Source organism: Colletes gigas, unplaced genomic scaffold (assembly GCF_013123115.1).
Source record: "Colletes gigas isolate AHSC1104 unplaced genomic scaffold, ASM1312311v1 Colletes_gigas_Sc00002, whole genome shotgun sequence".
Classification (NCBI taxonomy): domain Eukaryota; kingdom Metazoa; phylum Arthropoda; class Insecta; order Hymenoptera; family Colletidae; genus Colletes; species Colletes gigas.
The window spans coordinates 6,380,776-6,524,954 of NW_025106631.1; the positions used below are offsets into that span (position 1 = coordinate 6,380,776).

Sequence of the window (144,179 nt, forward strand, 5' to 3'; positions counted from 1 at the left end):
TATTTGAAATTAAAAATAACATTAAAAAAACCTAATCAAAAGTTAATTTTCGAAGAATATACATACATGTGTACAATTCCCTTTTACACAGAAAATAATTTTATTCAACAATTTTATAAAACCATAAATATTACTGAATATTTTTACATTTGTCAGGAACTAATTATAATTTAATATTTGAAGAAACTTTCTCCTCAAAAACAAAATGAGTTCCATTTAAAAATTTTCATGTTATTAAAAATGATAATTATTTAAATTAATTCGCGTTTCTGCGTATAATTTAAAAAAAAACATGCAATTGGCAAAGTGTTGAATCTAAAATATAAATAAGTACAAAATTTGCCCCCAAAATCGATGGTATAACGCGTTAGTGAGATTAAAAATTTTCCAAGCTAAAGAAATAATTTCTTTTCACCCATTAGCTAAGAGAAATACACTCATTAAGCAGTTAAGATTGAATTTTATTCGAAAAACAACCAGTATAGCAATTCAAAGTCGAGATATTGTCCTGCTGGGACTAATGTTTTTCTACGGGTGTAGTTTCTACGGAAACTTAAATAAAAGAAGAGTCGAAACAACAAACGACCGTTACACCTCGGTATATCCCAAGCAAGCAGGAAGATATACGGCGCAACGAAAGCACTAAATTCGGAAAATCCACGTGACTCGCGATCCCGTTTGACATTTTAAACTTCGAGTACTCTCGTTTTTCGGAAGATGTATGAATATTGGTCCGGGAACGGAAAGAATCGTCGGTTGTTCTTTATTTTTATTCCGTCTGGAAAGCCCTAAGAACCACGTCCGCCAACGAATCCCGGATCCGTTTTTCGCCGCTGGAGTTCGTAATAGAAGTTACGTCGAAAAATTCCTGGTTAGACAGAATAGTCCGACAAGGGGGGGCAGGAGGGGGAACGAGCACGGTTCGTTTGTTCAGGAAATGAAAAGACTGAAAATAGAATCCAGCAAGGTCAATAAACTTTCGACAGAGAAAGAAAACGTAACGACGAACCGCAAAGAGTATTATGTTATTGGCTTTAATTCGTCGAGAAAATATAGCGGAGGCGGAATACGAACGCGATATCGATCATGTGCCAAAATGATATTCGAACAAAATTTACTTGGCTTGTGGCGTTATCTAGTAATACGATATTTAATTTCATTTTATCGGTTAGTCTCGTCGGAGGTATTTTATTTTGATCGAAAATTTTAATTGGAATCAGCCGTCGACAAAAATAACGTTCTAAAAATTGTTAACAAAAAGCTGTTTGCTGCTTTGGTTGACTGGGAAATAACAATTTTTAAATTCTTTCTTTACATACTATATTTAAATATACTATAACGTATGAAGTATGTAAAAATATGGAAATATAGTTATCTTAATATAGTTATTTTTAAAAGGGCAGAATTTTTCTTAAATATCGATGATTATGTCATTAGTTGAGAAGAACTGTAAATGTGAAATTAAGTGGATTTGTCTTCGCCATCTTGTAAAAATCTTGAATACGAAAATAGGAAATATTCCTTCGAAAATGGAAGTTATAGGTATCCATAATATTAGGAGTCTCTGTTTGGTTCCTGAAACGCGTTGAGTTTGAATTTCATTTTGCGAAATTGATTGAGACCGTTTTCATCGCAGCACGCTATGCACTTGAACAAATCGTGAGTAATCCGAGTGCATCACTGGGTAGAGTGATTGGTCTTGTCCTCACGTATCAGCTACAGTAGAATTTTATTTCGTTACTCGGCCAAATAGAAGTCCTTTTGATTCGACAACCTCGCGAACGTACAAACGGTTACGTCGAGTATGAAAAATTAACAGCTACGAATACGTAGCAATCATTTACAGCACGTATGTACCTTTAACGCTCTTTCAATTAACAGTAATAACATTTATACAAATAATTAAATAATTACGTGGACCATGTACGAAGTATGAAAAACACAATAGATAACGAGAATAGAATTAAAATATTTGTAAGATCTATAAAATTAAAAATGGAAGACTTAAAATAAATCTAGATGGGACAAAATGAGTAAAGACTCGAACTAAAAATTAAATGATATATTTTATAAATGTACAAATTCCTTTATTTATGTATACAAAATGTTTATCGAGTTGCAAGACCAATTTCTAGACCGACAAAGATTTTCAAGACCAATCATAACTTCAATGCCAACCAAGACTTTGAAGACTAATCAAAAGTTTGAGACTTATCTAGACTTTCAACACCTTCTGGTATCGAATAATGTTCGAAGCGAGTCGAAACTTCATAGTCCTAAAACTTTTGAATCTTCTTCGAGACACAGATTCGTACGCCTATCGTTATTGTTAGGTAGAAAAATATCATTTCGGCTCGATTTTACATTTTTACTGTACTTATATTTTGATAATTTTGACTAAAAATTAAGAATCAAAAATATTTTATAGATTCGTTATTGTTTTAAATTCCAAAATAAAACTTTAGGAATATATTTCAAACTTAGAATTTTTTGTATTTCGTTAATTCTTTATAGTGATCATCCCTCTTAACAGTTTAGAAATCCTTGGAGCATCGGTGACAATTCCGAGCGTTTCTTACGTTTCGTGCATGCGTGTTTAACGTTCCTGTTCCTGTTCTCGGTTTCGTGACTTCGCGAACATGCTCCCCACGGGTCTGAGATTAGGTTACATCCAATCAACGTGTCCGCACAGAGAACAAACTACCGGTACGACACCGGGTGTAAGCTTCGCGTATCCAAACTGGTTGGCGAGAAGCCTTTCTAAACCTCCACCATCTCGATAGAACGGCGTGTGAGTTGATTCGCTACAGCTTATGCGGCAAGTCATAGCTGTATCCTCCGACATCGAGCCATCAACCACCGCCACAATAGTGTAACTTCGCCTAAAAGCCTCTGGGGGCTATGCATCTTGTCGATCTTAAAGCTTGGAAAAGCCTGGAAAATATTAAACCTTTGTACACACCCACGTGGTACCCATTCACTGCCCTCTGGACGAAATACTTCGATAACCAGTCGTTTAGAACAGTGGTTCTCAACTTGGGAAATTGTTGGAGGAGGCAATTAAAAAATTCCATTCGTTAGCTTCATCAACGACGTATGAACTAAAAGATTTATCGATCTAAAAAAAGCCTCGAGAAATTAGTGTTTGTTCCCAAAAAGTTTATATTTTATAACATGTAAAGATAGTACAAAATTTATATTCAATTGACACAGTGACTGCCACGTCATTCACATATGGGTGACATGATTTTCAAGCAGCTAAACAAATTGATTCTCAAGGCTGTAAAAGTAAGTTCTATGACAAATTGTTGATATGTTAGTTTCCAATTGTTGAAAAATAATGTCTCGATTTCCTGGACAATTTGAGTTTTGGTCTGGCAGTCAATGTGTTGAAAGACGATCTTGCTTAGATTGTTTGAAACGTTTATTTATACCATACTTGTTCAGAAATATATATTCGTTATTCATGAATAACGATCTGATCAAGAAGGTTCTTCTTAAGTAGCATTCGATGATTTTCTTCTTGAAACTAATCTTCTTCAAACTACTGTTCGAGTGAAGGTAGTAACTAGTTTAGGAAAGTGAATTAAGTGTTGAGTTTACTTCGGTTCTGATGGAATACGACTCTAAATTGAACTTCGGGCATCTCTGTTTTAACTTTGATTATTTTAAAATAAAAAACCATCGAACGTTACCCAAGAAGGATCTAATCAATTATATTATGTTAGTCTTTAAATGAATTTGGATTGCAAAATTAGACAAGTTTCAATGTTTTGTAACATATACGAAGATGCTATTGTGTTATTACGTGCATTATAATATAAAACTATTACCAGAAACAGATTGAGAAGACATATTTTAAGCTATTCATAGAATGAAATATAAAATGAATAATAATGTTTCGTCTTCGAAATAATTAAACTTGAAAATTTGTCTGACTGACCATTATTCGGTAGTTCTACTTCAACCAAGATCTAAGTTGTCTTCGACGCCCCATTCTAAGTCAACTTTCTTAGAAACAAAGTCTCGTATGATAAAATGTTACTCTATGTGTTCGACTCATTGTTTCACGTTGATTGTTTAATAATAAATAGTTTAATAATAAATTTCGAAGTGGTTGTCAGCCGATGAAAAGGAATTACAGGTCAAATATTTGTTTCGAAGACAACCTTTGCCATAAATTTCATCGAAATCGGTGTGCACGGGTTCGATGTTTGATGACGACGGTCGCGTTGTATGTTATGCGTGCGTGAACTCGCATCTGCCTGTTTGACGACAGTCGAAGCCAGCAAACTTCGATTGTGTACAATGTACGCTCAAGTGGTTAACCTCATTACGCAATCTCTTTATCTAAACAACATTTCTCTCTGTCAACTCCTTGCATCTCGTGATCTATTTCTCCCTCAAAGCAGAAGTTAATAAATGTATTTACGTTGTACTTGTACGACGAATGGTATACATATATTCAGTATAATTATCACGGTTTTATTTGTAACTGTAGTGAAACTTTCGGTATTCAAAATAATAGGAAGATAAAATTATTCAAATAACGTAGGAAACACTCTTTATTTATAATATAAAATTTTACAAGAATTGTAATAGAAAAATTTAATTTTTAAAACGGTAGATCGAAATTCGAACAATTCTCATTGTCTACTGTAAAAAGATCTTATTGTTAATATAAAAATGGAGCGTTTATCCTTTAAATGGCACTCAGAGCCACCTCTTCGCGCAAAGACGTTTAGAAATGCATCAAGAATTGCATCCATTTATGGAACGTAGTCGATTAAACGCGATTCCAGTAAGATATAGCGTTCGACATTTTGCATCTGGCAAAAGCAAATTGCATCGTGTTACACGTGAGCCGTTACTAATCGTCGCAAATCTGGCGGTATGTGTTTATTGCATTTCCCAACACGTATGAGAATTCCTGAAAGCACGTAGCCGTAATTGTCGAAAAGACTTCGTTTTCAGATAAGCCGAGCGCAAACGGAATGCAGCACAATCTAATTCGGTCCACGTTGGTTAGACCGGGATTAGAAGACTCGATATCGCAATATACATTATGGATAGACCGCGGATATTTGTGAGCTTAAAATATATTGAAATATGCAGATTACGAGTGTCTGACTATAACTTGTTATTTCCACTTATGTTGATACCTTTGAATATTGATCACAGAACTTATTAGAAACAAATAATACATAGAATTAGTTATAATTTAAGTTAAAATAAATTGAAATTTACAATAAAGGCATGCACTTTCATTTAGAATTTTCACTTTACTTGGTGTTTTTAAAGTAACGTAAAGAAACATAATAAATACTGTATTGGAGAGAAGAAGCATGAATTCTTCCAAAGTTAACAAAGACATGGACTACTCGAGGAACATCTTAACGTTCGAATATTCTCGTGATTTACTATAGTCAAGGTTTTGGACAATATTAATGTTAGACGAGATTCAAGCGAGCCATTTCCCGCAAATTCTGTCTTGTCTGTCTTTTGTTTAACGCTCGAGGGCCATTAAGGACGGCCAGCTTGTCATGGCTACCTCTTAGCGTCGCGTCAACTTACGTATGCTGTGTGGGAAAGGAACGATTGGAAGAGGAAGCGGGCACATGATGGACTCTTGCCGGAGAGCACTGCTTTAGAGGCAGACATCTTAACACAAAACGAAGTCTGAATAAAATATTACTTGCACGGAACGGAGATACGATACGAGACGTGTCCTGCACAGTGACTTGTTAAGGACACGCGAGCTTTTCTCGTTCGAAGTTCGAATCTGTGCCTCGATAAATGTTTCAGGATTAACTGGTTATTTCATTCGGCCCTCGTAAACTTACGCTGCAAATGATCTCTGACGGAAACGTTGAAACCAGCAGGAAATCTACTAACGGAAATTAGAACTTTTATATTATTATTAAAGTTACTAATATGGCTTCTTATTGAATTAATTCTCAACACTAGATTTACCGGAATCCAATTCAACGATTCCTTATTTTTTCATAGTACACTTTGGGACTTTGAAATGCTCCATACTAATTTTTCAAAGTCACAGGTTTAACTAATTATTTTTAGTAAATTTATGCGGTTAAAATTGGTTTTACTGAATCCATCAAAGATAGGAATTATGGAGAAATATAAATATTTGATATTTTGTTTTCGATGTTATTCGGTTGCTGAAATGGAGGATTTTAATTATCCAAAGTGAAAGTTGAAAGATTTGAAAGTATTTTTTCGAGAAACTAATACCAAGTAACATTAATAATACTGAAATTTATTATTATTATTTTCGTGTTGTGAAGATACTTTAAGTAACTTTACTTTGCAGTACAGGTTGTTCGAACAAAGAATTCGTAATCTACTGCATCAATTTATTATGTGAAATTGTCAGTATCGTCAAAATAATCCCTGTATCGATAAAAAATCGAACATCAAAACGTCGTGATGTGCAATAAGGCAGCAAAGATGTTAAGACTTTATTTACCCATCTGTCAGTTATATTGAAATTGAAAGGAGGGAACGAGGCTTCGTGGAAATGAAAAATATATCGCGCGACATCGAATTATTTCTTCGCGTAGCATCTTCGTGCGAGGTGTAACGTGAATTACAGGTCATCCCTGTATTTGCTCTTTCAAAGAGCGTTGTACGGCGTGTAATTTGAGTGCGAGTTTATTGTTCCACGATTTCCGCTTTAGTTTCCACGCGAATATATTACACGGGTGAATAAACGGAAAGCACTCGTCCGTGAGGTTCGCAATTTTGAATCACCGAGTGATATCGCACGATGAATATAACATTAAATCGTGTCGATTGGCTGCGTATTTTAAAAATCACTGAATATTATTCGTTAAAGCAGCGACAGAAAGTCCAAGTTTCCGTGTCGCGTTCGTCGACGCGTAAAACGCTCGCGAAAATTAATTAATTTCCACCGTTTCTCTGTCGTTCGATGCCTAAACAATCCGGCATTGTGCACGGATCCTTCAACTCGTCTTCATCTACGTAGAATTAATTTTATTTCCAATTTGCACGAACCCTCGACCCTGTTCACTCGAAATTTCCGGGTTATTTTTATCACCCCTTCAATTTTTTGTTCCCCTGTCAATGCTTCTGGGTCCTTTTTTATTCGCACATTGACTGTCACGGTGAAGATAAATGAACTTTACAGCATTATGACATTGGAAATTCTACTAAATGACAAGCATGACATTGTACTATCGAGCCCTTCTATTTGTCATGTTATAATTTTACAAAATGTTGAGTGTATTCCCAAACTATCACACTATTAATCATTTTCTTTGCTCGATGGACTGGAACAGTATCCTGAGCGTCATACTCGAACGTAAACTGGGAACAATAAAGTTAAAATATCTTCCAAAGTGATTAATATTCGACCCAAGCACCTTAGTATTTTCTTGTATAGTTTTATAAAACAAAAATATCAAAATCTTAAAAAAAAACGACCACCCTACCCTGTATTAAAACATTAAGATTAATTGTTTTTAACTCCTTGATGAAAAGTCGTGTCACCCATATGTGGGTGGCGTGGCAGTCAATGTGTTAAGAAGGAACCATTTTTATCGTAAATTTCGAGGCACCTCGAAAAATAACTAAATTTTTTCGTGCTGCGAAGGACTAATACCAATATTGCCACGTTCAATTGCCTTCGAATCGAAACTTTTTCTAGAACCTAATATCGACAGAGTCGAAGCAATTCTGGGTGGCAATTATTAGTTATTTCGACAGTCACGTTTCCACGAATATTCGCCGTTCCTGAGAACTAAATTCTGGAACGCGAGGTTCGACAAATAAGCGAGCGTGCGTAGATATGCGCTTGTCATTCGGTAACAGTTTGTCAAATAGTTTGCAAAGAGTTAAATATTCGTTGTTAGGGGAGCACGGAATACATGGAACCAATTTTAGGCGAATGCAATTAACGACGAAGCTAGATATCAGAAATTGGGCGTTGTTTGGCTCCTGTTTGATCGTTATTAAGTATCGAGTCGAACGAAAAGTTCGTTTTTAATCCAAATAAATTCGACTGTATCGTTTTAAACAAAAATTCCTTCATCAAAGATATCATTTCTGTAAATTAAATCTCTGTTAATTATTCACATCCGTTCCACGAATTTTTCGATCCCATCTTCATAATATTTTTTGCAGTTTTAACGAGAAATATTCTTCAGGGGCGGTTTTAACTTCTTCGTAAGCTTTTGAACTTTTTTTCGTTCGAATGATTTAAACGAAATAATTTTATCGTTGAACTTTGATCTTAATGAAGCGACGGTTTCAGAAAAGAAATATCATTTTGTGAATCGAACAAGAATTTTAATATATGCACGTTAGTTGTCGATGTGAATATTGCAAAATTAGTATTAACTTCTCGCAAATTGATGTCTTCACAGCAGCTTGTTCGCTACAAAGAAATGAAAATTACAAACATCTTCGACACACATACACGCGCAACGTATGAAATGTTTTGGCACGTACTCGAAAACTTGGAAACTTATCGCATACTTGGAAAGTATGGGATGTCTGGAATTACACAACCACTAGCGATCCAACGACTCTGACCTAATAAAGCAAAATCGATTTTGAACTTTTAATTAAGGAACCAAAAAGATAAAATTAAAAGCATAATTTTTACTCGAAAATTGCAGCTTCAAAGGATGAAGTTTTAATAATGCTTTATCAGTACTGGCACAGTTCCTTTGCTTGGCGTTCATTTTGTTTTCCTCGTGCTCTAGCGTCTTTTCACGCATATCAGATACTTTCCGGAAAAAGAACATAAGCTTTCGAGGATACACAATTATTTAATTCTTTAAAAAAACATCTCCATCGTTGCTTAGTAAATATCTTCTTTGTAATTCTTCTCAGTAATAATATTTAATAGTGCTTTCGGTATGCGAAAACATTTCAAAAGTCGAGCACTGTTTTTTGGTCACAAAACGTGAAATATTGAAATGTTTCCTTATTAATAGTTTACGAAATATTCCATTTAAATAAGTCTGCAGGGTCTTGATAGAGTTTAAGTCCCTTCTACAGGATCAATATACCACTATGAATCGATAGATCCTTTACCATTTTGGAAACCGTAGCTTCGTTACCAGTATTGAAGCAGTTTCAGTTTACTGGTGTAATTACTGGCACGTTCCATTTACATATATTCTAGCTAGGAATAGTACCAGATTCAATATACAGGGTGTGCTGAAATGGGTGGCAGAGAATGATGAAAATACAGGATAAAAGGATTTAAGAACGACTAAATTCCCTCCCCCATAAATTTGGTTTATATTTTGCACGCTCGTGGATTTACGTTGACGTTATCAATTTCCACCGTCGAATTTCTCTTGATTACAATTCAGAACGATTTTATTTATTATTTATGGAGTTTACATTTAGGATTCTGCTTGCTCTCATTATCGAGAATTCTTTCTAGAAACAAAGTCCAAAAACCATAGTAATGGTCTAAATACAAGCAGTGATATTACTAAGAAATAGTAACGACATAACAAATAAATTATTCAACTTTAAATACATTATTTAATTTACTCTGTAAAGTAATGTAATGTATTTTGAAAATTTCTCACGAGATAAACGAGTATTTATTTACCGAAATAAATGGAGTCGAATTAATTGAGTCCAGTGAACGTTCAAACTTGAAATTTTAAATACTCGTCATTGTCGGTGAAACATAGACCAATTTTGATTAAAGAGAAATGTGCAAATTCCATTCCAGATGTTAGAACGTAAAATAAAATTAAGCCAGCGCTATAGAAGAGAAATTGTGTGGTCTCTGCATCAAATTGCAGAGAAGGATATGTGATCCAGAGTGATGTGGCACCTTGTGTGTCGTCGAGTACCTACTATTCGCAGTAACCATCGTCAATATGGCGAAATTGCCGAAGCTAAACCGACGTCGTAAAGAAGCGTGGTTTAAATTTGCCAAAAAGCATCCCAACTTAAAGGGATATTCTTGTTTAAAACCTCTAAAAGTAATTGATATTTACGGAATCTTTTATAATTATTTTAAGGAAACGAGCAAATATCTTTTAACTACGAAAACAATTGTTCGTTTCGAACACATCATAGTTCCTATTGGTATACAAGATAGTTTATTTGTTGGCTGGTTTCTCGTTTGCCAATATATCTCAGCGCAGACAAAGGGTAGTTGAATAAATAAATGTTACGAAAGTCCAAAAAATAAAAATCAAACGGATTTAAATCCAGGGAACGTGAAAGCCGGGCAATAAGTCTTGCACGAGCTAACTATCCGTTAGAAAACTAAATTATTCGATCATTCGTTCAAGAACTGTCTAACTAGCCTACTTAAATGATACGGTCTGGGTATAGCCACGCACAAATCACGTCAGACGTTCTACATCTAATAGAACTTCTAACAATAATTCGTGGGACTGGTTATTCGTGAAATGCATAGAAGATTAAGCTGTTAATCGCAAATTTAAGACCACTGGGAATTATCGAACATTGTATAGAAATAATTTGATAATTACGAGATGTCGGTTACTTCTGGTGACAAATAAATAATTCACTTTTCATCGATTATTCGAAATTTCTAGATAAGAAATTACTTTTGATTAGGAACGAGTTATAAAAATCCTACGAAAAGGAAACGCAATCTTCCATTCGATTCTTGATCGCAGTTAAGTTTTGCCTAAGTACTATCCGACTGTAGCGACAGTGATTATTATACATTATGAAAACTTTCACTTGACGAACACGACACCAATTCAAAGGTTATGTCATTACGAGTTTAATTAAGGTTATTACCGCGTTCTAATTAGTTCATTAGTCACATCTAATTTGTAATTCATAAATCTATTTTTAGGTCTAATTAAGCAGACTGCTTACATGCGCGTCAATAAATTAAAGCTGAATAATGAGTATCAACCACATAAAATACTATTAAAGTCCTAGTCAGTTTAATATCTGTTACAAGTATGTAATTATAACACTTCTAACCAAGTAGTTTAGAATGGAGCATTTTTTTATATCAGTTTCATGCTCGATCTGACGTAAACTAATATGAAATTTATGCTATAATGGAAGTAATAGAGTGAAAACACTTTAAATATCTTTAAGCTTCAGGACAAACATACTTTAGTACATTTATATTCCGAAAATCGAGCATAAAGAATTGGACATTCCATTTAAAAAAACAAATTTGATCTCTGTGTCTCCTTTTCACCTCCCATTGCACGAATACCATTTGTACCGTATTATGTACTTTCGTAAACTTTACAACTTCTGTAAGTAACATTCTCTGGCATTGTTTCGAGTAATCAGGATATTTAAGTGGACAAAGTTCGCGAGACACTCCCTCGTTAATGTTCGCCGGCACCAGTCTGCAACGCGAACGTTATCGAGGGAAGTGTACTATTCCAGAAATTGCTGTTATTTACGTTAGGCTTGGTCGCATTGCAGGCAAAAGCGAAGGGTAGCTCCAGCGTTAATGCATTCGAAATCTGGTCCTTATACGTTTCTTCTTAGTCTCACGTATGGACATTTAATGGCCAGGCTTACAAAGTTCACCTTGACGAGGTTCTAGAAATTAGCGGGGAAGACTCTGAACAATATCGAGGGAAAAAATAGCAAACATCAGCGAGGGATTAGTGCTGTATGTTGATTCAAAGAGGTCAAACACGACCTTTTGTCGCTCGAGCAGAGCAGGTAGCCTCGTGGTAGCAGGTACGAAGCGGATTAGCGCTTGGGAAGGGGAAAGAGGGGACTCATTCTGCTAACCAGTAATACACCGAACGCTGAAGAGGACGGATCAGCTGTATCAAACTGCAAAGAGAGCACTCTGGATTCTACAGAAGATAGACTAATGTTAGTTCGTGTTGCTCTGTGTTGTGTTACTGGTGTTGTGTGTTAAATAATAAATATATCAACTGGTTCAACCGAACCTTGCTGGTGGAACATACTATGGAACCTGGTGCTCTAAGGAGACAGCTCTTCAAGGTAAAAATACTGTAATTCTTTGGTGGTTTACGCTGAACACATGAAATTTCAGTCTGTAGCATTGAGAAAAATAGTTTTTCGATAACTGCTCCAATCGATATACTTTTATATTCTTTATAAAAAAAATATAAACGGGCTTATGCTTCGAAACTACAAATTTAAAAATTATTGGAGCTTAGAAATTCTCTAGATCACTTATTTAACAAATTTTTATATCGTTGAATATATAATTAAGACAATTTTAAATTAGTTAGTTAATTTAAAAATTATTACAATTTAGAAATTTTCTGGGTTACATACTTACCGTAAATTAATTTTTATATCATTAAATGTGTCATTAAAAAATTTTTAAATTGCAGTAACTATGAAAAGAAGCTTTCATGCTGTTAAATTGAGGGGTTCGTGCTTCGAAGCTACTAATTTAAAAACTATTCGAAATTAAAGATTCTCTGGACCGCTTGCTCACAGAAAATTAATTTTTATATCGTTGAATGATTGATTAAGGGAACTTTAAATCGCGGTAGCTATGAAAACAAGCTTTCGTGTTGTTAAATCGAGGGTCTCCGTGAATCTGTCGTTAAACCAGCGATGGATATTAACCTGAGCGTGGCCGGGGAGCACTCGAAATCTCTAAACGCAGTTACTTGGTCGAAATTGAATCGCAAGTGACGGCAAACAATTTCGAACGGCGCGGCGGCGGGAAAGAGCCGGATCGCTTTCACGTGCATGACAAATATATGGACAGCCGTATTGTCCCGATGATCCGCGGTAGTAACGGGTGCAGCGTTACTTCGATCGATAGGACAAGTAGGGGGTGTAATAGAATACCGAGCACACGGCAAGTACTGACCAGTATCAATCAGCGCAGAAACGCTCTATCTGTGCGTCATCTATCAGGCTGGGATATATCGGCGTAACTCGAGTAAATTGACGCGGGACATTGGTTTAGGTCTGCAATTGCCACCTACATTCCAGCAATATGTCGTCCACGCGCAGCAAAGATCATCCACGTTGCCATTCACATATTTCAATGGCCCTGTCGCGCAATAGTCAACGAATATTTCAGTTACAGACCGCGACAACAAAGGATAGTCATTTCGATCGGCGGAGGGACGAATTTTTAAACGAAATTCGCTTTTGTTAGGAACATTTCAGTGCTATGATAGAAGTCTCGTTTCACTTAAAATAGAGAATCAATCTTGCGAGTGAAATCATTACGATTGAAAAGGCAGAATTTATTTGTCATTAATTTTCTATGGGATTGACAGCCAAAAGGGGAAATAAGATTCTAAAAAAAAGTCTATATTTGATTCAGAAATATAGTAAATTATGATCTTTTTAGATTATATAGAACATTCCACTTTAAAAGTTAAAAGAATTGTTTTAGAGTTAGTTGCATTGCATTTAAAAAATTTTTAAATTCCATTTAATCAAAATATTTAATTATATTTCGTTGAAATTTTCAATGTAATATAAAACGTTTCCATCGTATCTGAAATCGTATTTCCAGCAGACTGAAAACGCTTTACTCGAGAAACTAGTTACGCTATAATTTATCTTTATTTTTGTCATAACAATTAGGGTACACTGTTGAAAACTGACTGTTGAACATCGTGAACTTAAACGTCGCCATGGTCATAACTGTTGCGCCCTAATAAATTCCGCGGGGCTACAAAAAATGGTGATTTAATGTTTCCACTAGAGGGGAGCCTAAAGTAACAGAAGTTCTTGGTAATTGATTGTTACCCTCTTACCTTTTCCGTTAGCTGCCTCTACTCATCCGTAAGTCCGACATGAAGGGTTAAGGGGAGGATGTAAGACGTCTATACAGGTGAGTCATAAGGACGAACCACCTGTTGCCATAGCTACAATCTCGAGTGCTTTTGTTCGAGTTCCATATTGTCAAACCCTAAGAAAAACCGCCCGATGAATTCTTATACGGCCAACCAGTTGAATTACCTGACTCTGTCCGAGGTTGAAAATACGTATGCATCATCCAAACGCGAAAACCATTTTTATAACGTAGAGTAAATTCCAAATTATTACCTTTTTAAAATTCACTTTTCTTTGGGTAGTAGATAGTAGATAGTAAAAGGGTTAAAATACGAAAGTAAAGCTTAGGAGCAAAAGCAGACAAGAAGAAAATGTTGTCGACGTAAGAATTACTAAATTGTAAATTTGTGAAATGTAGATAAGGATAAAAATTAGAAAACACGTTTCGATTAGCTTATACATTAATCGTTACTAAAGGTATTAAATTATCGGTTGAACAAGAAGCAAAGATAACTAGCTATAATCTAATAATACTTGTAAAATTTCGATCGATACGTTATCCGTTTTTGGTCGAATTCGGTAGTTTCTGTTAGAATGCGATTTTCCATCGAGTAGGCTGACAATCAGAGCGGGTTATTAAAATTACCGAAATTCAATAACGTTGGTTTGGTCTGTTAATCAAAATGAAAGTACGTTTCTTCGGATTTCGTGGAGCTTTCAAAGTAACGCTCGATCAACGTGTGAATGAGAGCAATCCGCGAGCTTGTTCCAATGCAGTTTCGCAATCAGTACTCGATTGACAAACTGAGGAATGTACCTTCGTTTAAAACCGGGTCGATGGTCTCGTCAACGAGATCCAAATACTCGTGACCTTAGTGCTATTGTATTTATAACAGGAACGTGGAATTTGCGTAACTGTAGATCGTTCGTAGACAGGATAAACTATTTGAAAATGAATTACGTCGAAATGGAGTGCATTACAGTTAACTGTAATAAATACCAAGGACTTCGAATTAATATATTTTAGCAATAAAGTTCGTTATGTTTATTAGAAAAAAGCTACCAATATATGAAAATTAGTATAGGAACATAAACTTAAAAATAAATCATATCAATTTAAATTATTTATAATTTGTTATCGATTATATTGTAATTCAGTACTTCATTTTATGCAAAATATTCAATATATTATCGTTCATAGTGAAGGAATTCTTAAAATAAATTTACTACTTAATTTGACATAATTATCTTCATAACTAGTCGACGAATTGAAATTCTTTTCATCGTCGATTATACGATTTCGAAAGATTTTCAAAATTCTAGAGGCCACTTTCAACTTTTTCTAGAACTCTGTAATTTTGTTTCGTTCGTGGTGAAGAAAATTTTGATTTGTTTCGAAAATAATTTAGTTAGACGGTCCCACGTACCAATAGGAACGTTTCTAGGGTGTCCTATCATATTGTCGCGGAATGTACGAGTCGTAGATGGCAATCTACTCCGATGCAAGACGCTCTTAGATCCCAGGGTTGCAATCCCATCTCATTACGCAAAGGTTGGCTGCAAAATTACGAATTTCTAGTAAGCGTGTAAATTTTCCCATCAGTGGAGCTAACTACAACTCAGCAAGTACAGTCCTGAGCAAAATGATAGCACTCGTGAGTACGGGTGAAGTACGTTCAATGTTGAAAATTTAAGTGTTTCCAATTTTGGCTACTGAAAATTCATATTGGCGTCATCTACGATATAATGCGAAAAACAATATTATTCTGTTTAAAAAAAAAACCAAGATGGTCACGATTTTGATATATCAAATTTTTGTTCAAAACTTTCTTTTGGCTCTTAACCGTTAAGTCATTGTAAAAATGATTTTAATACATAAGATTTGATTGTGAAACTTGTCATCAAGAAGTTATAACGAGTCTTTGATTTCGACTTATCTCAGAATGTTACGATAAGATGTTTATATTAAGATACTGGTTGCAAACCGTGAAAAGAGAAAAATCGATGTTTCTTAATTTATCACCGCGGTATTAATCCCAGAAACTAGGTGTGCTGGGTCAACCAATACCGTTGTGAGGGGCGATACGACGATAGCTTTGGCGATCCTGTAAGCGGAATCCCTGCATGTACCTAAGCAACTCTGCATGTACACACCCTCGGTACGAATTGACTTTTGCCCCTACACACATAGTCTCGAGCTCTTACGCTGGTCGAATGCGGAGTGCACGGTTAGGCACAGCCTATGACTATCCTGAATGCACTGTGGCTGGTCGTGCGAACCCTTGCTCGACGTCGAACGAATTTAGGATCGACCGTCAGGGCCTTTTAAGGGTTCCTTCTAGTTTCGACGGTCGAAAAATGAACGTTCTTTGGAAATTTTTTTTCTAAAAAGTAACAGAGTGCGGATTGAATTTACCAACGTTTTCGGTATCAATATTTTTGCTTTGCAAGTAGTTTTATAATGGGTACATGCAGTTATATTATGTGAGATTATCGATTGAAGACGTTGCAAAGTGTGTGTGTGTATTCATTTAGTTAGTCGCTTGTTAATAATAATACAAACATCCCCTGTACAAATTTAAATTCATTTTCAATTAAGTAAACAATTTATATAATCAATTAGAATTGCTGAAACTTCTTTACGTGTATAGAGTCAAAGTAAATGTTAAAATAAACATAGAAGGCGGCATAAATAGTAATAGTTATTATGTTCATTGGTTAGAGGATGAAATGCCCTTTAAAATGAGCGTTCGAACAAGTCGATAGCTTTATTAGTTCCGGAGATATAGCGATTTTAATTTCAAGTCGATGCGGTGGCTAGTTTCGGAGATACAAGGGTCCGAAGCGTTTGTTTACGTTTCATTGTCATCAATGAACACGCGCGCGTGAAAATAGTAAACAGTGCGTAGTAAATTCTTGGAAATACTACGTCTTCCGGGTCACGTGACTGTCTCGACTCACGCGCGAGAGAGAGCAACAACGCGACGAGTCAGACGGAGACAGAGATAGTCAAATTAAGAAAAATACCCATTTACATAAATTACGATATCTCGAAAACGGAAAGTCGGATCGCCAAAAACCAAAAACCATTTCAAAGAGGAAGCTTTGCCGCCGCTAACAATGCCTTAATAATTAGTAAAACACTAGTGGTTTCGGAACTACACGCGTCTAAAGTTTGAGTAATTTTAATACGCGTTAATAGGCTTTCGTAAGACGGTGAGTGAAATTTTAAAAATTGCCCCTTCATTTAAATTACGATATCTCGAAAACGGAAAGTCAGATCGCCAAAAACCAAAAATCAGTTTAAAGGGGAAGCTTCACCGCTTCCAACGGTGGCTCAATTATAAGGAAAACACTAGTACCTTTGGATCTCTATGTGTGTAAAGTTTTAATAATTTTAGTACGCGTTCTTTCCGAATCACTAGAATATTATTGCAGAAGCGAATTGTTTTCAGCAATTTCTTTAAGTAAGAGTCAAGTATTTCAGAAATACACTGACACAGAGAACAAGTGTTTAGATTTCGATGACGAAGAGTTTTCAGGCGTATATTTATGTAACCTTTCTTCATCTTTAAGAAGAGCAAAATGCACCAAAGTTTGGCGACCTATTTCTAAAGCACCTATTCAGTCTCTTTCACTTTGTCATCTGATCTTTCCATTTTTCCCTGTGCGGTCTTTCACTCGTTTCCTCGCCTATCCTCTTTATTTTCCTTCTTCTGCTTTCCAAAGAAGGAAATAAAGATCAACTCTTTAACTCGGGTAAATTTCGCACAATACATGGATTCAGCAAAACCCACCACCAAAATAGAAACCATTCTTACAATGTTTCCAAAAAACATCAGAACCGTTCTAAAATAACAGGGAAATGCTAATGAAATCAAGTTGTTTTACGTGCCATATTGCTTTAGAAGATATCAAAAGAACAGTTTTTTACTTTGAAATTAAAAATAGAATTTTTCAGATTTTACAATTACTCTCGTGAAATGAAAATATTAGGTTTCACTATTTATAAATCAATTCATTAGTAACATTTTATACTTTCCTATAATTCCACTGAAATTTCTAAAATAAATAATATCTTTTGAACAATAATAATTACTTATTTCAAAGAACTATAGCAACAAACAACTAATTATTCCTTTCGAAGTTTTCAATGCACATTAGAAAAGCAATGCAACCCAATTTTCTTCTACTTTATCGTAAACGGATACTATGCTCGAAGCCACTGTCACGATAAAACATGTACTCGTATCAGTTTATAGCGCAAGATACAGAAAAATGTAGAATATCCTTTTGTCAGTCCCGGGGCGTACCGCTTGATAAGATTTCCATTTTGAAGCGGATTCGCTATGAAGACTGGCAGCCTGGTAGCATTCATCGTCAATCGTGCCGAATCTCCGAGGAAAACTTACAAAAGCGAAGAGAAACATTCGTTTGGAGAGTACGTTGACAAGTTCTTTTGCGATGGTCGATTCGGTCGACGCGTATGTACAATCGGAGCTAAATGCGTTTGCATGTAAATGCTGGACTACGAAATGGACGCGAATGGGAGTAAGTCCCAGTTTAAATTTACGTAAAATGCCCGTAGTCGATCCGTGCATGTAACAAACATTTTATCTCGCGAACTGCCTCCGCTCGAGCTGTGTATACCGACGAAATTGTTCACTTGGAGTCTGTGAGACCCTCGTCGGAACGATGCTCGCGAAACGGGTCACGGCGTTCCCACATGAGATTTCTTCCCTTTCGAGGAGAGATAGGAAGGAAGAGACTGGCATGCAGGAGGTCCCTCTTTACACGAGATCTTTTGTACTTACGCGAACGTTATCGGGGAGATCGAATTGATCCTTAGGAATCGCGAAAGCGGCGCATTCCACTAGCACCGACCTCCGAATAAAACGGAAGTGGCGGTGGCTCCCGCAAAGTTCGCGAAGCCGATTATTTAGCAAACAGAAAAGGAACAACACTTATTTGCCAACGCAATAATCTATTAACGATTCAAATATACAGGGTGTTCGGTTACCCCTGGGAAAAATCTTAATAGGGGATTCTAGGGAATTTCTTGGCTGAGGCTTCGTTAAAAAATTATTTTTGGTTGTGGGAGGCAATTATAATCATTTTTGGTGAATAGACTTACCCCCGAAATCCTACACACTTTCGAGGAAAAAATTCCTTACTGAAAATGTAATGTATGACCATATATTGACATGTTTCCCTGAAATTTTTCGGCGAGAAAAAATTTTTTCAAATCGTTCTGGAAAAATTATTTTTAGCTAAGGGGGTTAATCACAATTATTTTTGATGAAAAGACATACCCCCGAAATCCTACCCACTTTCGAGAAAAAAATTCGAGTAGGTGTGAAATTTTTTGACAAAATTAAAACATCTCAAATCGTTCTGGAAAAATTATTTTTAGCTAAGGGGGTTAATTACAATTATTTTTTGTGAATAGACATACCCTCGAAATCCTACTCACTTTCGAGAAGAAAATTCGAGAAGGTGAGAAATTTTTCGGCTTTTAAGGATTTTAACATTTCATATTATTATTTGAGATTTGATAAAAGTTTGGAGATAAAATAAATATTCTTCTTAATATAATATTTGAAAATTCGTATGCTCGGAGGAAATTTAATTCAAGGCACTCTGAAGTCCAAAGTTTAATCAGAGTTTTCAAAAATGTTCGGCTTTCCTTGTTGAATAACTGATTTCATCGCTTAGTATTCTTTGGTGCGACCATGCTCTGTATATTTGACCACTCGAAGGAACGAATCCTCGCGGAATGTATGCACTTCGATGGAGGCCCTCTAGAAATCACTGATTTCACCATCGATGGTAATTTTCTAAGGTCGCATCGAAGAAAACAATGTTAATTCGACCTAAAACTTAGAAACAATTTTAGCAATTAACCTTCGGAACCGAGAAATAGACTCTGGGTCCATCTTGGCTCGAATCTGAATTTTATTAATATATCAAACATCGTGCTTGTAAATTCTTTATCAGTTAATGTCACTTATCGTTAGTATTAATACAATTATTGCTATTTATTGAAAATCAACACTTCATGACTTTTAAACTAGGAGTAATTTAAAGATAGAATTCGTATTGCTAATGTAATTTATTTTAAATAAATAACAATAGTATGTTTACGTATAAAGGAATTTTGATCTTTGTCCATTTTCTTCCAGAAAAATTAAATTACTCGTCGCAGTTTGTGGCAATGAAAATTTACAAATATTAAAAACCAGTTTCAAGTGATTTAACGTCGTATAAAAAAATATTAACCCAAGAAATAGTTTTGCATAAATTTATAACAATTCAGATTCGACTCTTTATACGCGAACGTTTTATTTAATGTTTTTGTCTCGCTAGATTGCACCACGTTTCTGGGTTTAAGAAAACCTGTTAATGGATTATAATTAACGAACGAAACGATAATGGAAGTCGGCACACGAACGAATATGAAATTTTGATTCGTTGTTCGCGAATGAAAGTTGTCCAACTCTGCTCGAAAGAACAATTAAACAGCGGCTGCATAATGGATACAACTGCAGAACTTAAAATGCGTCAGGATTTACGACGCAGACGCTTAGACTGCTGTTTGTGACATCTATTTCTAAAGTACTTCGTAATTAGTCACAAGGTTCCTCGTTGGAACGTTCATTACTGTACTTTCTAAGTTCGAAAAACAAGCGTTTACTTTCGGGGTCCGAGTATTTGATTCTCGTGCGAATCCAGGAGCTGGAATTTTCGGAATTTCCTCCTCTGTATGCACATCCTCGATTCATTTACCCGACCTGCATACGTGCTAGAGTAAACGGAACTTGTAAATTCACGAAGGTCGTTCCAAAAATTCATGCATCGACCTCTTGATTTCCCGTTCAAATCATCACAATCAAATTCGAATCGCCTCGGTGATTCGTCGAAGTTCTTCGAGTGCTTCCAAGACTATTTAGGGTTTCTAAACTTTACGTAAAACTCTAGAGAAAATATATGCAATGTTGGGCAATTCAAAAAAATATTGTGCAATTTAATACTTTCCACGATAAAGAAATATTTAATTAAAATTCAGCTGTACATCTAATTATAATTATTATTGTAATGTTACTCCATTTTTGTTGGGGCTAAAGTAATTTAATAAATTGTCAAGTTGCTTTCGACTAAAAATCAGTAAACTTTTATCTGAAAAATTTACGTATTCTGTTCGTGGAATGGAAATATATTTCTTGGTGTTCAATAAATATTAAAGAAACAATTTGAATAATTTTCGAATACATTGGTTCCAAAGTAGATTTTTGGGAAGGATCGTGTAAAGATAAAGAGGCAAAGTATAAAAATAAAAATTTACGCGTTTTGAATCTCATAAATAGCAAAAAGTTTCCCCCAAAATTAACGACGCTTGGAACGAAGTTCTCCGACCGAATTCCTAACGCCTAAGCGATTTGTGCAACTTTTGAAAAAGGTTTTTCACGCAGAATCTCGACCAGACGTTCCAATATCGAACGAGTGCATGAATTTTCATCGAAATCAGTCGTTTGAAAGTTGATTCCGCGGAGCGTATAAATATTCATGCGACGTACTCGAAATATTTCTCGAAAATCGCGATATCATCGTCGAGCGAGGGGGACCCTCGAGGAAAGTATAAGGCATTAATCTATCATAATAATGACAATTCGGGGAACGGTAACTGCGCCGTCCGTTTTACTCTTTGACATTGCATTGTAGCGGCTGGTGACAAATGAATTCACGTCCGTGTACGTGACGGTTCCATCGACAAAAACGCTTGTCTCGCTTCTCCGTGGAACTTAAATTGCCTATCTGTCACAGACATTTACCGTAACTCGGTCCTTTTCTTCGTCCTCCGTGTGGATTTTCATGCCTTGTCACGGCACTCGCATTGATATTCGATCGAGGCTGGCCCATTTCTCTCCTACAAGTCGGGACACACAGGCTTTTTTGCCAGAAATCAAATTGGGATCCCCTTTCTTCTCCATTCCACTTCTGATCTGAGAATTTGATACCTGGATATCTTCTCAGCAGAATGTTGTAATTTTTCAAACTAATCTTTCACCCTTTTACTTTCCAAGCAATTATATATTATATAAATCTTAACAAGGAGTAGGCAAATATTATTTTACAAGTTTTATGTGTGGACCATTAATTGCATACAACTTTACCAGAAAAAGAATTAACTTCATCTTTAATCTTGATGTTTTCTATTAAAACTTTTGGATATTTTCTTATCGTTAATAGCTTGAGACTATTTGGAAAATTTCTATAACTGCAGTGGCTATACTTCCTTTGATACAACCTTTATATTATTACTTCGTCTTTTAAATTTATTTTCTGTCTAAAACAGCACCTGTGCCCTTTATTTTCTATTTCACCAGTGGTAAAATAATTTGCAATTAAAAAACACAAATTTTCACAGTATTCAATTGATTTCACGACATCATATTACAGAATTATTTTGTAAAATAATTTTCAAATAAGGTTTTAGAAAATAAGAATCATTTAATAGAATCCACTTACACGATTGTGAACTCTTATTATTCTCTCTTATTATAGTAAAAAATAATAGCACGTGGGGTGAATTAGGTGGGCTCCTATTATATGAACGACCCGGTTAAATGAACCTATTTGTCCCCCGACAGGTTCACATAAACGGAGCTCAACCGTAACTAATAATTCGATAAGGACGCGTCCGGGGAGCAAGGAAAGTCGGTCGATTCATTTACGAGCCAAATTAATCATTTTTTACCAGTGTCTGATTTTTCACGCGTGGACGAGTGCAATATCGATGGAAAAGAGAAACGCATTTAAATTAAATCTCTGTTAGAAACTTCCATATTCTTCGATCGATCGTTAGTAACTCGAATTATTCCTTCTGCAGTCTACAAATCGAGTAAAATCTTTCGTAAATGTGGCCTCCAGTTTCGTCTGTAACACGAAAGGTTCTCCAGCAATTAGCCAAAGGTTCATTTTACCCGAAATCGGAGACTTTTTCGAGTAACATTCACGTTTTTCTGAAACTGAGATGCATTGTACTCGCAAAGAATTTCGAAGAGCTTCTAAAAAGTTAGAAAACTTGTATCACAGTTGTCTGAGAAATAGTTGTATCTTTATTTAAATAAATTACAAGCGATGATTTAATAATTTCGTTAGGTAAAAACGTAGGTATACCAAGTAAAAATTATTTCAGTCTAAACAGAGTTTTCTTTATTTGCGATTTCTTTGAACATATGCAATCTTTGCATATCAATGCTTGTTTGAGGGGAGATCCAGTGTCACCAATTTTAACTTTTTTCTGCCCAAAGAATTTCAGAATATAATGCAAACATTTATGTACGAACCTTGTACATTTTGCGGCAAAAGGTGTAATTTCCTTGCAAAATATTCCCATAGAAAGTTTAAAAAAAACTCATTTCACGCTAGGAAAGACACCCTTAACAATTTGAAACAGTTATTTTCGGAACCTTTTCAACCTCTGGGAAGAATGCTTCGGGTGTCTGGTATCCAATCGAACCGTAAGGAGTAGACTCGTTTAAGTGGGGCTAAACCCCCGAAGGCCTAGGAAAAAGCCACTTGCAACAAAGAAAATGAAGGAAACTCGCTTACAGTCGGGTCGAGAACATGCTGACTGAACCGCAGTAGCCTGGGGAAAAGTAATTTCTTCGGACGTCTTTTTCTGTCATATCGAACTCTGACATCGCAGGAAACAATGTTTGAATAGTTTTCTTGGAGACCATAAAGGCGAATTTTTTGACAGCATAATTAAACTCAACTACTCTACTGAGCTTATCCTAATTAAAAATTTATTTTTATTTTCAGTATAAATGCGTGTGACTAAAATCATAAAAATCATAACGTAACATTTTTTCCCTACTAAAAAGTAAAAGTAAGGTTGTGCAATTTGTTGTCAAAAAAGGCCTAAAAATATGCGGTTTACGATAGAATATTCCTTTAAAAATTATGAAACAAGGGTGTAGTAATTAATTATTTGTCAACCAAATAAAAAATAGCATAAATTCGTTTTTACGATTGCTCGCGAAGGAATGTTGAATAAAAGTATTTCCTCATTTTGAAAATGAGAAATAATGGTTCAATATTTATTTGATCGCCACTTTATGGACGCGAAAAAAGGTTTCCACTTCTGTGCAAACTTTGTTTCAATATCTCTGGCCGTTTTGGAGATATTCCACCAGAAAGAGAAATCTGCATATTTTTCAATTTCACTCTTTGAAACCGTAATTCCGCGCCAACGAAAAGTGGCCCTGTGTTTCGGATGAACTACTCTGCTGCGCTCAATTTTTCAAAATTCTCGGAATTTTCGGGTCCGCGAATTTCCCTTGTGAGCGTAGCAGAACGTGTAATTAGTTTAATGCGACACGCGTCGAACAATATTGAGAGTATTTGAAACTCAAAGGAACAGGTGAAAGCATAGATTCTCTAAAAGTAATATCGAACTATCAAAGTACAAACGTTGAAGGAGTATTCTACGGTAAATCTTCAAAAAACTCGATTTTTCTTCTCACGTTTTCTTGGGAAACAGTGTTGTGCAATAGCCTGTGCGTCCAAACTAGTTTCTTTCATATTGTCTTGGTTCGCAAAATATAATAGTAAAGCACATCAAAAAATCGATAATTAAACGTCAAAGTGTATCGTTCTTTAAGTCAACATTTATTCTTTTATCAAACTCGTTGAAAAAATTTTATGTTTCGTAACTATCAGTAAATATGTGTGAAGAATTCTGAGAAAAAGAATTCGTCTATGTAAAAATAAGAGTTTTACAGTAGAATATCTTCATATGGAAACACAGAAAATTGAAAGAAAAATATGATAGTTTCGTATAAATTAAACAATTTTCATTCCTTCCAACAAACTTAGAGATGTTATTAAGAATTCGAAGCCATAAAGTGTACATAATTTATATACAATCGTAATTCTCATCTCAAAGTATACTCAAGTAAAAATCTATGTATACGAACGAAACAAGGTTCATTTTTTTTTAAATATCGAACGGTGTATGAAACTTTTGAGTCGTTATTGTATATAAATTGTCAGTTTTTAAATAGCGGTATCGTAAGAAATAAGAAACACTTTTTCATAGAGCTACCTTTTGCACAATGATATTCAAAATATGGCACTGCAGTGGAAAGCGTGGCAAATCTTTTATCAGAAATATTGAAAGCTGACAGTTAAGAGAAATGGTTACAAAGGAATTTAACCCTGGCGTATGTCCAGGTTTTGGTAAACCTATCTATTCCATTCATTTTGTGCTCACGTGCAGAATTTTTAACGTTAGTCGTTTGTCTTCGAACAGTTCTCATTCATTATTAACAATAAATCGCGTTCGAACAGGAAACGCTTACTAAATTCCTTTGCGACGAGAATTACACAATTTATATGCAAATTCTAAAAACGTAAGCGTGTCGACGAAGAAATTTAACGTTGCATTTTCAACAGCAAGTTACGATGTAATTCAATTTTCCAGTCATTTACAAGTAAAAGTGGAAACTACAGGAATGAATAGAAGTGTAATGCATTTAGGTAGACAACTATAGTTTCGTTCGAAATATTTACTTTGCCTCTCTTTCAACATTAACTCTCAAAGAATTAAAATAACATTCTCCAAAGTAATCGAGAATTATTTATTCAAATTGTAGTGTGAAAAATAGAACCGTTTCTAGTGGCAATTATTATTAAGGAAAAAATGATATAAAATCTTATTTCATGCATTCTTAAAACACTTCAGTGATATTCATCAGAAACATTTAAATCGATAAATTTATAAAAATGGTACTTTGTTTAAATAATTATTATCTTCAATTAAAATGGTATTAAAACGACGATTCGTAAAATATTACGAGTTCGTCTCTGCTAATTTGTTAAATCTTCGTTTGCACATCTGCATCGAGACGTCAGTCTAGTAAATCATCCCTAGGGAAATCTTCATGAATAGATATCTCAGCCGAGCACATTGCCAACCACCGAGATAGGTTCACCCGCTTTACTCCTCATCGCTTACTTTATCATGAGCTTGCATTTCGATTGATAATTGCTCAATTTCTACTTCAATAAGTATAGAAAAGTTCTATATCTTAAGTAATATTGTTTCGATCTCGATTAAAAGTAATCGATGAGCTGCATTATGGGAATTCTAGTTATTAGTAGGTCGTCAATTCGTGTCGAATATTACACTAGAATTTAAAGCAATATTTCAAATTTCATTTCAATTTCAACATCCTATTTTTTAGTCATATAACTTCGAAACTTTTTCAAAAAAGATTTCGTTTCATTTGTAAAGTTTATGGTAGCATATTTACTCTTTAAAAAGAAATCTTTTATTACAGATACTAAAACAAATTATACTTTTCAAGAACATACCGATTTTTAACAGTTCATAAAACCTTCAAGTTGCTATATTGGAAAATTACGAAAACATGACACGCAAAGGTGAATCTGGATGTAATACAAAATATTTTAGAAGTAAATTTACTTGAATTTTTATATGTATCTATACAAAGTGAGAGGCTACTCTACATTCTATTCGTATTTTCCGTCTTTTAACAGTCGAATATCAATCTCTTGAAACGTCACTTTTCGTTCGTAAATCGTGTGAAGAGGAGTGGGGGTAAGTTTATTAGTAAAATCTGTTTCACCGTTAGCGAATGGAACGGGCACTCGAAAGTCTGAAACGTTACAATCGCGTCTTTCACGAAAAGAGACATCACGTCAGCACCTCAACAAGGTGGGTTCACAAGTCCAGCTTGCTGGCTGGAAAAGTGCCAATCGGTTTGACCCACATTCGTTCGAAATGACAGTGGATTGAGCGGTACTCGTTAAGAACTCTGATTACCTCGAGAATGCTAAAACTTTCTGCGAACATTCTTACGGTCTGGAGTTCCTTTATCATACTGATTTGTAGCATTAGACTTTAAATATGGTACAACCTCCGTTCCTTTATCCCGTAGCTTAACTTCGACTTAAAACGGCGATATACTTCACCGTCTCTCGTCATTTCCCGTTTTTCAAAATGTATCAAACCACTGAAAGCACCACACATAATCTGTCTTCTAAATCACAGTAATTTTTAACCTTTTCCCCTCGCGAACCTGTTTAATGGACCTCTTTTGTACCTTTCCACGGAATGACGTTTCGAGAAATTCTTTAAATCGCTCTTTCTTCAACGAGTGTTAAAAATCTTGAAACTGTAAATTACACTTCACTTTTAGTTTAATCATATATCACAGTGATCACTAGACTGAAGATCTTTATGCAATTTCATATTTTTATTAATAGAATCAATGAAATGGGAGTTTCGTAGGGGGTTGTTTCAACCCCTAAATATCATTACTGCGTATCATTACTCATCTCTTATATTTCTGCATATTAAGTGCATTCTGTAGTTTTTTGATGATTTAAAATTTCCCATAAATGCATAAACATTTACCGATCACTTTAGGGCGTTCTCACTCTTTCGTTTCGAGTCATGAGTTTGTATTAAGATTCGAATTTAAAGGATTGAATACATTATGCAATAATTCTTGAAATAACTGCTTAAATTTCTTCCATAAAATATTTACTCACATTTTCGTGTTATTCATTCCACCGTAGTCCAGCTTTTTTTAAATTCCGTGCTACGAGATTCGTGTCGCGATCCCACCGTGCCATCCAGCAGCTTCTAATCTACGTTTCGCGGATAATGGAGTTTCCCAAGAAACGTTTGCCTGAATTTCCGCGGCTGAAAGTCGTGTATCCATCTCAGTTTTATTTTAAGATCTGTTTGGGCAGTTACTTTAAGCCTCTCGACCTTTCCGCGACAGATAGAACCACTCGACTCGTGTCGTTGTGCGGAGCGTGTTCAGCGCGATATGATAACTTGCGCCAATAAGTTTCGGAACAACTGCGTCTGCAGAACAACTGTGGATGACCTAACAAAGGAGGCGAAAAGACAAATAACGAACCAATGGGAGAGGGGAATTGAAACAAACAGCATCTACGCAACTAAAGTCTATCTGTAGCTCGTACCAACGAAAATACATGTTTCCTTCTATCTTACGTGAACCTATCGATATCTCTTAACAATTAATTCGGTTCTATTTTAGCATGATATTTAGTATAAGACTCCAAAATAAATACGAGATGGAAAACTCGCTAAAAGATAACCCAAGTAACGATAAAATACATAGGTTAACTTTCTAAAAAAAATAATCTCTATTGAAAAAAAAGAAAATCTTTTTACACTTATAATTTCGACAGGAAAATGTCATTCTTTGGAATCTTCTGAATGAAAAATCTCGACAAATTCACACGCTTAAAAAACTGAGACATTAGTTTGTTTAACGTACACATAATATATTTCTAGTTAAAACAGTTTGAATTGCCTGGCGAGAATTCATAATTTCGAAATAATTTCAAGTGAATTTCGCCGCGCGAGTGCTCGATCTATTGACCGAGGAATAAAAAATAATTAAAACAAAGACGATACTACAGAGAAAAATCTACGTACGATTTAATTTAACGTAAAGGGTGATACGTTTACGAAAAAAAACAAATTCGAAACGCAGAATAATTTTTATTTTAATGCTTCGTTTCATAAATAAACGATTTTTAATATCATTTTCGGGTGAATTACTTTCAGAGATGTTTTCATACAAAATTGCCATCGAACCAGAAAGCTGACACGATGTTCATTTCGAAAGACTGACAGATTATTGAGAGAAGGACGGTAAATCACATTGATCGACGTGGATTTTAATGCTCGCACAGCCGTAAACTCGTTAAAGCTTGGATATATAAATGAATATATTTCTAAAGGGCGTAAATCGCGAGAAAATGTTCACAGCGTGCGTAGCGTCGCGCCCGATACTTGTCAAATTATACGAATTCGACGGAACGGAAAAACGATTCACTTCGGGCATTCTGAAAAACTAGATCTCGCGAACGGTATCGCTTGGTTTTAAACAATTTCGTTTCATCCGGCACGTCTATCGATTTTCGTTCGATGATTTTAATTTGTTCTAATGAAAATTGTTGCCCGCGTTTGGTCGGTGTAACATTTATACGCGGAACACTCCGAAACAAATTAATTCGAACTTTATACCTGGGGGGGGGGGGAAGGTTCCATTTTAAACAGATTTAATTTAAAAAATTCTAGTTTCCGTTTCGTAATTCCAATATCTGCTTCGTTTGACCGATGTCGTTAGTTTTCGATGATTAGAGAATTTTTATCATTGCTATTTCTATGTTTCGATTTTGTCGTGTATCATGTTTTTCAGTTGTTATATTATTTATTACATATTTCTATTTATGCGATCTTCTGTAGGCTATTGTTTCGTTTCATAATAACTCTATCATCTCGCATTATTATTATCACGTTATAAATTTCAATCTCTCTGAACGAGCGAATATTTTAAGACTTAAATTATAAATTGTCTGAAAAGTAAAAAGTTATTTTTTCAAATTTTTCTAAACGTGGATAACACTTTCGAGTTAAATGATCCTGCAATTCCATTTGCTGAATCACAGTGGCTGTAAACAAATATTTTAAATTAAAAGGTTCGCGTTAAATTATATATAAACATTTAATTTCGTCTATTTTTCCGAAATTCAAAATGGGGGGGTGCAAATAGGGAAGAACGTTTCTCTTTGGTAGGTAATTGCGAACAAGGGTATTCCACGTATTGCGCCGGAACGTGAAATCTTATGTCTCGGATATAACTATAATTAACTATGAGCATGCTGTTGGTTCCGCGACAATCGCATTGGAAGCACCCCAAACGCCATTATCGTTTCAGCAAGTATTCTGTATCGCGTCATTGGCATCGGTTCCATAGCGGGCCAGAAATGTAACGACGGGTATAATTTCCGAACATATTGCGAATAGCGATTTTGGCGTGGCCAGGCTACAGGTTACCACCTGTGTAAGTAATGTATTATTCTACCTGTTGCCCCGATAGCTTTGCAGCCCATAGAGTAGAGAAAAGGGTTTAAACTCGCTAAAGCTACTGCAATCTTGCAGCGGAACGACAGTTCCATTATTTAAACTCCGTCCTTCCGGTACATTGCTCGTTCTGCCTCTTGCTGAAAGATCTCCCGTAGGAACATGATCCCAACTATTATGCATTAACATCTCTCTGCGCCAGGTTATGTTAACCCAGTTATTTACGTGCTAATTTTAATAATCATTACATTTTTTCTTTAAAAACCCTTTTATTTATCAACTACAAACCCATGGACGTCAGTCTTTGCAATTTAATTATTTAGATTTTATCTAATAAGTCATGTTTGTGTAGTCACTTGAAGGATTCATTTCTGTTGTTGAGTATCGAGTGTATGCTATCTGAAAGTTCTAGTTCTTTGCAATTCTGATCCATTTGTTTCCAAGAATAAGTAGTTTGTAGCTTTCTGATGGAAGTGGAACAGTTTCTTTAGTTGTGTTTCGAATTCAATGTATTGTCGTTCAATAATATATTTAATCATTCTAATGGGATACAGTCTTAAACTCACACGGATCTGTAATCATATATAAATTGAATATGAAACTAAAAAAATATAATTTTTCTGTGATTGTTGACACAGTGTAGTTTCGTTTAGGTCGTATCGATCCACCGTTGGTTCAAATTCTCTTCAGCTGCTTTTTTAATTAGATTTTTTGTCTCATTGAGAGTCAGAGACATTTCTAGATAGAGATGGTAGTTCTTTTTGCTGTTCCGTCCGTTCTTTCATCGCCAACAATTCCCCTTAATAGAATGGGACCCAAACAAAGTCTACTGTTGGTTCAGATTCAATTTCTTGAATCGTTTTTGCTGTTGTGATGCACTCCAGAGCCAAGCAGACTTCTGTTTCAGTCAGTAAACATTACAGAAAAATATTACTTTTCGACAGAATTTTTCATTCAGCTTAATAATAATACATTCATAATGATATACAAACTGTATTTTACTTGGAAGTGTAAGTTGGTTTTCTTTCGATCTTCGATGCAATACAAATTTTTATTAATTAATTTTTAGTAATTTTTATTTGTCGAATAAATTTGAAACTTATATTATTTACTAATTTCTAGAACGAAACCATTTTGTGGGCAGCGAAATTTTATTTGTCGAACAAATTTTTAACTTATGTTGTATACTAATTTCAAGAACGAATTCTTTTTGCGAGCAGTGAAATTTTATTTGTCGAATAAATTTGAAACTTTTATTATTTATTAATTTCTAGAACGAATTTTTTTGCGAGCAGTGAAACTTTATTTGTAGAATAAATTTGAAACTTATTTAATAATTTTTAGAACGTGTTCCTTTTGTGAGTAGCATATCGTATATTAATTTTGTTGCCTTTACTGGAGGTAGTATCTGTAGAGGCGATCGACATCGCGTAGACCGAACGACCCAGGCCATGGTAATAAACTTTCATTTACAGTACCTCAAGGCGTAATGTTATTAAGTGTATTATTTGATATCCTATTCCCTGAACGGCATAACTCAATATTGGCCGGTTCACCGCCATTACGCGGTTCGGCTATTAGGGCCTTCGTCCTCGATTATTCTCTAGGCTAGGCCGTTGCAATTTCGATTCTCGCCTCTATCGCTTGTATCGATCTTCTCTCAAGCAGGAAATACGGTCACCCGATTACCTGCTCGTCACGGTTGACGCTTTTCAGACGTCCCTGCTGTACATTAACGACTAGCATAAGGAGACAATTTCCTCTGCCAACCTAATGAATACACCCTTCCAAAATTCATTCAATTTTTCATTGTCTCAAACTTCATCAACTTCTCTGGTTTTGTTACAAAAAATAGAAATGCAGAAGAGACGAAAGAATAGCAAAGTTATCAACTTGAGAAAGAATTCTATTATAAATCTTTGACAAAATTCATTCCTTTCACACTTTCTTGTAGAGACAATTTCCTCTGTCAAGTTATTGAATACACGCTTCCAAAATTCATTTAATTTTTCTTCTTTAAACGCATCAAGTTCAATTTTTTCCTTCAGAATGCTTTCTTTGCCATATATGAATGAACTGAAACTTCATCAACTTCTCTGGTTTTATTACAAAAAATAGAAATGCAGAAGGGACGAAAGAATAGCAAAGTTATCAACTTGAGAAAGAATTCTATTATAAATCTTTGACAAAATTCATTCCTTTCACACTTTCTTGGGGAGACAATTTCCTCTGTCAAGTTATTGAATACACTCTTCCAAAATTCATTTAATTTTTGTTCTTTGAACGCGTCAAGTTCAATTTTTTCCTTCAGAATGCTTTCTTTGCAATATATGAATGAACTGAAACTTCAGCAACTTCTCTGGTTTTATTACAAAAAATAGAAATGCAGAAGGGACGAAAGAATAGCAAAGTTATCAACTTGAGAAAGAATTCTATTATAAATCTTTGACAAAATTCATTCCTTTCACACTTTCTTGTGGAGACAATTTCCTCTGCCAAGTTATTGAATACACTCTTCCAAAATTCATTTAATTTTTCTTCTTTGAATGCGTCAAGTTCAATTTTTTCCTTCAGAATGCTTTCTTTGCAATATATGAATGAACTGAAACTTCAGCAACTTCTCTGGTTTTATTACAAAAAATAGAAATGCAGAAGGGACGAAAGATTAGCAAAGTTATCAACTTGAGAAAGAATTCTACTATAAATTTTTGGCAAAATTCATTCCTTTCACATTTTCTTGAGAAATATGGTACGACAAATGTGTTTCAAAAGCATTAAGTGATGTCATTAAATTCATTTCTGCACTCGATTAGCCAAAATAAACAAAACTGATATCTTTTCATTAAAGGGGATAAAAACAACTAAAATTGCATATTATCATAGAGATATCAGTGTTCAAAACACAATATCCAAACTCTTCTTTCGTCCAATAAAATAATAGAAAATTTTTAACGCGTTCTTTTAAAAAGTATTTCCTAATTAATATCTCAACATCGATTGGGACAAGATTTGGTACGCAAAATCAATTCACCATCTTGCGTTTTTCATAATTAGTCCTTGAAAGAAATATTATTCCTTTCCTTAACGTCGATAATTAACAACTTGCGTATTACGATATAATAATGTCACATTTTCGTATAAAAACGTCGGTTTCGAGCGTGATACTTGCAGAGTTATCGTGTTCGAAAGTCAATACGCGATTCCGGGCTCCACTACATCATCTATTCGTCCCGTAATCTGCTTGATTGATTATATTTTCAGCGATAAACGAGCCACTGAAACGGTAACCGCGGCAAAAATGCGTGTAACGCGAAACCGAAAATTATATAGGCGGGCAAAACTGCAGGAACAAGCGCTCCGTATGATGAATAGCCGGGCGCGATACGAGTTAATGTTGCAAGAAATGTCTACACCCGCCACTGTCCACAAGAATTGATAAATACGGTACGCAGAGGCGCCTAAACCACAAAAACCGCCGCTATTTCCCGTTGCATTGGTTTCACGGAAAGAGCCACTGGTTTCTCTTTTCGAATGTGAAACGACGAAACATAGTTTTCCGCTGCTCTTATCTCGATTATCTCTGGTAAACCATTTTATGAAAAATATTAGGCAATTAGTTTCATTATTTGTCTATTTCGAACCCAGGAATACTTTATTAAAATAATGTTATACTTATTTATTGAAAAAATGTATCAGTCTTAATAAATGTTTTCAAAAATGTAATTACAATACATCAACCCCCAAATAGCAGGCCATCTTAGTGACAAAACTACTGAATTTTATTATCGTACATTCCAATACAAAAAAAAAAAAAAAACAAGTCGAAAAGAAATAATCAAATTTTTTCATACGAAGCTTCATTTTTAAAAAATTCTCCTTCTAATAACAGTATTTAATTTTCTGTTTAAGCGTTGTTGATGATTGAAAATTAATCAGATGTATGTAGAACAGAGTATAACTTTGATATTAGTGTAAGTAGTAATGGCCAATAATAGTCAGACTCTTCAGGAGAATCGTATAAATTATCTCGAAAACGAAGCTTTCGGCGAAATAACTTTGTTCTACATTTTCGATTCGTTTTGTTTTCTAGACGAAGGTCTAAAAATAATGTTGGAAAATCAAAACAATTTTCATATTTTTCTGGAGAATCGATATAAAGTGTTTGCAAACGTAAGAAAGCTTCGTAGAAAATATAGAAAATACGTCTGGAAATGGTTATTTATTGTGCGACAGAGCCTTGTATTGGAACAAAGTGTTTTCCGAAGGACGAGAAACGGTGGAAAATTAGTCTTGGTGTTCGAGTCTGAGAGTAGTATTAACGTTCATCCATCGAGATTAATGTTTGACAGCACGTATTCCAGCCGAGGAATTAGGAATTAATACACACGATAATTATAGAAAATGTGGAGACGAGATGTGTGTCACGATTCAGATAAACAATTTTAACAACAAGTAGAAGATACAAACAATCGTTGAAACAAGTCACGATGCTTCGAAGTAAATATTTTATCATTTCTGTAAACGGTATAAAATGTACATTCTCTTCTTTCGAACAAAGAAAATATAGAAATGTGCGATTTTCTATTGTTCTCGAGCACTGTATCCGAAGAAATATTGCAATTACTCGTACGTGCAGCGATTCTGTTCCTCCGATCTATTGCTTTGTGACATTTTCTGGTTAACGAGGTTGAAATTAAAGATCAAAAGCAGTTATTCGGAGACAGCAGACAACGTTTAAGTAGCTTAAGAGTGACCAACGATACGAAGAATCTCGCAGAAGCTAACGTTCGATGGTACAAAGGGGCGAAAACTCGCTGACGCAAGTGCATTGTATCCAATAAGTGTTATTCCGTAGGGAATTTCTCCGAGTATGCAACACCTAAATAACTTAGTTTCATTAGAAGCCATGCAGTGTGTTTGAAATACCAGTTCGGGACGAATAAAAAATTAATTGATGTTTTTAAATTTATTTCTGTAACGTCTGTTCTCTGCATTCGACTAGTCAAAATAAAACTGATATCTTTCTATTAAAAAGGATAAAAACAAACAAAAATTACATATCATCGTAAAGACATCGTTAAGTATATGAAATTGTGGTCGAATTAAAAAAATAACAATTTTCTTAATTTTTTAATAAAATTAAAAAAAACAAATAGCTATTAAATTCTAAGTCGTAAAATTTACTTAGAATCTAACGATGATACCAAACGAGCCATAAGACTTGGAATTGTTAGTTTGGGTTAGGTCTGTAGGTTAGTAGAATTTAGGGATTTTTAGTTACACAGTATTTCTTTGGTTTCAACCCTCTTATGATGTTAAAAATGGTGTAAAAATTTTAAAACTATGCTTACTCAAAAAAATTGTGTTTAACGCGACACACCTGTACATACATGGTGCAACCAATCGCCTATAATGTACTCACTTCTGTACCATACTAATTAACTAATGGCAGGAAACCTTTACCGGTGGAGAAAACACATTCTGTTCAAGCAGAGAAAGGCAATCGCAAACAGGAAGTCTCAAACAAATATTTATACACTCAACACACACACACACACAGACAACTGATACACATGGAGAAATTACCTCAAAGGTATTCATACATACACCATGAGCTCACTTTTCTATGTTGACCCAGTAACAAATTTAGTTTCGTGGAAAGTACATCGATTCCTCGTTCTTTTTTAAACAACTAATCCTACAAGATTAGTTTTCTGGACGAAGCATTTTCAGAGACACACTGTACAATCTCTATTTGTGAATTATACAAATAATTTGTGTACTTTTGTGACCAGACTTTTTATAGTAATTAAATTGCATATTACATTGATATTATTATTATATTTCATACACTAGAATATGCAATCGCTATAAAATGTCTACTTTATAGTAAATTATTCGTATGTCTCTGTAACTAGCCGCTTCAAACAATGTCAAACAGACGTTCTGTTTAAAATACATAATGCAAGAAGCGTTTATGTTTGTCAATTAGAAACTTTATAACGCTAACAAAACTGTATCGCGATGAAGTGAAAAATTGTACGGTGTTTGAATAGTAATTTCGCTGATTACAGCTGCATTGAAAAATAATAATAAAGACGAAATTTCGATTATAGGAAATACGTGGACATACTTTATCGTTTAATGCACGCGTTATAAGAATGCAATAGCATTCTTTGTAAATGTGGTACCATCGGAGTTATCCGCGTTATGCAATCAAGAGAAGCATTACGGATGCAGTTCTCTAGGTCGTCGTTGCGGAGAATTTCTGCGGAGGATATGAAGGAACGAATTGTTGTAACGTGCACTGAATTTACTTATGAAACAACCGTACGTATCGTTATGCCGTTAGTAACCAGACTACGCCATTGCATCGATGTTAATGCTTTGCAACACTTTTTGTAAACTATATGTATGCAGAGACATGGCTGCAACTCCTGGAATATCAATATTAATAATATATTGTCTATATTTAGCTTCTGATGAATATAAAAATTTCATTACGATCGTATAAAATTTTTAAACGAGACGAAAAGATTCCGATTTTATTCCTTTTCTATTCGATATAGTGTTTTCGTTTGCCTTTAGAAGCTCCTCCACAGCAGATGTGGTCTTTCGATTTCAATTTTACTGTGTTTTTAGCCAGTTTTGTTCCTTTATATTTACTCACGTTGCTTGTTTCGACGCGTACTACATAATTTACATGTTGCTTACCGAAGATCATGAATAGGAGAATCGTTTTGTTGTTTTTACCGAACGAACATTATGCAAGGTATACGGAGAGAATAAAAGATTCGTTCAAAGGAAAACTGACAATAAGTGTTTTTATCGACACTGGCGATGAACCGTATTGCATGTTTTTTTAAATAATTTCGTTTACACCAGGAATACTCGAAAATAACAATTGTCCATCGTATCGGTGAATACGTCTGTTTGTTAACGCTTATAATTTGAAACGATGTCGAGGATATCTCCAGAGAGGGAAAACTGGGGTGGCGGTAAACGCGTTAATAAAGTTTCCTGTTGTCAAACTTATGAGAGTGATAAATTAGTCGCTATATTACCTGCTGCACAGGTGAATTCTGAACACTCTGTCTTTACTCGGCGCGGATACGTGCGATTTTGCTCTTTTAGTTCTCCCCTTTTGATTCAGCCTCGCCTACCTCTCGCTGATGCCATTTGTCGTCCGCGTGCAAGCACTCGCGTGTAAATAGGGTGAACCAGGGGTGCTTAAATTTTTACATTGTGCCTACCTAACCCATCACCAGTCACCTTCCACGGGATTTATCTCCCAAACTGTTAAATGACTCCTTTCCCGGTGAACGATGATCTGATATACAGCCAAAATCGTACGCCACGGATCAGAAAATATCTTGTCTCGTTAAACAATTTAAGGAAATTATCTCCTTTATATAACAAAATTAAATTACCGGGATTCGGTTGAAAGCTCACAATTAATTGCTTAACAAACTGGCCAAATTGAATTTTAGATTTTTCAGTAAAATTGGGTTCAATTCTACCCCGTTTCTGTATTAATATTTTTTCGTTTTAATGGTACGTTTCAGAATTATAATTTCTAATTCGTAAAGGGTGTGTTTATTGCTTTGAGGCAATTATCATGGATTCACCGAGAAAAATAATTGAGATATTAACAGTGCATGATTGTAGCTGCGAGGCCTTTTCCACATTTAGGAGGGTACATTTGTTTTTATATTATGTAACTATTTGTAGGCTTAACTTTGGAGTTTCAGATTTCATATTTAAAGTAACAGAACTCATAAGTATTATTTATTAGCAATTTCTGGTGAATTTACTGTTTTAATTCGATGTTTAAAGTCGCATCGATCACCGTGTTATGAGCGACTCAGGCTCAGGTTTACAAATTATTATACAGTTTGGACCATTTTCGGTATTATAGCAGGTTCCAAGAAAAACTTTAATATTGTGCTATTGTCTTTACTTTGAATTTGATCGATTTCAATTTCAATTTAAAAAAGAAAACACATTTGTAATTTTGTTCTAAAGGAACATTTGGTACACGTATTGCAATCGACGTGCAAAAGCAACAACAATTTTAAACGATTTAGGGTATTCACTTTGAGACATTCGACGTGCATAAGTTGTCGATGTGTTGGTAGGAGCAAGTTTCTCGTAAAGCGGCAGGCGTTTGGATGAAGGGAACATCAGGGGACAATAGAACAACATGAAAGCTTAGCTAAGCTTTATGCAGCTTTGCGTAGCTTTGTACATCCACGATTTCCTGAAGACGGGTTATACAGTTTATACTAAGCCTAGTGATGTCAAAGATTACTCACCGGTACCGTCCTATACCCCCCCAACTGATTGAATCAATTTTGCCCACGGTTGTTTGGCATAGTTTCAGGCCCGAATGATTAATCGAATAGCAACTAAGCGACGGTTCAACTTACAAGAAAGAAATATATAAGTAACGTCTGGTCGTTCAGGAACTACCATAGCAGTAAACGACCATAACTGTTCGATGGTACAATTTAAATTTAATTTATAGCCACTCGAACGTCGGACAATCGGATCTTATTCTCGCTCGCGAGCTTCTGAATGGCGTACTCGCATCTCGCGAACTACTTTTTTTTCGAATAAATAAATTCCTCTGTGCTGGGATTATCCCCTGGAAGACATTATTATAGTCGATGATACTGACTAATAGGGGAGACAAAAATTCCAATAATCGATTTTCCGGGTAATCGGTCTAGAAAAAGTTGCAACCAGGTAATAAAGTACAGGATATAAAATAATTTTTAGAGATATGTGCTCGCTCTATGAAAGAATATAATATAAAAAGTGTATTAACAATTCTTGGATTTGGTTGAATTGTTTACTTTAATTGATTTTCGTTAATTTTACACTTTTTCGAGGATGGTTATTGCCTCGATTACTTGTGATTCTTTCAAATTTTAATAATTTCAATTCCTCTTCTTCGGTATCAGTAATCGTGAAAATCTTCGAAACATATTTTTCAATTCCATCACTATTTTCTTTTATTATTCATAGAGTAACCAAAACGTGTAATATTAATAACAAATAGAAACATTGAAGTAGAATGAGAGATTCTAGAGGCCAAAATAAGACGAAAATCAAGAATATCAATTACTTGATTGAGGCTTCCTTAAAAAGTTATTAACAAATCAAATTAAAAAATTTCAAATCATTCACGGAAAAATTATTTTCGGTTGCAGGGGTCAATTACAATCATTTTTAGTCAATACACATGCCCTCGAAATCCCAACCACTTTCGAGTAAAAAATTCATTACTGAAAATATACTGTCTGACCATACGTACACCTATTCCCCTTAAATTTTTCAGCGGAAAAAAAAATAATTTTAAATCGTTTTAAAAAAATTATTTTTAGTTGTAGGGGTCAAGTACAATCATTTTTGGTCATTAGACATACCCCCGAAATCCTACCCAGATTCGAGAAAAAAATTGGAGTATGTGTTCGACAAAATTAAAAAATTTTAAGTCGTTTTAAAAAAATTATTCTTAGTTGTAGGGGACAAGTACAATCATTTTTGGTCAATAGACATACCCCCAAATTCTTAACCACTTTCGAGAAAAAAATTCCTTAGCGATAATATAATGCATGGCCAGAAATGTTTCTATAACTTTTTAACGAAGCCTTAATCAACAAATTAGTATCTTTGATTTTCGTCTTATTTTGCCCTCTAGAATCTCCCGTTATAATTTTTTCCAGGGGTGAAAGGGTAAAGCTTGTGGTGCTGTACTTACACGAAAAGTAACAAGAATTTTTTTGTTCAATTAAAAGTAAGGTCGTTTTAATTTTTTAAATTGCACTATACATTTTTTTTGCGCATCAGTCGATGCATATATTCTTTTTAAGAAAGTACGCGGTGTCTCGGGTCGAAAATTGATGAGTTCGGAAATTAGAATTTATGTTTTAAACGGCCATATTCGCGACGCAGTGTGTACTTTCTCGTAGAAACGTTTATTGGGTGATTGCCAGGAAACGACTGACTCTCAGACTCAAAGTGGTCCATATTTACATGCATCCGAGTAGCTAAGGCCTGCCAATGAGTATTCCACTTCATGTACGATTTATGACCTCGCGTACTTACATATGTATCCGTTCGCTCCGCATGGTTACCGCACAGGTTACCTTTTTCTCCTCGCAATTTTATTTCCATTTCTCTATCATGCACAATAAGCCATTTATATCCGGTCCCATGAATAATTCGTCTGCTATTAGTTAACAGAGGAAATGCTAACGCGTTGAACGTCGAGCTAATTTTCTGTCGCTTTGTACACCACGCGAATCAACCGTGTAAAATATAAATAACTGTCTTTGATCGGGGATAAATATTTTGTGGGATATTTTAAGCATAACTTGTTCCATGTATCTTTCAATTCTTTTCTTAAATTTTTTAAGAATTAAGAACAATTGTAGAACATTCATGCGATAACGTAAGCAAAATTCTTGGACAATTTTTACGGTTTAATAGAAGTTAAGTATTTTTGTAATCCTAGTGTTAGTAGCAATTTTAGCTCATTTTTTTTTGACTTTGATAGTCAAAAGAAAAACAGTGAACCTGTCTGTCTAGAGTTAATAAATTGCTAATAAGATTTTCACAAATCTCTAAGGGCTCTAAGGGGAATCTCTAAAATTGGAACACAAATGTTCAATCAACGAATCACGTCTAGAGTTCATTTTAAGAATCATCGCTCTACATTGCTTCTTACAGATGAACTCTCGCATAAGGGAGTAAATCCAATTGCATTCAGCATCGCCGGTGCATTACCATGCAGGCATCAATTACAACTTGCACTGTATAATCCCAGCTTCTCTTAACAGCTCGTTAATCTTTAACGCGTCGAATTTCGCACGACCCGGGATAAATATTGCACACGGAGATCGTACGAATGATAATCGAGACCGACGTCTGAAGGCTCTGGAAGCTTCCATTCCCCGAGGATTCTTCGCGAGCGAACCCGAAATGTCCTTTGGCGTAGGCGGTGGTAGCCGCGCATGAATAGGGCAGCCGCAAACGTGCATGCATACTGTGTTCGAGGCGATTCCATTCTGTTGTTAGAGACGGGCTAATTTATGCGCGGTAAATCGGTCGGATACGGTACCCACGAAATGCTGCACGATATAAGTTACGTGCATGTAAAGTATCTGTTATGTAAATCGTCCAACGAAATGTCTAAGGTCCACGCGCCCGGTACCTCTGTCTTCTTCAGCGTGGCTGAAAATTATAGGCTGTTGGTTTCGAGCGGTCTATCCACAGGCGGGACACTGCCACGAACCTAGAAGATTTGTTGGAGGTGGCGGGGCTGTCTTCCTTGCTCGGCCTCCGCGAGAGACAAGTTCGGTTCCCGGTCTCGTCCAGGGTCGACTTTGTTCGCAACGCGTTCATAAATCCTCCAACTTTAAAGCCGGGCTCGCAGCGAGAACATAAGACGCGAGACGATACAGGCTGAATAATTTCAGCGGCTAAATGAGACTCTCGGAATGAGATTCGTACAACTCCGAAACAGCAGCAATTTATTTCTATTTATTACGTTGAAACGTGGACCGCCGAGTCAGCCATATTTTTCGGACGATGTCTTTATAGGCTCCCACTATGTTCGTGGAGCCGTTTTATTTAGTAAATAGATAGTTCGATACTATTTACAAATACTTGAATTTATTTACAATTATATACATATGTGTTAACAGTTTAATGTTCACTGTTCTTGTTTCGATTCTTACGGAGTTCTTAATATGTTCTGACTGTTCTTCAAATGTTCTAATGTGGAGAGTCTTATGCCCCACGAATATATACAGATTCCAAAATAGGTGGAGACATTGTGTATTTAATCAAGCCCCTGTCCATTCCCTCGTGGGCCAGTCCTCGAAATCCCGCCCACTAAGGGTGGTACAGGAGTGGATGTCCGTGGTCCCAAAGTACGGTGCTTAACGGGTTTATGATACGGCAATTTTCTTTGTACCATGAGGTACTTGCCAAATAGCTAATTCAGTAATTTAAAATAACATTAACTAAGCGAGGGGTGCGCTAATAACTGTTGGAATTTCCAACAGTCTTTGTGAAATTTCTAAATAGAAATTGGATAACCGAATGAAACACGTGGCCAAAGTCTCACAGTTATAAGAGTATACTTTCAGTTCTCGGGAAGATGCAAGGTGGTTTTTTTTAATTAAATGATAAAAACAGAATGTGGAATCTTTACTGATGTATTTGTGAGTATAGGAGTTACTATAGTTAAGAACATCTACTTTCAATGTGTTTTTTGAACGTACGAACGCATCTAATCGGTTATTTCTTCCCCCTCCCCCCACCCCCCGCGAATGTTTTTCAGTTTATCGTCCCCTGCCTCCATTCCCTTTATTGTTTCCACCGTTTCTTCCTTTCTTCCGTTATCTTCTCCTTTGATCGTTTCCCCAATCGCCAACAACACCATCGGAGAACCTGCATTGGGGAAACTCTTGGAGAATCCGGGAAGAAGATTGGGAGGAAAGAAAAGTGGCCCATCGCGATGGCCGTGCTGTAGAATTCAGAATGGAAACCGGTAATATAAAGAGATAGTCGTTCAAAAGGATGGGAATAGGTATTCGAGAAAGGAATAAACCTTACAAGACCACCACGATTGATCGAATATTTCATTCTTCTGGCATAGAAGTCTCGGGAACTTGTACCAACCGAATGGAGAAAGTGCGCAGGGCTTTCGGTAACTTCGTTACGCGCCCTTTTCTAAAGGGCTATTCAACGTTCCAATAATGATCTCTTCGAACGTCAGCGAGCAAAATTCTGTTTCGTCCGGTGTACGAAAATAGAATCTTCGAAACTCGAAAACGACAGGGAACTCAGCGATGAATCGTGATTCATCGCGAACTTTTATCCCTTGCAAAGTAGCCTGTTTCCAAGTATCGTATTAGTTTCGAATGGTCGGCGGGGATGCTCGGATACGTGTCTTCTTATTTTTGCTTGAAAGTCGCCAAGAAAAGCTCGAATTGAACCTTGTACCCAATGTCGTTCTATTTCACTTGACGTCACTTCGTCCAATTAAATGTTTCCTCGAAAGTCGCGCGAAATTAAATGGATACAAAATCGATAACAGACGGTTATTTTAGGAGTCCAGAGTTTGTGGTTATTAGGTTATTAAGAGAAACGTCACGAATCGGAATAGTTCGAAATCTGTTTAGTCGTGGATATAACAGGTTTCCGGTGTCGCTTTCGTATCCCATCTGTCGTTTCTTCGCCTTTTCCGTATGATGTTGTACGTAGAAGGGTCACAGAGATTACGGAGTTCGTTAAAAATGACAGACACTTGCTCATTATTAAGGAATCTGCTGGAATTATCGATAAATCGTCTCTATTAACGAGCATCGAGATAGCACGGGGATCAGAACGGACAATTTAGACTGGAACAGAGTCTAACTTTACTCAAGTATCTGAAAAACTATGCATGATATTTGTTCTCGCGTCGACCATGGAAAACCTTATTATGATCGCGTTTAATTTTTTAAATTGGACCCTCAACCCTTAGATATTCTTGTACCTGGCGTGAATACATTTTTAAAACGATACCCTATTTGTAAATTTCACAAAATAAAAAGGTATTCTTCTTAACTCTTAAACGTGAAACACGTACATTTTCAGATGCCTCGAGAAATTGTAGTTTTAATTAAAAGAGATAACCTTTGGTTCATTAAGTTAAAATAAAGGAAATTTATTAGTATGGAATCATGGAATAAGTTACGAAAGAAATCCTTTTTTATACAAAACTACCCTTAAATGTACTTTCTAACTCATTTGTATCGTACGAAAAAATCGCCAAATTTCTTTTCACTGAATTTAAGTGCGATTATTCCAGAAAGTTTTACATATTTAATATTTCTCTAAAAATTTATCCGACACGTTAACGAGTTGTATTTCTTCACAGATAGAACTATCGATTTATAGACGAATATTTCATGGAAGTAATTACATAAAATGTTTCAAAGTTTCCACCGTGTCGAAAGCTCCATTATTGATTATACAGATTTGACGAGCAAATGAACAAGTATACTAAGTAAATTTTGAGAAAGAAATATATCTAAAGGGAACGATGTTGCTGAGCGTACTGCAAAATGCAGCAAAGAGTACTTTGCTAACAAAACAATGTTCGGTGAGATCGCTTGACTTAAACGTAATTAAGAACTTTTGGGAGAACTTGCAAGAGCAGAAGACACGGGAGAAAGGCAATTTCAAACTGTAGACAATTTAAATATTTATGTTACACGGTGATAGCGTACCGTTCGTCGAATAAAAATATGGAGGGGGTTTCATAATATCAAGGGCCGGATAGTTGGTACACGTGGATCAGAATTGGGCGAAATGTAACGTAATTACATTTGCTAAGATACGATAATATATATAATCACGCTGTAATTGCATTGTAATTAGGCTGGAATTGCACGATAATTGGACAGTTATTGCAAGCTTTAAAGGTTTATGGTTATGGTTACATAGCAATTAGACGACAATCGTAGTATGATTTTGATGTGATTATACGAAATTATATCGTGATCATATTACATTTTGCCCAACTCTGCTTCAGATACAATTATAACAGATTACTCATATTTTGTATGAATATTCGAAATAATCGATTTAACAGTTTTTCCAAAACACATATCTTAATTCAATAGAATATTTATGGAATTCATTGAAATCCTTCTAGAAAAATGCCATATTAAAGTTTTCATTGGAATTAAAGCTAAAATTAGATGAAATTCACAACAATTACCTTTCAAAACTTGTAAAATGTGTAAATATATGTAATGTTAGCTTAATTTTCTGCCATTACAATGAAATAAAAAAGAAAAAAAAAATTGCAATTGATTTTTTTACATATTTGACAAAATTATACTCAATTTACGTATTAAATTGATCTTTTTACTTATCGCACGTGTTCCTTTAATTTTGTCCTCGACCGTGTACGTCGACTATAGAAAACCGAGAAGAAGACCAGCACTTGACATTTAAAATACGCGTGGTAAACGCGTTTTCATACTATACAAATATAAAAAGCATCGTAACTGCCAGCGTGTAATCTCGCTCGGACTTGCAGCTGGATTTCTTTTGATGCAATATCTCTGAATCGTTTGCGTCTCATCTTGTGACCAGTTCTACTTCCTCCGTTCTTTAACCGAATTCTCAAAAACTCCCGGAGATACTTACACGCGCAGACTCGCGATAGTTCTTTTCTCGAGACGCTTTTTCCCCCTTGTTTAGAAAATGTACGACGAATCATTGGCAAAAGAGAAGTCACTACAGCCATTTGCATTCCGAAAGGAATTACAGTAAATCTCACGAGTATTCGCAACCTTAATGTAAAAGAAATTTACCAGATCTTTATGATTTTATTAACTTGAGAAAATCATTGATTGAAACTTAACAGAATAATAATTGTTCGGTAGAGCAAAATTTCTTCGGATACAAACAACGATTGGATTCCTGAAAGTTTCTCACCGCGAGAAAGGGTTCTTTCCAAGGCGAGAATTTTGTATTTGACGTCGTAAAAAGCTGTTAAAGACAGCGGTTGCCTCGTTTCGATACTGACCCACATAACGCGGTTCCTATAAACCGCGACAGGTGTTTCGATGATGATATTTCAGAAGTTAATTCCACTTTTGTTATCGTAACAAATAGAAAATTGGATCCACTCGTTTTCGTTTATTTAAAAGAAAGTATCAAACTGTTAATCTTTATCCGAGGAGGATAAATCCCATTGGAGGAGAGAGAATTTTATTTCTTAAGAAACATCCTTGAAAAATAAAAAATAAAAACTCGTTGTCTATTGTACTAGCAAACTAATGCTATAAAATTCAAGTTTATATGCCACATTATCATGCATTCAATTCTATATAGTTTTTATTTTTTGAAATTGTTATGGACTTTAATGTAATAGCTAAAGAATAAATCATCTTATTAAAATTTGTACTGTGTTAAAAGAGAAAGAAAAAAAATGTCACGACACAATGTGTCTTGTGTATCGAATCGACGTTATAAAATATTAGTGAAACGAAGAGCATTTTACCATTTTTGCAGCTTATTAAAATTTATACCATCTTAAAAGAAGAAGAAGAAAAATGTCACGACCCGATGTGTCCTGTGTATCGAATCGAGGCTATAAAATATTAATGAAACGAAGAGCATTAGTTTTACCGTGTCGAATGGTAGTTCGGTTAACGCGTCGTTAGGTCGCGAGAAGTAATTGGGAAAAAGAACGGAGCGTACGAATGGCTTTTCTATCCCGGTGTGTTTTAATTTTCTCGCGGTGCTCGCATTTTGCACATCCGGTCAATACGCTCGACTAATCGGAAAAGTATAATTAATTCTCGAGGTAAATGTTACAGTTGGCTAGCAATTCGCTGTTGATGACTCTTCACGTCTTTCGTTCCGTTGTGCGCCCCAGATCTACTTCCACGACTTTCATTTCGCCCCGATGAATTCTCTGAAAGGCAGGGCATCCGTCTCCTCTGTACTTTCCCTTCTTGAACCGTTCGCCTCTCTGCCCGGAATCGAGACTAAGGGAATATACCTACAAAGTGCACAGTGCGCAAGGTCTTCTATGCCAAGTGATCTCGAAGATCTTCGCCCCCCTCGTGGTAGTTTTACGAGCGCTCTGACCCAGACTTTACCGTTTGGTCATAAGCCTTGTTCCGACGGCACGAACAGGAGAACACATTCACGCTTCGACGGGTCGAAATCTTAGGTCTTGCACTCTACAAATTAGCAGGGTAGTTGACCCAGTAGTCGATCGACTTCCATACACAGCGAGATTTTACAATGCTCGGTTGGATTTTTTCATTTTCGTTTCGACGCGGTGTCAACGCAGCAATATCAACGTCACGTTAAGCCGACATCAAGAATTATAGTCAGATACATTATCGTACGGCAAGGGTTTAACGATCGAAGGGCTCTGCTGTCGAGATATTACACTTCGCTACAAGGACATGGAAAGAATTTAGTTTTCATTTCTAATTATTTATCGTTCAAGAATCGTCTCAAGATGAATTAAGCATAGACGAGGATATTCCTTTCTACGAAGCAATTAACATGTTCAATAATTAATTGCTGAAACTTCTTTGAGTGTATAACGTCAAAGTAAATGACAAAATAAACACACAAGACAGCATCAAAAGTAATAGTTGATATACTCATCAAATAGAAGATAAAAGACCCTTTAAAATGAGTGTTCGTACAAGTCGATAGCATAATTAGATCCAGAGATATAAGGGTTCGAAGCGTTTGTTTACGTCGCGAGGTCAATGAACTCGCTACGAGCTTTGCAAGGTCGTTGACCGTCGTAGTAAATAGTAAACATAGGTTGTAAATTATTTGGATTTGTAACGATTCTATCAAATGTTTTTTTTTATATGTTCAACAGTTTTAGGGGATTCGTTAATTAATAAAAAAATTGGTAAATAATGTGTTGACACTTCTTTTTCTGCTTTTGAACGACTCTCGAATAATCGAAGTAGAATGTGTCCGTACTTGGTCAGACCAAACATAAAGTGAGAGGATTACCTTTATTAATTATACTATAACGTGTACATTTGTGTCTCACGCACTAACAGAACGTTCCAACGTTGACACATAATAATTATTCTTTACTGTGACCTCGAAATAAAGGTTAACTAAATCGAGGACTTGCTGTATTTTATTGATTGCAATTGTTTTGTGTACAAGAAACTAATATATATGTATTTTGGATTGTTTCAGGAACTAACGTAACACAAAATCAACTCGAAGACTAACCTACCGTAAATTTCGAGTCCGCGCGCTATGATAATCCTGAAGATTCCACCGCGTTGGCTTAAATTCGTGAAAGTATTTTGTAACCGACCTACCACGTAAATGAAAAATCGTGAATTCCGGTTCGAATTAACGCTGGTGTATCTAAATAACTAACGCATCGTGGGTTCCGGGTATCCGATCGGCGGAAACAATACCTTCAGAATCAATTTAAATATTCTATCTCCGAAGAGAGGAAACAACGTGGTTGTGCGCAAGAAAGGGTAAGCAACAAAGTCGAATGATTCCATTTCCTCGACGTCCCAATTTCTCGTCGAGTCGTTCCATTTTTGCAATGAAAATTAAACGCGGGACCAGTTTGCCCTTTATTACAAGAATCGCGCACGGAGGCTAAATGAAACGTCGCCAGGCTTATCTTTTCACCAATTTTACTGCTACTTGGTATCCAAGTTTTTTCATTTCGTAAATATCAATGCAACGATTCCATAAGCCATTACTCGAATTGGATAAAATTAAAGAAACTTCTCAAATGAAGGCTTTTCGGGAAAGTATCCAAATTCTTCAAGACGAAGACAAAACAGGATTTGACAGTTAAAAATGAAATACCAGAACGTTTTATTTTAGGAATATATTCTGTGAAAGGCACATATACGCCTCTTTGTTCAATCTTTGTGTAACATTAGAGAGTTCAAGATCTAAAACATCGAATATAAAAATTATTTCCATTCGGCGACGACTTCGAATAGGGTAAATTCGGTAAAATTCTCTGTTTTTAAATAACCTTATAGAAACTCAATTTACTGGCTGGTTTTTTCATTAAATTAAAACGGTACGTTTCTACAAAACCCTGTATAATTAAGACGTATCTAAAATTATTTGGTTAAATGTCGATACATTAGCACGTGACCTGAAAGTTTACACGGTACAATGTTAACGTGGCGTGGCGTTTAACCCTTTGCACTTCGAATTATATTTAAAAAAAAAATTATTAATAATTATGTATAATTTTTAGTTTTATAATAAAAATTGACCATAGTGATATCTTAAAATGAAACACAATAAAATTCTTATGAAATAGCCTTATGGTATAAAAAGAAAAGTTATTTACTAATAAGAAAAGTTAATATTTAGCTGGATAATAATTGACTATAGTGATATTTTAAAATGAAACGACTCGATCAAGTTAAGTATTTTATTTGAAATTTACCTGTTAAAATATCTGTTTTATTTACACTGTTGTTGCATTTTCAAGATATATCTTTGGTTTGGATTTGAAACAATGTCGACTGGAACTCGACAAAGGAGTTCCTGAGATAAAAATTGATGTCGAATACACACTCGACATAGGAGTGGAAAGGGTTAAACGCGTTAATTGTCCCGTGAACCGATCGAAGGATGAAGAAATACCACGGGGAATGGAGAGAACGAAATTGTTTGCAGGATATTTCGAAGAAGCCTGCGACTGCGGCATCAGGAGATCGCGGAGCTCTCCTCTAAAAGAAGGAGCTCCGCGCAAGAAAGGGCACGCAAACGTACCCCTGGGCCCGCCGTGGTGTTGTCCGCCGGGGGTGGCGGTGGCAGTGGGGGTGGAGGTGGGTGCAGACGGCGTGACTTGGAACGACGCGGGGCTGGCGGTCGGGAGGCCCCGTGCCTTGCCACCATCAGCTCCCCTGTTGCTGGGAGCGCAGGGGGCTGTGGCCCTGTTGTGGGGCTACCCTCCTATAAAAAGCGTCAAGGTATCTTCTTCGTCCCCCCATGAGAAACGTTACTTTGCTGGAATCTTTATTGGAGCAATAATCTGCACTATTTTCAAATTATTTTACAACAAATTTATTTGTTCCATTTTTATACAATAGGGGATCCTATTTAATGAAACTACAAGCATTTGTTTTGGACAATTACTTATTGAGATATATTCATGTTTTATAGAGAAAGATATGAACGTGCTTGCATCCCATTTTACCGCTGTTTCTGTTTCTAATTAAGCGAGATGTTCTTTTGTTTATCGGTTGATTAATAAATTTCATATCTTAAGAGATCGTGCCACAGAATTGTGCATAAAGAAAAAAATAGGGTAAATTCAGATACTAAAACTTCAATTTCAATACGGTAATTTTCACGTTACTTATATTTCCAACAACAAGTTACAGAGTAGCAAAACAATTAACACTAGAACTACCGAAATGGTCAAAATGACCCATAATAATTTCTAATAAAAATTATAAAAAAAGTTAGCCTGCTAGATTTTTGAAAATTCACCATAGTTTTTTATACGAGAATGAATAAACATTTATTTTCATTGCGTTATACGTTTCTTCGAGTATCTATCGTTTTAGATAGGAGATTATTATTCCACTAAAAATGTCCTCAAAAGTATACGAACACGAAAATTGAATAAACATTTCTTCATTAGCTATTAGACCCATGAAGCTTCATTCGAGTCTGCTTTCAACATTAAACGTTTAATGAAAATATCAATTCTCATACTGGAAAAATTTAATCGTGCCAAAACTCATATTTTTCCAATATTTAAAAAATTTAATATATTTCATGAAACTTAACCAATGGAAAATAAAAACTATGCAAGAATATACCTTTTATGTAGTTCTGTGGAGGTGTTGAGATTATTATTTAACGACAATGGTGTTTTAATCGTAACGAGAACATTGAAATCTTACGTTGATCGAAATGCACACGAGATGAATGTATATAATAATATGTAAATGTATTATTATTGTGAAAAATATAGTATAGGTAAAAAGTCCTCTGAGCAAACATAAGTGGAATAAATGTTTCAGAAAAGTTAATAAATTACTACTCTATCGGAGCTAACGAAACATTGTAAGTTTAAACGTAAATTTATAGGACGAAACCATAAATATTCATCGTATTTGGTGACGCGAGATGCTCTTAGATAAAGCTTAAACATCTTATTCCATGTCACGGCATATGTAGGTCACCATGGTGATTCTGCACGTGTGTATCCGACATTTATAGTGGACACGTCCAATCGTGATTAGCAAGCTTACGTAATTACACAGTAAGTCGCTATATCATTACATTATCTAACACGCAGCTGGACAAAATTTAATCATATCGACGAACACGAATGATCATTAATATTTGCTTCGTTCGCAATCTTGCTACACGATCGACCTCTGTGTGTAAACCACCCTTAAACAAGGGGTTGAAAGAACTTGCTGTGCAACCCTTGTAAATTCAAACTTCGTTTCTTTGCAGATTTCTTAGAAAATCGGGGATCAATTTTTATTCATCCTTTCCAGTAATTTAGCAATTCGTGAAAATTATACAGTTATTAACGAATTATGTGGACTAAAAAATATTGGAATCTCTGAACCTATCACGGATAATAATTTCAAGTATTTTCTGGAATTCTGAGCATTGAAAATTCAATATGATTCATTTGGATGTTTCAATGGGTCTGAAAAAAATGTTGAAAAATACGGTAATCTAAAAATTAGTTGAGAAACGATCATTTTTGCAAAGGAAATTGTTGTTCGGAATCGTCAAAGCTACCCCCAATTTCCGGTTCTTGTCCAACGTTGCTTTTGAAAAAGTACAATCGAGTACGATAATTTCACTTATTCTACAGAAGATACGCGTACCATTCAGAATTTTTAATGCCTTTTAACACACGTGGCTGCGCGAAACCCGGAGAAATCGAATCGAGATACGTTGACCGGGGTTGAATTTAGTGCCCTACTTAACGCACAACTTCTAAGCCAAACGTAAGAAGATACAGTCCGCGAACGGAGTCAAGGAGCGTTCTCCTTATCAAATGGCACTTCTCAGGACAGTTCTCGACAGCTCTCGACAGTACCCGAGACCTGATTCGAGAGTGCGTCAGATTCGGAAGCCTGAGTTTCGCTGTGGGGGTGGGGCAGGCTTGAGGACTTGAGCACTCGTGCGCGGGCAGAACCTTTCATGCAAATAAAATAAAATTTTTCACGGATTTATTTCGAACGAACTTATTCGACGGACAACATTTTCATCTTTATCCGCGTCCGTGTACCTCGTATTCCGTATAAGGTCTCCCAGATGGTACAAAGAGGGGGTAATTCTACGTGAAAAAAACAAACCAAGAATAAGAGTTTTCGATTTACGAGATAATTGAATTTAATTGTCACACGATATTCCTAAAATGTGTAAAATATTTAGCTTTTCGTCGTATTAGGCTTTAAGATAGTGTAATTTTTTTTTATTATGAATTATTGAATCAAAGAATTTTTCTTTTGAGGCCATATTTTATAACAGAACTGGATAGTTACTTTATCGAATCCAAACGCAGTGTATTTTATTTGAAAAAGTCATACGCCATTTTCGAGTGAATTTCATGAAATCTCCCTATTCACCTCGGTGCATTTCGATCAGAGTTAATAATTATACTCGAGGACAGATTATAAGATACCTGAGAAACTGTATTTTATAGATTCTATCAACATTAAATCTTTAGTGATAACGTTTCAAATATTTCGATTCGAGATTTGGGAATCCCGTGGAAAATTTAATAAAAATTGAACCATGTTAGTTTCATTTAAGCTAGTTTAAGTCTCGGAACGAAGCGGAAAATATTGAATATTTCCACGATAGCGTCGATTTGAGAAACGAAGTATGAAAAGCGGAGAAAAACCGATTCTAAGGGATACCTATAGCGGAACGTTAATTGAACTTTTTCATCGTGAATTCTTTAAAACCTGTGTCGTGGAAATTCGAAACTAAAACTAAATCACCGGCCGATGGCATTCTAACGCGATTCCAGTGTTCTCGTTAACAATTCATTTACTTTTACGCGACCCTCCGAAACAGGATTCACATTCGCGATTTACCCGAAACGTTAATATTTCATGAACGAAAAGTTTAGTTTAAACTCGTTACGGTCCTAATGTCTTTGTTGCGTCGTTCTGAGTGACTACAACTATACTAACGTGAGTTTTGATAGAAGTTGTGTCGGTATCGCGAAGCAACATGTACCCTTCCTTCCCTCGAACTATCTTCACCGTGCATTGTTGCGCGCGAATCAGGAAACATAAACGCTGTGCTTCGAGTTTCAGCTGACCGAAGGAAATTTAGGAAAATAAATGAAACAGGAGTAAGAAAACTAGGGACCGGAATAATAATAACTCTGTTAAGTATATTAAAGACAAATTGCACAACATTCGGATGAGAATAAACGGGAAAATCGATCAAATTGAATTTCTCGCGCCTACATTTCAGAAAATACAAAAGTAAACAGTACGCGATAGCAATTATAAAGAGTGCTGCGCTGAAAAATAAATAGAACATACTGAAACATAATTTTCCTAGAATCCTCGTTTTCAGGAAGCGTAACTTTTGGATCATAAAGGATGTCGTAGTGAGAAATCATACTTTCGTGTTTTGAGCAGATTTTTTAAAGCTAATTGACCTAAAAATGTGTTGGAATCTTAGTTCGTATGATCCATTATGAACGAGCAATGCTTTCAGTGTTGATAAATTACAGAATTTGTTGCCTTGGAAGCATAGTTCACATTGAAAACATAGTAATAATGCATATATTTAGAGTAAGAATACAACATTATAAATTCACTATAAGTTCACTTACAGAATGAGACTCTTGATCGATGAATTAAATTTAATAATCTTTACGAGGCTGTTTAATATAATTTAAGATACAATTTTAAAGAAACTAATTTTCATTAAATCGTATTAGTTTCTTCATTATTGAGGTTGAATAAGAAGGCTAATTTTTTGGCAAAATATCACTAAATTCTTCGATAGGGACTACTCAGGGAATGGTAGGAAGACTTTCGTGAATGATCGTGTGTGTTTCGCGCTTCGAGACGAATATTAATCTTTCGACGATGGTGATTCGAACGGTAATAGTTTTTGGGTAAATCGCCAAGCCTGATTCCTCGACATTTCCGGTAGATCGCGTGCGAAATTCATCGCGAGCTGGTAGCACAGTGCTGGAAATCTGATCGTTTAAACGTAACTCGGCATAAAATTCTGAAGGTAGCGGTGCCGCCTGGGGTCGAAGTAGTCGTGGACGTGACAGAGGTCGCGGGGGCGGCGCGAACCTATTCGGTTCAGGCGTCGCCCCCGCGAATTACGCTCCAGGACTGCCGGGTGTAGCGCCTGAGCTACGGGAAGTCGTGAATATTCTTGGCGAGAGGAACCAAGTTGGCACACTCACCGGCGTGGGACCACCGCCGGGGACCTTGGACAACGATGGCCAAGGAGACGAAGAAGAAGGCACCTCCACGAAACGACCACCCAGATCCCTCTACAGAAGGCTGATCAATTACATTCGCCAAGCTTGGACCGGTGTGAAATTCGCTCTTGGTAAGTGAATAACTTCATTACATCCGTAAATACATGTTCAAACCCTTGCACACGCTGATGCATAGCCACCTTGTACATGAGATCTGGCGAATTCGAGGAAGAGGTAGCTGATTTGATCCTAATGGTCTCCTACGATAGTCAATGTACAAGTATTTCATTGAAATTTATTCATGAAATAGAGCTCATGGATTCCGTATAGCGTCAAAGAAATTGATTAAAAAACAAAATTGAATTTTTAAGAAAAATCGACAGGGGATAGGTGCCTAAATTCTTCGGCAACAAAAAAATTTTCAAATCGCTCTAAAAAATTATTTTTGACTGCGGGGATCGATTACAGTCATTGTTTGTGAACACACATACCCTCGAAATCCTACGTACTTTCGAGAAAAAAATTCGTGTAGGTGCTGAGATTTTTCGGCAAAATTGAAAAATGTGAAATCGTTCTAAAAAAATTATTTTTGATTTCAGGGGTCAATTACAATAACTTTCGGTGAATACACATACCCCCGAAATCCTACGCACTTTCGAGAAAAAAATTCGAGCAGGTGCTGAAATTTTTCGGCGAAATTAAAAAATTTCAAATCGTTCTGAAAAAATTATTTTCATTTGCAAGGATCAATTAGAATCATTTTTGGTCGATAGACATATCCTCAAATTCCTACGCACTTTCGAGAAAAAAATTCCTTACCGAAAATACAATGTCTGACCATCCATTGATATGTTTCCCTGAAATTCCGTGTGTTTCAAATCGTACTAAAAAAATTATTTTCGGTTGAGGGGGTCGATTGCAATCATGTTTGGTGAATAGACATACCACTGAATTCCTAGGCATTTTCGAGAAAAAAATTCCTTACCAAAAATGCAACGTCTGACCATCCATTGATATGTTTCCCTGAAATTTCGTGTGTTTCAAATCATACTAAAAAAATTATTTTCGGTTGAGGGGGTCGATTGCAATCATGTTTGGTGAATAGACATACCACTGAATTCCTAGGTATTTTCGAGAAAAAAATTCCTTACCGAAAATACAATGTCTGACCATCCATTGATATGTTTCCCTGGAATTTCATGCGTACGTTTAAAAAATCGTAACACAAAACGTGACACGATCATAAAACAATTATTCTCAAGTTTTTTAAATAAAATTCTCGGTCGTTGGGAGGTTTCGTGTAGCCAACCAGGCCGCGACGTTAATTTATTCCACGCACGTGGTCAAAGTGCTCACCGCCAGAGTATGATTTTACGTTCGGAAATCAAGCAGAATAAACTCCAGGTCGGATATATACGTTTCATGAAGTTCGTGCCAATTCATTGCATTCTCTATCGTTTCCGTGAGCTGCATGCCATTAAGCGGCTGGAGCACATTTTCCTGAAACATGTGAGTCTCCTGAGCTTCTGTTACGTCGTAGCTCCGGAGCCACCTCGCGTGTTTTACCAGCCATTTATGTTGCATGATTCCAACGTGTTTCTTGGTAGGTACGTGAGCATTCGCCACTCTTCTACGTGTCCCGAAGATTATTGTGTTCGACTTCACCTTCAATCGTTCCTTTTTCGATACTCTCGCGAGTGACTATCATTGCCGTGGGCTTTCCTCGATCTCCCTTGCCAGCACCATATGGTTATCGACATCGTTTAGGTATTGGGATCGCTACTGAATTGTACCGTATTTAAACGACACTGGCGAAAAACTTGACTTGCCTATGCAGACCAATAAATTTGTACACGATGAGTCAGAAATTTATTAGATCGTCAAATTGACGAGGATTAAGTTTAAAAAATTATTCCTTAATTTGTTTCTTCTCTCTTTTATTAATTTCTCTGAATATTGTATCAGGTCTTACCATTTTCCGTTTTAATCGATATTTAAATATTCAACAGATTCTTTCCATTCTTTATTGCTTCATTGAAAATGAACTAAAAAAGCAGACGGGATAAAAATTTGAATCGTATTTTATGTTTGATTCAGAAATTGGAGTTTCGAATATTTTATTCGACATTTAATGGCACTTGAAAGCGAATAAGTGTCGAAAAAATATATAGTTATACGTGATCAATAATTCACCCGGTGACAAAAAAAATAGTTAATCTATGAAAACATAGCAAAATATATAAAACGAATATGTCTATTAATATAAATATTTTTTTTATTCATTACTAAAGAAGTATTTGCAAACTCTCAATAAGTCCTCGCGTTGTGTCTTTTTTCTATTAGACCAAAGTTTGAGATTCCTTTTGTGTTTCATTATTGGATGTTTAAAACACGAAAGTTCGTTAGTATCTTAACGATATTATGTAGTTTTATTTGATGTCACCTTCGTGATAACTTTTGATTCGTCTTAAGCGAGCTGGCGTTCCAAGAATAATAGCGTTTTTCGACCGATATTAGGCACGTTCCTGGTCAGTAAAAGATAGCAGGCGATGCACTTTCTAAAATTGAAGCCACCGATTTGCCAGCAGTAGTTTCTACGGATGAACTTGCCGCGGAACAAACTGCTGACGACGAATTAAAAGCAACTCTCTGCGGCACCATATTCTTGGAACTCGGAGAATTTAATCTTTCCGGAGAAAAAATTTCCTTTATTTCGTAATTCTCGTCCTGGAGAGATTACCTCGTACATTTCTAATATGAAAGAAATTATTTTCGAAAGATCTACTCGTTATTTTAATTACAACATAATGAAAGGTTTGGAAACCGTTTAGGAGGAATATTAACGCTGTCAAAAACATTACGTACAGACAATTTTCCTTTAGTATTTTCCCATGAATTTAGTTTATAGAAATAAATATCAAGATACCTGAACTGTAGAATTTTTACTTTCAATCTAATGCAATTATATCAGAGACTATTGTTTTCTTTTTGATTTTAGGTATATTAATTGAACTTACAAAATGTTGCAATATTGTTTACAATGGAAGGATCTTAAAAATCCCGATTAAATTCATAAATAATTAATTATTATTTATATGTTGATCATTATATTGGGTTTCCCCACTGATGATTTCATTGTTCGTTAATTTTGTTTATTTATTTTATCAGAATTTTCCTAACGTGATTCATTTCTTATTTTCCCCAGTTAGAATTACATAATGTTAGGTAAATCTTGGCTGAATAATTGATCTAGAAATCCGTAATGTTTCATCGAAATCAGTGTGTCTTACCTTCGAGGACGTTGTTTGTTAATTTTGTACGAGGAATCAGCTGTTTTTCTTTTGTACCGTGATTTAACATCGCCATTTATATTTCTTAGAGTGTGTTCTTACTTATGCAATCCTCTGGTGGTTAACCAGTAATGGGTATGCCCTACCTCGACGCTACGGGCCTTAGATTGCCGAGCACACTTCATGAAAATTCATATAAACCGTACGTATCATCCGCAACTTACGTTTTCAGAAACGAATTAACCAGAAAAATGTTTAAAGACCGAGAGTACCGCGGGAACGCGCTGGGAAAAAGGAAAACGAGACGAAAATCTTGCATCGTAATTGTCGAAACGATGAAAGTTACCGTGAATTCAAACTTCCGTAGAAGTGTTGAGAAGTTCTCGTTCTTATTGTACATTTTAACTAATCTTAAAGACCCGTGATAATTATGGCCATTGACCCACACTCATTGTCAGTTTCATCGATCTTTTGACAATGAGTATTTTTGAATTTACATCAATTCAATTAATGATAAAATGCAGATTGTTTTCCTGCATATAAAAATTTGGAAAACATATACTTACGTATACGTTACAGGTATTTTTATTAATTTACATTTAATATTTACTATTTTGGTCAAGTTTAAAATCAGCTTTTTATATATACCTTATCTAAAAATTTTGTAGATTTTGCACGCGTAGAATATTTGTTTAAACTTCAGGAAACCGTATGAATTCGAAGAATCTCTTAAAGCGAAACCATCTTCCTTTTCCCAGTCGTTTTTTTTATTGTAAGAAGACCTTCGAGGAAATTCAGCTAAAAGGTTTGAAAGTAGAAGGTTCAATCTTCAAAATGACTCCCAGAAGATTATCTACGACTTCTTTTCACGAAGTTACAATAGTTCGAAGATCGAAAACATTTCGATGTATCATAAAATTGTTCGTAATCAATACACATCGAATAGAAATAGTAAACGTTTAATCTATTTTCAAAGAAAAGGTTATTTCACGATTCATTACAATTCCCATTAAAAATAATTACACTTGAGACAGATTCTGTCTTTTGCTTGACAATTACTCAAAAATAACATTGTCGATGGAATCGATACGAATATGATCTTAAATCAATTTTACTTTAAGGACTCTGGGTTGAAATTTACAGAAAAGGCTCGATATAAATACAGAAGAAAGTGGACCAATATTTTTGATCGGAACGATAGGCGCTGATAAATTTGTTTAGTATTATATTCAAGTCGCTTTCACCTGTACCGAAGGTAAACTGAATTTCTCGGAAACGTTTTCCAGGCTGCAATTCTACGCCTCGTTTAATCGAAACGAATGAAAGCATACGTCGATTCCCATCCAAACAACCTGACAATAGGTTGCACAGCATTCGTGGAAAATTCATTTAAACATGCAAGTGTACACGGTCATGATTGGTACACACGTGTCGATTGCACGTGTTTCAAATCGTCGTTTCGTTCCAAGGTAGACCGTGGATGTGTGAATGTTAATTACTCCGCCTTTGAACCGTTCGACTGAAATGTTGTTATTACAGGTTCAAAGTGAGAATTGCAGATACCACTCTATTTGCCGTGTTGGCGAATTACGTATGTAGAAAAACCGGGGGTGTAACTTGACAAAGAAAAAATACCCTGCGAGCAAACAGTATTCATTAAACGGAATTTTCGAAACATACACGATACTTGTATCGAACTACAAATCAAATTTTTAGCAGTAAATTAAAAAAGCAAGAAATACACGTTTGTAATTACGTAACTCAATTTTTATCCTTCGATTTGTGCTTAATAACTTTGATTTGCAAGATTTCGCGAAGAAAGAATTCGTCTCGTTTAGTCGCTTTACTTGGAACACGAAATTAATTTAAACTTCAACTCCTAACTGGTATCACAGAGAATTGTTACGCATATGTGACTGCATTAATTTGCTCATAATTAATATTGTACGCACACTTACGGTTAAGAGTGAAACGTTTCAAATTATTTCAAATATCGTGGAATGGAACGGAGCGGCGACTTTTCCTTCCAGATCATCGTCGAATTCGTTTCGACATCCATGAAGTTAAAAATACCTCTTCCACTCGAGGATACAACGGTGAAGTTGAGTTCTTATCGAAAATCAATTGCCTTCTAAATGTAAAAATTGCAATTTCTCAAACACCGATCGACTTTGATACTGAGATATTTATATGTCAAATCATCGGAAAATTTGAAAAATTGTCACCAATTTAAAAATTCCAATTTCTCTTCCCGGTTGACTTTGATCCGAGATACTTTCAATCTGATATCTTGTAAACAGCTTTATGGAAATTTAGGGCACCGTATACCACTTTCAGAAACATTTTTCATATAATAAGCAATTTACGGAGAAGCTTGTAATTAGAATTCATGCGGTTCGCTCTGTACACGAGCACGAGTCGTACGTTTTAACGAGTGTATTCATTTTTCAGTCATGTGAGAAGAGATATTGGGCGCGCGTACTTCAAAGATCAGAGCCGTGAATATTGAAGCAGGGCAGAGAGAAAATTCGTTAAGGCGACGGTCCTCGATAGTTCGTTGACGCGACCGAAAATATCAGCTGGTCTCTCGAATCCGTTCGAATTATAAACCATTGGCACACGGTACTTGTTTCTGTTCAACAACCAACGTCAAAACAATGAATATTTCCTACGCGCGTTCCTACTATACGTTAGAGATTATTTATCTTTTGCAAATTTGTTTCCACGAATCGAATTGCCAGGAACCGAGTTTAATCACAATCGTGGTATAAAAATACCTGATTTTTTACTCTACTTTGAAGCTAACAGCGAGAATTATTTTTTTTAATTGTTGAATAAAGTTATGAAAGCGTTGAAAGCTTTGAGAGATCTATATTTACTGTCTTTGCTTTTCAACCAAGTCACTGTCTTCACAAGTTGTTTTCAAGTTCATAAATATTATAATACAGCTCTAATAGAATAATTGGTGAATTCTCACATATGAACCTACCCGGTTATATGAACTATTTTCCTGAAATACTGCTTCTTTAATCACAATCGTGGTAGAGAAATACGTAATTGAATTCGATATAATTTTTCACTCTATTTTGAAGGTAACAGTGAGAATTATTTCTCGAAATCATAGTTCCTTCGAAATAGAAATAATCTAGTACGTTTGAAAGATCTAAAATAATCAAAAAAATTATAGTAATACTTTTTATATTTATTATCTTTGCTTTTCAACCAAGTCATTGTCTTCTCAAGTTGTTTTCAAGTTCGTAAATATTATAATACAGCTCTAATAGGAAAAATGAGCTATGAATTTGATTAAATCTTAAATGGATAATCGGTGTATTCTTACATACGAACCTACCCGGTTATATGAACTATTTTCCTGAAATACTGCTTCTTTAATCACAATCGTGGTAGAGAAATACGTAATTGAATTCGATATAATTTTTCACTCTATTTTGAAGGTAACAGTGAGAATTATTTCTCGAAATCATAGTTCCTTCGAAATAGAAATAATCTAGTACGTTTGAAAGATCTAAAATAATCAAAAAAATTATAGTAATACTTTTTATATTTATTATCTTTGCTTTTCAACCAAGTCATTGTCTTCTCAAGTTGTTTTCAAGTTCATAAATATTATAATACAGCTCTAGTACGAATAATGAGCTGTGAATTTGATTAAATCTTAAATGGATAATCGGTGAATTCTTACGTAGGAAGCTACCCGGTTATATGAACCATTTGTCGCCCACTGCGTTCGAACGAAGTTCTACTTTAATGGAAGATATTCGCTTATTTGAATTTCGTAGACTCGGAATACGAGGAGGAACAAACGCCTCGATACAGACCGGATTCTCTGGCGAGCCTTTGTCGAGCCACGGGATTCACCGAGGCCGAGCTGAAGAGAATATATCGTGGCTTCAAGGCAGAATGTCCCACGGGAGTCGTCAGGGAGGAAACTTTCAAGTACATCTTCTCACAGTTTTTTCCGCAAGGTGGTAAGTACATTATAATATAACGTCTCAAAGGTGTTACTATCTTTTTAATTACGGACCAGTCGATAGAAAATTCAATGGAATATCGATTCGAGTAGTTCGAAGCCCTCATCGATCATTCGATCGTTTACAAAATATTAAAACGCAGAGAAAAGAAACAATAGTAAGTACAGAATGCGCACAGAGACTTGATCGATTATGTGAAATAATAACAATTAACATCTGTCGATCGTTTTGAAATATTAAAACGTAATAAAATAAAAAGCAGGAGAATGTGCACAGAAAATTATTATAAATACAAACACACATGAACGAAATAAATATAAAAAAAATAAATTTTTAAACCCATCTAACAACCAAACTTTCAATTTTAGTTTTCTGTAAATGTCCACGATAGCAGGAAATTTTGTTTAATGTTTTAATTATTCTAACAAACTGATAAAAGTTTACGAAGACTGAATATACCACGCACGCAATAAAAAATGAAACTTACAGCGTGGAAGAATAGTAACGAAAAGTATCAGGATGTAAGATAAGAGGAATAAACGAATCAATTTGACACGGCAGTCCGAAATAAAGCACTTTAGAGTTACAACTTTTTTCATTGTCGGTTTTATTACTAAATGCGCCGCAACGGTGCGCGCTTGAATTTCAAATGCCGCGATTCCGTGCAGATTTAGCTACTATAAAACTGTAAACAACGGTTTTTACGACAAAGTACTCCGTCTATTCTCGGTTACAAACTTGCAACCGCGTAACTAAATTAGCAACGCGATGCTGGTAACACAGATCGATCAATTTTTTTCGAAGTAATACGTACCCGTCCAAGTCGTAAAATAAACTTCTTAAACGAACGTTATCGAAATATAAAACAAAGGCTCTATCAACCTCTGCGATAAGAGCATTATATATTTTTTTTTACAATAAAACTCGTCGCTTTATTCGTGGAAAAATCCCAATACGCTTGTATCTATTTTTTTCGTGTTTCCGAACGATTTTCCATTTAGAGTTTCGTTGTACGAAACAAATGAAAAACGAATGAAGTCTGGTTTCGAACCTGTTACACAAAAATGTCCTTAGAGGATAGTTTCAAATTTTTTCATTATAAAATAATAAAAATTATAGAATTTACGTAATGAAATATACGGTCTTATAAAGTTCATCTCGTCTAAGATATTTTAAGAAATTGACAGTTTTAAAGTCGAATTATCGATTTTCTTCTGTTTTTTTGTTTATAAAAAATTCAATGTCCGTGGTTACGACGATAAAGTCGAGTCTCCTGAAGATTCGTTCCAAATTTGAAGTCGATGGGTCGATCGGAACACGAGTTACGGTACCGAAATTAACCAAACCACGCCCAGAGCTTAACAGGAAAACAGTTATTTCGATGAAAGGTTCGAATTTAACGCCAATGCTATTTCTCTCTATTTATTCGAGGCGCGTGTATACGTTTCAATTCCCTCTGCTTTAGAGTAACAGGGAGTTTCGCTGAAACGCATAAGCAATAAAAAAAAGATACTTGGGAGAAGGAGAAAGAAAAATAGAAAGCGAGGGAAAGCAAAATCGAACACAAGCAAATGCCACCGCGGTATTACCGTTGAACTTCTAGTAATAGTTTCCATGGTAACAAATTCCCACGTCAAAATGACCCAGTATTTCGTGTATTGTGTAAACGGTATCGATACTGTTCGCAGAACGTTTTTGTGTTCGTCGCGTTCCTGAAAAGGTTGCTCTAACGTTTCATCGACGAGACAATCGTTCGACCCCCCGAGGAGCGATAAATAATAATACTTTGCCAACGATTATTATTTACAAAAATATTTTACAATGTATTTTTGGATCTCTGTGTACATCGGTGCCCATAAATATCACTATGACTCCAAGAAAAGAAGGTAATATTCCTAGGGGTTATGGAAAAGGTTGAACCATCTACTTTCACGTTCCTGAACTGAATTTTCTTTCGGGATTCCTTTATGCTAGGAAGCGAGTTAAATTCAAAGGCCCCCCCCCCCCACCCCGAAAGTTTAAAAAATTTATGTCCCTCTACAACTATCCGTGACTTCGAAGATTTAAGTTTCTTCTTCAGGATAAATATCGTTGGATTCAAAAAGCGTTGGATTTACGAATAAAATGCAAAATTTGATCAACTTCGACTTATTTTGCTGAAGAATGTTTCTAATGCAAGCGTTACTCTTCTTTCTTGGCATTTATTTACGCGTTTAACCTGTTAAAACGTTGAACTGCTTGAGACGTGACCGTAAATACGTAAGACGGCCGCCATGACAGTGACAATTTTCCTTCGGGAAGGAATTTTCGGTCGAAAGCGACATGTCGTATCGATATCATGATTTGTTTGCCGTTCGGCGTAAGAGGAACACCGAACGAGAATTTACGGGCGAAAAATCCGAAAATCTTTGACAAAAAAAAATTCGACAACGTATAAACATGTTTCATCAGCTTATCCCTTGTCAACGACATTCAGCACGATCGAGGCGCTAAATCACGTCGGCCAGTATTAATTTATGCGGGGATTTCAATTAAAAATGGCCGACAGTCTGAAGTATAAACAAACAAAAATTCGATCTGTATGCAAATTTTCTAAATTTCATAGAGATTTTAATGTACTGTATTTATATGCAATAGCTTACTTCGTTTCGAATAAATCTACGTAAAGAAAACTATCGGTCTTTTTAAAGTATAGTATTCGCGATCATAAACACGTACAATTCGCTAACATTTTATTTGCGATCGACTCAACAACTTATAGAACATAAACAGTAACATAAAAACAACAAATCCTTCGATGCTTTATTTGAATATTAATATGGAAATATGATTGAGTTTATAATTATTCGCTGTAACTGTATTACCAATTCTTTAATGAAATACAATTAATTATCAGAAACTAGTTGTAATACGAATTGAAAAATACGCTCTTGGAAATATATGCAACGATCATAAATATTTTGTGACATAGAACAACAATTTTACAACAGATCGCTTTTACTCTTTAATGTGGTATTTCATAGTCGAAATAAATTGTTTTCCCGTTGTTTACATACATTCATATTGAATGGAACACATTGACACATCAATAACGAGCGTCATTCGTTCGTGGTCCCACGGTTTCCTGTTAAATTTGACAGCTGCCATCCAACGAATAAAATTTACTATCCCGTGGTTGTTTTATAGTCCAGCGTATAACGTGTATGCTGTTTATGTGTAACAGGTTCGCCCTCTAAAGCTGCCTAGAATTTATCGATGCTAAGCTATTCGTTTTATGTGCATTCGCAGTAGCAACGTCAGAGAGAGATTAAAATCACCATAATGTGGGTATGGTTATCTCAAAATATATGTATGTAACATCACGTGGGAAATATTTTTCATAATTTCCCTTTTGATCGTCGAATCTCCTTGTCCAACTTTAAACTCGTATAAAAATATTGGACGAATTTCATTCTTTCGTACAGTTGAAACTTCACAATACACAATACACAAACATAGAAATTTCTGTGTTTACAATAAAAAAATGTGGTAGTCGATAGTTCGTATATAATATTTATTATTATTGATTCTAATTTAATTGGTATATTTTGTTTGTTTATACAGCCAATACTAGTCAGTACGCGCATTATGTTTTCAACACCCTGGACCAGGATCATAGTGGCATCCTCAGTTTTGAGGTAAGTTTGTTTTATAATTAAAGAATTCCAAGAATTGTAATATTCCAATATGATGTAAGGCAAACAAGTTTAGCGTTAATAAGCTACGAATTGCAACTGAACTATAAATATCTAGTCTTATTTTGTAACATGGACGAACTAGTTCATACATCCAAACAAAAACAAAAAGTTATTCATACAGAGTGTTCGGCTACTCCTGGGAAAAATTTTAATAGGAGATTCCAGAGGCCAAAATAAGACGAAAATCAAGAATACTAATTTGTTAATGGAGGCTTCGTTAAAAAGTTATTAACGTTTAAATTTCCGCCCGTTTTGAATTTTTTTTCTAGAAAGTGGGTAGGATTTCGGGGGAAGGTATGTTCACCAAAAATGCTTGTAATTGACCCCCACAATTGAAAATAATTTTTCCAGAACAATTTGAAATTTTTTAATTTTGTTGAAAAATCTGTCCGCCATCCTGAATTTTTTTCTTGAAAATGGGTAGGATTTCGAGGGCGTGTCTAATGACCAAAAATGATTATAATTGACCTCTCTAGCTAAAAATAATTTTTTTAGAACGATTTGAAATTTTTTTTTTTCGCCGAAAAATTTAAGCATCTACCCCCTGTCGATTATTCTTAAAAATTTGTTTGACGCCCCACAGAAAAGTTGTCTAATACTTTCTTGTAGGTACCCATGGGCTCTACTTCAGAAAAAAGTTTCATTAAAATATATTCACTATTGTAGGAGTTATAGTCGTTTGAAAATTGGACCACTTTTATGGGGTTTTTCTCACTTTATGGGGTCAAGGATCAACTTTTCGAATATTTTTACGATTTCTACATATTCTTCACTAAAATACGCGTTGATTGCTTTTTGAAACATTAAAATCGTCCAATCCGTTCAGGAGTTATGATGTTTTAAACATCCGCATGAAATTTCAGTGAAACATATCAATGCATGGTCAGACATATTTGCGGTAAGGAATTTTTTTCTCGAATGTGCGTAGGATATCGGGGGTATGTCTATCGACCAAAAATGATTGTAATTGAGCCCCGCAGCCAAAAATAATTTTTTCAGAATGATTTGAAATTTTTTAATACTTTTATAACGAAGCCTCAGTCAAGAAATTGATATTCTTGATTTTCGTTTTATTTTGGCCTCTAGAATCTCCCATTAAAATTTTTCCCAGTGGCCAAACACCCTGTATATTAAGCTTCTTATTCGACTATAATCATATCTCGACAAGATCGGTTTCATACAAATATTAAAGGAAAAAAGCTGAGGTGTTTATTTTAGAAATTTACATAGAATTAAAATTCATTTACAGAGTCTGGCAAATTTTCATCTCGAATAACATATGAGATTGTTGCTCGGCCGAATGTTGGTTTAAAAAAAATTCGTCGATAGGTTCTAATTTAGGAACGAAACGTAGAAATTAGTTTACGAATCAAGTCCGATGTTTGCATTCGTTATTCGTGAATAAAATTAGCCTAACTCCGTCCCCATCGTACACATTGTCGCGCCGTGCAAATAGCGAGTCGCCTGGTTCGGAGGGCAAGTATGCTTAAGACAAATATCCGATGGAGATTAACGCTAATTGCTAGGTGGGATGCCGATAATGAGCAACATAGATCTAGGTAAGTTTTCCAATCGATAGCTGGCCCGAATCAATCCGCCATTCGTGGTTAATTTGCAGCTCGATATAGCGCACGTTCATTTCTCCGTGTTTACGGTTTCCACGGTCGAGAAATAAGAAAACCAGACGAGTCGTCGGGGGATAATTACAAACTAACACAATTATCCCCCGTGGCTTCGGGGCTGAAAATGTACTTTGTGTAATTAGCTCGCGAGTTTCTCTAAACTGGCACGTTAACGTGACTATCTCCCTCTCTCTCTCTTTGTGTGTAACGAACATTTTCCCTCGTTCGTTCTTCTTGTCTTTTGTACGCAATAAAGTTCATACGTTCTTCTTTGACGACTTGGCCCGTTTAATTAAGTCTTTCTATCGGATGCCCCATAACCATGCTTCTGGAATAATATACATCAACGGTGAAATATGATCTTGCGACTTGCGGTAACGCGAGATAATCCTAGATAAATTTTGCGGTTCTGTGGCGACACAGTTAGGGCCAAAATTTAGTTAACGCCTGTCTGTTCTATTAAAAAATTTCTTTTTACTTTTCATACTGTTGCAAATTAAGTTTGGAAATATTTCTCTGACACCTTTTGACCAAGTTTCTAATTTATTGTTACAAATCATGGATTTCGTATATAATACGTAAAAGTATCGCAATTCAATCGATTCTAAAAATTAATTTCACATTTTTCGTCGGTAAATTTTCCTTGGGAATCGTCGCAATTAAAGTTAAAATTTCATGAAAATCGTGCCGGTATTAAGTGGCTGGGTACAATCGTCAAGATTAGAACTTTTCAGCAGATAATTCGAGCGAAATGGATTACGAGCAATCCTCGTTCGAACGGTTCTAATTCTGACGAACAGAAGATTTCGTTCTCCAGTGATGCACGTTATCTCGAAGGGTGGCTCTATATTAGCAACACTTTTACGTAGCATAATCCCCTATCAAGTTCAGTCGCATTACGAGCTCACCCTAAAGTCTGCAAACGCGGAAAGATTACCGTTTCTCCTTTCCAGTATGATGCTTCTAGTCGAGCGATTTTTATCTTACGACAACATGACTTCTCCATCGCGTGATCTTCGTCGTTGCTTCTCCTCGCGCGAATTCGTCCCTTTAGACAAAGACGAAGACGACCAGCGACTTTGAACTTAATCGTATTACCGCGCCAAGCTTCGACGCTGCTGTTTTATCCTAATCCTCGTACGTTTTCGTCGACTGAATAATGATTCCTTGCCTTGCACAAACTTGCACCGAATTTTTAAAAAATATAACAATATTTACACGGAGAACTAAACTTCAATTAACTGATAAATAAATACATTCTTCAGACTACATTCTTTGCTAGGAATAATGTATTTTTTATTGTCTAAACATTGTCAGCATATAAAAAAAATGTGTGAATAATGATTCCTTGCCTTACACAAACTTGCACCGAATTTTTAAAAATATAACAATATTTACTCGGAGAACTAAACTTCAATTATCTGATAAATAAATACATTCTTCGGACTACATTCTTTGCTAGGAATAATGTATTTTTTATTGTCTAAACTTTGTCAGCATATAAAAAAAATGTTATATAAATATAATTCTTCGGGTTCTTCGAAGCTCTGTTAAAAAGTTGCGATAAAAATACGAAATATGAAAGGAGCTTAGAATATGAGAATATAATTGAATTAAAATAGATTAGAATTCTAATATGAGAAGATTATGAAATGTGTACGATCTTCTAATTGCGTTTGGTAAGATAGACAAAGATATAACTGTTTTTTTTATATTTTGATTGATTTGATTTTGATATTTTGAATTTCCAGAATTTCTAGAGTTTCGATTCTTTGCGTGCAATTGAAATTTTGTCCGCCGTGCCATAACTGTGAGTGTAATCACCACAGCCTAAATCAACAATCGCTATTTATTCCGTCGAGCATTTCTGTTTGCTTTTAGGACTGATGTAAACGCATTCCTGTGTTTGCGGAAGAGGAATTCCTATCTCACCGTTATCATGCTTACTTGCACTGCATGTATAACTTATTTAATGTCCAGCTTGTCTTGAACGTGTATACGAAATGTTTGGTTACTAATGGGAATCTTTTTTGATCCCAACAGATTCTTCTTAAATCACTGAATTTAATAATAAATATAGAAGTGTTTAAAGATACAGTATTTCTTTTTCAATTAGAATTATTGAATAGCAAATAGAAGGAGAAATCTATGCACACAATAGATACCAAAACATTCTTCTTAAATCACTGAATTTAGAAATAAAAATAGAAATTTTTAAAGTTGAAGTATTCCTTCTTGAATTACAAATATTGAATAGCAAATGGAGGGAGAAATCTATGTAATAGATTCCAAAACATTCTACTTAAATCACTGAATTTAGAAATAAAAATAGAAATTTTAAAAGTTGAAGTATTCCTTCTTGAATTACAAACATTGGATAGGAAATAAAGGGGCAATGGTTTTGATAAATGAATAAGAAAAGCAATATTGTCAGAATCGAGTAATTGCACATTAAGTATTTTGCCCTATATAATATTCTATTATAGCCTCATAATGGAATTATTTGATTTTCAGCGTTTTCTAATTGTCTATTCGATATTTCAAACTATCCGCAATTCGATTGTCGAATATCCGTAGCTAATAGAAGCAACACACGGAATATTCTCCCATCGACTACGTACTTCCGGAGTAGAAAACGCTGTCATAACTGGATTTACCGTAATTGAAGCGTTTACTAATCCAATTTGTCCCACGAACATGAACTATAAAGTGCTTTCGGCCGTGTCGTATACGCGCCAGAATTCGTATTGCAGGGCCGTCATTATTAATTCTTTTTGTATCCGGTCGAAGATGTCGATGCTATTAACGTCAGGCCGAGCGTACTGCGAGCACGATGTCGAATAGTTAACGACAAATTGCTCCATTTAGCCCCGTGGACGAAAACAATTTATTCATAACAGAACAGGTCGGTAGTCTGGCTAAAAATCGTCGTTATCTTATATTCACCGAGAACTGTTTACAATATTTTCCACAAAAAAACTTGTCACAAAGTTATCTTAATGGAAATATTCCTGATGTTAAATATATACCAAGAGAAGATTCTCATCTTTCTCATAAATCAAAATTATAATATTTAACAAACGAATGCAGTAAAAATACGAACGAAAAGATACGTAAAGAGGTGAAATTTAAAAATTTTAAATTTAAAATTTTAAACGCGTTATTCTCGAAATCATATTCCCCAAATTAACATCCAGAATGAATCAAGGATTTCAAACACAGCTGAGAACTCAACATATTAATTTTAGTTTTCATTTATTTATCTCGTCGATACGAGATTAGTTTATTTAGAGAAGAGAGATAATTTTTAATAACGAAAATACCAAAAAATTTAAAAAGTAATTTTCAACAAATCAGCCGGTCGTATTGCTCATCTTCGAAACATTGTTTCCTTTCAATTTAATTAATTTCTATCGACGATCTCGTAGATACGAACGCGATACGCGATTCGGTGGATGTAAAGGGAAATTTATTACAAAGACGTTAGTTAAAACCTCCTTTCCCCATGAAAGAAAGGCGGTGTCGGAAACTGTGAAATCAAGCACGAACTGCAAACAAGCGGAATGAAAGGTTCATGAAACTTTAGAGTCTGAACGTAATTAAGATTAAGTATCGTCGTTCTTGGTTTATTTCAGGCTTTGTACCTTCTACTGGAATTTATACAACATTCCGCTATCTGTATTCATCGGGTTTTCTATTCTGTAACCACGCACGAGTAACTAATTTTTCACTGCACAGGCACATCATGATTGCATTTTGCTTCGCAACTTTACATGAAACTGCACGCGAATTTAATTGCGTTGCTTTTTACATTTTATACAAATTTAAAATGTATATTTTACACGAAATTGCCAAACTGTCGATATTTCGTTATGAAACAATCTCCGTTCTAAAATGTTATAAAGATAAATAATCTTTTTCTAGAAATTGACGAGTTTTTAAATTCATAATCTATTAATATTAACGGTGATCCAATTTCTGTTTTTGGTTTGTCTTTGAAAATATATCATTGTTTCACTTGTGGAAGTAGCATTTTTTCTATTACTTCAAATGACTCAAAATTAAAATGAATTTTAATTTTAATTTTAATTTTAGTGTAATGCCATTTGGAACTAAATTGTCAAATTATAAAATACTCAGAAATCTAAACAACTAGACCTTCTCTTCTTTATTTATATTATATTTTATACATTTTATTTAACATAAAAAATCACAATTAAAATTATTTTTTCCAAATAACAACTTAGCCACAATGAAGAATATAATATCTCAAAAAGTTGTAATTCATGCTACACCAAAAAAGTAATTTTTCTAAATATAAAACAGTCGTGATTTAGAGTTGTGATTTAAATCACAAATTCGATAAAATTTTGAGACTCACGGTTTTGCATAATGGCGAAACAAATTTCAATTCAAGTTCTACCTTCCTATTTTCTAAAAAAAAAAGCGGCTGCATTTGCATGAATATCCGCGATCTACTTCGGGGGAATAAAGTTTCGAATTTTAATACAGGCTCCGACATTAACTTCTCGTTACAAAAATTTTCGTCCGACTTTCTAGCACGATAGTCCTCTTACTATTCTTCAAAGAATTCTTTTGAATCCTTCTTCATAAATATCCTCTTTCTATTCTTCAAAGAATTCGCTTCTTATGCACTCTAGTTATCTCTCGAGCTCGTTGATGTTCTTTTATACTTGTGTGTCATAGGATGCAATTTGCCGCGCTAACAGCTCTGACGTTTTCACGGTCACAGCTTTTTGATCCATGAGAGAAACATTAACCACTCCGGGGACAACATATGCCCACGGCGCGAGTGTCCCTTAAAACCGAGAAAAAACCCATTTTGGTTCTTCCAATCACGAAATGCACTGCATGTTTCTCCGTTTAATAAAATTCCTTTTAGAACAAATAACACTTCAATTCGAAGATGGAGAAAATATTTAACTGTTTCACATTGAACACTTGCTAAGATTTATAGAAAATATTATTTGGACTAGATCAATTTTCTGGAGGACGTGTGTACATCTAATCAATTTTCGATAATTGTTTAGAAATTCCGCCAAGTATATTCTAGCGCGAACAACCGTGTTAGAAAAGGGTTTGAGTATATTACTTGATGCTCGAGTATTAACAAGAATTCCTGAATGAACAATTTTCTTTATTGGATTAGTTTCTATGCTGCGTAACAATGTTCTGTTAATTACGCTGTGTCTTACGTTTTTAATAGAATGAAGTGGAAATTGAAACGTGAAGAGAAATTATTTTCAAGTCTTAAACCGAGTTCTAAGGAAGAACAAATTGTACAAGCTCTCTTTTAACCATAGACACCATTAATGAGTACCTTTCTTCGGTGTGTTTCAAATTGCACGGCCGAGTATATAGAATACACGGAAGTTATTTACGTATCGTCGTAATTGTTCCCTTCCGAGGTAAATTCAAATACTCACGAGTGGTACAATAGGCCAGCCGCGAAAGTTGCAAACTAGTCCCTCTCTAGCAGTACCCAAAGTTCTGCTCGAATTTCCATAATAATTGTTCTATCATGATTGGAAACAGTTTGCAGGCTTCGTTCGCTTTACGATACGCCACATACGTAACATATGCACCCATATTTCATGCGAGACGCTCCACGACAAATCGATCATTTTCCGTGGTGGATATCAGGGGATGTTGTTGAAATCGAAATACGTATTATAATATAAATTTGTACAAGGGTGTTCGGCCACCCCTGGGAAAAATTTTAAAGACAGATTCTGGAGGCCAAAATAAAACGAAAATCAAAAATAGCAATCTCTAGATTGAGGCTTCGTTAAAAAGTTATTAACAAAATTAAATTAAAAAAATTTCAAAGCGTTCACGGAAAAATTATTTTCGGTTGAGGGGGTCGATTACGATCATTTTTGGTGATTAGGCATATCTTCGAAATCTTATCTATTTTCGAGAAAAAAATTCGAGAAGGTGCGAAATTTTTCGACAAAATTAAACAATTTCAAATCGTTCTGAAAAAATTATTTTTGATTGCTGGGGTTAATTACAATCATTTTTGGTGAATACACATATCCCCGAATTCCTACACATTTTCGAGAAAAAAATTCCTTACCGAAAATATAATCTGAGGCCTGAAATGGTTCCTCGAAGTCTTTAAAACGTCATAACTTCTGAACAGATTGAACGATTTTAATGTTTCAAAATGCAAACAACGCGTATTTTGGCGTAGAATATGTGGAAATTCCAAAAATATTCGAAAAGCTATTCCTTGACTTCGCAAAATGAGAAAACCCCCATAAAAATGGTCCAATTTTCAAACAGCCATAACTCCCACAATAGTGAATATATTTAATTGAAATTTTGGGGGGGAACTAGAGTTCATGGATACCTGCAAAAAAGTATGAAACAACTTTTCTGTACAGCGCCATACAAATTTATTAAAAATGAAAAACGAATTTTTAATGAAAATCGACAGCTTAAATATTTTGGCGAAAAACAATTTTTTCAAATCGTTCTGGAAAAATTATTTTCAATTGCGGGGGTCAATTACAATCATTTTTGGTGAATAGACATACCACCGAAATCCTACGAATTTTCAAGAAAAAAATTCCTTACCAAAAAGACAATGTCTGACCATCCATTGATATGTTTCCCTGAAATTTCATGTGTTTCAAATCATACTAAAAAAATTATTTTCGGTTGAGGGGGTAGATTACAACCATGTTTGGTGAATAAACACACCCCCGAAATCCTACTCATTTTCGAGAAAAAAATTCTTTACTGAAAATATACTGTGTGGCCGGATATGTTTCTATAACTTTTTAACGAAGCCTCGATCAACAAATTAGTATCCTTGATCTTCGTCTTATTTTGGCCCCTAGAATCTCCCAAAAAGTTTTCCCAGAGGTGGGAAATTATTTCCATTATCTAAACATTATTGACAGTGAATGGATGATGCAATAGATACTGGATCATAATTTTTTACCTTTCGTTCAACAATTCGTTTCCAAGAACCAAGCGATGTTAGTTGTGTTATCTTCTTCTTGTTCACTCTTTTTTATCTTTTACAATTCATTTAATAAGTACTTCGAAAAGTTCATTTATTGAAAGAATTCAGACTTGTTTGTTCGCGTGAAATATAATTTGTTTATCGATAAATAATAGAAACCCTATCGCGTATGAAAACAATTAACTTCGAGAGGACCAATTTCCTTCCTGTTTTGCAGGATTTCGTTATCGGCCTTAGTATATTGTCCCGTGGTTCCATCGATGAGAAACTACGCTGGACATTTTCCCTCTACGACATCAATGGCGACGGGTGTATCACGAGGGAAGAAATGACGGATATCGTGACAGCCGTATACGAACTGATGGGGAAATTTGCTGATCCGAATTTGGATCACCAGGGCGTACGCGAGAAAGTAGATCGAATGTTCCAGGTACGAATGTCTCATGCTTTTCCTTTTACCCTCAAAATGGAATTTTCTTTAAATTTAAATCGTGTATTTACAATTCGTAGAAGAGATCCTTTTTATTCTTTACATACGTGGTTATTAGTTAAGAAAGGCGTGGTCACAGAAAAACACGTTTCAAGCATTTTTCCACTAGAACTCGACGAAAGTAAAATTAGTTACCAGTATAGAAAAATAACACGAGGCACTGGAACACTTTTATTGAGATCGATCTTATGAGAAATGTTTGAAACGTTTTCTTTGATCATGTTGGATTCTATATTGAATCTTAATTCTGTAATGTTTCGATAATTTCTTATTTCTTTGATTATTCTTTTAAATGGTATTTATTAACTTTGTGTACAGAATAGACCACCTATTTTCCATTCGAGTCAAAATTCACTTTCAGGGGTGAATCAACCCTTAAAGAAAATTGAAAACTACCACCGTACTCGTCGAATATCTCGAGAATATTTAAAAATAAGTTCAAACGAAAATATTAGAAAATCGATGCTTTTTGAATTCCCTCCTCCATCGTTCCTTAAAATAATTTCTCTGATTTTCTGAATTTTATGCAAAAATGCCTTTCGACATTTTCCATCCGTTCACCTGAATAATTTATTTCATAAAATAAAGCGACTGTTATCGAATTTGAAAAAATTAAAATTCGATAAAACGATCGCGTGTAGAAAATCTGAATATTCTAAATCGATAGTAGAGAACCGTGAACTGCTCGTTACGGACGATTAAAAACAATTTGCAAATTACCTAGAAAATATCTTTATCCGTGCGGAACGATCGCGTAACTAGCCATGCCGTTAATAACTTTTGTACGTTTTCGCTGTTCTCATATGTTCCGGGCGATATTACTACCCGTGCTATCTGCTAAAGTCAAGGGAAGCATATTCGTCCCAAACACCATCTGGCAAAGCAACAGCTGCACACTCCTCCACATATTTTCACGTGTGGAACGCGCGACACAGAACCCACTTGAAGCACTTAAAAAGAGTCGCTTTGCAGAGACAGTGCACACACAAGGTGCATATCAAGCGTATTTCGCGCTAAGCGTTACACATGTACGAAACGCAGCCCGGGGATACGTTCACACTGTTGCAACATTCTGTTGCAGAACCTATTTCAAATCCTTGGAAGAGTTTATATGAAGCGAAATGAAGGTCCAGCCCTGGACCAAATTTATTTCAAATAGTAAATCAAAAATAATCGTTTCGAATAATCTTAATTTATATCTCATAAATACTTCGATTGATTTTAGGTTCTTACGTTCGGTCGATTAACAAAAAATTGATGTACCGCTTGTTTGAGAACACTTGTTTCTTAATTGAACATATTTTTTTCCAAATGATATTTATTATTGTTTGAGAAAATAATACTTGTTTCTTAATTGACCATATTTTCCCCCAAATGGCATTCAGAAGAAACAATAAAGTCAAAGGGAATAAACGAAAAAATTAGAGGTTTATTCATTAATTTAGCTGACGAAACTAAATTTAATAAATTTGTTATAAAAATAGATAGAGTTGTAAAAAATATTAAATTCCAAACATTTCTAATAACTTACTAAATTAGATATCATTTTATTGAATGTTTTAAATACGAAAAAGAGGTTTGCCACCATTCCGTTTAGGTCTCAAATAAAAAATAATTTTCTAATCCATTTTATGTATTCGTCGATTAATTTCTGTGATCGAAAAGTTCGTGAAAACAATTTTATTAGCGAATGGCGAACAGTTAGCTACAAAATATAGCGACAAAAGGATTTTCGCGAGCATCGACAGCCTTATTCGTTCATTTTGACGAAGAGAGCGAGTGCCTATTTGTAAATTGTCGAACGAACGTCTACGATGTAAGAAAAAGTTTCCTTTTAGCGGTTGTCACATTGTTAGTTATGAATGACAGCGTCTAGAAGGGTAGTACCCTTTGTTATCTGTATTCGACGCTGAATAAAGAACGACGCAATTCGTTTCAGCGAGACAATTTGAACGAATATTTCATACCTTCGTTTCATCAGAAACGAGTTCCTGTTACCACGCATTATATGAGGATTGGAGTTGGAATTTCCTTATTTGTACCCAATCATCCCTACCTGAAATTACTTAGTTCGGATTTTGTGAAAATTCGAACAACTATTGCAAAAAGAGAATGTCAATTTTTAATTCGGAATGTAATACAAATTCAACGCTCAACTGGCACAGAATTTTGTAATTGCAATTGATCGATTTATTATTCATCTGTAAGAATAAAAGGACGTTGAATATGCCTGTCCTTTATCGTATATGAATATATTAAAAGTTAATTAATCAGAAAAAACTACATTTTTCTAATATTCAGCCATCCCAATATCGGTTTCGAGACTGTACAGTGATTAATATTGACAAGATTTTCTTTTCAGAGCTCGTTTGCAATAACCGCAATAATCTCTTTAATACTTGTAATCGATATACGCTTAACACGTTAATTGCCAATCAAAACTCGTAAAATCTCCAGGTGGTGAACGTTTTATTTTCACGTAATCGGGAATTACTTGGTTTAACATTTATTATAGTATTTACTTTTGTATTGAAACTGATGAGTTCTATCCAGATTTATTTCCCTTAACCAACATCTAGACATGAGAATTAATTTGTTTATTCCCTCTTAAACTTCAAACTGTTTTCCCTCATTTTAGTACCTGTTGTAATTAAACTCATTTTAACAGAGAATTTTTATTCTTCAACGTCAGTCGATATTAATGTAAATATCTGGAGATTACATCAACGAGGTGGTACAATGTTTGCAGGTTTATTAATTTGTTTAATGTTTTCTATAAAAGTATACAATAAAATATACGATTTTAATAAGAAAAACGAAAGCTTTTTCTTATGTTTCCATCTTTTCAATTTGTCTTTTGAATGAATCGCTATGAGCCACTGTAAATTTTGCTAGTTAGGAGAAGACAACAATAATTTGGCAATTTGCTTCTTTTATCCACAGTCTTGACACGATACACATCAACATCGACTGATTTTTTATCGTATTATCACTCTAAAGGGATTCGAACCGTCAAATTTACATGACCCTACTATAATTAGAACTGGGTAATTAAAGGATTTCAGTCGAGTGCGTTTGAAATGTCTATTCATGCATCATAATATAATCTAGGCGCATTTGTATAATTGTATACAATCGAAAATTAGCAAACTTACACACGTACAGCCTTGGTACAATTAATCCAATCACGGTTGAAATTAAAAGAGTTTTCAACTTACAACATTTTGGTAATCATTACACAAACGTAGCTCCGTAGACCACGTGATTATTTATAACCTCATAATGTATAATATGTTGAGACAGAATAAGTAGGTGTACAGGAACCAGGTGCCTAAATTTTTCGGCGAAAAAAAATTACAAATCGTTCTGAAAAAATTATTTTTAGTTGAAAGGATCAATTGCAATCATTTTTGGTCAATAAACATACCCCGAAATTCCTACGCATTTCCGAGAAAAAAATTTCTTACCGAAAATATGTCTGATCATCCATTGATATGTTTCCCTGAAATTTCATGCATATGTTTGAAAAATCATAACTTTTGAACGGATTGGAGGATTTTAATGTTTCAAAAGGCAAACGACGCGTATTTTAGCGACGAATATGTAGAAATTCCAAAAATGTTCAAAAAGTTGTGAGAAAACCCCTATAAAAATGGTCCAATTTTCAAACGTCCATAACTCCTACAACAGTGTATATATTTCAATGAAATTTTGGGAAGAACTAGAGTAAAGTGAATTTCAAAGGACGGTGGAGGGGGTAATTCGAAAGGTATCTATTTCTCAAGAAATTTACGAGATATTCGACGAGAAAGATAACTCTACTCTAAAATTAAACTATGACTCGAACGAAAAAAATCGGTGCGAGTGTATCTGCTCTATTTGTACACAAAATTTCAAGGTGTTTTAAAATTCGCAAAATCACCCTTCGAACATCGATCGAATATTTCCTCGTATTTCGAAGACGTTAAATGACCCACGCGTTTGTTAAAAACCCGTTCGTGTCGCGAATAAACCATCGGTGCATGAGTTCGAAAATGATTAAATACAAATGTTTGTAACCGTTGCAGAAAATGGACGGGAACAAGGACGGAGTCGTGACTCTGTCCGAGTTTTTGGAAGCTTGTCGTGCGGATCCGGATATTTCAACGAGTATGACAGCTCTGGACACGGCCATCTGACACCCGGCGCGATCACGATACACTCCATGGACCTGAAGGGATTTTGTCGATTTGTGAATAAATCGCTCAACGTTGTACCGTACCTCCTGGGACGGGGGAAGAAATTCCCTCGAAGTGTATATTGCGAGGGTCTTCGAGCGATGGCGTTCGCGTCAGTATCCGCGAACTTCCAGAACCGACACGAACGAAAGAACGTTATAGACAGCGTTTCCTATAACTTGTTAAAATCATGAACGATCCAACGGAATACACCTATCGTCGGCGCGATTTCACATCGAAACGGCAAACAAACGGTTCCCTCTGAATCAAAGGTCGCATGAAATGGTCGTGAGAATAGGGGATTATCCTTTCGAGAAGTTTCTAGCTGTAGTACGCGTATCGTTAGACGAGAAAGGACTAGATGAAAGAGAATTAACAAATAAGAAAATGAAAAAAATACACACCGATATCCAGCGAACTGGTTAGTAGTCGCGAATAAAGAAACCGTCACCGAGTGTTCCCGGATAGGTCGTTTTCGAGGAACGCGCGCTACAAACGATGAATGAACGCGCAAGATTTAGGGATTAGATAGAGAAATACCCGCCATTCCTAACGAGACGCGTGACGAAACCGGAATCTTTAATGGAAAATTGATGTTTAACGTAAGGAGTAAGGAGAGTGACGATTCACGCGACACGGTGGATCCGCGAAGAGATGGGAGAACAATTCAGCGAAATAGGTTTTTAGGATTTCCAAGTACTAAGAAATTGTATGCCACTGAGACTGGGGAGGCGTACGAACTGAACGCGGCATTGTTTGTGCCAAAGGATGTAGCTGTACCAAGAAAGAAACGAGAAGCACCAGATATCTGAACACACTATTTGTATGAAAAAAAAAAAAAAAATAACGATTGAGCTTAGCTTCGCACGGTTAGGTTTATCTCTTTTTTTTTTTTTTCTTTTTTGCTTCGTACGGAACAGTATTTCAACGAAAACGCATTCCCGATGATTCTTGAATACCGATACGCGGTATCGGAACGTGGATTCTTGAATGCTTGCATACCGGATAACGACGTAGCCTAGTTTTTTACAATAACCATATTTTTTACGATGCTTATACTTGCCGCGTTAAAACGTAGTGTTCAGAGTGTGTTTAATCGAGGCTATCCGATCAACGTAAACTCTAATAACGTGTATCGAAACGCGGGCCGAGGTAATTGTAATTATCGTCTCGTAACGACAGATTCGTAACCCTGTTTCGTTTTTCCTTTACTTTGTCGCATCGAATCCGCTTTTGCAAACTCGTGTATCTGAAATTGCCAAAGAGAAAAACGAAAAAAAAAAAAAAAGAAGAAACTGATTCAGCTCCGAGACTTTCGTCCATTTTCGAAGCCAATTTGCGTCTCACGGACCTTCAGTTGCACGTCGAAACGTCAGCGTACACGCGACCGTTTCTTAGCGTCGCAGGTTAAAACGGGTAGTCGTAATTCTCGTACGATTTCTAACGATAATAATGCGTGGATCGGGCGTATTTAAATTGAACGCACGGTAAACGTTTAGGGGAAGGAGAAAAAAAAAAAAAAAAAAATATGGAAAAACACGAGCAGCGAGAATGCGTGAAAAGACATTATAGTATGAGAACATAGAAAATATATCGTAAATCCCGCTGGAACAGCTGGCCACGTTGAGCAGGACTCATTGTTTCTAGTACGTAAGCGAGTAGTTTAAGCAACATGATAAAAGTATTTATTTTTGTGACAGGTAAGTGAATTATTAACCACGGTAAGATATTAGCTCGTAAAAAAAAAGAAAAAAAAAAAAAATGAATAACTGCGTGCTGCTAAAGAAAGAGAGTGAACCGAGCTCGACGGTGAAAACGGAGGATGGAAAAAAGAAAGATGCGGGGTGGGTCTGTTGATTTCCCAGTCGAACGGTCTTCGATCAAGAAACCAAAATATCGAATTTTATTATACTTACTAACGTTTTTGCGGTGACTGGACCAAATCATCCCGGATGACGATTCTCGATATACAGGGTGTCTCGCGAAATATAGTGTTCTACCGAGTAGGTGCTGATTCCCCCTGAAGAAACGAATTGAAAATGTGAAACAATTTGAAAGGCTTCGTTTTCGACGGAATCTACACAACTTAATTGTTACAGTGAACGTTATTTTATGAACAAATTTGTAGTGGACAGTATGCAATAGAAATGGTACAGGTAGTGCAGTCAACCCCCGTACAACACGGTAAAACAATTATTTTGTTTTGGTAGTTATAGTGGACGGATTTATTAGAATGTGTGTTGTACGTTGATCGACTGTAAATTAATTTGTGCGGTGAATTAAAAAATTTTATTGTCCCGTGACACTGTTTCTTCAACCCTTAAATATTAATACATTCCTTGTTATATTCTTGGCGAAATTCTATTCAGCGAAAGCTTGAATTAATTTCAGCAGAATGTTTCTATAAAACGTACGAGTTTATTACGGAAATTATCGAGTCCAGAGAATTATTTTCTTTTCTACTTTAACGATTTTTGAAGATTTATTATGTCGATCTGTGAACCAATTCGACAGTACTCATATATTTCTACTATAATTTATATTCCACATTCAAGATAAAATAAAACCACATTACAATAAACTCTCGACGTAGTACTGACTTGAAACTATAAATAAAATAACAAACAGAAGTGATATAAATCGAAAATGAAGCCTGGCACGTGAAAGCTTAGTTGTAAATGTACGATTTCTGTTTTTAGGAATCACCCAACCTACCCGTTAGCGCTATATCTCATAGAACATCCACCGCAGTGGTGTTTCTTTGATTGTCACGGTCCCTGCCCCTCTAACTGTCCCCGCCACTTTAAACGTAACAAATCACTTCCTAACTGTGACGTCCCGGTCCCGGGGACGCGACAATAACAGAGACACCCGGCTGTATATTTAATCATTTCTCATCACTGCCTACTTCCGATTAACTTGTAAATAAGGTGGCTGTATTCGACGAACAGAACAAGACTCGCGATGCATCGAAATATTTCGAGCCTATCGTAGCACGATGCGCTTTCTTGAACGAAAAGACTACGAAAAGAAAAAAAAAAAAAATAATAAATCCACGGGAAACTCCCAGATTATAGAATCATTCCAGAGACTATAACATTTTCTTTCGAATCGTACACTTTTACGTAAGATGTTACCATCGAACACGTTCTTCTGAGTTTCTTAAGTGAAATATAATTAACTGCAATATACAGGGTGTTCTCAACCCTGGGAAAGATTTTAATGGAAGATTCTAGAGGCCAAAATAAGACGAACATCAAGAATATCAATTTCTCGATTGAGGTTTCGTTAAAAAGTTATTAAAAAATTTTAAATCATTCTGAAAAAATTATTTTCAGTTGAAAGGATCAATTGCAATCATTTTTGGTCAATAAACATACCCCCAAATTCCTACGCATTTCCGAGAAAAAAATTCCTTACCGAAAATATGTCTGACCATCCATTGATATGTTTCCCTGAAATTTCATGTGTTTCAAATCATACTAAAAAAATTATATTTGGTTCCAGGGGTCAATTACAAGCATTTTTTGTGAATATACATACCCCTGAAATCCTACGCCCTTTGGAGAAAAAAATTCTTTACGGAAAATATAATGTCTGACCATCCATTGATATGTTTCCCTGAAATTTCATGTGTTTCAAATCATACTAGAAAAATTATTTTTGGTTGCAGGGGTCAATTACAATCATGTTTGGTCATTAGACATAACCTCAAAATTCCACCCACGTAACGAGAAAAAAATTCGAGAAGATGTGAAATTTTTCGACAAAATTAAAAAATTTCAAATCGTTTTGGAAAAATTAGTTTCACTTACAGGGTCCGATTACAATCATTTTTGGTGAATACACATACGCCCAAACCTCTACACATTTTGGAGGAAAAAATTCAGGAAGGTGGACAAATTTTTCGACGAAAATGAAAAATTTCAAATCGTTTTGGAAAAATTGTTTTCCGTTGCGAGGGTCAATTACGATCGTTTTTTGTGAATAAATATGCCCCCGAAATCCTGCGCATTTTCGAGAAAAAAATTCAGTACGGGCGGAACTTCAAACGTTAATAACTAATTAACGAAGCCTTTATCAACAAATTGGTATTCTTGATTTTCGTCTTATTCTGAGATCCAGAATCTCCCATTAAAATTTTTTCCCAGGTGCTGGTCGAACATTCTGTATAAGTATACATAAACGCCGGAACTCAACGGAACGAGGAACGAAAGGAGACGGAAACGGGCTACAGGCAGCGTAAATATACCGAAATAGATATTTGTCCGATTTTTAGCAGCGCCTACACTTGGAACATAAAAAAATTACGTATAGAATGAGGCGTACGTCGAAAGTTGCCTCGTATCAACTCGATCACTACCGCATGTCTTTGAAGTTACTGAAGTAAGTATAGAGAAAAAAAAAAAGACAAAGGAAAGAGGTAAATTATGTTGTCTAGTAATTTTCAACCTCAACCAAATAGATTTAGATGTCAGAGAGAGAAAAAAAAAATAAACAACTTACAGTATTTCTTGTTCACGCCGTCGATCGAGAATACGATGAGTCTAATGTGTCGATAGGCTTCCTTTTTGCATTACGAAAAAGTGTCGAAGCAACTTTATTATTTTTTTAAAAGTGAGATTAGACTAATCGTACGGTGAAGTCCGTTCGGGCTGCACGTAACAAGAAATCACGTAAATACTAATAGACGAGAATAATAGCGCGATATTAGAAAGTCTGTCGCTTCGAGGACGCGATTCTATCGCGGATGTTATGGTAGCGGATTCGAAACCAAAAGAAACAATTCTAGAAATATCACTTTTCGTTTGGAAAAAGGAATTGTAAGTTTTCGAAATTACATGTAAGAGTTGCTAGATAAAATCTCCATAAACGTTAAAATTAATCAAAATTTTAAAGATGTTGATTATCGATGTAACAAGCTGTTCGTTGTTGGTTAAACTAAAAAGTAGAATAATGAAGATATATTGAAATCGTAAGATGAAATCTCATTTACGATGTTTGTTGGAACAGTTAAAAAAGGCATTCGTGTAAATTGTTTTCGTTACCTTTGAATTTCGAATCTCTCCCCACAACATCTCTCGCGTATTAAGACACATTCTGTGTATTAGTTTATCCTACACTTATTCGACACACACACACACACAAAGACAGACACGTACGTACACCAATGAGACGAACACAGTCGCGTTACAATAACGAATTGTCTTACCTTACTTATAGTGTGTCTAGAGCCTTGTGTCTGTTAAGCTCTTGTATGTATGATTAGAAAACATTACCGGTCGACGATCGTTCCATTTATCGTCGATCGTTAGCAGAAACTATAATATACATATTTGACGTGTGTCTTTTTAGAGCGCTCCGACGTAAAAGCAACAGATAAAGGAAAGAATCAGAAAGTATTTACAAACAAAAGAGCACAATGATTGAAAATTATAATTGGCGATCTCGCGCATCAGAGGCATCGAGGTGTAATTTAAGATTTACATCGTACAAATTCGATACCATATATCGTGAACGACTTATCAAATTATAGAAACTTTACTTTCTCATGCAATTTAGCGAACAAAGTATTTTTCTGGTATTTTTCCTAAGGACCAGAATTCCGTATCTTCTAAGGCGCAATCAAGGGAAAATATCGAGACCGTTTCTTTTAAGTTTATCGATGTAGACAATAAGAACAAATTCAAGATAATATTTGTATTTTATCGAACGCGTATGAATCGTACACGTATCGCTCGTGCATTACGATTTGCCACTTTGTAAAGATTCGAGAATACCGATCGATTATCGAGAACACATTCCGCGCGAACGTTTGAAAATAGTTACCGAATGTTTCACAAGGTGTCTGTTCAATAGTCCCGAAGATTTCTTCGCCCGTTGCTCAATATAAATACGAGCAGATATTTTAAAACGTTTGCTAACTATTTGATAATCACGATGCTTCCGCGACAAAGCGGAAACGCATTCCTCGGATTCGAAACGAGCGCTTGGAAATCACAAATGTGCTTCTTATCGTTTACGAACGTTCGCGATAACGTTTCAGGCATTGGAATCAAACATTGAAAACAAAGAGAACTCGATTCTTCGCTTTAGTTTAAGTAGAATAACGCACGATCGCGCGTTTTATTGCTTCGTCGTATTTATGGACTCGCCTTCTTTCAAGATTTTCTATAAAAAAAGAGTCTCGCGAATTGAAACGATTTAATTCCAACGTTAGCTTATCAGACGTTTCATTACGGCGAGTAGCCGAGCATACGGTAACACTTTAATTCTTTGGGGCAGAGTATAGAAACACCATTCGAAATGTAGAATATTATAATTGGATCAATTTACATAAACTTTAAAAATTATAGGCCTATGTATATTTCTGAAAGCATTTTTAGAGTTTAAATATTGCATCTGATCCTATCTATCTATTATTTGTATTTGAAAAATCAACAAAAAGAAAGCAAGGATTTCTTTATCCCCACGCGTTAAAAACACCACGAAAATTGATACACTATCGAAACAAATGGTGAATATTTTACATCGCACAAAGACAGTTATCACGAAATTGTTCGAGCACGGTTTCATGTGATTTTAAGGCAACACATGGATGAAAAAAATTCTCAAATGTTGAAACGGAAATATAAAGCTTCTATATTGGTTTAATTTTCGTAAACAGAGTTCCTATTAAAGTCCATAAAAATCAGTCGAGACAATTCCGCCTTTTTACAGACACTTCGTTTTTGAAGACTCGTTTCGAATGGTGTATTAAGATGTGTTGTCACTTGGTTCTTGAATGCCCCGAAGATTTAACGAGCAGATTGTGAAGAATATGTCTCGAGTGGCCCCGCAACAAATGACAAAACAGATCCACGAGGGGTACAAAATGCATGTAATATCTTGTCTATTTTAACGTAGACAACACTGTATGTGAATAGAATTCAACGATCTATCTTCTCTATACGAAATCTATCTCCTTCTTAATAGCTACTCGCATATTTAACGAAGATATTTACGGTGGTGTCTACTAGGCATAGTGTAACTGCTGGATAGAGAGATCAAAAGGGAATTGATCCGCGCGCGAAGGGCTCGATGTCCCAGAAAAAGAGGCTAACTAGGGCGATGAATAATGCTGAAAAGGTTATTGAGCCATTCACGGTCAGCATCGATGATTAAAAAAAAAAATACAAGAATTATTAAATAGAAATATGGAAGATTATGGTCAGACTGTGCTTGCGCTGGCTGACAGATGGTCCAATCATATAGATTACGTATTCATAAGAACATTGCGGATATTAAAATATAGTATAACTATGTTACACAGCGCACGGTAAACCATACAGAAAAAAAAACTAGACAAAATTTTCCTTACGAAAGATTACGGGTTTCGTACGATGCACAAGTCCAAAGTCACGCGGGATTTCTTGTTACTATGAAAATACTATAATAAAAATTTTTATTTTCAGATCTCTTTGAAATATCAAAAGAACTCTAATATGTATGGTGTTTAAATGTACAAATTTAAATGTATACATAATCAAACTTCTATTATCAAAATTACGAATGTTATAACAAAGAAAAATTTGCCTTTAAAATGCCTCGACTTCGACATAAATCGTATGGAAACCAAAATTTTGCGTTCGAGCCAAGACTATCTTATCAATGTTGCTAAAACTAAATTTCACCCAACGAAATGATTCCTTTTTCTAAATGCAAACTGAAATTCGCGCGAAATGTGCTTAATCGAGGTTCGAAAAAGAACAGAGCCCACGCATTGGTAACACAAGTTATCTTAAATACTACGTATAACCGAAAATTAACTTTTATTTAACGTCCACTGATGCTATCTCTCATTTTAGATTGTATACAGTTAACATAAACTGTAGAAATAGATCTGATCAATAGATTGGGAAACTTTTATATATCGACAATAGAAATCGTGAAGTTATAAATAATAATCGCACTTTGAGCGTACCAAGAAATTTAGTGACTTTCACCGTTCACCTATGTTGACATCAATCGTTATTTCTGAAATAATATTACGCGTATTAATTGTCTCACGATCCCGTGAACGTTCATCGTACGTGACACGCGAAATCTCGGGCACCGTGCGCTGATCACAGCTAGTTGAGAGAAAGAGTATTTGCTATACGACATGTTAAATATGATGGAATTTAAACAAAGAAAGAAAAAAAAATAATAATAATACGAGGTGGTAAAAATATTCATATGACGTTATATTTTCGGTGTAAATCAAGTGTATATGTATATATCCGTGGTAAAACTACGTATATCTCGTACCTTTAATGTACCGCCGGAAACAATCCTCTTTGGAAGCAATTTTGCAATTCAAAATCGAACAGAGCGAACGTCATAAATCCATGGAAGACCGTGTTACACGCGAATTCGTATTCGTTTTCTCCTATTGTTTTTTTTTTTCTCTTCGATGAACAGAGGACTTGTTTTCCATCGGTACGAGCATCTAACCGGACTAATCGTTTGAATGTTGATTGTTAAATGTTAGGATAGAGAAACTTAAGAACATGCTCTCGCAGCAAAATATCTTACATCGGAGACATACGTTTCGTTGCGTACATGATTTCTGTTAGATTAGCGAGATTCGTTCATCGAAATGAAACATCGATCGTTACTTGTTTACACATTTAGACACACGTTCCCGAGCATTACTTGAACGACACGATATGTACAATTAACCTTTTTCGCGCGTTACGTATCTTATAATATATATTGATTAACTAAAGAAATAATGCCACTCCGTTGTTTACACATGTAATTAAAAGATTTGTGTCATGTGTAATACCGATTATTCTATTAAAATCTTACAATATTACACGAAGCGTCTAGAAGCAATAACTACCACATCCAGTTGTCACAAACATACGAAAAAATAATTAAACACGGCCAAATTTGATTTTAAAGGTTTTATATAAATGTTTCCGTTTATCGGCAAGTGTTTGAGAGTATTCATGTCTAATGTATCGGTTATAAATAAACGAATTATATTATTTACGAATAATTTCGTTCCGTTATAACTTACACTGACATTTTTTGCAACACATACACATATTTTCGATTTACTATAATCAATTTGGTATGTGTATAGTTTAATGAAAAGAATCTGTGACTTCTGTGAATTTAAATAATCTGTCGAACATTTATCAGTAGAAAAGGAAAAATGAACCGTTTAGTTTAAACAATGCAGTCACTGCCGCCATTTGTTCGCAATGAAATTTACTTTTCGCTTCAGATATTTTAACACATTGAAGATGGGAGACGCGAATCGACGTGTTTCGTTTTTAAAGCATTGATAACGTGAGATAGTGATATTGATAATATCAAGCGTTATCGTTTAAGAAAACATTACGATTTAATAAATGAAACTTGATTAATAATTATCCCGTTTATCTGATGTTTTAATTCGAATAACTAAAAAAATCGAATAACTGCTCTATATGATTACTTTATTTTGTACAAAATAATATAAAAATATCGTTTCCGGACATTTTATTAAACGATAGACGAGACAAAATCTTGTTTCTTTTTTTCTTTTGCGAAATGAAGTTGAAAATATTACATATATCCATTTATTAAATAGTTTACGAAAGCTTGTATAAGTTAAAATTATATATGTACATAATACATATATGTGAGAGATACCGTCTTCAATGTGTTAACACTGTCTTCTAGAAGTAGTCATAAATTCAAAATCATGTATCGATAATTGTTACTTTCGATTTAAATCGAGTTTAATCGATATTAATTCGAGTATATTAGAGTTTTAAAGACGCACGAGAATACTTTTAGTTCGAAATCATCGTTTGGAACGCAGCGTTCGCGGCTACTTTAGTTACGCAAATGTCTAACCATTTATATAATTATAATTACTTGAAAGTATGTAACTATTTTATAAATAAATAGATACTCAATGTTCAATGCTTTGTACTATATAACCAATAGCAAAAGTTACTACTTATATTATAGGAGGGGGAAAAAGTAGACAGTGTAAAAGTTATTTTCATTTTATTGTTCCAATACATGTATGTACAATTTATTCTATTATTTATAGTACATAAAAAAAACAAGAATATTTTTAACCATTTTCGTCTGTATTGTTTTAAGATATTGATCAAAACACATTATCAAATTTTATAAACAATTTATTTTATGTTGATACATTCACTGTTATTTCAACATAGAAACTTATAATACAGGTCTTTTCAAGTAAAACGATTACAATATTTTAATAGCAAAGAGTGTGGCTTTATAAAAATGTAATCTACATACTTGTAAAGAAATGGTTAAGACTTCAACTCCAACTTTTTTTGTAATAGACGACCGACATAATACCAGTATCTCCTTCTTATTACGTCGTGTTTTTCAGATAAGTCTTTACATAGCTACAGTCAAATATATTCATTCATAACAGTAATAACAAATAAATGTATGACAAGTTCAAAAGACAAAATACCTTGAGAGCATTATTAATATGGAATATTGATTGATCTGACACATCCGATATTGGTCTTTCTAGACAAATGTCTATAATACAGGCCAATAAAGGATTAACACGACATCCATCAAAATATAATTCCTCGCACAACTTTCTTACTTTTTTGTTGTTACCCAGGCCACTGCTATCTTGCATCAAAATACTGAAAACAGCATATAATTAATGCATCTAAATTAAATAATTCCCTACTGATAATAGAAGTAAAATATAAATCCGACAATACCCTCTTAAGTAATTCCATGCACTTTCATTTCTCTTCACTAACATTATTTTACGGAAGACAAAATCAATTTCTCTGTCTATTACACTTTGTTCAAATTTTGTTGTGTTACTTAATACAAAATACCGTTGATTCCAGGCAGAATTATTGCGAACATCAATTTCCAGCAAATGTTCCACATAGTCTAGTTCTTCACTATATAGACTAGATATTATACAAGTAAAATATGCATTATATTAAACCCATTACTTTCTCAATATTTTAAAAAATCTCAATTTCACAAATAGAAGAAAGTTGGATAAAATGTACTAACTCAAATGTTTGTATACACCACTGACGATATTGCCAAACATGATAATTCTTAGCATCCAGTTTTAGACGATTTCTTGTAAATTCTAATTCACCACTAGCATCTTGGAGCCATTCGACAATAACTTTTCTATGGTGCCAGATTTGAAAATTTTTAGAACTATGTGTTATCATTCTATTAACAAACAGTAACTCGATTCGTAGATCTTTTCCAAGAACTTTAAGTATCTCTCTTCTGTATTGCCATACTGCATAATTTACTGGATTACACCAGATACAAGCTGCCGTTAAAGATAATGCACGCTCTGACTTTTCACCAGACTTTAAAATTGCTCGGAAATAGTCATAGCAGTCCCTGACTTAAAATAATGATGAATATAAATAGAAATATTCTACAAATATGCAAGTCATAATTATTCAGGTGTTTCATAAGAGCAATGAATTTTAATCAACTACTAATTTAGATCTAATTCATAACAAAGCAAACAATACAGTTGATAAAAACATGATTTGTCTTTTAAATTTAAATAAGAGAATCATTTGAATTTAACTATAACAATGATTGACCAAAAACATTACAGACATGGTTAAAACAATAAAAGGATTGTTATTCTAAACGATTATTAGTACAGCAATATTATAAGTCTTTCATATGAATTTATATGTTTTATATTTACCACATTAATACACCTCTCACTTTATCACTTTACACTTATTTTTGGCATACAATTATTTATAATATAAATACAACGATGATATGAACTTACTTTAAAACATGTCTTAACTGTACAATTCATTAAACAATAATATAATTAATAAGCAATGCGGTATTTGATGATGTAAGGTTATGAATCAACATCATTAAGATCAAAAACCTTCAATAGTACGAAAGTAATAAGTCTAGTGCTACTTATAGAAAATAAAATTCATACAGTAACTCAAATACTCACATTCCTCGGAATAATTAATTGCAACAATATTATTAGGGCCATCATCCTGTGGTACTGGAGCCACGTCACGCCATTTTTTGCGGTACTTGTATAACACCCAGGCAGGGGTGGTGTCTCCGCTATACGATTCATCACCAGAACTACTCGCATAACTACTCGACATTCTTTCTTTTACACAGTATCGTGTAACGATAGATACAAAAATACACTTTTTTCAATTCGGCGCTTACTTTGGCTCTATTTTCTTGCACCTGTTAAACGGGTTAAACCTTTCATCTGATTCGCCTCAAAAACACTCCGAAACTAAACGTGACATGTGGCGCTACCTACGATCTACAGAAAATATTTTGCATATCAAGTAAGTACTTTTTCCTGTTTTTTATTGAGCAATTACGTGTTAACCCCTTGCACTATTTTCACGAGTCTGACTCGTGATAAAAATTTTAGGCCAAACTTAAATATCACGAGTCAAGCTCGTTATTCAATTTCACATCAAATGTGAATAACACGTGTCTGACTTGTAATCGACATTTTGTCAAAACATGAATATCGCGAGTCGAACTCGTAAATATCGATATTCCGTTGATCGACATATCGTGTTTCAAGTTTCGATATTAGGGCTTGTTCCGATCATTCGGGCGTATGGGTTAGGCCCGGCTTTTTCCGAATTTTAGAATAGCGCAAGGGGTTAATAAAACACAAATTTTCCTTCGATTTACATCACGATGTCACTAATACATAGTACTGTTAATTCAAACAAATGAATTACTAAAGACTTTCAATAATTTTTCAATACTAGAGCTTTATTTAATATAGCGTCGCTATATAAAATTCTAGGTTATTTTATATCTTCCGATAAAATCTAAAATCTAAACATTTCATTTAGTAATCACCCGCTCCTAGCGCGAAACAGTCCGCTTCCTATTACCTTAAAAATCCGACTCTACAAAACCTGTGTCCGCCCCATCCTAACATACGGTGCACCAGTATGGTGCACTGCCACAAAAACACATATTACCACATTACAAAGAGTACAAAATAAATACCTCAAGATTATACTTAATAAACCCCGATCCTACTCCACAACATTACTCCACATAGAAGCGAAAACAGAGCTCCTGCTGCGTGGAATACCTTCGCCAGATCGGCACGCCACCCCCGGAGGAATAATAAACCAAGTCAGTCTAGGGAAATCCTCCTTTACCAATGCCAACGGAATCACAATGTAAAACGCCATACAATTTTCAGTCTCGACTACCCCAGGTATTTTTACTTTCCGACCTATGTAGGTTGTTGCGTGACCACGCGAACGTAGCCCCAGAAATATAATAATCGATAGGTAAATTAGGAGCGAAATTCAAAAGCGGATGGTTATGCGTGATTGAGAGAATATTGTTAAGGATGCGCGATGCTGGTGGCACGCGTGGGAAAGATCTTGGGTAGAGCTCGAAAACAGGAAGAGGACACCAATTAGCAGACCCCGAAACGAATCGCGAGTTTCTTGTAAGTCACGTAACCTCTTGAAAAGGCCTTGTCCTTTTGTTAGTCTTAGGAGCGTCGATCGACTCCAGAAATGTTGGCGACGCTAAGGAAGTCATAAATTTCCTTCAAGGGTTGTTCTCTCGATCCTCGGAGCAGAGCCTATTTTCTCTTCCCACGTAGGCACCCCGCTGTGTAACGGAAAAGCGCGACTCCACCGAGTTCCCACCACCACCCGAAGACGGAGGGAAAGTTAGACGCCGATTCGCGGGGGCGTGTGTGCATCGGAAGGACGGCCTACCGCTTGGATCTGATGCGTCCTTCACCCTGATTGGACTACGAGGATCTATGGGAGGACTAGGAGGATTTGGCCAACGACTTCGGCGAGAACCTCGAAGGAGACTTCGAAACGCTACGATTTTTCTTATGTCATTGCGTCTCTAACCGGCCTTCGGACCAGTAAAATAAACTACGAAGTTTACCTAACAAAAGAGTTCTCTTGTCTAGTTTGATTAAATTCCCACGCTCCGACAAGCAGAGCGGTTCTGCGCTCCACGGGCACCAACCCGCGTTCTTATCTTAAATTCCCCGCTAAAATACGCGACAACGTATAAGTACCATAATGGAAAAAAAATTACTAAAATTTGTTTTAGCGGCATACATGTTTTAAGATGCTCTGATCATATTATGACTATCATCTATGGGTTAGGTCTGAGTTAGGTTAAAACGCATTAACAATTTATTTTATGTTGATACATTCACTATTATTTCAACATAGAAACTTATAATACAGGTCTTTTCAAGTAAAACGATTACAATATTCTAATAGCAAAGAGTGTGGCTTTATAAAAATGTAATCTACATACTTGTAAAGAAATTGTTAAGACTCCTGCTCCAACTTTTCTTGTAATTGACGACCGACAAAATCCCAGTATCTCCTTCTTATTACGTCGTGTTTTTCAGATAAGTCTTTACATAGCTACAGTCAAATATATTCATTCATAACAGTAATAACAAATAAATGTATGACAAGTTCAAAAGACAAAATACCTTGAGAGCATTATTAATATGGAATATTGATTGATCTGATACATCCGATATTGGTCTTTCTAGACAAATGTCTATAATACAGGCCAATAAATGATTAACACGACATCCATCAAAATATAATTCCTCGCACAACTTTCTTACTTTTCTGTTGTTACCCAGGCCACTGCTATCTTGCATCAAAATACTGAAAACAGCATATAATTAATACATCTAAATTAAATAATTCCCTACTGATAATAGAAGTAAAATATAAATCCGACAATACCCTCTTAAGTAATTCCATGCACTTTCATTTCTCTTCACTAACATTATTTTATCCAAGGCAAAATCAACTTCTCTGTCTATTACACTTTGTTCAAATTTTGTTGTGTTACTTAATACAAAATACCGTTGATTCCAGGCAGAATTATTGCGAACATCAATTTCCAGCAAATGTTCCACATAGTCTAGTTCTTCACTATATAGACTAGATATTATACAAGTAAAATATGCATTATATTAAACCCATTACTTTCTCAATATTTTAAAAAATCTCAATTTCACAAATAGAAGAAAGTTGGATAAAATGTACTAACTCAAATGTTTGTATACACCACTGACGATATTGCCAAACATGATAATTCTTAGCATCCAGTTTTAGACAATTTCTTGTAAATTCTAATTCATCACTAGCATCTTGGAGCCATTCGACAATAACTTTTCTATGGTACCAGATTTGAAAATTTTTAGAACAACGATTTATCATTCTATTAACATACTGTAACTCGATTCGTAGATCTTTTCCAAGAACTTTAAGTATCTCTCTTCTGTATTGCCATACTGTATAATTTGCTGGATTACACCAGATACAAGCTGCCGTTAAAGATAATGCACGCTCTGACTTTTCACCAGACTTTAAAATTGCTCGGAAATAGTCATAGCAGTCCCTGACTTAAAATAATGATGAATATAAATAGAAATATTCTACAAATATGCAAGTCATAATTATTCAGGTGTTTCATAAGAGCAATGAATTTTAATCAACTACTAATTTAGATCTAATTCATAACAAAGCAAACAATACAGTTGATAAAAACATGATTTGTCTTTTAAATTTAAATAAGAGAATCATTTGAATTTAACTATAACAATGATTGACCAAACACATTACAGACATGGTTAAAACAATAAAAGGATTGTTATTCTAAACGATTATTAGTACAGCAATATTATAAGTCTTTCATATGAATTTATATGTTTTATATTTACCACATTAATACACCTCTCACTTTATCACTTCACACTTATTTTTGGCATACAATTATTTATAATATAAATACAACGATGATATGAACTTACTTTAAAACATGTCTTAACTGTACAATTCATTAAACAATAATATAATTAATAAGCAATGCGGTATTTGATGATGTAAGGTTATGAATCAACATCATTAAGATCAAAAACCTTCAATAGTACGAAAGTAATAAGTCTAGTGCTACTTATAGAAGGTAAAATTCATACGTTAACTAAAATACTCACATGCCTCGGAATAATTAATTGCAACAATAGGATTAGGGCCATCATCCAGTGGTATGGGAATCACGTCACGCCATTCTTCGCAATACTTGTATAACAACCAGGCAGTATCTCCGGTATTCGATTCCTCATCAGAACTACTTGACATTCTTTCTTTTACACAGTATCGTGTAACGATAGATACAAAAATACACTTTTTTCAATTCGGCCCTTACTTTGGCTCTATCTTCTTGAACCTGTGAATAGTGTGAATCCTTTCATCTGATTCGTCCTAGAAGTACTCCGAAGCTATTCGGTTCTCACTCTAGATGTCTCTAGTGACCCTTTCGTTAAGGTTGCCGGCTATAGTCGGCACGATCCTCCGTTCGGAGGTGCCAGAAAAGCATCGACGGTGCCCTACTCACACATGCCAGATCACGCGTACATGAGCTCGTGGAGTTTCGGATAGTCGACAATAGTTAATAAACTTTATTGAACTCAACGAAATAGCATACGTGTTAACGGTTTAGAAGCCGTGTAATGAATTAATATCACGCGGTTGCTGAGGAGGCAGCATAAAAGTTTACCAAACGAATGTGCACTGTGCAGTCACAAGTATTCCAGTAATAATTAAGTGATCATTTCCGAGCGAATTATCAAGACACTTAAACAAGGGTTATTGTAATTCGAACTGAAGAACTAAAGTTTTATTAATTTTCAATTAAACATATTATCGTGTATTTTTAATTTCGCTTAATCCTTTTAAACAATAATTTGATTCGGATTTACTAATTGGTAGTATTTGTTAAATCTATTTTGGATAAATTGCAGGTCTGGTAATGAATTTTGGAATACAAAAATTATCTCATATAACATTTTATTTCAATTCAAAGTTGAACTAACAAATGAAATAAAAATGTATACAAAATTAAAATGTATACGCCATCGCCTAGTCTGGATCGCTATCGCCTATGTTGCAATTTTGATAAACAAATAATATTTTATATTCTGCAGGATTACAGTAAACTTATATCTAATATAACGCACTCGCTCTTTCCTAACACTGAAATTGTACGAGTCACAGCAGATTAGGGGAAAATATTCTGTTCGTTGGAACACACTTTCTTTCGCATTATTAACGACAACTAATCCCAGAGAAATTTCCGAATAACAAAAATCTTTCAATCTATTCGTAAACTAGCATTTGGATGACGGTTTAAAAACGTTCGTTAATGGGTTCTAATTTGCGAATAAATTTACGAACAAATTGAAGATTTTTATTTATTATTCAAAATTAAAATTTGATCAGTTTCGCCCGGGTAAATTGGACACATAGTGTGAAATTTCAAAGTAGATACTAAAGTTAAACTAGAATCGCTCAAACCGTACGAAGACCAATAAAATTTATTATCGTAATAAATAGCTACATTTTACGAACTATATAAAACAGTGATTTTCTAGGACTGGCATATAGATCTTGGCAATTCATTTTTTTTTCGAGTAAACCAGGATAATTTTTCATGGTGAAATTAACCACCTTATGATGTATGGTATTATCCATCAATTTCATCTTTCTCAGTGTTATCTGTTAATCTCTTTATTCCCACTGTAGCCATGTGAACAAATTCCTAATCCCTTCAATTTAAGTGTTTACAAATTACTAATTTACTAATACTATTAAAGTACTAAAGAATATTTTTGTGCAGGTTCTTAGAATTCAATGGTTTAAGAAAAAATATGCGGCATAAAAGAGGATATCTTACGAATAAACTTCAAACACACAACTTTCTATACATATAATGGAAAAATTAAAAGTACGTTGCCTCGTCGAAGAGAAAAAGAAAGTAATTTGTAATAATGTGGGAATGAAATAGATTACAAGCACTGTTAAAGCTTTTGTTACTTTCAGCCCTGGTCACTCGTATTTTTATTGTGCACTACCATCCAAAAGCGGCTACGCCATGCGCCATATTGTACAATAACACTCGCATACTGTACAATCATTATTCGAACGGTTAAATCAGCGATAGTTGTACAAATCATTATACGAAAAATCGTTACTCCGTTAAAGTTAGTTAGCTGAATCGCAACATCGAAGCTGTACAGAGGAACATCCTTCCGTCGATCGATTAAATATAAAATCACGTGTTTGTCAACGTGTAAATTGCAAAAACGTACAAGTCGAATTTAAAACCGTCACTGGACCCAAATTTTCGCAATTTATACACGCGCCTGATGTATTATACTTACGCATATAAATGTATGATATAATGCCGTTTAAAAGTTGCAAACACTTTTCGATCTTTATTTAAACGCTGCTTCGTATTAACCTCTGTTTTAATAAACTATATAAAAACTGGATTATTTCAGTTTTTGAATATGTGAAGAGTATGGTTTACCCCTTGAATAATGTAACATTTTTTGGAGAATTTTCTAATCGCACAAACTTCATGCAACGTAACATAGACTTCTGAGTTGGAAGATATTCTATTATGTAAGACATTTTTCAATCCATAATTCCTTAACAATGTTAAATAATGAATAGGTTAATTTTAAAAACTCTGATTTCGAAATTAGTTCTTGTCACGACAATAACTTTTTGTATCTTTAAATCCTTAAAGAAATCTAGGACTAAATATACGCAAAAAAAGATTTATTTGTATCAAAGATCGAAAGATGCTCGAAACTTTTAACCAGCATTGTTTAATATAATTTAAACATTCACCTATCGTTCTTCTCACTACGAGTGGTCCTCGATTCTCGACTGCGTATACACAGGCACCGATAAACCGATGCTTCTCCCGTCGATCATTTTGTTTTAAATTACTTGCAACCTAAATCACAGGTAGGTCTTGTAGTCTCTTCGCTTCCCAGCTCGAAAACCGCGGTCGAATTTAATTCCTGAGTGTGCCTTCGGAACGTGGAGCCGAAACTGGTTTCGTTATGGCCTCCGTGGCCGCCTGCGCGTCTCTTTTGCGTCAGACGATTTCCGTTTCTCTCCAAGCTGCCCGTGGTTTCCGTTCGACAGACGCTCAAGCTTCTCCTTGTCAGATGACAGCAGAGATATTCGTTGAATCTGCGACGAAACGGGTTCTTTTACGTTTTAATTAATAACTAAACTGATGGTTATCGTCAAGAATTTTTAAATCGAATATATGGGTAACTAAAGGAAATTATTGGAATGTGAAGGGTCTCAGACCTAATCGGTTCTATACTTTGTCTAAACAAGCATACAGTTGTACTCTCTTGACTTCTATTTTAAAACGCAAAAGGCAACACACGCGTCGATGGTTTTTGTCGAGGATAGAAAACTTTCTCTTTTGGAAGAGACAGACCAACAGAAATGAATCTGAACTTTTAGTATGGTTAGAAGAATACATAAATACCGCGACAAATTTTAATTCATGTGCTTTACAATTGTCTGAAATCAAAGTTTCGATCTTATAAAAAATTTTACAGGTTTGGTCCGGTAATGTGTTAGAAAAAGGACAGTATCGCGACACTTGCCTCTTGCGGAAGGTTCCGCTAACGAAGTACAGAGCTATGGGATTTACGCAGCTGTTGACGAAGCTCAGGCAGAAGCCAAGAATCCTAAAGGCGTGCCAGAAGTCATCGAAATCATCCCTGGATGTTGGGCAAAAGTGGAACCACAGCATGAAGACGTGGTACGGTAGGAAGCAGATGACGAAGATGTACACGAAGGAGATCACCATCTTCCCTACCTAAGAAACACAGTCAATGATTTTACTCTGGTAAGCTAAAAAAATCTCAAAAAATAGATCTATTTATAATATTCACATTTTTTTATTCAATTTATGCTTCAAAATAAATTCAAAATGGACTCTGTCATCTCTAAACTAATCTGTGAAGTAATGGAATTGCTTTTCCAACATTAAACCTCTTAGTTTTATTTTCCAAATTTATTATAATAAATAGTAAGCAATAAGTCCTAGTTGCTATCACTGAATCTGTACTTTTTCAAACTTCTGAAAACTTATGAGTAGTACAGTATGTATATCGAAATAATTTGATTATTTTTAATACAGGTTAATGATGATATCGTATAGTTCAGCTAGTATTATATTTACAAAATACTTATATTGTATTTTGTTTACATTTGAAAAGTGTAAACAAACAGTCGATATTCATTTGAAATTACAAGCTACTTCCTTGAAAATATCGCTAAACTTTGTGTTCGTCAGAGATATTGTCTCCAGACCAATGTATCTACCTGTCGATAGTAGAGTGTCGAGGAAACTTAGAGTCAATACAAGAGTGAACGTTTCGGGAAAATGGATCGAGTGATTCTAGACGCGAATGAGATGTGTTCGATGAACGACATGGAAAAGGATCGTGTAGACGTTTGGGTGTATGTATTGCGGGAAGAGAGAGATTTCGCGAAGGCAAGTAGAATTTCGAGTGTTAAATCCGATCGAAAGCTTGTCGGTTGTTAAAAACGTCGAGAATGGTCGTAGAGAATTTGTGTATTTTTTTGGAAAAGTTGTAGGAATAAAGCTCGATTCAGTAATGGTTCGGTTAATTAGGAAGCAGCTATACATATATTGTTGTCTGTTAAGCAAGAAAGATCGCTTCAATTTTAATCTGGCCGATTTAAAGTGGGTCAACAATTATTATCAACGACGTACCGAGAGTTTCTCTCAGAGTTACTTTCGCGCGACAGAATAGCCTGTTTCTATCATGAAATTATAATTACCATCTTAACTGCGACAAAAGGCACGAGCAAACGAAATGGCATTGATCTAAACAGCAATTAAAAAGAATTATATACAATATAGAAGCGAATTAATTACCGATTTACAACGCTAAGTTTCTAAACATTTTAACCAGTAGAAATAGTATATTTTTGGTAAATGCAAGAAGATTCTTCCTGTCTGGTGTAATTTCCTAAATGTCAGGGAATCGATGGTTTTCAAACATTTCAAAATTTTGCAAAACAAAAATGCAGCGGCCTTGATATCCGGTGTTATCCGTGACACTATTGTGCATCGTGAAAACAGCTCTTCGAGCAACCCCGATGTTCGGTTTGCTTCCGAATTACCCAACGTAAAACGGCATCAGAGCGTGACAACGGTGATACGATGAAACTTTCCTCGATGGTTCTTACGTTCCTTTTAGGAATCCCGATTTCGAACACGTAGAAACAGGATGCGGCGAAAATAGTGATACAACCGAAAAGCGGTCGATTATTCGTCCAGAACTGAATAAAAAATTTGCAATATTACAATCTCTTCGTACAAGGTTACATTTTTTAGAGAAAGGAACACTTAGTGTGGATATAAGTAGGATAGAAAGATTGAGGGGGGTTGAAATGGGTGGCGCGGAAATGGAAAAATCGTGGAATGGAGGGAAAAGAAGAAAGTTACAGGGACAGAAAAAAAATAGACAAGATTAGACATTTTTAATATAAAGTTCCAAAGCTCGAATCTGGCAAACGTCCTAGAAAACCCTTTCAGTTATTTTCCAAGTAATAAGAAGTTGTTTCTGACCAGCTGTTATAGAAACAAACGCTCAGGGACTCCATAACGCAACTTAGGCGTTACAGTCTTCTTTTAATTATTCTGCATCCTACTCATTTTTTGAAACTAAAGTAGATTTCTATCCTTTTGGAATTGGTTCTATTTAGTGAAATCGGAGTTATAGTATAGTATTACACTATTTTAACCTCAATACCGGAACAAACAAATTAGTAGCTTTCAACATTATACACTTCTAATCAAGGATATTATTTATCTAGTAATAGATCACTTTAATAGATCACTTTAAAAACCCTCACTGTCTAATTTGGTAATCCTCACCAACCATGCATTCTCATAGATAACTATATTGTTTTACTTAACAGACGAAAGTACAAATAAGCAATTATTTAATAATAATATATAATTATTTTATTCATCACTACTTAGGAGGTTCTTTGATACAATTTTATATAGTAAAAACGCCAATTGCACCCCAGGAGAATCGAACTCACGACCTTGAAATTATTAGCAGTCGAGAAACTTATTACACTCACCACCGAGGCAACTTCTAACCCGATTGTTTTTGCTCTACTACAGTCGAGTCTATGTAGAAAAATATAAAAACGAAACATAATTTTCTTTAAGAATATTGCATAGTAAAATCCGTGTTATTATCACAGAAAATGTGAACGAAATCGGTGATCCGAATTACGCGAAAGTTCCCGTCGAAGAATTCGTTCCTCGTCTCGAAACTTATGGCGCCGCGGGGTGTCGCCGTAATACGAAGCGATTGGATGCCGCTTTTCAGTCGAAGACAATACCGGAAATCGCTACGGGTTCTCGAAGGCAATATTGCTTTCCGCGTGATATAGTAATTTATGATTAGCGTTTCTCGAAATTAGTCCGTGTTCCCACCGCAGCGTGATACTGGGGATCTTCCTCGACTCTCTGAACAAGTGTCGGTTTAATATCATTGGTCAAACTGTTACCGATCGTCCGGAGATTACGTAACTGCGCTAGTAATAGTCTGCATCGATCGTGAGAGCAATTCCAATCTCTGAACTGTAACACACTCGATAGAAACGACGAAACAAATCGCTGGGCAAAGGATAATCTTCGAAAATGGCCATGTTTATTCGTCGATGATGAAACATTTTAACATTCGTTGCATAGACAGTGGGCCATATTAAAATTGGAACAATTGGAAAAAAGCATCGTTTGTTAGTTTGCTAGTTTCTTAGTTTCTTAGTTTCTTAGTTTCTTAGTTTCTTAGTTTCTTAGTTTCTTAGTTTCTTAGTTTCTTAGTTTCTTAGACTCTTAGTTTCCTAGTTTGTTGGTTTGTTAGTTTGTAGGTTTGTTAGTTTCTTAGTTTCTTAGTTTCTTAGTTTCTTAGTCTCTTAGTTTCTTAGTTTCTTAGTTTCTTAGTTTCTTAGTTTCTTACTTTCTTAGTTTCTTAGTTGGATTCGACATTCTTTTCATTTTATTTTCTCGCCCACTGTATGCATGTATATTTAAGTAATAGATGATATTTAATTAAATTATATATCTATCTTGTAACAAAATGTCCAAAATCTTGTTTATCAGCTAGTCACATAATAGTGTAACCCTTTAATAGAAAGTTAGAAAATTGTTCTCTGTTCTACAAATAGATTTTAATAGCAAAATCTATTTAAATCGGAATTTTATTACGTACTAATTATAAATGGTTGCTATTAAATGGTATTAGATTAATTTCACTTACTTTTTTCCGTGCTTGGATCTGTTCCATACGATGACCCCCGGTGGACAACTCTCCAGGCATGTTTCTCGTGGAAAGTTCAAGATGTCGTGCCATTCCTAGATAGAATCCAGCTATCACGCAGAGCGGTATCGCATAGTACGCTAGAAACTTGAATAGCACCATCCCCCTTTGATAGCTCTCGCCTGTGAACGTAGAAAAAGAAACAGAAGATCCATGACATATCAAACTCCCGTGCGTATGACACGCAATTTAAGTTAAAAGGACGTTTCAACAAATATAGAAATCTTTCCTTCTTCTATTACACGTTTATTAGAAATCAGAAGAATACAGTCTGCGAATTTATTTGTGTGTCTGATCTGCTGGTGAAACTTTCTTCAGTCATTTTCCGTTCTGTGGTTTCAGTAGAAGTGGCAAAGGGATGTTTTTTATGGCTTTCTAGTCTACTATAATGTCTAGTGCCATTTTTCTTTAGTTCATACTTGGCGTACAGTATTTTTTAGTCATTGTGTTTAATATAAAATATTCTGAAAAGGCACCTTTGGATTATAGCTAAAATATTTTGACTAGAAATTGATGTCTTGTTTAATTGGTATTAACACGTTGACATACATGTTACCAGGACGATTTCGGAGGTATGTGTATTCACCAAAAATGATTGCAATTGACCCAGGCAACCGAAAATAATTTTTTCAGAATTATTTGAAATTTTTTTTTTCGCCGAAAAATTTCAGTAGCCACCCTTGGTCGATTTTTCTTAAAAATTCGTTTTTCATTTTTAATAAACTTGTTTGACGCTGCACGGACAAGTTGTCTAATACTTTTTTGTAGGTACCCATGAGCTCTACTTCAGAAAAAAGTTTCATTTAAATATATTCACTATTGTAGGAGTTATGGTCGTTTGAAAATTGGACCACTTTTATGGGGTTTTTCTCATTTTGCGGGGTCAAGCAGCAACTTTTCCAATATTTTTACCATTTCTACATATTCTTCACTAAAATACGCGTTGATTGCTTTTTGAAACATTAAAATCGTCCAATCCGTTCAGAAGTTATGATGTTTTAAACATACCCATGAAATTTCAGTGAAACATATCAATGTATGGTCAGACATATTTAGTAAGGAATTTTTTTCTCCAAAGGACGTAGGATTTCGGGGGTATGTCTATTCACCAAAAATGCTTGTAATCGACCCCTGCTCCTAAATATAATTTTTTTAGTATGATTTGCAATTTTTTAATTTCGTCTAAATATTTCAGTATCTACTCGAATTTTTTTCTCGGAAGTGGGTAAGAATTCAGGGGTATGTCTATTCGCCAAAAATGCTTGTAATCGACCCCTGCTCCTAAATATAATTTCTTTAGTATGATTTGCAATTTTTTAATTTCGTCTAAAAATTTCAGTATCTACTCGAATTTTTTTCTCGAAAGTGGGTAGGAATTTAGGGGTATGTGTATTCACCAAAACTGATTGTAATTGAGCCTCGCAACCAAAAATAATTTTTTCAGAATGATTTGAAATTTTTTAATACTTTTATAACGAAGCCTCAATCAAGAAATTGATGTTCTTGATTTTCGTTTTATTTTCACCTCTAGAATCTTCAATTAAAATTTTTCCCAGGGGCGGACGAACGCTATAAATCAGTCTGTAGGAAAAGTTTGAGAGCCACTCACCGAATTCTTTAGGAAAAGGACTGCAAATCACGATGCTGTGGTTGTCCCGTAATGCCACGGTGGGAACGTGAGAGAAAAGAGCTGCTGGTATCGCTAGAATAATGGCCAGCACCCAAATGAGGGATGCTGTTAGTATCGTTAACGGTTTCGCGCCCAATCCGGCGATGTGTCGACGAATGGGGTTCACGATAGCGAAGTACCTGCGATACAATAAACAAAACCGATCTCCTTTTCGCGTTAAGAAATTTTTAAACAAATCTTGATACTATGGAAGGAATTCACATTCTTCGTTTGGCACTTTGAATTGAAGGGGAACAGTCGAATCTCAACATTTTAAGTTTTGATTCTTTTTAACTTAACGTTAGTGGAAAATATTAGATAACAAGTAACAGATTTACGGAAATGATTTACCATTTTAAAAATAACAAGGTTCTTATCCTTTTTTTATATTGTTCAGAACCAATTTCGTTACATTCATTCAACACTAGGCTGCGGATCTTTATGCAAATTCATATTCTCATTAATAGAATTAATGAAATGGGAGCTTTGTGTAATAATTCGTATTTTACTTTTTGCTTATTAAATACATACTGTAATTTTCTGAGAATTAAAATTTCCCATAAATACATAAATATTCGCAGTCTATTTACCACTTTATTTACACGAATGCTCATAAATTTCTGAATATCAGCCATCGTGACGCGGGCACGTAAAAAATTCAAGTTTTCAGAAAATTAACGCCCGCTGGTTTCATTCGTTTTGTTCGGATTACTGATTGGATGGTCGAAGAACCAGCAGATTGCTCTATTAATGGGGCCGAACTTCGACGAAGTTACGGGGGGCTACTCTCCGCCGCTAAAGCAACAATTTACTCGGTCGTAATTGAATTTGACAACTTACCTCTCGGCCGATAACGCGGTCAGAGTGAAAACTGAGACACCGATCGAAATATCCTTGGCGCACTCCGATAATTTGCAAACTGCCAGGCCCCACGGCCACGACTCGATCGTGTAGAGGATCGACGTGAACGGCACACACGTCACGATTACCTGAAACGCGGGGAAAACGTCAGAAAATATCCACGACGTCGCGCCACAGCAAATGCTTTGCATTTACATTGCACCGCGGGGCGTTTCGGTTTTATTGCAACCGACTTTGAAGCCATTTCGAAATTGTGGCCGGCGAAAAAGACACCGTAAACTTGATCGATTTAACACTTCATGGGGTCCGAACCGTACCGCGATCAATTAAAAATTAACCGTATTGGTAAATACACTGTTTAGTAAATGGTAAAATAAAATTGGACACATTACTAGCACGGACTAGGTATTAAAGCAAACCTTATCTGAATTTATAAACAGTCTTCGCCGAAATACGCGTTGTTTGCATTTTGAAACACTAAAATCAGAAGTTATGATGTTTTAAACATACGCATGAAATTTCAGTGAAACATATCAATGTATGGTCAGACATATTTACGGTAAGGAATTGTTTTCTCCAATGGACGTAGGATTTCGGGGGTATGTCTATTCACCAAAAATGCTTGTAATCGACCCCTGCTCCTAAATATAATTTTTTTAGTATGATTTGCAATTTTTTAATTTCGTCTAAAAATTTCAGTATCTACTCGAATTTTTTTCTCCAAAGTGTGTAGGATTTCGGGTGTATGTGTATTCACAAGAAATAATTGTAATTGACCCCCGCAACTGTAAATCATTTTTTCAGAACGATTTGAAATTTTTTTTTCGTCGAAAAATTTAGACGTCTGCTTTCTGTCAATTTTTCTTTAAAGTTTATTTTACTGATTTCTAATGTATACAATTATATTAAAATACTACAGTTTCCGTATGAAAATTGGTTTTATATGTCTGATTGAATCAACGAAAAATATAGTGAAACAACACCTAACAATAAATCACTAATTATTTTCATATACAAATCTATTCACAGATTTTTAAAAATATACATAATTAGATTGAATTACAATTTCTGTATAAAAATTGGTTTTACGAAAAATAAAGTCAAACAACACATAACAACAAATCACAATTAAGAATTATTTCTACCCACAAATCGACACACAGTTTTTGTAAAAATATACAAAATTCGATTAAAATACTGATCTCTGTATGAAAATATTGAATTGACAATAGATTTCCATCTATTGAAATAATAATAATAGTCAAGCACGTCTGGGTTTAATCAAAAACCTTTCCTTCACCAGGTGATAGTGAACCCGACCCAATATTGTACACATTCCCCATTCATTGGCCCATATTTTTCGCTCGAATATAAATTACGCGTCGACCTGGCTAACGCCGTGTACCAAACACGCGATCGAATCGAACACACGCCGTGTCAATTAACAATTTAATTCAATACTGGTTTCCGCCGCAACACTGAAACTCTATTGATGCTCGGGTCAAATATCTCCAGTTTGTCCGAGCATACGTTCGCCAGGTTTAGTAAAATTTGCACTCTCGGGGCATCGTTTGCCACAGATTTATTTCCGTCATTCCGCAGTCGTACAAATTGCACCGTCGACAAATGCCACGCGTTCAAATTTTCCGATCGGTAAATCCGCGACGAAGGGAAGTTTCTTGCAACGGACCTGCCTGCCACTTTTATTCCCTCGTAATCACGAAATTACGGAGCGGTTCTGCGCTCAAAGGCTGGTTCCACGCGTCGATCGCCAACGCGAGTCATTTATAAAAGACTAACAACGAACATCCACGACGCTACCGACGATAATTTTGCTGAAAATTTGCAAGTTCGCAGAGCAACTCAAATTTAACGAGCGAAATTAATCTTAAAAGTTTCGTGCGTTTAATCTGGAAAACTGTTATAGATACAGGGGAGCTTTGCAAACAAATCCTTTAGACTCTTTAACGTCATATAACGCAAAATTTTCGCCGGTGTAATAATATTTATAAGGAAGTTAAGAGATTACTTTTAACGTCTTTATTCCGACAGTTTATTAATTTTTGACTTTCTGCACGCCCGCAAAATTGTAACAATTGGTGAGAAAATTCGGAGTTTTAGAGCAATTGGACGAAGTTCTACAATTTTAGAAACTGATGAACATTCAAAATTCGATGTTTGAACACCAAAAGTGTTAAAATTTTTGTAATCATTGACTTTGTTTATTTGTATTTTAGTACCTGCTATTGTCACCCCAATGAAGAATCTATTTTCATTTTTTTTGTTTGACTAGATTCTAGAGTTTGTATTATTTTGATTTGAAAAGATTTGTACACATTGCCGCAGAAAGGACTAAAAATTACGCGTTTTATAGTACAATTTGAATCGATAAAAGCAATAAAAGTGTTTGAAATGTAAAAGCTGTGCTAATATAGTGTCTCGCTTTTGTTTCAGAGACGGAGGGTCATTTGTTCCTTACCAGAAGGTCCCCCAAAGCCAAAGAGAGGACGTAAGTGTTCGGGATATTTCTCATGTTGGCGTGACGCAGCAGGGTGAGCACGAGAATTCCGTTTCCAGTTACTCCCACCACCAGAATTAATATAAATACTACAGGTACGATGTAGGTTTCCGGTCGCTGGTCATACGGAACGTAACTATCCTCGTCGTCGTCGTCGCTTCCCCTCATACTCGGAAATGACGTCGCGTTCAGCATCGCCGCCATCTGCAAAAAAAAGTAATCGTTTCCTTTTTCTGAATGTTCCACTAAGGCAGACTCTGGACGCCCACGCAATGGGTCTAATTTGAAATTTAGCAGTTGGAATAAATTTCGACAATTTGACAATTTCTGTCATTATATGAAATGGTACAATCGACGAATTTTGCGTGCAAAGATAACGATTTAAAATTTCACTCTTCTTATCTACATGTTCAGTGATAAATATTACTCTTCTATTATTATTTTTTTTTTTTTTTTTTTTTGAAAGTGCTCCTAGAAATTTTTATTTGCAATCGTTACTTTGTTTCTGCTTCTTGATTCTTAATTATTACCTGCGTTATTTTGTACTAGTCTCGTGTTAAAATATTTTATTTTTTAATTGACTGGTTCTTAATGGTAAATGTATTGAGTAAATTGTCCTGAAAAATTTTATTTTAGATTTTTCCCCTTTGACAAGGACTTCATTATTCTGCTCGTGGAATCGAAACGTATCGAAATGTTATTTTGCGTTATAAAAACAAGATGGAGCCGTATCAATGGCGTAAATATCCAATGACATTTACCCGGCTACGAGTCTTTCAATTAATTTACTAACCGCGATTCAGAACAGGTTCAATTTTATTCATGAATCAAAGCCCTTAATGGTTGCAATGAGGTTAGACCTTCGTGGCGAAGATAAATTGCTCGGCGGCGCTGAAAAACAATCTGCACGGTGGCGATGGCAAGCCACCACCCTGGAGCATGTAACACTAAATATGTACTGCATTTCCGACGAATATAGCTTCCGCGCCATTATTATATAACCAACAATGGCCGCGTTAAAATTAATGGCAGTGCTACGCGATAATTTACATCAAGTGCGACACACGTTTTGTACGGTCACATTTTTTGTTAAAATTCCCTCTTCTCTGGACAAAACCATTTAAAATTACGTGAGATATTAACTCATATTACGACACTATTGCACGCAGAGTTTTACAAAATTTCGATCAACTTTGCAAGTTTTATACACCTTTATCGAAAGTTTATTTAGCAAAACAGAAATTTCTACTGGAAGTTACGAAGTATAAAAGAAATGGTTAAGAACTAATAATATTTTAACTAATAATAATTGCATTTTGTTCGTGGACAAAAACTTTCTTTTTATCCTCAATTCGAACAAAGTCATAGCTGAATTGCACGAATGAAGAAATAGTAAAATGGGAAACTGGGATTGTTGGTATATACATACACGTTTTTGGATTTAGAAATCATGTGTATAACGTGGATAAGAATTTAGTAGATATAATAACGTTGATCACTCCTGAATGTTTCTATTAATGCTTAAAAAGAAAGTTCTATTCCATCGTTCGCTAACCGTGAAACTGTTCGTGGCGCGTTCGTTAAATTTATTTCCTGGAAAGTGGAGATCACTCCAGAATAATGTTCGTCACTCGTACAGATTTCCCTACCAAAGGATTTTTCTACGCGTCAAATTTTTCGAAACCTGTTGATTTGTATTATTTTTTATCGCCGAACGATCCACGACCATCGAACAATACGACAATTTTTCAGTATTTGGAACTCGCGATCGGCTCACCGTCGCACCTGAAATTGGAGAAATATTTATAAAAGGACTGTTCGTCCAAAAAATTCCAGCGACCAATGAAATCACTTGCGATTATATTATTTTCAACGATAACGAAAATTATGCACGATGGTTACGCGTTGAATTTTAACATTCATAAGGGTTTAATAAGAACGATACGTCGTTGTTGCACTAAATATTAAAAAATTAAAATCAAACGAAAGGGAGAAATTATAACCATAGGTATATACGTTAGATACAAAGGCAAGGTATAAGATTACATATTATTATCAATTTATCCTTATTAAAGTAATTAATTCGACCTTCATTTTTATTATAAAGTTTGCAAATTCTGAAGCGAAATATCTTTCTTTTTCCGTGTTAGTATCCTTACGCTGCTTTAATTAAGAAACACAATATCTTCACAAATATATTAATTAATGTATCTATAGAGTACGAATTTTTTAAAATCAGCAGAATTAAAATAATTAAAAAAACTAGGATCGAAACGGCAAACTATACATTTTAAAGAGCTTTTTATTTATAATTGTTGATTTTAGAGATGGAGAATATGTTTATTGAACATTAATTGTTTTAAAAGAAAAAGCATACATATGGAAAAAGTTAATTCTATATTTTCGATTCATTTATATTAGTCGTATAGTAATCAGTATGAACGATCAAATGTGTCCGACTATTACTCGATGTTTCTACTTAGTATTTCTAAACATCGACTGTGGTATAGTATTATCAATTTTCTGTTCATTCAAAAATAATACCAATACACTTTACCTTATTGTCTGAATATTTTTATTATTACATTTAACATTGAAATCGAAAGACGAAGGTAGTAAGAATTAAAAATTGAAAATACATGGTTTTCTACGTTTCATCTCGTATATTACTATTAAATGAATTTTTTCTTTCCTTTCTCAGTAAATTTTGCATTTCGTATCGCGACGTATTTATTTTTGTTCCTAACAAGACAAATCCATTTCGAATATATTGTTGCGCGCGTTTTCTTAATCCCTTGCGTAAAATCCTCGACTTACAACGCGACACGGTGACTGTTGACTCGCGAGTTGAAAAGCGCCCATTACAAGCGAACAAACTGAAAAAATACGCGTCGCGTGTGTCGAACTCGGGAGGTAAATTTTTTCTCTTCATAAAACCGTAGCTCCATGCTGGCGCGTGACAATTCTCGCAGTCATTGACGCTTGCCGAGAAATTACATCTTGAAACCCTCCCCCTCCGTCTCGACGTTTTAATATCATTCGCGACGGTGCCGCGCAAATCCAATTTATACTCTTTAAAAATAGAAAACCCCGGCCGGAAGAAAAATGGATCTCTGCGCGGGCGACGGTCCGGCGCGTTTCTTCGAAATATCCGTCGCCGGGGAAGTATCTCGCAGCCTTTAAACGCTATATACCGGGTCGCGAGCTCAATTAGACGCGCCGTATACAATTTTATTTGTAATACCGGGAACACGGCGGGCGGGCGCGCGTAATTCGATTTAATTTTCATTCGATTTGGTCGTCGCGCGACGAATCTTTCGATACGAAAAAAAAATACACAAGCGAGCGGAGAAACGAGGGTGAGAAAACAAACAGAATAATACGGAGTTTATACATAGAGGAAAAGTCGCGAGCCATATAATTTTGTAACTTTGTCTCCGGACTTCATTTTATTTCTATCTCTCTCGCCTCGAGCGTACTCCATTTTATCCAATCTCATTTCGCCGTTTATCATTTCCTTTCATATTTTCTATTTTATACTCTCCAGCAACTTATTCTTAGCATTCTCGTGGTTAGGTTCATGATAGTATTAGCATGTATCTATTTTTATTTTCATTTCGTTTGCCCGCAGCGCACTTTACTTTATTCCATTTTATTTTCGTTTCTCTTTATTTTCTACTCGACGCTTTTTCTAACTTATTCTTACTGTTCTCGAGGTTAGGAAATAACATTAAGCAAATATATACCTTTCTTTTTGTAAGTTTCTCTTATCAATCAATTTTAATTTCTTAATGTTTATAAATTCGATAAAGATATTTAGTATTCTCGATATGTTTCTTAGGCAAAAATCTAACTAAATGGCGTTATTCAAATACAATGAATATAATAATTTAAACTTGATGCTGTTTTCGGATATCGTTTATCATCAATGGTATTTTGTATTTTCTCGAAACGATAGCAAACTATACATTTTTCCAGTATAAATATTTGGTACTATTTTTGTTAGAAAAAATCAATTTTGAAACTGTACAGTATAGAAAAGTATAATATTTAAAAATTATCCGAATTCGATCTGTAGAACGTTATCTATCATTTTACGGGTATGGATGGCACCCTTTGTCGGGAAAAATCTGCCCATCGATATCGAGCTCCCCGATAGCGAATCGTAGCGCAACAAAAATTAATCATATCTATCACGAGGCTACGCGACCTTTCCGCCGCTCTGAATTGGAACGGGCACTCGGAATCGACAGCTCGAAACGTTTGTCGGGAATTATTTGCCTCAAGAATATTCATGGACGCGGCTCAGAAGCTGCCTCATACATCGCATAACTTTTCCATTTCAATACTCTTTTTCCAATGCATATTTTTTCACGATATCCTGACCGTGCCCCGATTTATTATATCGTCGATTAAACGCACACAAAACGATATCGATTACTGTTTGACAACGCCGGCTGGTTAAATATCGAAGGGTTATTTTTGTTCGTCTGTGTTACATCGTACGAAACATTGTTCTCTCATTTGCTTTTCTCTCTTTATGGTACAGACCGTATTCGTCTGTCAATTTGTTCCACCGATGCCTTTCCTACGCGATATCAACTACGCTACTTTAAGTTTCGAACAACGCGAAATTCCGGAAAAAAATGGTAAAAAGAATATGTTTATACTTCGAAGCGTGAAAAAATAACTTTTTTAGGTTTTGAAAGTTCACTGCCGCGGAAATTTCATACAGTTTCAGAATGTATGCGATCTTTTTTATTGTTTAGATTTACAGCTGAGGAAGTTCTACCGTTCACACGGAATATTCGACTGGAACAACAAATTTTACACGTTTTTATATATTTCTGGAGCGCACGATAAAATTCTGAAAACCATATATTGTTGTCGTGGAAAAAACTTGAAAGGAGACCTCTTTCGAGCCTCCTGGGCTGGATGCTCCTCTTAATTCTAGATTTATGAAACCCAATTCGACACTTTTCAGATTCTATACTTAAAATTTTCTAATTTATTTTATTTGATTGTCTGTTTTCGTCTTACACATCGAACCTCTCTCTCTCTCTCTCTCTCTCTCTCTCTCTAGCTATCGAGTCGTGACGTACTGTTTACTATTTACTACGAGCACGAACGGTCAACGACCTCGCTATTGCCATAGTGAAAGTTCATTGTCCTCGCGACGTAAACAATGAAAGGTAAACAAACGCTTCGAAACCTTATATCTCCAGATCTAATTGCGATTTAATTAATTTATAATTAAAATATATTTCATTTTGGTTTATTTTAGATTCAAATTACATTTCATTCGTCTGTACCAAAAAAAAATTAAACTTTCGATCAATTCATGTTTATGAAACCTCCATTTATTTCTAATTCTAGAAAATTAGTTCTGACACCGTGATGTTAGGATAGTGGAGTTTAGAGGATGCCTCCCTAAGAAACAGGACAGTGTTTTAGAAGCAAATATTGCCGATGTTTCCATCCATTTCCGCGCTATCAACGTTTTAATCCAAACTCTAGGCCATCGATATTGTCAACAATCGCGGTACTTGTCTCCGCAAACACCGATCCATGCATTTCGTCGACAAATTTTCCGCTCAAACAGAAAAGAAGGAGCGCGAGGGCACTGATGGCAACGATTCCATTATCGCGCGTTCGCTCGTGTCACGGTTTCTTTTAATTTCTGCGTATCAAACATTTCTATACAATTATAATTAAATGCGATTCAGTAGACGGAACAAACAAACTTATAATTCGATTTATGCAATCTATCGACCGTACATAGAAGATTAAATCGCCTAAAATTTTTAGAAATTCCAAAATTATAATTTTATTCGTTTACCTAGATTATCATACGTTATATGTATTTCCGTCATATTTGTGTCGCTCCGCGAGTATTACGATTATTCATAACTATTTCGAAACCGTCCGATTACCTCGTCGAAATGCGAGAATGTTAAAATGCTGACAGAGGGAACAGGAGGTGAGCATTCGTAAATACAACGGGACGGGATGCAATTAAATGTAACTTTTAACAACAATAAATCCGCAATATCGCCGCGTTGGAAATCACGTTTGCGGTGCCGGCGTCCGGACGTCCGTAAAAATACGCCTGTCATTTACATATTCCGTTTGAACAACGCACGGCGAACGGACTTGAACCAATTCCGACGAATGGCGGTCGAAAAATGAGGGATTTTAATGCGGTCGCGCATATTCATGCGAACTTAAATTCAATCCTGACAACGTAACGCAATTGCAAAACCTCTCGATTCCTCTCCCAGTCTGTCGTTTCTTTCTCACCAAACGTCCTGTTTCAGCACCCACAGGAGGATTTGAAATTTTATTTTTCCCCCGAAAAATTTCAACACCCCCTTGTCGATTTTTCCTAAAAATTAGTTTTTCATTTTTACTACATTTGTTTGCCACCCTATAGAAAAGTTGTCTAATACTATTTTGTAAGTATCCATGAGCTCTATTTCACAAATAAATTTCAATGAGATATCTTCGCTATTGTAGGAGTTATGGATGTTCGAAAATTGAATCACTTTTATGGGGGTTTTTCTCACTTTACGGGGTTTAGGAACCGGTATTCGAATATTCCTGGAATTTCTACGTATTCTTGGCCAAAATACGCTTTGTTTGCCTTTTGAAACATTAAAATCCTCCGATCCGTTCAGAAGTTATAGCGTTTTGAACATACACATGAATTTTCAGTAGAACGTCCAACGATTAGTCAGACATGATGTTTTCGGTAACGAATTTTTTTCTCGAAACTGCGTAGGATTTCGGGAGTGTGTCTCTTCACAAGAAATAATTGCAATTGACCCCCGCAACTGAAAATAATTTTTTCGGTACGATTTGAAAAATTTCAGCAGTTAAAAAATTTATTTATTTATAGGAAAAACCCTTTGGTATACATACAAGATACATTGATGATAATACAAACTTAAATTAAATACAGTTAATTGTGAAATAGAGTTGGAGATATACAGTGTGTGTTGCGAACTCTGTTCGTTCAAATGTCTTCAAAATGTTCGAGACAAAAATTAAATGGTTTTTAGGGACAGATAATCTTTGCTGTAATTTTTATATAGATGTTTGTTACTGTGTTTCGTGTTGTAGAATCCATCTCTGAAATGGGCAACGGGACACACTGTATAATAATTTCAACGAACCGACCGCAAGCCAGGCACGTAACTGCCATATTTGTTTCGCGAAAAGCACTTCTAGGAAACGAGATTTCAACTCAAGAGGGTTAATCTGTCCGGATGTCTCTGAGATTCGGCGTTCGCGTAGATCTATGACAAGTTAATCCTGTTGAGAGTCGACGTTGGAAATCCTAGATTTCTGTGTTCAAATTGGAGCTGGGAAGTTTCCCTCTTCATAAAATTCCAGCGACGTATTTTTACAGTCCCGTCGTGATCCTTATACGAGTTCCGAGATCGTTTAACTTCCTTCTAACAGCGTCTCTGGATATCAAAAAATGTCAACGTTGAAACGATTTCGCTGGCGCGTAAGAATCACCATTCGTAGAGAAATTTTTCTTCCCGCGAACCCGATAGAAAAATAACCATAGACGTATTGAAAAATCCGAAAACATATTATACGCGATAAACTATTTAACTCTATAGCTTGAATTCACTATTGGATCTATGAAAAAAGGTTTTAAAGTAAATGGAAACGTCACCTTTGTATCATATTAATTGTAATTAATTGTTTTTAATTTTAACTGATCGGGCCATTCGAAAGAATACAAAACGCTAAACAAGGTCCATACTTTTCATTGTTGTTGTTGGTGTTATTTTAAAATTATTGGAAAATTATTCAGAATATCTGGGAAGAAATAGAATCGAGAAAGAGTAACAAATCTGTCAAAAATTCTGTAAATATACGTGGAAGTTCAATTTTGTGAGTTATACTGTTTTTTAGGCTGCATTGCTCCTTTATTTTCATTTATATTTTACAAGAATTTGCTATCGATTTATCTGTAATATTATAGAAACACTTTTCTCTTATGAAATCGGAAATAAAATTTGGTTAGAAAGTTTAACGCCAAAGGGTCTTCGAGGTTCTAAATACGTTCATTCTTTGCTTTTTAATATGACAGTCTTCAACGACAGGAGGTTACTTCCTAACTGGCTGGTGCTTGAATCAACGAGAAACTTCATCGTGTCTTTGACAGTGGAAACGCAACTTTTCCAATTGACGATGAAATCCGAAGTTCTGAATCGAACGTCATGCCCTGGGCAAGTCTGCGAACGAGTGCTATCGAGCAAACAGCGCAACTAATGTCGCGAGTCGAACGACGATTATTGTATTTGTTGTACTGTGATTATTAGTTAAATTCGATACGAGAGGAATCCATAACGAAAATTCGTCGACGTTGTGTGGAAATCCTTCTTTATAAACTTTTAAATAATTAGAGATTAAAGAACTGTACAATTCAGTTAGTTTCAAAGTGGCGAGAGTCCATTTGTGACTTTGAAAAAACGATATTAGTCAAGTTCATTGTCAAAAGAACTCTATTCACTGACTTTATCAGGATTTTTCGACCGATGGAAACGCAATTCATTGTTTAGAAACAAAGGAGAATGGACTAACACCGCTTTAAAAATAATCCACATATACAGGTACTCCCGCTGGTATTGGTACGCTACAATGGCGATTGACTTCCCAAAAATGGAGAAAAAAACTTGTTTCTTTTGTATTTGATCGAGTAATAGAATATATTTTTAGTTTAAAATTAACTTGAACCATTGTTTTTGAAACTGGTATAAATCCATTTTTTCATGCGTTGAAAAATTTAAGAGGTCGTGTTTGAATAAATTAAAAAGAGAACTTGTCTTATTTTATGAATAAAATAACAGTATTATTATTATTAGACATACAGAAAGTTTTTGATAACAATACTAGCTCTATCAAAAAATAAATTGGAGCATTAATATTAAAAAAAAAACTACTTCGTAAATAGAAACAATACAGTGTGCAATTTATCTGGTAACAATAAATAGAAAGAACTCATAAGAGACAAGTTTCTTTTCATTTATAGAAAATCCCCATTATAGTGTATCAAGTGGGAGTAATTATATACGAAAGTTGTTAACGAAATATTTCGTTTTAACAAAAGTTTTGCCGAATTATAATTTCAAATGGAGTTTGTTAGACGAGGAAAAGCTTGATTTTCGGCAAATCTGCACGCAAACCGAGCAAATGCGTCTCCAAAATCTGGGGAAAAGTACGACGAAAACGACTGTTCCCGGGAAATTTCCGTGGATAACTTTTCAAGAATTCGCCATGACGGTTTCTCTCGAACGATCCTCAAACCGTGGGGCAATAATTACGGAGTCGTTTGTGTAAGATTTAATTGGAGCATCAGGCTGACGTTTCGCGTTATGGTTTTCAGACGAACCTCGGCGCCTCGGGGAAAATCGCAAAAATCGTAGAATTGAAATCGACGATGGAATTCCATCGCAACTGTCGCGATAACATGAAATTCTTCGCCCGAACGAGCGTAGAATTTGTCAATCAGCCGACGAACGCACCCGGCTAACTAGGTTTTCAACGACGACGCAACACCCTCCGCGTATCCAGTTCTCGATTTCCATATCAATTTAAAATCAAACGTTTTTATCGTCATCCTCGCGATTACATATCTCCGCGTTCGTTGAATTTTTAAAGAACGTGCGTCGAGCAGCGAAATACACTCTGCCAGCGGACGTTGGCGGGAATTTCGAGCAAACCACAATATACAGCAACGTCCTAAATGCTCGACGAAGACACGGAGATTTCTTGAAATTCACGCGTCGCGACGTTTCACTGTAGTTATAATACAATTTAAAATTCCGCGGGATGAGAGGCCTGGGTTCTGGCACGATACATAATGGAGAAGTATCGGGGAAATGGTTTGCCGCGCAAAATCCCCCCGATTTAAACTCACTGGACCCTTTTCTTGTGGTGATTTTTAAAAGACTTCAACATTCTCCGTTTCGTCGTGAAAGGATACTTAAATGACCCGATTTCGGGGTTCGAGTATATATTATTACAATAATTCGACAGGGAACCGGATACCTCGCTGCAGATCGGATTTTATCGATTGCTATAATTCACTCTTCATCACCGAGATTGTCTAGAACAGCGTCTCTCTAGCTTCTACTTTTTCTTTTCCTTTGCAAATTACCATCAACGATTATACAGAGCACGATATATTTTTTTTAATGAGAAAGAGTAACCAGATTGCTCTTGAAACAACGAAGGTATAACCTTCATGGGGATTTCTAGGTCTTAATGAAACGGAACGGGGAACGAAACATCTGCGTCTCGAGAACGACGAGGATAACGCTGGTCATTTCCCAACTTGATTTCCTTTTACAAATGGGTCGCTCCGGCGAGGCTATTTTTTTTTATTTCATCTCGCCATTTGTCCCCCGGCGTCATTCTCCCGCCATAAATTCTATTCACAGCGTACACGGACAGCCAATGCGCGACAACGGTGCTCGCCAAACAATGAACATCTATTTCCCCCTTTTTGCGTTTTCCTAATCGCGTAGCTCCTTCGCCCCCGCGACCTCGTCTGGCGTTTGAATGGCCGACGACACCGGGGAAAATGTGAAAAATGGGAGGGAAACGTCAGCGATGCACAATTTCTGCGGCCAATTTCACCTAACAACTTCTTACATCAGAGTTAAGGTCTTGATTCTCACCACTAATGGCTGAACGTCTCCGTTTGAATAACAATCATTATACGCGAGGCATTAAAGCATATTGGTTTATTAATTTACTAATATACCGGTCATAGATTATCTCACGGTAAAATAAATTGGAAAATGTGGAATAAAATTTATTCGTATGCCAAAGTAGCAAAACAGGATCTAGTATTACGAAGAGAGGCTTTGGTATGGTCTGCTTAGCGTGTTCACGAAAGTAGGATTCCAGAAAAATTATGTATATCGCTCGGTGAGATTTATCGCTTGTTGGGTGGTTTTATAGCGGCCATAATGGCGCAAATAAATAACAGATTCAACAGTTTTTATTATATAGTGTTCCAAGTAATCCTGAGACGATGTCGAAAGGCTGTAAATTTTTCTTAATTTACTGTTCGGTGCAATTTTAAGTTTTTCTTTGTTAATTTTTCTCTGTAAATTCGCTGCATTATTTTTCCACGATTAATTACGAGGATCCTAGCACGAATTCAATTCAATTTTATTACGCTGACCGAATAAGAAAACTTTCGAGACAAAAGTTAATCAAGGATCGATTTACAACAGATTGCAATAATAAAAATTAGCAAAAGATATGTTATTTATGTTGTTTATTTTGAACATCGATCGATGTCTTATTGGAAGTTTGATTATACTTAAACAATAATAATTACAAACAATAAGGGGGCTACAAATAACTTTTGCTAAACTTCAGGAATAATTTCAATCCATTTAAAATCAAAATATAGTATTCTATGAGAATTCTTTGCTCTTTCGTACATTTCAGATTAACTATAATTGAAAGAGGTCGTTTATCATGAAATCTTCTTGGTTAGTTTTTGTAAATCCCGTGAACTTCGAGACCAAGATCCGGGTGAATCGGAGAATCATCCTTTTCCTCGGTTCCAAAAACTTTTTCGACTTTCATCGATCGAATGACGGCTACTTTGACGTGGAAATTCCATTAATTATGCTATTAGCGAACGACAAAGAGTTGTAATTTATCGACGGGAGGGAACTTATGTCCGAGTAACTGGATTCGGAAACAATCACGCGGAAATTAAAGAGGACCCGCTGGCGCGTAATGTATTTAAGACAGAATAAAAAGGATTGATTTATCGTGAAATATGTTCAAAGCGAATTTCGCATGCTCCTGGAAATATGGCGGCTTCTCGATAGCACTCGAGGGAAACTCGATTACGATCAAACGATCGTTAGATTTTTCCCACGAATTCGTTCCAGATAATTTAACGCATTATTATTCGTTCAATTTGTACATCCTTTATGGAAACATAATTATAGGAATCCTTTATAGAAACGATACAAATATTTTAAATAACTGTTTCCACAATTTTATTATACGAATTCTAAAATATCTGTTCCACGGAAATTATTTTTAGAATGTTTCTAATAGTAAAAATCGTCCTTAACAACGAATGTTCTTTTAATAGAAATTTTTAAATAACTGTTTCCACAATTTTATTATAAAAATTTTAAAATATCTGCTCTACTGAAATCATTTTTAAAAAGTTTCCAATAGTAAAAATCGTTCTTGACAACGAATCGTTCTTTTACTCAAAATATATAAGTTGCAATCGAATTTTAAAGTATTTACTTTACCAGTACAATTTACTTTTAATAATTATCATTACAATTTATATTTTCCGTTTGAAAGAATATCCATTCTTACGGATAATAGTCTTTCTTGTTAAAAACTTTAATATCTGTTCTTGTGCGACGGATACTTCGAAATTAATATTATGAAAATGTTTATGGAAGAAGTTATTTCGAAACTTTTCTTTAAATTCGAGAATTATGAAATGGAAAGCGTGCAGGAAATATTACGGATAATATACAACACATATCCACGTTTATATATGATTTCATTCACGGATCGAATACCTGAATAAAATTCTATAGATCGAGGATTAATTCGACATGAAATAAAAGTTTTTATTCTTTTGTAAAATCTATTTAAATTAAAAGTTGTTCCGTAAGACCGTGTATTTATCAGCTCCTGTCGGAATTTATAACGCGAGGGTTCTTTTTTTTTTACAAAAAAGTTCCATTTAAGCCCGGCGAATAGAACTAGTTAAAAAAGTTCCGCGCAGTTTGGTTTTCGGATTTGAAAGTTTCTGGTAATATTTTATGCTCGTTAATTAGTTATTAGTATAGAGAGTCGCGTAGCCTATAGACCGATTACCGACACGCTCTGTTATCAATTGATTGCGCTGTCTGATTCCACTATTAACTGCGGATAATCATCGGTCTTCGACAAGCTCTCTGGATGATATCACATTGACACAATCCGCCACATATAGGATTTAGCAGTATTATTGCAATGGTCGCTCTGTACAGAATTAATTTGCATATTGCAAGTGTCATTGTTTTACTTGAGCGCATCAAATAACTTTTCATTTCGTTAATAGCTGGTTTTGTTAAACTAAATGTGCTGTAAAATTGATACAATTTTTAAGATCGATCAAGCCTGTATTTCTCAAAATACGAAAAATAAGTAATTTCTTATGTTTAAAAAAGGACGACTGTATAATTTTCACTATTTATTAATATTTTTAGCTTACGTAGATTTTAATAAAACTATTGGAAAGTAGACTTGTTTTGTACCATTCTTTTCACTTTGTGAACAATTCACTTTTTTTTAAAGAAAGGCTATTCTTTCGAATTTCTTTCTCCAAATAATCAAAATAGAGTATTGTACAAAATCTAGATTTTTGTATTGTATGCGGTGACCCTAACTATTATAACCAGAATAAAAAATGTTACGAAATGAGAATTATTAAAAAAAAAGTTTTCGTTTATGACTGAAACTTTCTCTCTCCAAATAATCAAAATAAGGGAACATTGTACAAAATCTAGATTTTTTTATTGTATGCAGAGAACCTAATTATTACAATCAAAATAAAAAATGTTACAAAATGGAAATTATTTAAAAAAAAGTTTTCGTTTATGACTGAAATTTGTTCTCTCCAAATAATCAAAATGGAGTATTGTACAAAATTTAGATTTTTGTATTGTGTGCAGTGACCCTAACTATTATAACCAGAATAAAAAATGTTACGAAATGAGGATTATTTACGAGAAAGTTTTTGTTCAGAAATGACCGAAATTCGTTTCAGTTTGCCAGGAATATTTAACGTGAAGGGAAGTCCGACAAAGAATATTTCTTCGTACACGGTCTCGTATTCGATAAAAGTTAGTTTGAAAATTTGTTTAGAATGCGTGCGATTCGCTGTATCTTGGCAGCTTGTTGGCCCCATCGCTCACTATTTCTACTTGCGCTGAAGTTCGTAAACATTGTTGATGGCACGGTATTATCTGCTTTAACTGTTTGAAACTAGTTAGAAGGCAGTAAGGCCGACGGAAAACAGATAACTCTATAGCACCATTAATGTTTGCAAACGCCATCCCAAGTAGAATTAATGACTAATGACCCAGACGCGTTAATCAACTTGTACAAATGTATACCCAATAGTTCGCGTATAACTCACGATTACAACCGCTCGAACGAAGAAATTTTTAAATAATGGAACATTCATTTCTCGAGAAATTACGTACACGATGAAATGAAAATTCGAATAAAAATTTTTATTGAACAAACATGGTACATCCAAAGATTCTTCTATTTTCTCGAATGAAAGACTCATGGAAAGCATGATGTAATCAATATTTATGGATTTTCCACTGGAATTACATTGAAGTTTATGATCCCACATCCGTTTAATTTTCAAAATAAAACTAAATATAAGAATTGAGTTGACCTAACCCAGACCTAACCCAGACCTAACCCAGACCATGATCAATGAATTTTGGAATTTGAAGTTCACAATCTCGCATCAGTTTAATTTTCGAAATGAAATTTTTTGTTGAATTATCCTCGAAAGCTGATAACGGAATTCGAATTTATTCTTGTCGGGAGTAAAGCCACGTAGGAGAAAATTCTACATTTTCGATTTGTTTTTCTCGCAGCGAATCTCTCCCCATTTTGTCATGATTTCCTATCGCGTGGATCGCCGATCGGGAACGCGCGATTTTTCTCCGTATAGACGTTCATTCGATTGGTTCCTGTTATTCTACGTTACTTACTCGTCGCGTAAATGGAAAAAAACGTGGAACGAAAGGAACGCTGCTACATCGAGGGAGGGCAAAAAAAGAACTAAAGGCAAACAAATGTTGTCAGATGCAATTATGTTGTAGATATTACTCGATCGTTTTATCTTCCCGCGTTCGCCGGTGTGTTCTTTTATAATTCGATATTAATTCGACCGGCTACGACGACCCCTTGAATTATCAGGAGATAGACCGAGGGTTTATGAAACATTAAAAAGAAAGAGCTTACTCTGAATTCGTGGATGGCGAAAATAAAAAGCTAGAAACCGATGAAAACTTCGGATTCACGTGAGATCGAATACAGTTGCTCGCGAAAATATTTTCACGGGATCTCTCGTCGCCATAAATTATTGGTACGCTTATACCTTCTTCGAGCTCAAATATATTTCAATTATAGAAAAAATGAATAAAAATCTATTCTATATTTGGAAGAAATAAATAAAGAAAAAGGAAATATAAATTGTTGGACGATTTAAACAATTGCGAAATTATTATATAATTACATTAACTATGATATATTGATCCTCTTTCATTTTGTGGGATTATTCTATTATTTAATTCGATTGTTCTTTTTTTTTTTACGTAATGTAAATCTTTCGTTCCATTTCTGAAGCAAAGTAGTTATTTCGTCGAGCTTTTATTGTAACTTTTGGATGGTTCCAGCGAATCGTGGAACGCAAGAATTGCAATGCTATTTGGGAATGTCGTTATGGTCACTTTGTCTGAAATTGGTACGACTGCAGTTTAAATGAGGTGCAGAATTGATCCGAGAACAGTTCCTCGGAGGATTCCATAGTCGATTGGATCGGCCAACGTAATGGCGTCACGGATGTTAATTTGAAACCTCCTATTAGTCAGATACGATTCCAGTACGACGCACCGCGAACGAGAAAGTAATTTTATTCCAAAGAAACAACGGTTCTCCAGATTTTACCGGATTGAATTCGCCCGTCGAGTGTCTGGAAACGTAGCGGAACGATATTTCCCGTTTTCTAGATCTTCTGAATCCGATCCGTTGCCCAGATGTTGCGTTTAATTCTCTCAGCAGACGTTCGACGCTTTTAAACTACTTTTCGATTTCGGTTTCGACAGATTCTGTCGAAGACTAATGGGCCTGTACGACGATATCCCGGTGCCTCGATTTGTCAGGCTCATTTATTGCTACGATGTTGTGACGTTTCGCCATTGGCGTGGAAACGGAAAAGGATTGATCCTTTGATAATCGAATCGAAAGGACAATAGCAGAAATTGGCCAACTTTTAAGTGGATCGGCAATTAAAGTTTTGCACGAGACACGTCACTGTGTGTCCCGAGCAATCCGAAATGCAAATTATTTACTCTGGTGATCCAACCTTCAACAATTTTAATATTTATTCGCTCTCACGTGTCTGAATTTTTGATTTTTCGAAACTAATTATCTCTGTACGAACTAATATTATTCATAGTGAAGCACGAAACTCATATTATACTTCACAATATGATATACTTCATATTATACTTGTTCCAGGCGTTCGAATATTGTGCTTCAAAGAAATATTGATTTTTACTATAATGTGCCAAAGGTGAACAAAATTTGTAAAATTAAAACTTTAACTTTCCAATTTTATCGCACACCAAGTCGTATAAGCAATAGAAATTGTTGAAACTTCTTTGTGCACACAGAGTCATAGCAGATTTCAAAATAAATATTGAAGACAGCATAAATAATAATAGTTAATATATTCGGTGTATAAAGAATAAAGAACCCTTTGAAATGAGTGTTCGTTCAAGTTGATGGCGTAATTAGATCCGGAGATATAAGATTTCGAAAAAGTTTGTTTACTTTTCATTGTTTACGTCGCGAGGTCAATGAACTGTCACCACGGGCTTGCTCGGTCACGAATTAAAAAGAAATCACTCCTTTACATAAATTACGATATCTCCAAAACGGAAAGTCGAATTAACATAATCCAAAAACCACATCAAAGGGGAAGCTTCATCGTTTCTAATAACAGCTCAATTATGGAGAAAGCACTAGTAATTTCGGAACTGCGTGTGTGTAAAGACGCCCGAAAAATTGTATATCAAAACCAGAGCTCCCTGTAAAAATTTCATATTTATATTTCTATTGTTTAAAATTTAGCAAACGATATACAATGAATTCGAAATACGCTTGGCTGGTCACGACGTTTATACACTCGTTCGATCACTATTAACTGTAATTTTAACTCGACGTTCGAGCGGCGAAAAAGAAACGACGGGAAGAAAGAGCAGGCGATGCAATCTAATCGTCCAGACGTTTAATTAATCGAATATTTCCTTAGTGTTCGGCCAGATGGGCAACGTTTACCGTTCACGGTGAATTTCATCGACGAATTTCGTTTATCTCCAAAACGAAAGAATCGTAGCACTTTACACCGCTTAAGTAAAGAATCTTTAATCATTTCCCGGGCGATTATTAAACGCGGCCCAGATCGACTCGAAATGAAAATGAATTTAATTAAAATAGATCGCTTTAAGCGATAAATGAGAGCCGGGGCTCAATCTGCTGAATTAATCCGACCGAGTTACGTTCGATCGACAACTTCATAACTTTTAATACCGAATCGAACGATACTTTTAACGTCTTCGGTGAACGGTGGATTTTCCTTATCGGTTTACTCTCTTCTTACGGAGATTTTGTAATCGTTTGTCCAATAATATGTTATCACGAATCATCCTATACTTTCAATACATTGAGTTGTACTATTTTAAAAATTAGTGATACATATGATATGTAGGAAGTGAGTTAAACAGTGTAGGAAATGGAACGTATGTTCGAGGCAAGAAAATATAAGGTTTTATTGTTACAATATTAACAAAAATTTATAATGATATTTTTCGTTATTCTTACTTGACAAGTGCAGACTCAGTTATTTGTATATGGGGGACCACTGGTACCAATAATTGTCATTCCTCCAGGTGACTCTAGGGTAACACCATTCGAGTTCATCTACTCCCTAAATCTGCACTTGCTGACCATTGGAGACCACTGGTGGTTATTAAATGACCATTGGAAACCATTGTTGACCATTTTCTCGCGAAGATCGACCGCTGGCAACAACGCTATCTTTTTTCATCTTAAAGATATAATCGTCTGCTCTGGTCTCCTCATATCCAACGCAAGGGAAGAAAGACGTTTTATACGTTTGCTAACTTTACGATAGAACGGTCACGTGGTCTTCGAACACCAAAAGGGTGTCCCATCCGTTCCTAAACATTAACACCGAACGAAAGGCATTCTATCGATTAAACGTGGCGCGTTGGCAGGTGTCTCGCGGGAAACTGTATCGCCTGACCTCTCCAAATTGATCTTTCTCGAGACAGCTGAGACGCTATAGCTAACTACGTGAAGCCTCCGGAGTGCTTCACACGGTAGATTGGCATCTTCCGCACGACCGCAGTCTGTCGATCAAAGCGATTCGATGCAGAAACACGCAATCCTGCGAGAGGGGGGAGGGGGGTTCCCTTCGTCGGAACTCAATTTCCTCGCCTCCCTTGTTTCGTTTCGCCGGAAGCTGCGCCGTTACGCTTTCACGAGCAGACCTCACCGGGATTGGACGCTGAACACTGATAAATAGCGACCAGTCGTTAACCGATAAAAATAACCGAGAGCATCGTCGCTCGATCGGAAACGAGTCGTGGCGGGTTTCCGTCCGCTTCCCGTTCTTTAGCGCGGGCGTAGATCGATCCGCGTCTACGTTGATCTTCGTCAGCATCCGCCCTGATACTTGGAAAAAATTCCTATCTCCCTCTGGATGACCCACAAACGGTGTTCCTCGAACTTCCTTTCAAATCGATACCGTAGTTAATTCCGGTGAAAAGAATTATTTACGGAAAAATGGCATAGTAATTATGCTAACACCCTGTATACAAATTTTAATACATTCTCAATTCAATAAACAATTTATAGTCCAGTTTTATCTCATATCAGTCGTATGATCAATGGGAAGTGCTGAAACTACTCTGTGTATGTAGCGTCAAAGTAAATGTGAAAATAAACATGGAAGACAGCAAAAATTATAGTAGCTGGTGTAGTCATTGGATAGGGGATGAAATGCCCTTTAAAATGAGCGTTTGTACGAGTCGATAGCTTTATTAGTTCCGGAGATATGAGGATTTTAATTTCAAGTCGATGCGGTGGCTAGTTCCGGAGATATAAGGGTTCGAAGCGTTTGTTTACGTTTCGTTGTTGCGGTCGCGTGTTCATTGATCTCGCGCGCGTGAAAATAGTAAACAGTTCGTAGTAAATTCTTGGAAATACTACGCCCGAAACTAGGTCACGAGAGTCACGACTCACGTGCGACAAAGAGCTACGACGCGACACGTCAGACGGAGACAGAGATAGTCAAATTAAGAAAAATACCCTTTTACATAAATTACGATATCTCGGGAACGGAAAGTCCGATCGACAAAAACAAAAAGCCATTTTAAAGGGGAGGCTTTGCCGCTTCTAACAATGCCTCAATAATTAATAAAACACCAGTGGTTTCGGAACTGCACGCCTCTAAATTTAACTATTTTTAATACGCGTTATTAGACTGCTTTAAGGCAGTGGAAGCTAAAGATTCTTTCCTTTCGTCTTTGCTATACATATACAGTATTCCAGAGATTCTAGAGGCCAAAATAAGACGAAAATCAAGGATACTAATTTGTTGATCGAGGCTCCGTTAAAAAGTTATAAATTATATTTTCGCTAAAGAATTTTTTTCTCGTTAGTATGTAGGATTTCGGGGGTATGTGTATCCACCAAAAATGATTGCAATTAACCCTCGCAACCGAAAATAATTTTTTCAGAACGATTTGACATGTTTTAATTTTGTCGAAAAATTTCACACCTACTCGAATTTTTTTCTCGAAAGTGGGTAGGATTTTGGGGGTATGTCTCTTCACCAAAAATGATTGTAATTTACCCCCTCGACTAAAAATAATTTTTCCAGAACGATTCGAATGGTTTTAATTTTTTCAACAAATTTACCCATCTACTCGAATTTTTTTCTCGAAAGTGCGTAGGATTTCAGGGGTACGTGTATCAACCAAAAATGATTGTCATTGACCCCCTCAACTAAAAATAATTTTTCCAGAACGATTTGAATGTTTTTAATTTTGTCGACGTAGCCAGAGATAGTCAAATTAAGAAAAATACCCTTTTACATAAATTACAATATCTCGAAAACGGAAAGTCGGATCGCCAATATTCAAAAACCATTTTAAAGGGGAAAGTTTACCGCATCCAACCATGGCTCAATAATTAATAAAACACTATTGGTCTCGAAACTGCACGTCTTTAAAGTTTAACTATTTTTAATGCTCGTTAATAGCCTTTTCTAAGGCGGAGAGAAACGAAACTAAACATTTGATTGATATTAGTTTTTGTGGTTTAGTTTACCATAGTGTGAGCTATAGAAAACAGCTTGAACATTTTCAAAAAATAATCCTTATTTGAGTTTGTGACGTCATCGCTTTCAGCGAATGTTTCTCTACGTGCAGGATGCCAGCCAAACGGGATGAACTGAGGCGAAACTTCAAAAAGTGATTGAAACTGTAATATATTCTCTAGGGATCGACGGTCGAAAAGTTTTATTCGAATGAAAATTGTCAAAATGGCAGCTATTCGTATTCGAACAGTCGAATTTGAACGAAAAATTTCACATTTTGTCAGGTTTTATGATACACATATTGAACTATAATTCATCGGGCACCCTATTATGCGTGCTGCCCTTTATGAAGTTCATATTGGAAAATAATATACGTAGAAGAGAGAATTTATCACGTGAAAGCGAAGCAAACTTTCGAGGCGATTTAATCTGCGCCTGAAAGGTTCCAATACCAATCGTTTCAGGCGTACTGGAAAATATTCATATTTAATTTCAAGAAAACAGAAGCTTGATTTTATATATTACGAATAGAATCGAGTTAACATTGAATGTGACCAACTACAACTCTGTAATGAATCATTTACAAGCCAGCTATAACATTATTGTCTTATTTTCGCTTGTAAATTATGCTCCTAATATATTGCAGTTGAAGTAGGGAACACTTTGTAGTTACCGAACTATTCAGACCAATATTAATTACCGTGCCAGTCAAATTGACATGGAATAATCCCCGGTCCGGAAATTGAAAAAATTCTGAAACTTTGGAGATATATAGGCCACACGTAGTTATCAACACAATTTTTTATTTGCTGTAGAAGTTTATTAAGGGGGTGGAAATTAAACCTCAAACGTTTGGTTATTACTGGGAAAAACATTTTCGAACAAAAGTTTCCTCGTTAAACTAAATCTGTCACGTACCAAATGATTTATTAATTTTTCAAGCAACTGAATAAAAATTATTATATAAATTGTAATCACGAGTAACAAAATTATGAAATACTAGCTAAGTTACATTCCTATTAATTTTTGTTATGATCGCTGATGGTTGGTAAACATGTTCGTAGGGGAGAAAGTTATAATTAATTAAACGAAATTTATATTTAATTCTGAATAATATAGATCAATAGAATACCGAATAAACAAATTTAATTTTATATTATAAGGCGTTTCAACAATTAGAATAAAATTCTATTAATATAATTAAGCTAAAAATAAGAATTAATCTTTTTATAGGAAAAATTATTAATATCCCACTGTGGCAAGCACTTTCTGTTGCTCTGTTTAGAAAATACATGTAACCTTTGTAATAAATTTTGGGATTTAATCTTTTCGAACGGTCTTAACTTTCTGTAATGCAACCAAATGTTCGTACAACGTGAAATAAGTCGTAACTGGCTATAGTAATAACAAGCAGTTTGTTTTTAATTAAAACATCGCCGGCCTTGCATTTTAGGTCGTCGTCTGTTCAAGCATAATTTGATATGGAAACCATGGGGGGTCTCTTTGGCAAATCTCGCGCGAAAACGAGGCCGTAAATGTTTACAAGTTTTCTGATTTGTAGTTTCCATGTACAAATTTTCCCGAAAATCAATGAACATTTTGCATTTCAATGAGAGACGTAAAGAAAATCCTATTATCGACGGGATTATGGATCAACATAAATATTTACATATTTTCAAAGAAAATTTAAAGGTTGTGTGCAAAAATTGGGTGTAATCGATAGTGATCCAAACACCTCGAGTTCTAAATGATAGACTATGGTGGTAATTATTTATGGGCATACTCAGAAGGAAAATAAAAAAAAAAAATCATACTATAACATGTGACGAAAAATTATGTGAATTCATTTAATTGTCACTTATACAAAATTTGAGAATGTCAACGTGATAAAAAATAGTATTGGACTTTAATAAAAAATCAATTTAACGAAAGGACGAGCTCGCGTAAAGTTCCAGGAGAAAATTTGACGGGAACTTGCGAGACGACCTAATCCAATAAAAGGTGTCGTCCGACAAACGCCTACTTCTATATTTCGATCACGTCACGGATCGAAGTTACAGAACACTCTTTCGATGGTACGTGGGTTTCGTTTTAGCGTTAAGTGTTGCCTTAACTTTCTAACGAGGCTCGATGGAAACTTGGATTTATCTTTTTAATTAAGCGCGACTGCTTTGTCCTCCCTCCACGCGTCACTTACGCGGTTTAAACTTCCACGAGTAAGTTCCGTTGTCCCGCGATGGCGTCGATCGATCCTTCTTCTTATTATTATATTCGTCGGGCGAAACATTATTTTCGCCTTCGTCCAATTCGATTTTAATCTTGCTCGCGTTGTGTCGGCGAAGTCTCGGTAATTAGGTGTCGCGCCTCGTTACTCGCTCCGTTTCGAGTCTCGAGACGCGCATTTCTCATTTTAACAGGCGCTCGCCGTGACCGATTTACGCGAGAAACCCCCTCAAAATCGTGACCACTACCGTCACCACTTCTCCACGCACGCCTTTACAGCCATAATCGTCCCACTGTTTCTTCTTCCATCCCGATACTTATGGACTATCACATCCTACCATTTTCCCACGCAAATAATTTTTTAAAACAAATGAAAATTACCGAAATTGTTAAATCTTTCTAATCGGATCTTAACCCTCCCACAATACGTACTATAGCTCGCTTCAACTTTGATTTATGGCAATGCAAATTGAATTCAGAAAATATTAAATATTTCCCTACCACTTTCCCACGCAAATAATTTTTTAAAACAATGAAAATTACCGAAAATGTTAAATCTTTCTAATCAGATCTTAACCCTTACATAATACGTACCATAACTCGATTCAAGTTTCATTTATGACAATATAAATTGAATATAGGAAATATTAAATATCCCACGCGATCAAATAATTTTTAAAAGCAATGGAAATATCGAAATTGTTAAATCATTCTAATCAGATCTTAACAAATTGAATTTAGGAAGTATATACAATTTTAATTATAAATATTTATACATCTTCATAAGGAAAAGGAATATGTATTTATTTTTCGAAGTCACATCACCGAATTTTATTTTCTATTCTTAGTTGTTCATATCGATACTCTCGAGGTGCAAAGGATCAAAAAATAACACAATATATTATAATCAATATAAGAAAAAATCTCTATTTGTTTTAAACAACAAAAAGTAACGAATCTTGTCGCAGAACATGATAATAATAATTTATTCCACGATCAGGCCCGGTGCAGAGAAATAAATCAATAGGAATTACAGAAAGAATGGTTGCAAAAGAATTTTTTGCGTCCAATCGCTGCCTCGAGCGCTGTAAGAATTATGTATCATAGATTTATCGATCCTCTTATTTCGCTAATACCGGACTCGATGGACGTTAAGAACAGATCACGCTCCTGTAATCCGTCACTTACACACGCGTACGTTGATCCTTCGTTTCGAAAGGACCAGCGCGCGGATTTTCCGCGACGAGATAATAAAAAAAGAAAGTCCGTCGTTCGATTATTCAACGCGATTGTAGCTAATTATTTATTCCCGACGGCTATTCGGAACGTTTGTTTACTACCGCGGTGGCTCTCGAGGCCTCTGGCCAATTTCGATAATTAGAAGAGACGTTACCCTCGAATGATTGGGGTAATTAAACGAGATAAAGCGTCCCCCGCGACGCTCTTTCTCAACGTCCACCAAGAATGCTTTTGCCCCTTGTCTTCTCCGCGTTCCTGCCCAATTTCTTCGCCTTTGTCGATTTATTCTTTCGTACTACCGTGGACGTTTGCCAATTTCCACGGACGGTTCCGACTCGTTTATTCCCGCCTTGTATTAATCAAGTCAATGAATACGAAATCATGCCCGCCGACGAATAGAGTTCGAGCATTTCGATTCAAAGACGAAACTCATTTTTTTCAAACCAAGTCAAGTACTCTATCGTTCGTGTAGTCTGAATGTTTGATCAAACTTGAGTAAATTCGATCTGTTTCAGTGATTGGATCTGAGAAATGTGAGAATGATCGTTGGACTGCGGATGTTTATGCATTCATGAGAAATTTGAATTTTCAAAGTACTACATAATGCACTTAATATGCAAATATATAAGAAATACTTAAAGCAAGATACGAATTATTATATTTAGGGGTTCAGACAACCCTCTACAAAGCTCCCATTTTATTAATTCTATTAATAAAAATATGCATAAAAATTCGCAGTCTGATGATTATAATATAATAAATTAGAAACTTCTATGTTAATTACAAGAGTTTTGTTCCAAAATCATTATACTTTTACTCATTCGTCAGCTCGAATATCAAACAACCCCAAATAATAAAAATATGCATAAAAATTCGCAGTCTGATGATTATAATATAATAAATTAGAAACTTATATGTTAATTACAAGAGTTTTGTTCCAAAATCATTATACTTTTACTCATTCGTCAGCTCGAATACCAAACAACCCCAAATAATAAAAATATGCATAAAAATTCGCAGTCTGATGATTACAATATAATAAATTAGAAACTTATATGTTAATTACAAGAGTTTTGTTCCAAAATCATTATACTTTTACTCATTTGCCAGCTAAAATATCAAACAACCCCCAAGTTATTTAAATGAATTTCTATTTAATTTCTAGAATTATGACTATTCTTGACTTTATATAAGCTTGTCCAAAAACTTTATTATTCAAATATAATCTTATAATTAAGTAAGAATGCGTAATCAAAGTTTTCTTGGATAATCTCTATCGATTAAACAGTCAAATACTTAATTTGATTTAAACTAAGCTCGACGTGGTTTGTATTTTCACCTATTTGGACACTTTGTACGTCGCAAAAGTTGCATTCACGTTGTGGAATTGTAATGAATTGAATTATTAAGTCACCTGTTTATTCCAGCAAACCACGAACTGTTGACGATCTCAAAGCAAACATCATTCATGTTTTTGGTGAGATATTTCCACTTGCGCAATAGCAATATCAAAGCAATATCGATATTTACATATTATTTCAGTTGTTGTTTGTACACTATAATGGTAATTCACTATAAATGAAAAAAAAACACTTTCATGAATTATTCTTTCCATTTACATTTACCAAATTTATTTATTATGTTGCTTCTAATTAGGAAGTAGACTTGTGTAATATTTCTATTTTACTTAGTTTTGTTTCTTATGAATTTTTTTTTCATCTATTTTTACCAAATTTATTTAATATAATTGCTTCTACTTACGAGGTAGTTTTGTTTGTTTCTTTTTAATATTAACGAGCATGTAATAACAAAACCGATTGAAAAGTAGAATATAAACAGTAAAGAAGTCGACAATACGTGAACCGGTGTTTCCAATGTGCTATGATCGTTGGCAAGTTTTCTTTTTTAATTTATTCAAACGCAAACCTTTGAATATCTCAATGTGTTTTAAAAGCAATGTCTCGATTCATAAGAAACAAGCTTTTTTTCATTTATAGCTAATACCATTATAGTGCCACGAATACGAGTGGGAGCGTAGGTATACTGGCACAATATCGATATTGAGATTATACCGATATTAAGTCCTTAATCGTGATATCAAAGGCCGATACCGCCTGTCACCGGTCAATGACTATCATCAGCGTGATGGCTGACCACAAGATGCAAGATCAAGAACGCTGAAATAATAATTATTAATTTAGAATTGTTACTAATTCGTTAATAAACGTATCGTCGATCAAACAGCTTGCGTTTCGAACAAATTATGCAGAATTCAATTTTATAGAAGTAATTTCTGAACAAATATTTGAATTACCAATCGCAAATCAAAGTGAACTACAAAACAGATTGCAAAAAGACCAATCAAAAATGAACAGTAATTATTTAAGAATAATAGTGCCAAAAAATCATCCTTTTCAAAAAATTTTAAGAAATCCTCGATTTTTGCAGAATTATCGACCGATCGAATTTTGCGACTCACTCTACGCGAAAATCAGTGTTCCCTCGCATAATTCCAACCTGTGCAGCGACGAGTAACGATCAGGGTCGAACAATATGAGCTCCCATAAAGGACCACAGGCTGTACAAGCACCCTACGAAACCGATAACCCTCGCGTAAATTCATTTATGGCGAGAGAAATTGAAAATTCACAAGACAAAAATGACGCTCGCCTCCTCGTTCGATTTGATTTTGTCCACCAGAGCGTTTAGAAAAGCAAAAGAGTATCGATGCAGCCTTGTCTCGAGTTTCAAACAGAAACGAGCATCCATAAACGCTTTGCGACTTTCCTCATACACGCAGGAAACCTCCTTTCTTCCGCCTTTGTGAGACGCGGAAAAGTTGAAAAATTCGAAAACGTCCGGGGGAACTTTATATCGTTCGTATATTTCGACGTAGCTTCGACGATTTTCCAAGTTCTTTCCGATACGAGGACTTTTATATTTTCCGCATCGCGAAAGACGCATCCCGAAGTTTCGGTAAAAACCGTTTCGCGGCAAATCCAATTACCGAAAATAGTTGACTGAACGGGTAATCGAAATTGTTTAAAACTCGTTTTATTTTCATAAACTTCGGGTCGCGTCGACTTCGCAACAATTTTGATATTTCTCTGTTTATTCGTTCGTACGCAATGGCGAGGGGTGCTTGTTGCGGTTAGCGTACAAATTCTCCTCTTTAAAAACCTCGTGTATAGAATTTTATTTCATTATTGATTTCACCAATTGACTTTCTGTGCTAATGGTTTCACAATGTATGCGTTATTATTATACAAACATTTTATCATCGTTGCGTTCGGAATAATTTTTATGATGTTGGCTCAATCGACGAAAGATTAAATTCAGGTCGTGTTTTCATAAAAAGGTAGATCCAACGAGCAAAATAAATATTAGAAAACAAAATTAACCTATTTACGTGATTTCACAATGATAAATTAAATGAGAAAAATATATATTTTATGCTTTCGATGGGTACTATAATTTTAATAATATTTAAATATAGCTCTTTTTCGCTTGAACGTATGTATCGACAATTTGACTGTATTCTGAGACATCGAAAGAATTTCTTTTTATAGAAAAAGAAATTTCATGCGATTTAGAATAATTTTGAACTTTTTATTTATGAGTAAAATAAATAAAAATCACAAGTTTTATGGTTTCTTGACATCGGCATAATTCGATTTTATTCTCTAATTACAACCTGAATTGTAACGTTTGTTAAAATCACGAGTCGAATAATTCATGCAAGATCATTTTCGTGAAGATCAAGCTTTTTCGATGGATATAAGTCGTAAGTCTACGAACCATCGTAATTAATAGCCGGCGTTTCACGTTCCACGTTCCTGAGACACTTAATTGCGAAATATCGAAAGTGCTGTAGCCGGAAGCAATAGCGATTCAAGGATAGAACGTCTTTATTAGACACAATAAAGCCTTGTTCCTAGGTATTTCATTACACGGTAGAACCTTTAATAATCTCCGTTATCCGAACATTCTATCATGCAATTGATCTACTGTTTGGACGTCTAATTATGGGGAAGCAATATGTAATTATCAACTACCTTCTTCAAATATTTTTCAACGAATTATCATAATTGTGGGTGCAAAGGTCAAAGCATCCTCCCTTCATAACTTGTAATCAAGTATAAATTACATTTAATTTATACGATTTATATTTTAGGGTGTAGAATCAAAGATGGCCAGAACTGATCGATAGCGAAGGTGTCCATTTTCCAGACAAATATTATTTGACTCTGGAGCAAACCTTTTAAAAATAAACAATCAATCTTTCTATCGAGTATGGTCAAATTAATTCAACACGATCAGTATCGATCCGATCGGTATCAAGGAGCTTTGAATTTGGAATAATTAATTCTCCAGGTTCAGTTTACGTAAAGAAGTTTACTCTTGGGGCATACTTACCGTCAAAGTCTAATACAACTCCTCCAGGGACGTGTTCCTTTTATGTATAATTAGCTAAAACCGGGATCTTTGGGGGGAAAATGCAGGGCAAGCGAACAACTAAATAAATTCAAAAATTTTGAATAAATGCTTGGTAATTCCAAAAATAGGGAAGGGTGACATGAAATGGATAATAGTTCATTCAGTTCTTCATCCTGAGAATACAAATTTTCTTAATAATGAAGAAAGGAGTGATTAATTTAAAGAAATTAATTTCCAAATCCTCCAATTGTAAAAGGTATATCTATGCAAAAAAAATTGTGATAAATATACAATTGAATTCTATAAATTTGACAACTTTTTAAACAATCTTGTGTTTCTATAGGTTGAAATAATGGACGTTTTGTCGTAAACCGTTTGAGCACGCTGGTTCGAAGTCCTAAACAATCAGGATGCATTCCCGCGTTCCAGAAATTCAACACAGCCTGACAAATTCATTTACGTAGCACGAGACGCCCCTGTAATTTGCTATTTAGCTGTCTAGATATGACCCAGGCTCGAAACCTCACCTGGGAATCGCTGATGCGTTGTTAAGGTAATTAAAATCAACAGAATTTCATCGAAAAGTTATCCTCTTTCGGATGCGAAACGCCAGTTACTGAAATATTTCCTGCATTCAATTACGAACAATGCCCATTGGGATGAAACAAAACGAGAAAGTACAAAAGTAACGCTGCATGATGCGTCACGTGTTTCTATTTTAGTAATTTTCATAGAATTTAATGAGCTCTTGCGAAATAAACGAAATATAATTGGTATCTCATATTTCTTTATAACTTATGAACGAAGCTCTAAATGATGTGTGTTTATATAATGTTTTTTTTCTTTATTTGAATCCAAAGAACACGCTTTTAAAGTTTGCAAAATCTGAAAGAGGATCACCGACTATTTAATTATTTGCAAATCTTTTATCTCACTTTAGTTTTTAATAGTTATAAGTATAATCCATTCGCGTAAATCTCTATTTAAAATGGTGGTTGTATAAATGAGATCTTTCTCGTGGGAAAAAAGTTTTTATTTTATCGAAACGAGAGGCACATCGCTTTAAAATCTCATCTTTCGAGTCACCGTACGCTATTGTACAGAAGAAGGTTAAAACACCGATACTTTGTCGTGACCATAAGTTGTCGAGTACAGTAGTCTCTCGCTATAGTGGCGGAATCGTACCCACCAACTTCTAAATCTGATTTGACCAAGCAACTTCCACACCTTTTTAATTCTCAGTTATGGAATTATTTTAACCGTACTGCTAAGACTCTTTCAACAAAAATAATACCTACAAACCACGTTTGAATGAATTTAAATTATAACAGTGGGTAATACGTAATTGGAAAAAGAGTGCAAAATAAATAGAAATATTGTTAATTCTATTAAAGAGTAAAATGTGAGGAAGAAAGGAAAAGGAATGAGAAGAAAAATAATACCAAACAAGACCACGTTTGAATGAGTTTGAATTATATTCAGTGTGTAATACGTAATTGGAAAAAGAGTGCAAAATAAATATAAATATAGTTCATTCTATTAAAGAGTAAAATGTGTGGAAGGAAGGAAAAGGAATGAGAAGAAAAATAATACCAAACAACACCACGTTTGAATGAATTTAAATTATAACAGTGGGTAATACGTAATTGGAAAAAGAGTGCAAAATAAATAGAAATATCGTTCATTTCATTAAAGAGTAAAATGTGTGGAAGAAAGGAAAAGGAATGAGAAGAAAAATAATACCAAACAACACCACGTTTGAATGAATTTAAATTATAACAGTGGGTAATACGTAATTGGAAAAAGAGTGCAAAATAGATATAAATATTGTTCATTCTATTAAGGAGTAAAATGTGTGGAAGAAAGGAAAAGGAATGAGAAGAAAAATAATACCAAACAAGACCACGTTTGAATGAGTTTGAATTATATTCAGTGTGTAATACGTAATTGGAAAAAGAGTGCAAAATAGATATAAATATTGTTCATTCTATTAAAGAGTAAAATGTGTGGAAGAAAGGAAAAGGAATGAGAAGAAAAATAATACCAAACAAGACCACGTTTGAATGAGTTTGAATTATATTCAGTGTGTAACACGTAATTGGAAAAAGAGTGGAAAATAAATATAAATTAATAATTCTATTAAGGAGTAAAATGTGAGGAAGGAAGAGAGAGGAATAAGGATCCTGAAATCGAATGCATGACAAATTGAGCATATAATGTCTACCGATGAATAATGCAATGAAATGTAAATACTTTACGACAATGTTGTTATTTAAATAATTCGAGAACCGAGAGTTTGCCGACCTCCGCCTTGTTACGTCGTTAAAAGTTTAACCAGAACGATTGTCGCTTTCAGACTGTCCCTTGCGAGTCGCATACAACTGTATACTCTCGATGTAAATGGGCGGCCGATAAGTGTCGACGATAACAATTCTGCGAACTTAAGGCACCACGACAAACTTGTCTGACATGTTGTTGGAAGCTGCGTCCAATTGACGATCGCTGAATATGTTATCATCATTTACGTAACTTCCTGCCCTAAGTGCCTTATAGCGACTCGCAATTAACATTTCGTACCCCTTGGTACTTCCTATCTTATTCATTTGTATACAGAGCGTTTCGAGCAAACGGTTTTTTCGGGGAAAAATTGAAAAGGACAACAATTTCTCCGGCTTCCTTTTCGTAATAAACTTTTTAAATTCACAACGACCGATCGTGAAACGAAAATCTCGTGAATTTTTTTCCCCAATTGATACGTATTCCTTTTTCCGGTGTTTGAAACGATTTTGAGAATAACTGCTATACAAAGGTTTTAATTGAAACGGTTGCAAAGAACCATTATTCCGAATAACTGTTGCGAAAAATTTATCGACTATATTCCTTTCGTAAGTGTTCATTTATGCTTACGTAAAAGTCATCCAATCAAAAGGAGTTGATTAAAACTTGTAATGTTTGAATTGCTATAACTTCTTCGAAAAATAATGCAACCTTTATCGGGGGTTTTAAACATTTTAATATCAATTTTCAAACTCGGAGTAAATTAAAAAGATAAAGATTCCATAACTTTTTTCCATGACTGAAGATTCCTATTCCCAATAACCCTTTAAAAATTAGTATAGGGTTATTTTACACGATGTTTATTATTATTTAAAAAATAAACTAATTTCTATAACATAAATTATAATTATAATTATCGTATTTCTTTTAGTATGGGAAACTCTGTAACGTGGTGTTTTCACTTTGTAATGTGTAATAAAATCTCGCTATGATTATTAAGTGGATAGTTCTATAAATTGTTCGTCGAATATTATAACGTGGTAGGGTGTACCATGCTCGAATATCGATGGAAATCACTATACGTAGTCTGGCTTTGATCTTCAAATTCCCGACGACCACTGAATCCTAGTTTCAATGATGTCTACAGCGTCTTAGGGTATTCAGCGAGCTAATGAGAAGCTACAGATCCTCGTGTTCATCAAGTTGAAAGCTCTATTTAGAAAGCTTATGGATTTCTTCTTTATTTAAGTTTAATTCGCTTGCTACTGGATTCAATAATCAGCGAAGTTTGCAAACTCAACAAACAGCTTGGATCTACGAGCCTTTCACTTTGAAATATCTCAACGTTGTTACAACCAGTCGAATAGAATTTTGCTAAATCAGGGTCAAAAGTAACGCATTATATATTCTAAAATGCGCCATAAATAAGCGTTCAATGACCGAAATACTTGCATCAATATTCTAGGAGCCCAAATTGTCTCATACGTGTGTCAGTGACTCCAAAAATTAGCAAGGAGCATATAAATTTATTTATAAAATATAAGAATTATCTTCTATTAAAGCTAAATAAATTTTACATTGTGTATAATTTACCGATGAAATTATAAAAAATAGTTCGATCAACGTATTGACCAAAGAACGAGGATTAAATATGGTTGCAACCGTCTGCATTTATTTTCAAAAAACAAACCTCCAATTCTAATTTGCCTAGATAACACCTAAAATTCTACCCTTTCTTACATCGAAGTTAAATTGTTCATTTTCGCCCTACGACGGTTCTATCCTCCGTGAAACGAACGAGTATCGATCAGAGAGCTTGGAAAAAAATTAGCATGGAAAGGTTGTTGGAAGTTCTCGGTTCTTTTTTTTTTTTATCGCGAGACGCGCTCCATTCGAAGTCGTGGAATGTTTTTATTATCAGGAAGCTCCGCCGCGAGCGACGAATTAAAATAAACCGAGTGGCTCTTGCTTCGCGGATTTTTTCATGCTTAACTTGTAAACTGGAAATTCCTCGTGACTGGTGAATCCGACAACTAAAAAACTTTCTACCTTCCAACCACCGACATTTTCTTTCGTTTGCGCGGCTGGAGGAACGCGACCTCTCCAATTAACGCGTACATGCCGCGGAGAGACGAATCACAGACTTCCGTCTCGATCGTTTGTCTTCCCTTTTAACTTCACCGAGATTTCCACTTTCAATCGACTATTTTTAACTTACGCAGGATGTCCCGTACCAATGGTTTCTGCAAACTGATAAACAAAATAATTCTCGTGAATATTTCAAGCGTCGGATTATTCTATAATCGAAAGTATAATTCACCCAATTTTCATTCAGATTTTCCTTCCTACGGTCTATTATTTATTAACGAGGTATTTTTTTCAACGAAGGATGGTGCATCGCGACGCCATCTTGAGTAGTTCGTTGCATCGGGACAACCAACATGGCGTCGTAGAAGAATAATTACATTCGGAATGATGGCGGGAAACCATAGATCATCGTGCTTGAAATGCTGGTTTTCAAGTGTCAGATTATTCTATAATCGAAAGTATAATTCACCCAATTTTCATTCAGATTTTCCTTCCTACGGTCTATTATTTATTAACGAGGTATTTTTTTCAACGAAGGATGGTGCATCGCGACGCCATCTTGAGTAGTTCGTTGCATCGGGACAACCAACATGGCGTCGTTGAAGAATAATTACATTCGGAATGATGGCGGGAAACCATAGATCATCGTGCTTGAAATGCTGGTTTTCAAGTGTCAGATTATTCTATAATCGAAAGTATAATTCACCCAATTTTCATTCAGATTTTCCCTCCTACGGTCTATTATTTATTAACGAGGTATTTTTTTCAACGAAGGATGGTGCATCGCGACGCCATCTTGAGTAGTTCGTTGCATCGGGGCAACCAACATGGCGTCGTAGAAGAATAATTACATTCGGAATGATGGCGGGAAACCATAGATCATCGTGCTTGAAATGCTGGTTTTCAAGTGTCAGATTATTCTATAATCGAAAGTATAATTCACCCAATTTTCATTCAGATTTTCCCTCCTACGGTCTATTATTTATTAACGAGGTATTTTTTTCAACGAAGGATGGTGCATCGCGACGCCATCTTGAGTAGTTCGTTGCATCGGGGCAACCAACATGGCGTCGTAGAAGAATAATTACATTCGGAATGATGGCGGGAAACCATAGATCATCGTGCTTGAAATGCTGGTTTTCAAGTGTCAGATTATTCTATAATCGAAAGTATAATTCACCCAATTTTCATTCAGATTTTCCCTCCTACGGTCTATTATTTATTAACGAGGTATTTTTTTCAACGAAGGATGGTGCATCGCGACGCCATCTTGAGTAGTTCGTTGCATCGGGACAACCAACATGGCGTCGTTGAAGAATAATTACATTCGGAATGATGGCGGGAAACCATAGATCATCGTGCTTGAAATGCTGGTTTTCAAGTGTCAGATTATTCTATAATCGAAAGTATAATTCACCCAATTTTCATTCAGATTTTCCCTCCTACGGTCTATTATTTATTAACGAGGTATTTTTTTCAACGAAGGATGGTGCATCGCGACGCCATCTTGAGTAGTTCGTTGCATCGGGGCAACCAACATGGCGTCGTAGAAGAATAATTACATTCGGAATGATGGCGGGAAACCATAGATCATCGTGCTTGAAATGCTGGTTCGTTGCAGGTATCACTTAATAAATTAAGCGTTTCGAGCGGGCAATATTTTCCGCGGAACACCGTGATACATCACTACTCGTCCGGTTTTCGTTTTGTTCCATTTGTAACTCGCGTACAACGTGGGACAGAAATCGCGGAGTAATCGAGAAAAGGTTGGTTCCCTCGTGCAAAGATAAATCGGGAATACAATGTTCTCGTTAGATTTCGATTATTAGATTCGATTACCGGGAAATCAATTTTCAACGATTTCTTTCGTGGCTTCGAGCCAGCTTTCGATCTCTTCAAGCTTCCCGATTCGAGAAGAAGAAGTTTCTTAGTTTTTTTGGGCTTGTAGCACGATTTAAATACAGCAAAGTACAATAAAAATAATTCATTATTTTTCGAGTACAAGTTCCCATCCCCTCGTGTAAAATTTATTATACCAATTACTCGAAAAATTCATTATATTAAGTGGTGTTAAGAATCTAAACAGAATAACGCAGCTACGAAGATAGGACGGACGCAGATTAAATTAAAAGGAAGGTCCTTTTCGTAAGGCTTAAATGAATTAATTAAAATTAAATGAATATCTCAATGGTTGAATAAATATGCATTAAAATTACTCAATGCTCATTACTCTGGATAATTTCATCTGTATTTTAGATCTATTTTCTCTCAGATTGCGTCTGCTTTGTTCTGAACATGTACATCTTGATTATTATCTCTTTTTCGCAAATTCTTGTACTATTCGAGTCGACGAAATTTTCAAGATATTCTTTTAATAACTACTGCTAGATAAATTTCGTCGCAGCGTTTTCCCTTAGACGTGTTTTTCTCCAAACCATGTTTCCCGCCACTGCGAGCTTGATTGGAAATAAACTCCTGGAGATATGTTCGAAATTAGATTTACTCGTACAAAATCGAAACAGACTACAATCATAATGATATCAACAATTTATTTTGTCAAACCAACAGAACCCGACGATTTCAAACTGAAAATCGATGCTCTCCTTTGAAGAGTATTTTGAAACTTTTTTATGTTTTTCCATTTGATTCATACCAACTTACGGTCTCGTTTGACTTTTAGTTTAAATAGAATCGTAGCCAACAAGTCACCTGCCAAACATAACAACAACTCTATGGGTATTTATGCAAATACAGATTTTAATAAAGTTTCAAAGAATGGGGATTTACGCAGAAATTCATTTCATCCTCCAAGAAATTTTAACGTTCGAATAACATTTGGCATATTTCCGTATATTTTGCATATATATTTCGGCCATGTTTGTACCCATTTTGCATATTTCATTTAAATGATGTATAAGCAAATTTACCACCATAATAGAGACGGTAAATTTGCGGTTAAATTATGATTTAATCTGCGCGTGTGCACTCATACATCGTCGCGGCGTGCGTTTTCTACGTGATCGCGCGAGTCGCGCGCCCGTAAACATCCGCGGGCTAATAATAACAATAAAAAAAACGAAATAAGAGGAGAACTGTGGGCGTTGAAAATTAACGAACAGACGGGCGTGGTAGAGGTTTGGTTAAAAAATAAAGGGGAACGGCGCGGGGTGATGATTTTAGCCACGTGTTCGAGTGAAAGAAAAATGGAGAGCGAACGGATAAGTGCAGAGAAAAGATTGGTATAACGAACCGTGGCGTATAAAAGGGAGTCGGAGAATAACTCGAACATCAAATCGATCACCATGTATATACGGCGGTATCTATTCAGATTCGCTTGTACATGGTTCGCCATTATCTTCCTGTGCAAATTTTGGTCGACATTTATCGTAGAGAAGTGCATTCCATTTATATTGCAAAGCAAACCATGAAACAGATTCGATTAGGTCGGGGACAGTAGTCAATAGTTTATCAAAGACACTGTAAGTAGTTACGACTATATTTATTTGTTTTTTTGCAAACCAACAAATCTGTCGAAATATTGATTTACATAGAGTGCTCGACAGGAGTATTGCTGTTAAAATACAAGTGATTTTACCTGTCAAACGATTCGAATTACAGAATTCTCCATAAATCTTTTGTCCTTTGCAATACTTTTGACGATAGCACTTCAGAATATCGAAACCTGTTATGTTTCTATTAAAACGTCAGCCGTAGAGGTATTTTGTACATTCGTGTGACGATTGAATCCGTTTCGCCTGTTGCCTTTCCTTCTTTTGTTTGTTTATTTATTAATACTATGAATGCAAGGATGAATAACGTACAGCGATTATTGTTTAATAATTAGATTTATGACACGTGTAATTTACCTTTCGATATGACTGATTTCGATCAAAATATTCGTAAATCTAATTTTAAATCTTCCGTATCGTTTTTTTTTATCACAAGAGAGGGAATTTAAAAACTGTATAAATAAATGTGAATGTAATGGAGGCATTTCGAAATATTAAGCATCGAATATCATCAATTACTTGTTTTCAGTTAAGTATACTACTATTTTGTCACACTATATTTCATTAATAATTCTATTTTTTTTTCTTTTTAAATAGAACTAGATAACTTAATTTCAATGAACACGATATTTAGAAAAAGGATCACCAAAATCTCTTGAAACAGAGTTCTTGCAAATATGCTCTTCAACTACTCGATTATTACATTTTTAAAAAATTTATTTACAATTTAGTTACTTATATTTTATCACACATTTTTATCTTATAGAATTCGTTTAAGAAGCTAAAAAATTCATTCTCAAGCTCAGACGTTGAAGAAAATAAATCGAAACGTTCTTGAATTTAAACGCGACTGTAAAAATAATTTCCATAAATGACAAATTGTCTGAATACAAAGTTTCGTTTGGACAATTTCAGGGGTTTGGTGTTCGATTACAAATTAGTTAATGTACTTTATAGTTTTCTATCCGTTTTGAAGTAGTTTCTTCGATCGATTTCCGAATTCTTTAAACTCCTACGAAATATGTACTCGATGTACTCTTGTTCGGCACTATTTCGTACGAAAATTTCGCTGGCAAATGGTTTGACGTTCATGGTCCGTAATTTGCATCATGCGAGACTGTTTCAACCGTGCTCGACAGTCTCGGAAACGCCGGCCACAAGGCAACGAGTCGCGCGAAATTATTCGACGATATTTTATAGTTTCTCAGCGGAAGCGTCGACGGTGCCGCGCAACCATGCAAATCCGAACAGTTACCCCGAAACGAACCTCATTCGTCAGCTTGTAATGTTTGATTCACGCCATCGCGTCGCCCAAAGGGACGCACGTGGACGAATTTCCACGAAATCGTGGCCCGAAATTAATATTTTCCGTCCAGTGACTCTCGAAATTGGTCAAGTACTTCCCTTTACCACACTTTTTTATTTAATCGAACTGTAATCTCTGATTGTACATTTTTGGAAATGTATTTGATATATTGTTTGAAGCATCGCATATCATATTGGACGATTTATTAAAACAATAACTCAATATCAAATAACCATAATGTTTTAAATTCTTCTGAGCACACTTTTAGCTTGTTTACATTGTTCAAAACTGATTTCTCGTTTCGCTCGACCCCAAAGATTTTTAACGAGACTCTTTGGAAACTTTTGTGACCACTCTGGGACAACGAGCTATTTATTTTGCCATAATTTGATAAAACAACCAGTGCGTTTCGGGGAAGATAGCATCCCTTATACTTGGTCTCGATTTTTCCGTGCTTCTCATCATGGAAGCGTTTTAAA

General features: G+C 35.3%; 4 protein-coding genes across 9 annotated transcripts; 1 reads left to right on the forward strand and 3 right to left on the reverse strand.

Moving 5' to 3' along the window:
• The first annotated feature begins 45,876 nt into the window (after nt 1–45,876).
• LOC122401426 (Kv channel-interacting protein 4-like) lies at nt 45,877–78,023 on the forward strand. The gene is made up of 7 exons (XM_043403546.1): nt 45,877–45,920; nt 48,935–49,230; nt 53,507–53,836; nt 60,796–60,984; nt 64,591–64,664; nt 73,561–73,773; nt 77,901–78,023. Exons 1-7 carry the CDS (start codon nt 45,877–45,879, stop codon nt 78,009–78,011), a joined length of 1,257 nt encoding a protein of 418 aa, XP_043259481.1. The 3' UTR covers nt 78,012–78,023.
• Nucleotides 78,024–88,217: 10,194 nt separating this feature from the next.
• Nucleotides 88,218–91,135, reverse strand: LOC122398724 (protein farnesyltransferase/geranylgeranyltransferase type-1 subunit alpha-like). Of its 4 annotated transcripts, none has more exons than XM_043398874.1 (6): nt 91,095–91,135; nt 90,049–90,381; nt 89,103–89,457; nt 88,793–88,993; nt 88,528–88,711; nt 88,218–88,456 (listed from the first exon to the last, which is right to left on the reverse strand). In XM_043398874.1, the coding sequence occupies exons 2-6, from the start codon at nt 90,209–90,211 to the stop codon at nt 88,358–88,360; spliced, it is 1,002 nt and encodes a 333-aa protein (XP_043254809.1). In that variant the 5' UTR covers nt 90,212–90,381; nt 91,095–91,135; the 3' UTR covers nt 88,218–88,357. The 4 variants fall into 4 exon arrangements, with proteins under 4 accessions (XP_043254809.1, XP_043254800.1, XP_043254792.1 ...); XM_043398865.1 differs by lacking the exon at nt 91,095–91,135 and adding an exon at nt 90,977–91,068; XM_043398857.1 differs by lacking the exon at nt 91,095–91,135 and having other exon boundaries at nt 90,049–90,693.
• Nucleotides 91,136–92,263: 1,128 nt separating this feature from the next.
• On the reverse strand, nt 92,264–94,351 carry LOC122398741 (protein farnesyltransferase/geranylgeranyltransferase type-1 subunit alpha-like). 3 transcript variants are annotated; one of them, XM_043398905.1, is made up of 6 exons: nt 94,099–94,351; nt 93,153–93,507; nt 92,843–93,043; nt 92,578–92,761; nt 92,394–92,506; nt 92,264–92,288 (listed from the first exon to the last, which is right to left on the reverse strand). In XM_043398905.1, the coding sequence occupies exons 1-5, from the start codon at nt 94,241–94,243 to the stop codon at nt 92,408–92,410; spliced, it is 984 nt and encodes a 327-aa protein (XP_043254840.1). In that variant the 5' UTR covers nt 94,244–94,351; the 3' UTR covers nt 92,264–92,288; nt 92,394–92,407. The 3 variants fall into 3 exon arrangements, with proteins under 3 accessions (XP_043254840.1, XP_043254832.1, XP_043254849.1); XM_043398897.1 differs by lacking the exon at nt 92,264–92,288 and having other exon boundaries at nt 92,303–92,506; XM_043398914.1 differs by lacking the exon at nt 92,264–92,288 and having other exon boundaries at nt 92,303–92,506; nt 93,153–93,503; nt 94,099–94,225.
• A 2,546-nt stretch (nt 94,352–96,897) lies between these two features.
• LOC122400623 (neuropeptide CCHamide-2 receptor-like) lies at nt 96,898–109,439 on the reverse strand. Its single transcript, XM_043402169.1, has 7 exons — nt 109,381–109,439; nt 106,362–106,557; nt 103,862–104,010; nt 102,962–103,161; nt 101,293–101,474; nt 97,582–97,796; nt 96,898–97,150 (listed from the first exon to the last, which is right to left on the reverse strand). Exons 1-7 carry the CDS (start codon nt 109,437–109,439, stop codon nt 96,898–96,900), a joined length of 1,254 nt encoding a protein of 417 aa, XP_043258104.1.
• Nucleotides 109,440–144,179: the final 34,740 nt, after the last annotated feature.

Bases quoted from the DNA above. Each gene is read 5' to 3' on its own strand.
- LOC122401426 (XM_043403546.1), top strand. From the start codon at position 45,877: ATGAAACGAAGAGCATTAGTTTTACCGTGTCGAATGGTAGTTCG. The intron at 49,231-53,506 runs GTATCTTCTTCG...AAAATTCTGAAG, and splicing joins CTCCTATAAAAAGCGTCAAG to GTAGCGGTGCCGCCTGGGGT. The intron at 64,665-73,560 runs GTAAGTTTGTTT...CCTGTTTTGCAG, and splicing joins GTGGCATCCTCAGTTTTGAG to GATTTCGTTATCGGCCTTAG.
- LOC122398724 (XM_043398874.1), bottom strand. From the start codon at position 90,211: ATGTCGAGTAGTTATGCGAGTAGTTCTGGTGATGAATCGTATAGCGGA. The intron at 89,458-90,048 runs GTGAGTATTTGA...CATTATTTTAAG, and splicing joins AATTAATTATTCCGAGGAAT to TCAGGGACTGCTATGACTAT. The intron at 88,457-88,527 runs GTATTTTGTCTT...ATTTGACTGTAG, and splicing joins ATATTAATAATGCTCTCAAG to CTATGTAAAGACTTATCTGA.
- LOC122398741 (XM_043398905.1), bottom strand. From the start codon at position 94,243: ATGTCAAGTAGTTCTGATGAGGAATCGAATACCGGAGATACTGCCTGG. The intron at 93,508-94,098 runs GTGAGTATTTTA...CATTATTTTAAG, and splicing joins AATTAATTATTCCGAGGCAT to TCAGGGACTGCTATGACTAT. The intron at 93,044-93,152 runs GTTAGTACATTT...TATAATATCTAG, and splicing joins TGGTGTATACAAACATTTGA to TCTATATAGTGAAGAACTAG.
- LOC122400623 (XM_043402169.1), bottom strand. From the start codon at position 109,439: ATGATATTAAAACGTCGAGACGGAGGGGGAGGGTTTCAAGATGTAATT. The intron at 106,558-109,380 runs GTCAATGACTGC...TATGAGGGGAAG, and splicing joins GATGTAATTTCTCGGCAAGC to CGACGACGACGACGAGGATA. The intron at 104,011-106,361 runs GTAAGGAACAAA...CCCGCGTTTCAG, and splicing joins TGGCTTTGGGGGACCTTCTG to GTAATCGTGACGTGTGTGCC.